This window comes from Salvelinus namaycush, chromosome 12, assembly GCF_016432855.1.
Source record: "Salvelinus namaycush isolate Seneca chromosome 12, SaNama_1.0, whole genome shotgun sequence".
NCBI classification, from domain to species: Eukaryota; Metazoa; Chordata; class Actinopteri; order Salmoniformes; family Salmonidae; genus Salvelinus; species Salvelinus namaycush.
In genome coordinates, this window is record NC_052318.1 from 51,269,055 (window position 1) to 51,413,233 (window position 144,179).

At 43.5% G+C, this 144,179-nt stretch overlaps 3 protein-coding genes across 10 annotated transcripts; 1 reads left to right on the forward strand and 2 right to left on the reverse strand.

Moving 5' to 3' along the window:
- Window positions 1-11,808: 11,808 nt before the first annotated feature.
- On the reverse strand, window positions 11,809-94,424 carry LOC120057401 (stromal interaction molecule 1-like). Of its 8 annotated transcripts, none has more exons than XM_039006011.1 (14): window positions 94,124-94,422; window positions 90,528-90,652; window positions 62,501-62,631; window positions 60,921-61,035; window positions 60,341-60,452; window positions 54,940-55,055; window positions 51,015-51,192; window positions 31,203-31,380; window positions 25,883-26,050; window positions 19,896-19,996; window positions 18,757-18,992; window positions 18,290-18,376; window positions 15,423-15,486; window positions 11,809-12,565 (listed from the first exon to the last, which is right to left on the reverse strand). In XM_039006011.1, exons 2-14 carry the CDS (start codon window positions 90,646-90,648, stop codon window positions 12,163-12,165), a joined length of 2,010 nt encoding a protein of 669 aa, XP_038861939.1. In that variant the 5' UTR covers window positions 90,649-90,652; window positions 94,124-94,422; the 3' UTR covers window positions 11,809-12,162. The 8 variants fall into 8 exon arrangements, with proteins under 8 accessions (XP_038861939.1, XP_038861942.1, XP_038861940.1 ...); XM_039006014.1 differs by lacking the exon at window positions 94,124-94,422 and adding an exon at window positions 93,016-93,037; XM_039006012.1 differs by lacking the exon at window positions 94,124-94,422 and adding an exon at window positions 92,899-93,009.
- A 576-nt stretch (window positions 94,425-95,000) lies between these two features.
- On the forward strand, window positions 95,001-114,882 carry LOC120057403 (rho-related GTP-binding protein RhoG-like). The gene is made up of 4 exons (XM_039006019.1): window positions 95,001-95,112; window positions 113,663-113,842; window positions 114,317-114,487; window positions 114,601-114,882. The coding sequence occupies exons 2-4, from the start codon at window positions 113,714-113,716 to the stop codon at window positions 114,874-114,876; spliced, it is 576 nt and encodes a 191-aa protein (XP_038861947.1). The 5' UTR covers window positions 95,001-95,112; window positions 113,663-113,713; the 3' UTR covers window positions 114,877-114,882.
- A 15,262-nt stretch (window positions 114,883-130,144) lies between these two features.
- Window positions 130,145-136,977, reverse strand: pgap2 (post-GPI attachment to proteins 2). Its single transcript, XM_039006020.1, has 6 exons — window positions 136,616-136,977; window positions 136,103-136,271; window positions 135,323-135,572; window positions 134,995-135,101; window positions 132,071-132,179; window positions 130,145-130,861 (listed from the first exon to the last, which is right to left on the reverse strand). Exons 2-6 carry the CDS (start codon window positions 136,268-136,270, stop codon window positions 130,731-130,733), a joined length of 765 nt encoding a protein of 254 aa, XP_038861948.1. The 5' UTR covers window position 136,271; window positions 136,616-136,977; the 3' UTR covers window positions 130,145-130,730.
- Window positions 136,978-144,179: the final 7,202 nt, after the last annotated feature.

The window sequence follows — 144,179 nt, forward strand, 5'->3', positions numbered from 1 at the left end:
TATAACATGTTATAAGACTGTCATCTGATGAAGTTGTTTCTTGGTTAGTTTGGTTGGTTCTTGGTTAGTTAGGTTGGCTTTGTGCATGCTACCTGTGCTGTGAAAAATGTCTGTCCTTTTTTGTATTTGGTGGTGAGCTAACATAAATATATGTGGTGTTTTCGCTGTAAAACATTTAAAAAATCGGACATGTTGGCTGGATTCACAAGATGTTTATCTTTCATATGCTGTATTGGACTTGTTAATGTGTGAAAGTTAAATATTTCAAAAAAATATATTTTGAATTTCGCGCCCTGCACTTGAAGTGGCTGTTGTCATATTGTGCCCGGCTTCGGGCTTGCAGCCCAAAGAAGTTAACAGTATTTCCAATGTAATTTATATACCATGTGAACAACAATGGCCCCACAATCGAACCCTGGGGTACCCCTTTAAGTACTTCAAGAAATGTGGATTTAACCCTGTCTATCATAATAGCTTGGGTTCTGTCACTAAGATCATTCTGAAACCACAAACAGGCATCAGTGCCAAGGCCTAACACAGACAACTTACTCAATAAGATAGAATAATCAACTGTATCAAAAGCTTTTGACAAATCTATAACAAGGGCAGCAAAATGCATATTAGCATCCAAAAGCATTGACAATATCATTTAGAACTGATGTGGTTGCAGTACTAGTACTGTGCCCTGGTCTAAACCCTGATTGATGTACATTCAAAATACAGTTCACAGATAAAAACAGAACGAAGTTGCACATTCACCAAGGTTTCAAGAATCTTAGTTAGACAAGAAAGCCTTGATATGGGACGATAGTTATCAAGATCACAACAATCACCTCCCTTATGTAGGGGCAGCACATACAATGATTTCCACACTTTTGGAATATTTCCTGATACATATTAAAATAAGGATGTGAGTTATTGAACCAACAATAAGGGACGCTGCAGACTTGAGCAGACCTGGATCCAAATGGTCGGCCCCTGGAGATTTCTTAATGTCTAATGCCAACATCACAGCAAGGACCCTGTCTGACATTTTCAAAATGATTCAGTAAAATTCCCCCATCAACATCCAGTACATTGTCACAGTGAGTAGGTTTTTGAATTCTATCAAAGAGAGAGCCTGCAGAAGTAAAATGTTGATTCAATTCATTAATTATATTACCTTGGTCAGTAATCGTGTCAGACGCTACATTCATTTGTAAGGGAAGAGTAAGGGAACATTTTAACGTTTTCACAGTTTCCCAGAATTTATATGGATTTCCAGTACAGTCAGCTAGAGTGTTAATATAATAATCAGACTTCGCTTTTCAAAGAAGTTTTACACATAGATTTCTCAATTTTCGGAAGGATTGCCAGTCCCGGCCAGAGTCAGTACTTCTAGCCATGGCCCAGGCAATATCTCTATTGCGTATGAACTCAGATAATTCAGGTGTGAACCAAGAATTCAATCTATTTTGACCTCTTCGTTTTTTTAAACAGGGTATGCTTATCTGCAATGTTGTTAAAAACAGTTTTAAAGTGACTTAGAGACAATTCAGAATCCGGTATTGTCACATGCTCTCTCTCTCCGGCGCTCTAGGTCACCATGCTCGGGAGACTCAGCCGGATTGACAGGTTCCCTGATCCCAGGAAATGCCCCTTTGGTCGACGTCCTGCGGCTGAAGCCACGCCTCTGGGAGAGGGTACTGCCATGTGTGCTCCCTCTCCGGCCTCTAGGTCATCAGGCTGCTCATTATCCCGCACACCTGTCACCATCATTACACGCACCAGCGTCTCATGACACTAACCTGGACTCAATCACCTTCCCTATATATGTCACTCACTTTGGTTCCTTCCCCAGGCGTTATTGTTTCTGTTTCATGTCTGTGCGTTGTTCCTGGTTTGTATTGTTTATTTATTAAATCACTCATTCCCTGAACTTCCTTCCAGACTCTCGTCGTTACAGGTATAGCTAAGACACCATTAAGATCACAATGGTAGACGTCATGTAGAAAAACCTTGTTCTCAAAATAGTTTAAAATGTATCCTGATAATAATACATGGTTTTCCCCTATGAGTCCTAACATCTCTAATACAAACAGTAGGACAGTGATCACTAACATCAAGGGAGAAAACACCTCTAGCCACAAATCTCTCTGGAGTATTTGACAAGGTCAATTATTGTTGATTTAGTAGAATCCCTCAGATTTGGACATTTGGGTTTAGTAATCAACTGAGTGAGGTTATTACAAAAACCCTTTAAAAGTCTTGAGTTCCCCAGGACAGGTTAAAGTCACCTATGACCAACATTTCAGAAGTAGAAAAGGAAGATATTTCGTCAGTGCGACTAGTTAACAAACATTTCTTAGCGGAGGGAGGGTGGTAGACTCCCAGAACAGTTACTTTACAATTAGAACCTAGTTGAATACGTAAAGCTATACATTCTAATTGCTTAGGACTGGACAAAGCCTTTAAAAGAAACAGAAAGGTAACTTTTTTGTGTAGATAGAATGGGCAAAGGTGGTGGTGTTGCTATCAGCCCTGAAAACCATCAATAGTAACCTCAGAATCCACAATGTTCTCAGATAACCATGTTTCTGATCAATTACAAATATCTGGATCCGCCTGGTCAGCCCAGATCTTGATGTAGTCCATTTTTGGACTAAAAAGGCTGGGAACATTTAGGCAAATGAATTTCAAACCTTTTCAGGCTTTGAAATCACATGGAGTGTCAACAAACGCCGGGTCATTACTTTCCAACCTATTATTGATAACCAAAGGCTGCATAGCAATGGAAATTAAATTGTCAAAATTGACCCCAATCCGCCCTACATACTGTTGGCATTGAGACGTAATAGTAGTACGCATTACCCGAGACAGCAGCGGCTTCAATTTACAATACAAATTAGTACAAATGCTAGGCAGTATCCTCCTTTCTAGCCATAGCAGGGCTAGCAAAAGAGCATAAGAGTCCATTTCTAAGAGCTGCCTTGTAGTGATTAGATGTGTTCTTCGCTGTCAAATAAGCGTTTAAAACACGTTTGTATCCAGGCTCGCCCTTTCGCCAAGCTACGGAAGCTTCCACAACGAGCCGTCTGTCAACAATGGCTTGTCACAAGACGGTCCGCGTATACAAGACTAGTAAAGGCCCAGTGCACAACTTTTAATTTTTTTATTAAATGTATTTGAGTGTTTACCAGTATTTATAACTTGTCTGATAATTATCTGTACAAAACAGTTAATCTGATAATACTTGTGGAATATAAAACACTTGCTTGGTACACGTTTTCCAGTTTCTTGAAGCACTTTGCAAATGCAACTTATTTCTACGTGAAAATTGAAATGGTCTATTCATTCCTTTTCACTAGATGCTCTTATCTAGAGTAACTGGATACATTTTCATACTGGTCCCCCGCAAGACTTGAACCCACAACCTTAGCATTGCAAGCACCGTGCTCTACCAACTGAGACACAACACACCATCACAAACCACTTGATGTCTCAATGTACTCAATTACTGTATTGTGCATTTTTTTCATCATGGTGATTGAAAGTCTACAGGTGCTAACCTAGATGACCATCCTATCTGCAATACAGTGATGTACATTTGGTTTGTAAGGATGGTCAATTAATACTGCAAAAAAAGTGGTTGTTTTCCATGGTATTTGATTAAGAAAAATATTTCATTTGATGTGGATGTTTTGTTTTTACCCATAACTCCTCTGTTCTCGTCCTCCTAGCCTTCTACACCGTGAACCATCAGATCATCCTCTCCACCCTCTCAGGACTGGTCGTCTCAGGTTGTGCACACTCTATATTGGCCCACCACCTCAAGCTCAACTTCGACAAGATGGAGCTGCTCTTCCTCCCGGGGAAGGCCTGCCCGCTCCAAGACATCTCCATCACGGTTGACAACTTCACAGTGTCTCTGTCCCAGAGTGCGAAGAACCTTGGCACCGTGTCATTCTCTGCACCCTGTTATTCTCTGCAAGCATCAAAGTAGTGACTTACCCTACAAAATGTGGGTGTAAGAAAGGGCATCCTTAATTCCCGCAACTATGCCCTATCCCCTAGAAAATACTACAAAAGTAGTGCACTTTATATGGATTAGGACTCATACCCAGTCATACAGCTGAGTTAAAGGAGAGAAGATACCTATCTGTGTTCATAATCATATTCTCCTTAACAAGTGAATCACACAATCAGAGATTTATATTTATTTGCTTTGCAAAACAAGAGGAAAACAAACTCTCTTCATAGTACTGATTATTCCCAGACAGGAAGTTAGATGAAAAGCCGCCTAGTCATGATACACTCAATAACATGCATACAATAACTATACTGAAACAGAGTGAACAGTGTGTGTGTGTGTGTGTGTGTGTATATGTGTTACAAAGCTTTAGATCACATCTTTATCTACAGGTGGAAACAACCTACAGGGCACAAACGTGTTGAATCAACTTTGTTTCAATGTAATTTGACAACGTATTGTGAAGTGGAATTTGACATCACAATATGTCCTCAACCACAGGATTATGTCATCATGGTAACCACATTTCAACATAAACAAACCATGTAAAAATCTGTTGAATTTGTACCTTTAAAACAACAGATCTTCAACAATCAGAAGAAAACAGTAGGCTTAGCAGCACCTCCTAGTGGAGAATTGATCTATCTACAGCTACTCTTTAGTCTCCAATCAAGGTTTTTAACCAAGCCCAGCCCTGCTTAGCTATGATATCAATCACTGACTATTCTCAATGTGCTATCATGACAATGACTGTAGAACACTCCACTTAAAAATTCAATAGATCCACTGTTGCTTCCAAAGGGTAAGTTTAACAGAGCAAATGAATGATGAAAGGCCTAGGGTTTCAAGCTCTGATTGATTTCAAATGTAATGATATTTAGTGATATTGAGTTGTGTTTGGTTGTCAACGCAGCCAATTATCAACATTTGAAGGAGATGTATCTTCTGCTTGGAAGATTTAAATTGCATTTAAAGTTTGACTTGATTTACTCCTATTCTTGAACTTACTTTTTGGTTGAGATAGAGGTGTGAATCCAATATAATACATGCCACTGGCATTGAGTAAGGCCAGTGTGTCTATGTATGCGGATGACTCAACACTATACACGTCAGTTACTAGAGTGACTGAAATGACTGCAACACTTAACAAAGAGCTGGCAGTTAGTTTCGGAATAGGTAGCAAGGAATAAGCTAGTCCTAAATATTTCCAAAAATAAAAGCATTGTATTTGGGACAAATCATTCACTAAACCCTAAACCTCAACTACATCTCGTAATGAATAATAATGTGGAAATTGATCAAGATGAGGTGACTAAACTGCTTGGAGTAACCCTGGAATGTAAACTGTCATGGTCAAAACATATTGATATAACAGTAGCTAAGATGGGGAGAAGTCTATCCATAATAAAGCGCAGTTCTGCCTTCTTAACAACACTATCAACAAGGCAGGTCTGTGGTTTTGTCGCACCAGTCGTGTGGTCAGGTGCCACAGAGGGACTTGGGAAAATTGCAGTTGGCTCAGAACAGGGGAGCACGGCTGGCCCTTAAAAGTACACAGAGAGCTAACATTAATGACATGCATGTCAATCTCTCATGGCTCAAAGTGGAAGAGAGATTGACTTCCTCATTACTTGTTTTTGTAAGAGGTTTTGATAAGCTGAAAGTACCGAGCTGTCTGTTTAAAATACTAGCACACAGCTCGGACACCCATGCATACCCCACAAGACATGCCACCAGAGGTCTCTTCACAGTCCCCAAGTCCAGAAGAGACTGGTAACTGATGCTAGCAGTAGAATCAGATTTAAAAAGCAGGTAAAAATACATCTACTGTGAAGGGGACTGTGAAGAAACACAAACATAGGCACAGACACATGCATACACACATGATAACATATGCACTATACACACACGTACACATGGCTTTTGCGCTGTAGATCTGTGGTAGTGGAGTATGGGCTTGAGGGCACACACTTAAGTGTGTTGTGAATTCTCTGATGAATGTATTATGTTTTTAAAATTGTATAACTGCCTTAATTTCACCAGACACCAGGAAGAGTAGCTAATGGGGATCCATAATAAATACAAATAACAATCATTAATTTGTAGACAAACTGAAATTAAAGCCAGACTAAGTCCGTGGCACAGATGGAACTATCCAAGCAGAAGATACATTTCCTTCAAGTTTTGATATTTAGTGGCATTGAAAACCGAAAAATTCAATATCACTTTTGAAATACAATAAATAGCCTACTAACCTCTACAGGTATGGTGGGCCCCCCCGGGACGGTTGAGCTAATGTAGGCTAATGCGATTAGCATGAGGTTGTAAGTAACAACATTTCCCAGGACATAGACATATCTGATATTGGTATAAAGTTTAAATTCTTGTTAATCTAACTGCACTGTCCAATTTACAGTAGCTATTACAGTGAAAGAATACCATGCTATTGTTTGAGGAGAGTGCACAGTTATGAACTTGAAAAGGTATTAATAAACCAATTAGGCACATTTGGGCAGTCTTGATTTTAAAAAATTAACAGAAACGAAATGGTTAATTGGATCAGTCTAAAACTTTGCACATACACTGCTGCCATCTAGTGGCCAAAATCTAAATTGTGCCTGGGATGGAATAATAATAATGCCTTTCTCTTGCACTTCAAAGATGATGGTAAAACAAATACAAAAACACACATGGATATTTATTTGTATTATCTTTTACCAGATCTAATGTGTTATATTCTCCTACATTCATTTCACATTTCCACAAACTTCAACGTGTTTCCTTTCAAATGGTATCAAGAATATGCATATCCTTGCTTCAGGTCCTGAGCTACAGGCAGTTAGATTTGGTTATGTCATTTTAGGTGAAATTTGAAAAAAAAGGGTGTGATCCTTGTGGACAAGTTAACAAATTATACACTACATGACCAAAAGTATGTGGACACCTTCTTTTCAAACATCTTATTCCAAAATCATAGGCATTAATATGGAGATGGTCCCCCCTTTGCTGCTATAACAGTCTTTATTCTTCTGGGAAGGCTTTCCACTAGATGTTGGAACATTGCTGCAGGGACATGCTCCATTCAGCCACAAGAGCATTAGTGAGGTTGGGCACTGATGTTGGGCGATTAGGCCTGGCTCGTAGTCGCCATTCCAATTCATCCCAAAGGTGTTCGATAGGGTTGAGGTCAGGGCTCTGTGCAGGCCAGTCAAGTTCTTCCACACCGATCTCCACAAACCATTTCTGTATGGACCTCGCTTTGTGCACAGGGGTATTGTCATGCAAAGGACCTTCCCCAAACTGTTGCCCCAATGTTGGAAGTACAGAATAGTCCAGAATGCCATTCTATGCTCTAGCGTTAAGATTTCCCTTCACTGGAACTAAAGGGCCTAGCCCGAACCATGAAAAACAGCCCCAGACTATTATTATTCTTCCACCAAACTTTACAGTTGGCACTATGCATTGGGGAGGTAGCATTCTCCTGGCATCAGCCAAAGCCTGATTCGTCTGTCGGACTGCCAGATGGGTGAAGCATGATTAATCACCCAGAGAACGCTTTTCCACTGCTCCAGAGTCCAATGGCGGCGAGACTTACACCACTCCAGCCGACGCTTGGCATTGTGCATGGTGATCTTAGGCTTGTGTGCAGCTGCTCGGCCATGGAAACCCATTTCATGAAGCTCCAGATGAACAGTTATTGTGCTGTCGTTGCATCCAGAGGCAGTTTGGAACTCGGTAGTGAGTGTTGTAACTGAGGACAGATGATTTTTAAGCGCTATGCACTTCAGCGGTCCCGTTCTGCGAGCTTGTGTGGCCTACCACTTCGCGGCTGAGCCGTTGTTGCTCCTAGACATTTCCACTTCACAATAACAGCACTTACAGTTGACCGGGGCAGCTCTAGCAGGGCAGAAATTGGACAAACTTGTTGGATAGGTGGCATCCTATGACGGTGCCACGTTGAAAGTCACTCAGATCTTCAGTAAGGCCATTCTACTGCCAATGTTTGCCAATAGAGATTACATGGCTGTGTACTCGATTTTATACACCCGTCAGCAACGGTGTGGTTGAAATAGCCGATTCCACTAATTTGAAGGGCTGTCCACATACTTTTGTATATAGAATGTTGGACTCACGTCTCCAACTCACCCAAAAATAAAAGATAAAGAATGAGGTTAAGTCAGTGGCTCAGATGAAACTATCCAAGCAGTGGATACATCTCCTTTTACATGTTGATGTTTGGTTGAATTATCAAATAGCCTAAAGTTAAGGCTATCTTACAAACTAATTTAACATTCAACTTTAAAATGAGTAACATCCATGGCCACATATTGAGGTTACCGTGACTATAAATGTCTTCTTTTTTTACCCCTTTTTCTCCCCAATTGGTATTGAAGTTTTGTCCCATTGCTGCAACTCCTGTACGGACTCGGGATAGGCGAAGGTCAAGAGCTGTGCACAACACAACCTTGCCAAGCAGCACTGTTTCTTGACAAAATGCTCGCTTAACTCAGAAGCCAGCTGCACCAATGTGTCAGAGGAAACACCGTACACCTGGCGACTGTATATTGCGCCCGGACCGCCACAGGAGTCGCTAGAGCGCGATGGGTCAAGAACAACCCAGCCAGACAAACCTTCCCCTAACCCGGACGACGCTGGGACAATTGTGCACTGCCTCATGCGTCTCCCGGGCGTAGCCGGCTGCGACACAGCCTGGGATCAAACCAGGATCTGTAGTGACGCAGCTAGCCCTGCGATGCAGCCTTAGACCGCTGCGCAACTCGGGAGGCCTCAAAAAATGTATTCTTATGTAATAATATCAAGTGTGCATGTCCAAGATAGCATGCATAGGTCGTTGCAGGTCTGTGGAGATGTTCACAATGGCTGTAACAATCTGTGCAGAATCTCGAACCGCATTTATCACTTGCACTATGTACTTTTAATGTAATATCATCTACAATCTAGGTCATTTGGTTCTGCTATAAGATAAAGCACAGTGATAAAACATTAATCTGTTGTATAAATAAACAGATATCTGGCATTGCATTCCCATTTCAACTTTGCTGTGCATTTTTAAATGGTTAAAAGCGCTGTGATAAACATTTCGCTGACAACTTCGTTGGAATTTGGTTGTGCTTTTAGATGGTTGAAAGCATAGCGACTCCAGGATGCTGGCCTTCTAGGCAGAGTTGCAAAGAAAAAGCCATATCTCAGACTGGCCAATAAAAATAAAAAATTAAGATGGGCAAAAGAATACAGACACTGGACAGATGAACTCTGCCTAGAAGGCCAGCATCCCGGACTCGCCGCTTCACTGTTGACGTTGAGACTGGTGTTTTGGGGGTACTATTGAATGAAGCTGCCAGTTGAGGACATGTGAGGCATCTGTTTCGCAAACTAGACCCTCTAATGTGCTTGTCCTCTTGCTCAGTTGTGCACCGGGGCCTCCCACTCTTTTTATTCTGGTTAGAGACAGTTTGCGCTTTTCTGTGAAGGGAGTAGTACACAGCGTTGTACGAGATCTTCAGTTTCTTGGCAATTTCTCACATGGAATATCCTTCATTTCTCAGAACAAGAATAGACTGACGAGTTTCAGAAGAAAGTTATTTGTTTCTGGCCATTTTGAGCCTGTAATCGAACCCACAAACGCTGATGCTCCAGATACTCAACTAGTCTAAAGAAGGCCCGTTTTATTGCTTCTTTAAATCAGCACAACAGTTTTCAGCTGTGCTAACATACATTGCAAAATTATTTTCTAATGATCAATTAGCCTTTTAAAATGATAAACTTGGATTAGCTAACACAACGTGCCATTGGAACACAGGAGTGATGGTTGCTGATAATGGGCCTCTGTACACCGATGTAGATATTCCATAAAAGAAATCTGCCATTTCCAGCTACAATAGTAATTTACAACATTAACAATGTCGACAATGTATTTCTGATCAATTTGATGTTATTTTAATGGACAAAAAATGTGCTTTTCTTTCAGAAACAAGGACATTTCGAAGTGGCCCCAAACTTTTGAACGGTAGCGTACATCTTTGGCAGGATACATTGGGCCGGTTTCCCAGACATGGATTGAGCCTAAACTTCAACAAAAAGCACCTTAAAAAATTTGGGACACATCTACTCATTCAAGGGTTTTTCTTTATTTTTGCTATTTTCTACATTGTAAAATAATAGTGAAGATATCAAAACTATGAAATAACACATATGGAATCATATAGTTACCAAAAAAGTGTTAAACTAATCAAAATATATGTTATATTTGCAAATCTTCTAAGATTTTGCCTTGACAGCTTTGCACACTCTTGGCATTCTCTCAACTAGCTTCACCTGGAATGCTTTTCCAACAGTCTTGAATAAGTTCCCACATATGCTGAGCACTTGTTGGCTGCTTTTCCTTCACTCTGCAGTAAAACTCATCCCAAACCATCACAATTGGGTTGAGATCGGGTGATTGTGGAGGCCAGGTCATCTGATGCAGCACTCCATCACTCTCCTTCTTGGTCAAATAGCCCTTACACTGCCGGGAGGTGTTTTGGGTCATTGTCCTGTAGAAAAACAAATGATAGTTCCACTAAGCATACACCAGATGGGATGGCGTATCGCTGCAGAATGCTGTGGTAGACATGCTCGTTAAGTGTGCCTTAAATTCTAAATTAATCACTGACAGTGTCACCAGCAAAGCACCATCACACCTCCTCCTCCATGTTTCACGGTGGGAACCACACATGCAGAGATCATCGGTTCACCTACTCTGTGTCTCACAAAGACATGGCGGTTGGAACCAAAAATCATCAGACCAAAGGACAGATTTACACCGGTCTAATGTCCATTGCTCATGTTTCTTGGCCCAAGCAAGTCTCTTCTTCTTATGTGTCCTTTAGTAGTGGTTTCTTTGCAGCAAATCGACCATGAAGGCCTGATTCACGCAGTCTTCTCTGAACAGTTGATGTTGAGATGTGTCTGTTACTTGAAATCTGTGAAGAATTTATTTGGGCTGCAATCTGAGGTGCATTTAACTAAAATAAACTTATGCTCTGCAGCAGAGGTAACTCTGGGTCTTCCTTTCCTGTGGTGGTCCTCATGAGAGCCAGTTTCATCATAGCGCTTGATGGTTTTTGCAACTGTACTTGAGGAAACTTTCAAAGTTCTTGACATTTTCCGAATTGACTGACCTTCATGTTTTAAAGTTATGATTGTCGTTTCTCTTTGCTTATTTGAGCTGTTCTTGCCATAATATGGACTTGGTCTTTTACCAGATAGAGCTATCTTCTGTATACCACCCCTACCTTGTCACAACAAAACTGATAGGCTCAAACAAATTAAGAAGGAAAGAAATTCCACAAATTAACTTTTAACAAGGCACACCTGTTAATTGAAAGGCATTCCTCATGAAGCTGGTTGAGAGAATGCCAAGAGTGTGCAAAGCTGTCATCAAGGCAAAGGGTGGCTTCTTAGAAGAATCTCAAATATAAAATATATTTAGAATTGTTTAACACTTTTTTGGCGTTACTTCATAGGTTTCTTCACTATTATTCTACAATGTAGAAAACAGTAAAAATAAAGAAAAACCCTTGAATGAGTAGGTGTGTCCAAACTTTTGACTGGTATCAACTCCATTCAAATATATAAATATTGAACATATGTGATCTATCTGTACCCACAGCCTCCGGAAAAGTAAAGTACCTAGTACCAAACCCCTTTCAAAACATAAACTAAAAAAAAAAAAACACTTAAGTACCCTTAAAATTAGAAATTACAAAAATAATATCAAATAAAACCTTGCTGGCCTGTATGGTCACAAACAACTTTATAAATAATATCTTTAATTATTGCTGCATTCGCATTTAAAGCTTAAAACATTTCTTCAACATTTCTTTTTCTTTAGTCTATGTAACTTCTTTTTTTGTTTTTAGTCCATGTAACTTATTTATTTTTCTTAAATTCATGTAATTTATTTATGTCTTTAGACCATGTCAATTATTTATTCTTAGTACACGGCCATGTTCTAATATCCATACTAGTTGTAGACCCCTTCGAATGCATGCCCAATACACTGGTTTATTCTAAGTGGTATGCTAGCCTATAGTGTGAACAACGGGAATGTAGCTCTTCCTCTCTGGTGCCTCCCTGTGATTTTACAACGCCTACTTCCTCTTCTTGAAGATCTTGAAGGTGTGTTTCTTGCGCCCGTTGCCCGAGTCGATCTCTTCGCCCGTGAAACAGCTGTCCTCTTCCAGGGGGCTCTTCTTGGCCTGCATGTGGGGGATACGGCTGTCCCCCTTCCCCGACCGCGCATCAGGGTCAAAGGAGGCGGGGCATAGGGAGTGTGTGGAGTAAGCAGGAGCGAGGGTGGGACTTCCTCCGCCGCGGAGCTCCCCGAGACTGGAGCTCTTCTCCAGGCCGTATGACATCATCAAGGGGCTGTCAATGGGAGCCCTGCCCTGCTGGGGGAGGGGCTTTGGTGGGAGGGGCTTAGATATGTAGGTGCGCTGTGATTCGCTCTGGGACAGGAAGAGGGAGGAGTCTGAGTCAGACCGGTTCAGATCCCTGAGGGATGGAGAGAAGAGAATGAGAGAGAGTGAGAGACAGAGCGAGAGTAGGTGAGAGAGGGATAGGGAGAAAGAGAGAGGTTAGGCTGATAAGATACATAAAAGATTGTCAGCAAAAACAAGCTTATAAAAAAGCAACTATCAAAAGCTTTCTACTGCAAATTGAAATCAGATCTTAACACTAGAATCTAGATCTACAGATAAATGCAGTTAGCCGGGGGGGCACGTACAGGATTAAGGGATGGAGAGGGGTGAGGGAGGGGGTAGGTAAAGAGAAAGGGGTGAGGGAAAGGGTAGGTAAAGAGAGAGGGGTGAGGGATAGGGTAGGTAAAGAGAAAGGGGTGAGGGATAGGGTAGGTAAAGAGAAAGGGGTTAGGGTTAGGGTAGGTAAAGAGAAGGGGGTGAGGGTTAGGGTAGGTAAAGAGAAAGGGGTTAGGGTTAGGGTAGGTAAAGAGAAAGGGGTGAGGGATAGGGTAGGTAAAGAGAAAGGGGTGAGGAATGGGGTAGGTAACGAGAAAGGGGTGAGGAATGGGGTAGGTAACGAGAAAGGGGTGAAGAATGGGGTAGGTAACGAGAAAGGGGTGAGGGAGGGGGTAGGTAAAGAGAAAGGGGTGAGGGTTAGGGTAGGTAAAGAGAAAGGGGTGAGGGTTAGGATAGGTAAAGAGAAAGGGGTGAGGGATAGGGTAGGTAAAGAGAAAGGGGTGAGGGTTAGGGTAGGTAAAGAGAAAGGGGTGAGGGTTAGGGTAGGTAAAGAGAAAGGGGTGAGGGTTAGGGTAGGTAAAGAGAAAGGGGTGAGGGTTAGGGTAGGTAAAGAGAAAGGGGTGAGGGATAGGGTAGGTAAAGAGAAAGGGGTGAGGGATAGGGTAGGTAAAGAGAAAGGGGTGAGGAATAGGGTAGGTAAAGAGAAAGGGTGAGGGATAGGGTGGGTAAAGAGAAAGGGGTGAGGGATAGGGTAGGTGGAGAGAAAGGGGTGAGGGTTAGGGTAGGTAAAGAGAAAGGGGTAAGGGATAGGGTAGGTAAAGAGAAAGCGGTGAGGGATAGGGTAGGTAAAGAGAAAGGGGTGAGGGATAGGGTAGGTAAAGAGAAAGGGGTGAGGGATAGGGTAGGTAAAGAGAAAGGGGTGAGGGATAGGGTAGGTAAAGAGAAAGGGGTGAGGGATAGGGTAGGTAAAGAGAAAGGGTGAGGGGAAAGGGGAAGTAAAGGGAGAGGGGTGAGGGATAGGGTAGGTAAAGGGAGAGTGGTGAGGGAAGGGGTAGGTAAAGGGAGAGTGGTGAGGGAAGGGGTAGGTAAAGGGAGAGTGGTGAGGGAAGGGGTAGGTAAAGGGAGAGTGGTGAGGGAAGGGGTAGGTAAAGGGAGAGGGGTGAGGGAAGGGGTAGGTAAAGGGAGAGGGGTGAGGGAAGGGGTAGGTAAAGGGAGAGGGGTGAGGGAAGGGGTAGGTAAAGGGAGAGGGGTGAGGGAAGGGGTAGGTAAAGGGAGAGGGGTGAGGGAAGGGGTAGGTAAAGGGAGAGGGGTGAGGGAAGGGGTAGGTAAAGGGAGAGGGGTGAGGGAAGGGGTAGGTAAAGGGAGAGGGGTGAGGGAAGGGGTAGGTAAAGGGAGAGGGGTGAGGGAAGGGGTAGGTAAAGGGAGAGGGGTGAGGGAAGGGGTAGGTAAAGGGAGAGGGGTGAGGGAAGGGGTAGGTAAAGGGAGAGGGGTGAGGGAAGGGGTAGGTAAAGGGAGAGGGGTGAGGGAAGGGGTAGGTAAAGGGAGAGTGGTGAGGGAAGGGGTAGGTAAAGGGAGAGTGGTGAGGGAAGGGGTAGGTAAAGGGAGAGGGGTGAGGGAAGGGGTAGGTAAAGGGTGAGGGAAGGGGTAGGTAAAGGGAGAGGGGTGAGGGAAGGGGTAGGTAAAGGGAGAGGGGTGAGGGAAGGGGTAGGTAAAGGGAGAGGGGTGAGGGAAGGGGTAGGTAAAGGGAGAGGGGTGAGGGATGGGGAGGTAAAGAGAGGGGGGCAAGGTAAGAAATGGAGAGGGGAGAATAAAGAGAAGGGAAGAGGATGGATGGAGGGCTAGAGGATGAACAAATGAAGTGTGAGACTATACTAGTCCCATGTGGCTCAGTTGGTAGGGCATGGGGGACCAGTATGGAAAATAAGTATGTATGCACTCACTACTGGATGTCGGTCTTGGATAAGAGCGTCTGCTAAATTACTAAAATGTAAAAATATAATGCATATGATCAACTACAGATTCAAAATCTCATAAGAGAGACATATATGAGAAACATGCATGGGTCAAGCCGGCCAGCTCATCCAAGTCCCAAGTCATGCTGAGTGTGTGTGTGTGTGTGTGTGTGTGTGTGTGTGTGTGTGTGTGTGTGTGTGTGTGTGTGTACCCAAAGCTGCAGGAGTCTAAGCGTTGGGACCTGGCTGTGTGTGTGTGTGTGTGTGTGTGTGTGTGTGTGTGTGTGTGTGTGTGTGTGTGTGTACCCAAAGCTGCAGGAGTCTAAGCGTTGGGTTCTGGCTGTGAATGTGTGTGTGTGGGTGTACACAAAGCTGCCAGAGCGTTGTGGACTGGCTGTAGCGCCCCCTGTGGGTGGGAGATCAGACAAAGCCTCCAGAGACTGGAAATGGGAGGAGTGGAAGAGCAGAGTGGAAAAACAAGTGCCTTCAGAGGACGGACGGATGGATGGATGGACGGAGAGGGGGGGACAGCGAGTGGGGAGGGATGGGAGGGGGAGGAAGAGAGAAGGCATAGGAAGGAACTCCAGCTGGCCAATGAAGTGGCTGCGAAACTAGTGAGCGTGTGGCTGGGGTGGGCAGGAAGATTATAGACCACATCCCTTGCCCTGAGTACCTCCGGGTGAGCCCAGCCCCTCTACCAACCTCTGAAAGCCCAGGGCCAGTGAGGGGTCTCCCGGGCGCTGTCGCAGGGGCATCAGGTTGGGAGCTAAAAGGAGGAAAGGAACACAAAAACGTTATACACTGTATACTGCAGACACATGCACACTCATCACAATGATACACAAATACAGTATAATCCTCCACAGAGAGGAATGTGATATAAGGGTATGATACTGTACTGATAAAGCCTGGGAGTGTTTAGACATAATGAAGCTGAGATTGGAGGTGGGAGTGTGCAGAACCAGACTCAACTGCACTGTTGGAAAAATACTAAAGTCCTTAGCACACAGAGTCCCATGTATGTTTGCAGTAAAGTTTGCAGTATTATTTAAAAATGTATATATTTTTTTTTTTAAATCATATTTTTTTCACTCCAAATACAGCCATATACATAAGGACAAAAACGTACAGACGCACACAAACGACTACATCTCATCAGTCCAGACACGCATGCTCACACCCCCATCCAGTGCCCCCATTATTGTTTGCCACTTGGCCTTAAATTGTACCAATTAGTTTTTCTCGGTCACCCATGCTATTTCAATATTTCGATAATAAATCATAACATTTTTCCAATGTGTTAATGATGGCGGATTGTTTGATTTCCATGCTTTAGTATACGTTTTTTCAAGATGAGCGATGAAAAGAGAATCGTCCAGACGATTGGGTATCTCACTACACCCCCATGTGCCATGTCTTGAAATATGCAGACAGACGGAATAAAACTACATTTTACATTGTAATAGTAATACTTCTGACAGCCAACTTCCTAGCTCCGCTCATCGTTTTTGGACTTGATAGCATTCCCAGAAAGCAGGGATTATTGAGTCAATATTAGTTTTACACTTAAGACATGACTGTCATTGTGCTGTAGAATTTATGAATTTTGTCTCTTGAATAATACATTTATTTATACTGGATTAAGCGTACCTTTTCGTTACTGGTAATTTCGTTAGTTATGCTCCAATTTTCCCTCCATCTTGTGCCAACAGTTCCTTTTAAGTATTTTTATTATTTTACATTTTTTTAGGGGGTATGTCAGCTTTAATATTGCAGATACGATTGTAGCTTACATCAATGTCATTGTCTGCCTCATTTCCAATTTCCCATATATTTTTTTGCAAATACAGTATATATATATATTTTTTTTTTCCCCTCCCAAATCTATTTTCCTTTATGATTTCCCCCTAACCCTACCACCCCTCTCCTGTTTGGAGTAAACTAATGGACAACAACACTTAGACTTCTACTTCCAGCTTATACATACTATATACATTTTACGGACACAATGTATTTTACAATAGTCATCTTCTGTTTGTTTTTAATCCCATCCTTCAGCTACCCTCAACCCCCCTCCCATCAATCTCAGAAGACCATCTAGGTGGATTTCTATTTGCCAGACATTTTTAACTGTGCTGTTTCATAAATGTTCTGAACCTATATACATTTTACGGACACGGTATATTTTACATGAGTTATCTTGTTGTTTTTAGTCCCACCATTCAGTTCCTTTTAAGTCTTGGTTCCAATAGTTTCTATTCTTTAAAAAAAAGTTCTTAATATAATGCAAAAATGAAAGTCATTTTGATAGAATTTTTTAAGTCTGTTTCGGCACAGATACTGTAGAGAGTTTCGGCACAGATACTGTATTTACACTGAGTGTACAAAACATTAAGAACACCTGCTCTTTCCATGACACTGACTGACCAGGTGAATCCAGGTGGAAGCTATGATCCCTTTATTGATGTCACTTGTTAAATCTACTTCAATCAGTGTAGATGAAGGGGAGGAGACAGGTTGAAATATGTTTTTTTAAAACCTTGAGACAATTGAGACGTGGATTGTTTGTGTGCCATTCAGAGGGTGAATGGGCAAGACAATATTTAAGTGCCTTTGAATGGGGCATGGTAGTAGGTGCCAGGCGCACCGGTTTGAGTATGTCAAAAACTGCAATGCTGCAGCATTTTTCAGGCTCAACCATTTCCTGTGTGCATCAGAATGGTCCACCCCCCCAAAGGGCATCCAGACAACTTGACACAACTGTGGGAAGCATTGGAGTCAACATGGACCAGCATCCCTGTGGAACGCTTTCGACGCCACGAATTGAGACTGTTCTGATGGCAAACGCAATATTAGTAAGGTGTTCCTAATGTTTTGTACACTCAGTGTATATAGGAAGTGACAGACATGCTAGAAATGATATTTTATCAGGCTTTTTGATGTTCTGAGAAAATAAAGTGTTCTGACTGAAACCCAATGTGCAAATATCCTGGTGTACCAGCCAGAAGATGTGGAGGGACAGAAAAACTGTAGACCTGCAAGTGGAGGTTAGTCAGCAACAGAGGGAGGACAGGAGAGGAGGATAAATAATAAGCACCCCTTTCTGAAGGAAGAGTGAAAAAGGAGTCAGAGTCTTCCAGTTGGACAGAATGTCTGATTTGTAGAGAGATAGGGGGAGAGAGAAGGAGCGAAAGAGAGAGGGCATGTGACGAGTGGATATAGGAGAGTGAAAAAGGAGTAAGAGTCTTCCAGTTGGACAGAATGTCTGATTTGTAGAGAGATAGGGGGAGAGAGGAGAGAAAGAGAGAGGGCATGTGGATATAAAGCGGCAAATTCTTGTCGCTTCCCCACAAGATAAGATCAACCCCCCCCCATCTCCCCGCCTCTCCCCGTCCGGCTCAACCCCACTGCTTCTGAGAGACAGTGGACCATCCACTGGTAGTGGAGCAGAAGGGGTAGTCTGTCTATGTGGGAGAATCCACAGAGGAAAGAGAAAAGGGGGGTTGGAAGGGTACATTAGTAGTGCTTGGTTAGGATTGGCAAGGAGAGTAAAGGAGGGTGGGCCCAACCAGAATACTTCCATGGGGATTGGCTGTCGGAGATGCCGCTCATTGGCCAGAGGTCACTCACTCGCCGGTCCATCTGCCAGGCCGCGTCTGAGGATAGCCAATCACGGGACAGATGATGAATGTGAGGAAACCAACCAATCAGGACAGAATTTGAGGAGATCATCCAATAAGGAGACAGAGTGGTGAGAAGATAGGATACCATAGACCTGGCACAGCAAATCACCAGTACAAATCACTTGTTCAGGAAGAGGTGTTTGATACAATCAACCCTGATACAGGACAGGACAGGAGAGTGGTTAAATAGCACTTTGACAGTTTTGCATTTTGCAGTTAAGGTTAGGATCGAGTGAAGGGAAACTGATCCTCAATCTGTACCACAGGGACACTTCATCCCGGAGCCACTAATACTCTATCTAACACAGAGTGATGTGTCGGTGTGCGGAGAAGCGCAAAGTGATGACACGTACACCGCAGCGTCCCTGGGGACAGCATATTCTCGTCCATGTCGTCTAAATCGTCTGATAGGATTAGGTGCTGCGGGGTGGACGGGTGCAGGCCCAGGAAGGCGGGGTCTAGGTTGAGGGCAGCGGCCAGGGCGGGCAGACCGGGGTTATTGACCAATGGTACGCCTGTAAGAGACTCCAACTGCTGCCAGCGGTGAAGCTTCTCCCTCAGAGCAGCCGTCACCTCACCGAGAGCCTGCCTAGAGAGGGAGGGGGGGTGTGACAGACAAGAGGAGAGAGAAAAATGGAAAGAGCCTCAAGGACTTCAGAGGTGTGTAACCCAACAAGGTAAAGTCACGTGGTCTGTTGGCTGAGCAATTTAAAGTCATTTGGCTGAACAATGTGAAGTCAATTGGCTGAAAAAGGTGAAGTCAGTTTGTAAAGTCATTTGGCTGAACAAGTCAAAGTCTGTTAGCTGAACAAGGTAAAGTCAGTTGGCTGAACAAGGCAAAGTCAGTTGGCTGAACAAGGTAAAGTCAGTTGGCTGAACAACGTATAGTCATCTTGCTGAAAAACGTAACGTCAGTTGGCAGAACAGTCAAGTCAGTTGGCTGAAAAAGGTGAAGTCAGTTTGAAAAGTCGGTTGGCTGAACAAGGTAAAGTCGGTTGGCTAAACGAGGTAAAGTCGGTTGGCTGAACGAGGTAAAGTCGGTTGGCTGAACGAGGTAAAGTCGGTTGGCTGAACGAGGTAAAGTCGGTTGGCTGAACGAGGTAAAGTCGGTTGGCTGAACGAGGTAAAGTCGGTTGGCTGAACGAGGTAAAGTCGGTTGGCTGAACGAGGTAAAGTCGGTTGGCTGAACGAGGTAAAGTCGGTTGGCTGAACGAGGTAAAGTCGGTTGGCTGAACGAGGTAAAGTCGGTTGGCTAAACGAGGTAAAGTCGGTTGGCTAAACGAGGTAAAGTCGGTTGGCTAAACGAGGTAAAGTCGGTTGGCTAAACGAGGTAAAGTCGGTTGGCTAAACGAGGTAAAGTCGGTTGGCTAAACGAGGTAAAGTCGGTTGGCTAAACGAGGTAAAGTCGGTTGGCTAAACGAGGTAAAGTCGGTTGGCTGAACAAGGTAAAGTCGGTTGGCAGAACAAGGTAAAGTCGGTTGACTGAACTTACTTGGCAGTCAGGATCTTGTGATCAACGTCGTCCAGGGAGGAGCTATGAGCCACATGGAACGTCCCAAATAGGGTGCTCCTCTTCTTCTTGATCTTGTCAGCCTATATCATCATCATCAGCACCATCATAATTCACAAAACCACCATCATCAACTTTCTCACCAGGTTCATGTGTGTGTGTGTGTGTGTGTGTGTGTGAGCATGTATGAGTGTGTGTTTCTGTGTATCTGTGTAACTAAATGACTATTGCCCCGTAACGCTCACTTCTGTCATCATGAAGTGCTTTGAGAGGCTAGTTAAGGATCATATCACCTCTACCTTACCTGACACGCTAGACCCACTTCAATTTGCTTATCTCCCAAATAGATCCACAGACGATGCAATCGCCATCGCACTGCACACTGCCCTAACCCATCTGGACAGGAGGAATACCTATGTAAGAATGCTGTTCATTGACTATAGCTCAGCATTCAACACCATAGTACCCTCCAAGCTCATCATTATGCTCGGAGCACTGGGTCTGAACCCGGCCCTGTGCTACTGTGTCCTGGACATCCTGACGGAGGGTCAACAAAACAAAGAAGCTGATGGAAAGGTGGAAAGCTTCAAGTTCCTCGGCGTACATATCACTGACGATCTGAAATGGTCCACCCACACAGACAGTGTGGTAAAGAGGCTGAAGAAATTTGGTTTGGCCCCTAAAACCCTCACAAAATTTTACAGGTGCACAATTGAGAGCATCCTATCTGGCTGTATCACCGCCTGGTACAGCAACTGCACCACCCGCAAATGCAGGGCTCTCCAGAGGGTGATGCAGTCTGCCCAATGCATCACCGTGGGCAAACTACCTGCCCAAACTACCTGCCCTCCAGGACACCTACAGCACCCAAAAAGATCATCAAGGACATCAACCACCTGAGCCACGGCCTGTTCCGCCCGCTATCATCCAGAAGGTGAGGTCAGTACAGGTGCATCAAAACTGGGACCGAGAGACTGAAAAACAGCTTCTACCTCAAGGCCATCAGACTGCTAAACAGCCATCACTAGCTGGCTTCCACACAGTTACGCAACCCTGCACCTTAGAGGCTGCTGCCATATATACATAGACTTGGAATCACTGGTAACTTTAATAATGTAACACTTAATCAAATCAAACTTTGTCACATGTGCCGAATATAACAAGTGTAGACTTTACCTTGAAATGCTTACTTACAAGCACTTAACCAATAGTGCAGTTCAAGAAGAAGAAAATATTTACCAAGTAGACTAAAATAAAAAGTAATAATAAAAGTAACACAATAAGAATAACAATAACGAGGGTATATACAGGGGGCACCGGTACTGAGTCAGTGTACTGGGGTACAGGCTAGTTGAGGTAATCTGTACATGTAGGTGGGGGCGAAGTGACCATGCATAGGTAACAAACAAACAACGAATATACAAAAGGGAGGGGGGGTTCATTTTATGAATTGTTCAGCAGTCTTATGGCTTGGGAGTAGAAGCTGTTGAGGAGCCTTTTGGTTCTAGACTTGGCGCTCCGCTTGCCGTGTGGTAGCAGAGAAAACAGTCTATAATTTGGGTACCTGGAGTCTCTGACAATTTTATGGGCTTTCCTCTGACACCGCCTATTATATAGGTCCTGGATGGCAGGAAGCTTGGCCCCACTGATGCACTGGGCCGTTCGCACTACCCTCTGTAGCGCCTTACGGTCAGATGCCGAGCAGTTGCCATACCTGGCGGTGATGCAACCGGTCAGGATGCTCTTGATTGTGCAGCTATAGAACCTTTTGAGGATCTGGGGACCCATGCCAAATATTTTCAGTCTCCTGAGCGGGAAAAAGTTCTGTCGTGCCCTCTTCACGACTGTCTTGGTGTGTTTGGACCATGATAGTTCGTTGGTGATGTGGACACCAAGGAACTTGAAACTCTCGACCCGCTCCACTACAGCCCTGTTGATGTTAATGGGAGCCTGTTCGGCCCGCCTTTTCCTGTTGGCCACGATCAGCTCCTTTGTCTTGCTCACATTGAGGGCAAGGTTGTTGTCCTGGCACCACATTGCCAGTTCTCTGACCTCCTCCCTATAGGCTGTCTCATCGTTGTCGGTGATCAGGCCTACCACTGTTGTGTCGTCAGCAAACTTAATGATGGTGGAGCCGTGTTTGGCCATGCAGTCGTGGGTGAACAGGGAATACAGGAGGGGACAAAGTACATACCCCTGAGGGGCCCCAGTGTTAAGGATCAGCGTGGCAGACGTGTTGTTGCCTACTCTTACCACCTGGGGGCGGCCCGTCAGGAAGTCCAGTTGCATAGGGAGGTGTTTAGTCCCAGGATCCTTAGCTTATTGATGAGTTTTGAGGGCACTATGGTATTGAACACTGAGCTATAGTCAATTAACAGCATTCTCACATAAGTGTTTATTTTGTCCAGGTGGGAAAGGGCAGTGTGGAGTGCAATAGAGATTGCGCCATCTGTGGATCTGTTGGGGTGGTATGTGAATTGGAGTGGGTCTACGGTGTCCGGGAGGATGCTGTTGATGTGTGCCATGACCAGCCTTTCAAAGCACTTCATGGCTACCAACGTGAGTGCCACGGGCGGTAATCATTTAGGCAGGTAACCTTCACTTCCTTGGGCACAGGGACTATGGTGATCTGCTTGAAACATGTAGGTATTACAGACTCGGTCAGGGAGAGGTTGAAAATGTCAGTGAAGACACTTGACAGTTGGTCCGCGCATGCTTTGAGTACACGTCCTGGTAATCCGTCTGGCCCAGCGGCTTTGTGAATGTTGACCTGTTTAAAGGTCTTGTTCACACCTGCTACCGAGAGCGTTATCACATAGTCATCCAGAACAGCTGGTGCTCTCGTGCATGCATCAGTGTTGCTTACCTCGAAGCGAGCAAAAAATGCATTTAGCTCGTCTGGTATGCTCGCGTCACTGGGCAGCTCGCGTCTGGGTTTCCCTTTGTAGTCCATAATAGGTTTCAAGCCCTGCCACATCCGACGGGCGTCAGAGCCGGTGTAGTAGGATTCAATCTTAATCCTATATTGACGCTTTGTTTGTTTGAAGGTTCGTCTGAGGGCATAGCGGGATTTCTTATAAGCGCCCGGATTAGTGTCCTGCTCCTTGAAAGCGACAGCTCTAGCCTTTAGCTCGATGCGGATGTTGCCTGTAATCCATGGCTTCTGGTTGGGATATGTACGTACAGTCACTGTGGGGACGACGTTATCGATGCACTTATTGATGAAGCCGATGGACTGAGGTGGTGTATTCCTCAATGCCATTGGATGAATCCCGGAACATATTCCAGTCTTTGCTAACAAAACAGTCCTGTAGTGTAGCATCCGCATCATCTGACCACTTCCATATTAAGCGAGTCACTGGTACTTCCTGCTTTAGTTTCTGCTTGTAAGCAGGAATCAGAAGGATATAATTATGGTCAGATTTGCCAAATGGAGGGCGGGGGAGAGCTTTGTATGCATCTCTTTGTGTGGAGTAAAGGTGGTCTAGGATTTTTTTCTTCCCTGGTTGCACATGTGACATGCTGGTAAAAATTTGGTAAAACTGATTCAAGTTTGCCTGCATTAAAGTCACCGGCCACTAGGAGCGCCACTTCTGGGTGAGCATTTTCTTCTTTGCTTATGGCCTTATAGAGTTGGTTGAGAGCGGTCTTAGTGCCAGCTTCATTTTGTGGTGGTAAATAGACGGCTACGAATAATACAGATGAGAACTCTCTTGGTAGATAGTGTGGTCTACAGCTTACTATAAGGTACTCTACCTCAGGCGAGCAATACCTCGAGACTTCTTTAATATTAGACATCGCACACCAGCTGTTATTGACAAAAATACACACACCCCCACCCCTCGTCTTACCAGAGGTAGCGTCTCTGTTCTGCCGGTGCATGGAAAATCCCGCTAGCTCTATATTGTCTGTATCTTTGTTCAGCCACGTCTCGGTGAAACATAAGATGTTAGTTTTTAATGTCCCGTTGGTAGGATAATCTTAATCTCAGGTCCTCCATTTTATTTTCCAATGATTGCACGTTAGCGAGAAGAATGGAAGGCAGTGGGAGTTTACTCGCCGCCTCCGGATTTTCAGAAGGATTCCCGATCTGTGGTCCCTTTTCCAGCGTCTTTTCTTCACACAAAAGGTGTGGATCTGGGCCTGTTCCAGTGAGAGCAGGATATCCTTCTCGTCAGATTCGTTAAAGGAAAAAGTTTCTTCCAGTCCGCGGTGAGTAATCGCTTTTCTGAGGTCCAGAAGTTATTTTTGGTGGTCAGAGACAGTAGCAGCAACATTCTGTACTAGTCACTTTAATAATGTTTACATACTACTTTACTCATCTCATATGTATATACTGTATTCTATTCTACTGTATTTTAGTCAATGCCACTCCGACTTTGCTCAATCAAATTTTTATATATTTCTTAAATCCATTCTTTTACTTTTAGATGTGTGTATTGTTGTGAATTGTTAGATACTACCGCACTGTTCGAGCTAGGAACACAAGCATTTCACTACATCCACAACAACATATGCAAAATACAGTGGCAAGAAAAAGTATGTCAACCCTTTGGAAATACCTGGATTTCTGCATAAATTGGTCATAAAATTTTATCTGATCTTCATCTAGGTCACAACAATAGACAAACACAGTCTGCTTAAACTAATAACACACAAACAATTATACATTTTCATGTCTTTATTGAACACACTGTGTAAACATTCACAGTGCAGGGTGGGGAAAGTGGATTTAATAACTGGTTGACCCTCCTTTGGCAGCAATAACCTGTAGTTATTCTGTAGTTGCGGATCAGACCTGCACAAGAGTCAGGAGGAAATTTGGACCATCCCTCTTTACAAAACTGTTTCACTTCAGCAATATTCTTGAGATGTCTGGTGTGAACTGCTCTCTTGAGGTCATGCCACAGCATCTCAAATCAGGTTGAGGTCAGGACTCTGACTGGGCCACTCCAGAAGGCGTACTTTCTTCTGTTGAAGCCATTCTGTTGTTGATTTACTTCTGTGTTTTGGGTTGTTGTCCTGCTGCATCACCCACCATCTGTTGAGCTTCAATTGGAGGACAGATAGCCTATATTCTCCTGCAAAATGTCTTGATAAACTTGGGAATTAATTTTTCTGTTGATGATAGCAAGCTGTCCAGGCCCTGAGGCAGCAAAGCAGCCCCAAACCATGATGCTCCCTCCACCATACGTTTACAACTGGGATGAGGTTTTGATGTTGGTGTGCTGAGCCTTTTTTTCTCCACACATAGTGTTGTGTGTTCCTTCCAAACAACTCGAATGTAGTTTCATCTGTCCACAGAATATTTTGCCAGTAGCGCCGTGGAACATCCAGGTGCACTTTTGCAAACTTCAGCAATGTTTTTTTGGACAGCAGTGGCTTCTTCCGTGGTGTCCTCCCATGAACACCATTCTTGTTTAGTGTTTCACGTATCGTAGAGTAGTCAACAGAGATGTTAGCATGTTCCAGAGATTTCTGTAAGTCTTTAGCTGACACTCTAGGATTCTTCTTAACCTCATTGAGCGTTCTGCGCTGTGCTCTTGCAGTCATCTTTGCAGGACGGCCACTCATAGGGAGAGTAGCAACAGTGCTGAACTTTCTCCATTTATAGACAATTTGTCTTACTGTGGACTGATGAACATGTTAGATGACTCCTGACTCCAATTAGCTTTTGGAGAAGTCATTAGCCTAGGGGATCACATACTTTTTCCAACCTACACTGTGAATGTTTAAATTGTATTCAATATTGACAAGAAAAATACAATAATGTGTGTGTTATTAGTTTAAGCAGACTATGTTTGTCTATTGTTGTGACTTAGATGAAGATCAGATACAATAGTATGACCAATTTATGTAGAAATCCAAGTAAGTCCAAAGGGTTCACATACTTTTTCTCGCCACTGTTTGTGTATGTGACCAAAATGTTTTGATATGATTTGATTTCTGTATGTATGCGTGTGTCTCACCCCCTCTTTGGCCTGAAGTAGTTGTTTCTCAGCGCTCTGTTTCTTGATGTTGTAGTACTGGACCTCTATCTCGTGGGTCAGCTGCAGCCAGGTCTTAAGGGCATCAGGGGGAGACCAACAGGCCCGAGACTCCAGCTCCCGCTCTGCCTTCTTCAGGGCCATACGCACCTGGATACACACACAAGTATATACACAGGTCTACGCACACACAGACATATGCACACGTGCATGCACACACAAACAAACAGATGGACACACACAGGTATACACCCACACACACCCATGCACGCTCACAGACACACATGTCTATGAGTGTATGTTATGTGTGGGTATGAGTGTGTGTGTGTGTGTGTGTGTGTGTGTGTGTGTGTGTGTGTGTGTGTGTGTGCAGGTGTGTGTAGAGGTGTGTATGCAGGTCAGTGGAGGCTGCTCAGAGGAGGAAGGGAAGGACCATCCTCAGTGAATTTTTTTAAAATAAAAATTGTAAAACATTAAAAAAGTAATTTAGATAAAACTATACTAAATATATTCACGGCACCAAATAATTGATTAAAACACATTGTTTTGCAATGAAGGTCTACAGTAATCCCAACAGCACTTTGTAGGGTAGCACCATGTTGTAGTCGGAGGACAGGTAGTTTCCGTCCTACTCTGGGTACATTGACTTCAATACAAAACCTAGGAGGCTCATGGTTTGGTTCTCACCTCCTTCCATAGACTTACACAGTAATTATGACAACTTCCAGAGGACGTCCTCCAACCTATCAGAGCTCTTGCAGCATGAACTGACATGTCGTCCACCCAATCAAAGGATCAGAGAATGAATCTAGTATTGAAAGCATAAGCTACAGCTAGCTAGCACTGCAGTGCATAACATGTGGTGAATAGTTGACTCAAAGAGAGAGAAATACAATAGTTAAAAAGTTTTGAACAAATTAATTTCTTCTAAAATGAAGGATAAGCAAGAGAGAGAGAGTATACATTTTTTTCTCACTTACTTAGCTAGCAAATGCAGCTAGCTAGTTTACCCTACTCAAACATGCTATGTTAGCTAGCTGGCTATCAAACGCAAAACTGGAACTTTTCCAAGTCAAGGTAAGCTTTTGGTTTTACTAATTTCTTGCCACCGGGGCCCGCCGGTGTAACTGCTAAACTGTTAACTGACTATACACTGTAAAGTTACTGCATGATTGTAGTGTGTTTACTAACGCGTTACTTCTATTAGCTATGTTGACTATGACGTTACTTTAGCTAATATGGTGACAACGATGTAGGCTGTGTGTAGGTGTTTTCGCCTGATGACTCTTCGCCTGTGCATTGAAGTCCACAAACGAAGGGAAAAGGTGAGAGGAGGAGAGCGCATAGATGTGAGAAGGAATACAACGTGGCTGCTATGAAAGTGAACTGTGCTTACGCATGATCAGGGGTTAGATTCAGTTGAAAAACGTTTCTGAAACGGAAGCAAACGTAACAAAACTGGGATAAACATACCTGCATTTGTCCAATAGAAACTCTTGTTTGCAACTGTTGTACTAACGATTACACCCTAGATCAGCTAGATGCAGGCAAGAGTGTGCAAGGCAGTATGGAATGTGTCAATATCTGTCCAAGTGTCACTGTCTTTAAAAAATATATATTTGCATACCAAATTAAAAAAAATTATAATAATAGTTTTTTAGCATGATTTTCAAAACTTTTACATTTAATTGAGAGAAATATAATCGCTATTGTTCTCTATAAAATGTTTAATGTTGATTGTATGAATCTCAAAATTGAGTGTATTACATTTACTTATGCAAACATTTTATTATGTTGTTAGATGTTTAAATGATCACTTATCCTTATTCTGCCAAAATAACAAGTGTTTCAGTGTCAATCGTAGAGATAAATAGGACTCTAGATGGAAATAACTCGTTTTGGTATAGACATTGTCATTGCGGGATTTCACTATTCTAAAAGTAGTCATCTGAGTGGGAATTCCTATGGGTTGGGAGTGATCAGTCAATGATCGGAGAGCATTGTCTTCTTCAAATTGGGTTGCCTATGGTTTGTAAACCAAAGACTAATGTAATATCCAGGAGCCTAGATCAAGATTTATACCAGGACATTGGTCTAAAGATCCAGGCCCATTGAGTTGAGACCATGACAAGTTATTAAAAAACAAATTTGAAGACCACTAGATCAAGAGTCCATGGGTTCTTTCTTCAATGTTGTTTTTGTCGCACTGCTTTGCTTTATCTTGGCCAGGTCGCATTTGTAAATATTTTAAATTGTAAGATTAAACTTCGGTACAGTACAGTAAAGCACAGTTGAGCCAGTATTTATGCTGCAGTAGTTTGTGTCGGGGGGCTAGGGTCAGTCTGTTATATCTGGAGTATTTCTCCTGTCTTATCCGGTGTCTTGTGTGAATTTAAGTATGCTCTCTCTCTCTCGCTCTCTCTCTCTCTCTCTGAGCCCTAGGGCCATGCCTCAGGACTACCTGGCCTGATGACTCCTTGCTGTCCCCAGTCCACCTGGCCGTGCTGCTGCTCCAGTTTCGACTGTTCTGGGAACCCTGACCTGTTCCAGACCTGCTGTTTTCAACTCTCTAGAGACAGCAGAGTACTGGCCACCCCTCATAGCCTGGTTCCTCTCTAGGTTTCTTCCTAGGTTCTGGCCTTTCTAGGGAGTTTTTCCTAGCCAACGTGCTTCTACACCTGCAATGCTTGCTGTTTGGGGTTTTAGGCTGGGTTTCTGTACAGCACTTTGAGATATCAGCTGATGTAAGAAGGGCTTTATAAATAAATGTGATTTGATTTGAGATTTGATTTAGAGTACAGTACAGTAGGGCAGGGGTTTTCAAACTTTTCTTGCCCAGGGACCCCCATCATATATGACTCGATTCAGGAAACTAGGCATATGTCGCGGGTCACTACTTCACAGGAGAGCCATTTGAACGAAAACTTATTTTTTATCAAAATATGTTTTTTTTGCAGGAAATGCCTACTGGAACATGTGAACTTTCGTGTGCCTTAATAACAGACTTGTATGCCATCTGTAAATACAAATAATACATATAATTACGAACCAAGTTGGTTTAGCCACAGAAAAAGCCAGCAACTTTCCCGCTAGCCATTATTGGCTGAGAAAATTAGTGGGCTGGACATGCCAAAAGATGAGTTTGGATTGGTCTGCCATATAGTACGCTTGTGTCTATTTGAGTTGGTCAGTTTGATAGCTAAGGAGATGGAGAAAACACCTGTCTCCGGATTACATCTTCAAACTAAGGGCAACCATGGCATCCGTGACAGGGAGAAGCGTCCATCCATGACATAACGTTATGGGTAAGATAGTCTAGCTAGCTACATTTTCAGATATTACCTGTTTTCAATTTTGACAGAAAGACATTTTCATTTCAAGTTAATGTGTACTGTTAGCTAGCTAGCTAACGATAGCTGGCTGGCTCACTAGCTAACGTTATGTGTATGATCTCATTATTCGTATCTGAGAGCCATTTGCTTTGCTAGTTATAGCTTAATGTTAGCTAGCTAACACTGAACCTGGTTGGTTATCTACCTGCAGATTCATGCAGGGTAGTAACATCATGAGTTGGGATTATAATGAATTGTTTACCTCTGGTGCGTTCGTAGATTCGCTCTGGCTATCTACTCCAATTTCAGAGCACTCTTGTCTGAGTGTGCCAGAGCGCAGAATAACTGATGAATTTACGAACGCTCAACACCAGTTGAATATGGCTGGAATCAGTAAATGGTGGCCAAAAAAAGTGTAATTAAACTGTTGCCAGCAGCACAGTTACAGTCACCAATGCTCTAGATAACATGAAAACAGCCTAACCAGCTCTGCTAGGGGGAGTAAAATGGTCAGAGTGGGGTGTTCTCTCATTATGTGTCTGGAAGTAGCTGGCAAGACAGTTAGCTTGGGTGCTTGACTGGCATTGTGAGGTCAGAACGCTCAGATCAACCCTACTCCTCGGCCAGAGCGTCCAGTGTGCGCTCTGAATGCTCCGAGAGCGAAAGGCTCTGAATTTATGAAAGGACAATCTGACAACGCTCTGAATTTACCAACGCCCTGAGCTCACTATGAGTGCACTCCAGATTGAATTCACAAACACACCCCATAGCTAGCTAGCTACATGCCTTAACAAAATACTCCATCATGCAAGTAACCATTTCAAGAGAATGTCACTGCGACAACTGTTGATAGACGTGGCTGGTACTTTGGCACTCTCGTCTGAGTGTGCCAGAGCGCAAAATAACTGATGAATTTACAAACGCTCAACACCCGTTGAATATGGCTGGTGTCAGTAAACGTTGGCAAAAAAGCATAAATTGTTGCCAGCAGCACAGTTGCAGTCACTAACACTCTGGATAACATAAAAACAGCCTAACCAGCACTGCTGGGGCGAGTGAAATGGTCAGTGAGCTGTTCTCTCATTTGTGTCTGGAAGTAGCTAGCAAGCTAGCCGACATTAGCCAGTTAGCTTGGGTGCTTGACTGTTGTTGTTAGTACAGAACGCTCAGATCAAACCTTAAAGAGATGGGTGGGGCTAAAGATTAAGAGGGTGTGAACGATGCTGAATGGGTGTAGACAAAGAAGAGCTCTCCGGTAGGTACCAAAACATTCAAAGGCCATTTTCTCAAAAGTGAGGTTACAAGTTTATCAACTTTCAAAGCAGAATTACTTTCCCATTGTTCCTCAAATGCAGTGTATGATATACCATTTTGTAGCTCTGTGTCTCTGCTTTTATCCAATGTAAAAAACACAATTTCACATTTTGCTACAAAAGATCGAATCAAGGCGGTCGGTCACATTTGTTAGAAAAAAACAAATAAAAATGTGTATAAAAACATGTCTTCTCATCAGGTGAATAATAAAGGCAAGTAGAAGTAATTAACATTTTAAAATTAATAGATTTGGTGGAACGCTTCAACAAAGTACTGAGAAAAGCGTCTGAATACTTATGTAAATGTGATATGAGTTTTTTTATTTTTAATAAACTTGCAAACATTTCTAAAAACCTGTTTTTGCTTTGTCATTATGGGGTATTGTGTGTATATTGTGTATAAAAAAACTCTTTAATACATTTTAGAAAAAGTCTAATGTAACAAAATGTGGAAAAAGTCACAGGGTCGGAATACTTTCCAAATGCACTGTATACAGGCATATTTATTTGTGTGTGTGTATGCATTGTGTATGCAGTTTGTGTGTGTGTGTGTGTGTTAATGTGTGTATGCTGTGTATGCACAGTACACAGGTGTATGTGTATAAACAGGTGTGTGTATGTCCAGGTGTACTGTATGTGTGTATGCAGTGTGTGTACCTGATCCAGCTCTTCCTCGGCGTATTTCTGCCTGCTCCACTCGTTCTCTGTTCCCTCCCGTAGCTTACCGAGTCTCTGGGCCTCTTGCTTGGCTTCGTTGATCTCGTCCCTCAGACGTTGCTCCAACGTTACCTTCTCAACCTCCACACTACGATGCTCCTCCTGGGCGATCTGCAACCTACAGAGAGAAGGAGAGATGGGGGAGAGCGAGAGGGCGAGAGAGAGACGGGAAAGAGAGGGCAAAAGAAGATAGTGGCAGGAGATGAAGGGAAGACAGAGAAAAAGGGAAAGAGTGAAATAGAGAGAGGATTAATACACTACTTTTCAAGATTATACATATAATTGGCTATATAGTTATGTTTATGCATTACCAGGGCAAAGATATCCTGTGGCGTGCCACATTGCTATTCTTAACCTATACTGAACACAAATATAAAACGCAACATGCAACGATTTCAAAGATTTTACTGAGTTACAGTTCATATAAGGAAATCAGTCAATTGAAATAAATAAATTAGGCCCTAATGTATGGATTTCACATGACTGGGCAGAGGTGCAGCCATTTTTCTATTTTACCTTTATTTAACTTGGCAAGACAGGGCCAGGAAGGGCATAGGCCCAGTCAATGAGGATGAGTTTTTCCCCACAAAAAGGCTTTATTACAGACAGAAATACTCCTGAGCACCCCTCCCCACCCCCCTCAGATGATCTGACAGCTGAAGAAGCTGAATGTGGAGGTCCTGGGCTGGCGTGGTTACACGTGATCTGCAGTTGTGAGGCCAGTTGGACTTACTGCCAAATTCTCTAAAACAACGTTGGAGGCAGCTTATGGTAGAGAAATGAACTTTCAATTCTCTGGCAACAGCTCTGGTGGACATTCCTGCAGTCAGCGTGCCAATTGCACGCTCCCTAAAAACTTCAGACATCTGTGGCATTGTGTTGTGTGACAAAACGGAACATTTTAAAGTGGCCTTTTATTGTCCCCAGCAGAAGTTGCACCTGTGTAATGATCATGCTGTTTAAATCAGCTTTTTGATATGCCACACCTGTAAGGTGGATGGGTTATCTTGGCAAATGAGAAATGCTCAGTAACAAGGATGTAAACAAATTTGTGTACAAAATGTGTTCAGTGTATATCAATGACCTTGCTGCTGGGTCTTCTACTGTACCTGCCATTCTCTTTGCTGATGATACCAATGTGATTTTATCACACAATCCTTTTGATTCACTAATTAACGATGCCATCTCAGGAATGGCAAAATGTTCTGAATGGCAACATTTTCTGAATGGTACCAGATAAACAAATTATATTTAAATGTTTAAAAAAATCTAACTTTATGTACAGTTTTGGCCAAAAGTTTTGAGAATGACACAAATATTAATTTACACTAAGTTTGCTGATTCAGTGTCTTTAGATATTTTTTGTAAGATGTTACTATGGAACACTAAAGTATAATTACAAGCATTTCATAAATGTCAAAGGCTTTTTTGACAATTACATGAAGTTGATGCAAAGAGTCAATATTTGCAGCATTGACCCTTCTTTTTCAAGACCTCTGCAATCCGCCCTGGCATGCTGTCAATTAACTTGTTATGGATAGGGGGCAGCATTTTCACGTTTGGATGAAAAGCATGCCCAGAGTAAACTGCCTGCTACTCAGTCCCAGTTGCTAACATATGCATATTATTAGTATATTTGGATAGAAAACACTATGAAGTTTCTAAAACTGTTTGAATGATGTCTGTGAGTATAACAGAACTCATATGGCAGGCAAAAACCTGACAAAAAATCCAACCAGGAAGTGGGAAATCTGAGGTTGGTCGTTTTTCAACTCATTCCCTATTGAAGATAGTGGGATATTGGTCATGTTGCACTTCCTAAGGCTTCCACTAGATGTCAACAGTCTTTAGAACCTTGTCTGATGCTTCTACTGTGAAGTGGGGGCGAATGAGAGGAGATTGAGTAAGGTCTCTCCCAGAGTGCCACGAGCTGACCATGCGTGTTCATGTGAGAGTTAGCTGCGTTGCATCACATTTCTGAAGACAAAGGAATTCTCCGGTTGGAACATTATTGAAGATTTATGTTAAAAACATCCTAAAGATTGATTCTATACATTGTTTGACATGTTTCTACGGACTGTAATATGACTTTTCGTCTGAACTTTTGCCTGGACCTGCCCGCGCGTCTTGAGTTTAGATTGTGTACTGAATGAGCGAACCAAAAGAAGTAATTTGGACATAAATTATGGACTTTATGGAACAAATCAAACATTTATTGTGAAACTAGGATTCCTGGGAGTGCATTCTGATGAAGATCATTAAAAGGTAAGTGAATATTTATAATGCTATTTCTGACTTATGTTGACTCCAACATGGCGGATTGGCTTGATTTGTCGTCTGAGCGCCGTACTCAGATTATTGCATGGTGTGCTTTTTCCGTAAAGTTTTTTGAAATCTGACACAGCGGTTGCATTAAGGAGAAGTGGATCTAAAATTCCATGCATAACAGTTGTATCTTTTATCAATTAAGTTCTGCTTTTCTGATGTATCAAATACTTATGTCATGCAATAAAATGCTAATTAATTACTTAAAAATCATACAATGTGATTTTCTGGATTTTTGTCTCACAGTTGAAGTGTACCTATGATAAAAAGTACAGACCTCTACATGCTTTGTAAGTAGGATAACCTGCAAAATCGGCAGTGTATCAAATACTTGTTCTCCCCACTGTAGGTGTTCCTTTTGTCCAGGTGGGAAAGGGCAGTGTGGAGTGCAATAGAGATTGCATCATCTGTGGATCTGTTTGGGTGATATGCAAATTGGAGTGGGTCTAGGGTTTCTGGGATAATGGTGTTGATGTGAGCCATTACCAGCCTTTCAAAGCACTTCATGGCTACGGACGTGAGTGCTACGGGTCTGTAGTCGTTTAGGCAGGTTGCCTTTGTGTTCTTGTACACAGGGACTATGGAGGTCTGCTTGAAACATGTTGGTATTACAGACTCAATCAGGGACATGTTAAAAATGTCAGTGAAGACACCTGCCAGTTGGTCAGCACATGCCCGGAGCACACGTCCTGGTAATCCGTCTGGCCCTGCGGCCTTGTGTATGTTGACCTGTTTAAAGGTCTTACTCACGTCGGCTACGTCGCTCACGTCGCTGATGCGCTCATGCATGCCTCAGTGTTGCTTGCCTCGAAGCGAGCATAGAAGTGATTTAGCTCGTCTGGTAGGCTCGTGTCACTGGGCAGTTCGCGGCTGTGCTTCCCTTTGTAGTCTGTAATAGTTTGCAAGCCCTGCCACATCCGACGAGTGTCGGAGCCGGTGTAGTATGATTCAAACTTAGCCCTGTATTGACGCTTTGCCGGTTTGATGGTTCGTCGCAGGGCATAGCGGGATTTCTTGTAAGCTTCCAGGTTAGAGTCCCGCACCTTGAAAGCGGCAGCTCTACCCTTTGGAGTATGTACGTACAGTCACTGTAGGGATGACGTCCTCAATGCACTTATTGATAAAGCCAGTGACTGATGTGGTGTATTCCTCAATGTCATCGGAAGAATCCCGGAACATGTTCCAGTCTGTGATAGCAAAACAGTCCTGTAGTTTAGCATCTGCTTCATCTGACCACTTTTTTATAGACCGAGTCACTGGTGCTTCCTGCTTTAATTTTTGCTTGTAAGCAGGAATCAGGAGGATAGAGTTGTGGTCGGATTTACCAAATGGAGGGCGAGGGAGAGCTTTGTATGCGTCTCTGTGTGTGGAGTACAGGTGATCCAGAATTAGAAGTAGAACTGATTTAAGTTTCCCTGCAATAAAGTATCCGGCCACTAGGAGCGCCGCCTCTGGGTGAGCGGTTTCCTGTTTGCTTATTTCCTTATACAGCTGACTGAGTGCGGTCTTAGTGCCCGTATCTGTCTGTGGTGGTAAATAAACAGCCACGAAAAGTATAGCTGAGAACTCTCTAGGGAAGTAGTGTGGCCTGCAATTTATTACAATATACTCTACTTCAGGCGAGCAAAATCTAGAGACTTCCTTAGATTTCGTGCACCAGCTGTTGTTTACAAATATGCACAGACCGCCCCCCCTCGTCTTACCTGAGTGTGCTGTTATATCCTGCCGGTGCAGCTTGTATCCCGCTAGCTGAATATCCATGTCGTCATTCAGCCACGATTCCGTGAAACATAGCATATTACAGTTTTTGATGTTCCGTTGGTAGGATATTCGTGATCGTACCTCGTCTAGTTTATTGTCCAATGATTGCACGTTGGCGAGTAATATTGACGGTAACGGCAGCTTTCCTACTCGCCTTCTGCAGGTCCGGACGAGGCATCCGGCTCTTCGTTCTCTGCGTCGCTTCCTTTTGCGAATAATTGGGGTGTCTGCCCTGTGGGGTGTTTGGAGAATATCGTCTGAGTCCTGCCTGTTGTTGAAGAAATCTTCTTCTAATCCGAGGTGAGTGATCGCTGTCCTGATATCCAGAAGCTCTTTTCTGCCGTAAGATACGGTTGCAGAAACATTATGTACAAAATAATTTACAAATATTGTGAAAAAACCCACATAATAGCACAATTGGTTAGGAGACCGTAGAACGGCAGCCATCTCCTCCGGCGCCATTTCTACAGAGGGTGCCCCTTATGATTTTCATATGACAATGTTTGTGGAACAGTTTCATTTAACTTATAATAATGTCTTCATATCTCAAAATCTGTGTCATGTGCTTAATCAAAATTAATTAAAATTATACAAACCTAAAAAGTAACTTCTATTGCCATTGCCAACAATGTAAAAATAGCCTATATAAAGCCAAAAAAAAAACATTGCAGCCTGCAGGTAGAAATCACCCTGATTAAAAATAAATATCCTATAAATCACATTGTTGCAGACAGACCATGTGTAGCCAAATTTTAAACATTGTATCAACTATAAATTTGAGTGCGCCCGAAGTTTGCAGCTAGAGAACTTGCAATATTGTATAAAACATTCTGGGCCCTCAGAGTTTCCTGTGCTAGTGAGCTCGGGACAGACACAGCTGTAGTCGATTTGCGCAAGGGATAAGAAGCAGTGCTTGACTTGGGAAGGAGCTCACCGGAGCCAAGTACCAGCACCTCAAATGTTACCCTGCTTGAGTTCCTGTTCCTCTTATAGAATATTAGCTCAAAAGTATTGTGGTTCTCCTGCACATAAATATAAACAGTACCAGCACCCAAAATGAGAACCAGAACCTATTTCAGTCCAAGTCAAACACTTTTAAGAAGCCTATTCCACTGGATCAGAGCATGACATTTTTCCCTTTCATGCTGAGTGATTATGGAAAGGGAGAGAGCTGGAAAGATTTTTCAAATACATTGAGAAACTATTGTCCTTATCAACGGATGTAAAAACAGTTTTTGTTCGCTTGCTGTTTGAGGTGAAAACCTTACTTTGAGAAGCTCCACAGCTCATTAGTGGTGGTGCGTTAAGCCAATCAGAAATACTATCAGATCCCCAAATGACCACATTTATATGCCTACATTTGCGCTCAGGCCAGGTAGCCTATAGGCCTACTTCTATGCGTGCGCGTTCTTACTCAGCGCTCCAAACAAGACGATGACTAAATTGACAGAAGTCGTAAATGGAATTAAATAAACCAAAACCTGTTTCTCACAAGTGTAGCATAGGTTGTGCACTCTGCCAACTTTGTGTCCACTCGGACAATGAGAACAGGAAGACTGTAATAATATTGAATGCATAAAAATAAATGACCATAACAAATTTGAAATTATAGGAATTGACGGTAAATGTACTACTGGTGATATATGTAATGGGGAATTGATAGAGACTAACAATCAAACACAAACAATTCACACAATGAAGTTATGAAACAATGAATGTGCACAAATTGGCGGGAGAGAGCGCATTCTGGGGAGAGAAGTGCATTGTGGAGAGGGAAGTACATTGTGCATCTGGGTGCAAGGTCAATCTGACGTCTGCATTGTCCATGCAGAATTTACGTTGATATGGCCTCAGCAGAAGTCAGGGCATTCAGGGCACTCTTGCGCTATGTGGAGCAGTGCAGAGCTGTTGTCAAGGAAGTGAGTTTGTGTTTATACAGGATGTACCGCCCCCACCTACAGGCAACCAATCATGTCAATGTGGCGCTTTACAGAGCCCTCCACATTGTTACAACATTTGGAAGGCGCATGGCCATGCGGTACAGAACTCGATATGACCTCTGCCTGCCTCTGGAGGCTACACAATTGCATCACACCCTCCATAAAGGAGCCTCCGAACACATTTTCGAATCAAGCATAAATTGGCTTTTAGTCTAGGTCTCCGCAAAGAATTAGTTCTCTATACGACTAAAACTATCTCGGTCGACCAACAGCTTAATGACCAAACTGACCAGTCGACTAATTGGGGTCAGCCCTAGTCGTCTATCACTTGTTTTCTTTGGTGAAAATAAAACAGACATATCAATATAACTGATAAGGAATGAGTAGTTTAGTTTAGTCTACTTCCTGGCGAAGTTTCAGTAGGAAACAAAACACCACTATCGCCCATATAAGTAGTGGGAGGATGTTCTACAACTCTTAACAGCAGGGGGAGCCAACAGGAGGACAGAGAGCAGCCTTGGGAGATCAAAAGTCACAAAGACAGACAGGCAGGCAAGGCAGACAGGCAGGCAGGCAGGCAGACAAGCAGACAGACATGCTCTCCACGGAGGCAGAAAGACGGGAGAGATGAAATTAAGGGGAGAAAGTGGGGAGGGAGAGCAGAGCAGGGGAGGGGAGGAGAAATGGGTGACAGTTGGGGGTATTGAGGGAATGGGGGTGAATGTTTTTGAGCCTGCACGTGACTGTGTGTATTTTGGAGATAGAGAGGGGGGGGGGGTATATTTCCAGAATGAAAGAGAGAGATATATTTTGAGAGGGGGGACACACCCTTTCATAGAGAACAAAGGGATTAGCTAGAGGAAATAGAGTGGATCTGTGGGTTGATCCCTGTTTGTGTCTGCGTGTGCATTTCTCTCTCTGTCTGTGTGTGTGTGTGTGTGTGTGTGTGTGTGTGTGTGTGTGTGTGTGTGTGTGTGTGTGTGTGTGTGTGTGTGTGTGTGTGTTACCTGCATGGTCTCCATGGAGAGAAGGGAGTGTGTCGATGTGCCCTTGATCAAGGCACTTAACCCTAATTTGCTCCAGGGGCACTGTACTACTATGGCTGACCCTGTAAAACAACACATTGCACTGCACGTATACGGTGTATGTGACAGTAAAACATCCATTTAAAAATAATAATGATTACCCTGTGTTTATCATCTGTAGTAGGCAAAATGACAGATTCTTCATCTATGCTGTTGCTCATGTGTTATAAGACCGGACTATACTGTCATTCATTGAACCTTTATTTAGCCAGGTATACTATTGAGAACATTTACATTTTACAGCAATAACCTGGTTGGTCCAGAGGTGAACTGAACGATGTCTCTGTCTGCAGAGAGCTAAACCATACAGACCATCATCTTTATTTGAGAGATCTGACATTACCAGGATTTGAGCCTGCATGCCCATGGTTACATAATGTAATAAAACAGTGTGTGTGTGTGTGTGTGTGTGTGTGTGTGTGTGTGTGTGTGTGTGTGTGTGTGTGTGTGTGTGTGTGTGTGTGTGTGTGTGTGTTGTATGTGCCTTTGTTATGGTCTGAGACAGTCTGGCTGTATTCTCAGAGAACTGGCTGGTCTTTTCCCATGTAAGGGCCTCAGACAGAACCCTACGTCACTAAGCACTGACAGCAGGCACCCAATGTCCGGTCTGGAGTGTGAAGTCACCAGCTTTGCTGGACGGCTACTGCGTAGCAACCAAGCGGTGTCAAAAGCCCTGGTCTGCTCTAGAAAGCCTATGTAAGTTACGATCGGAAGAACGGCCCCCCCAACATTTTTAGACGGACGTTTTGGCCACAAAAATGTGTTTATTATGATCAAGTTCGATCCCCAATGAATTATGAAAAAATTTGCTACAAATTGAGATATTTAATTAAATAAATAGTGACCCATTCTGACTCCTACATTAATCATCACACAGGACCACGTGCTGACACAGACTAATCACAGGCAGGCTAAAAGGAGGCTAGCGCCCTCATACACGCTCTTTGCACGTGCATCATTTAGTTGTGTTACATTCTGAATTTAAAATGGATTCAATTGAGATTTTTTTTTGTCACTGGCCTATACACAATACCACCTCATGTCAAAGTGGAATTATGTTTTTTGAAAGATATACAAATTAATACAAAATGTAAAGCTGAAATGACTTGAGTCAATAAGTATTCAAACCCTTTGATATGGCAAGCCCAAATAAGTTCAGAAGTAAAAATGTCCTTTAACAAGTCACATAATAAGTTGCATGGTCTCACTCCGTGTGCAATAATAGTCTTTAACATGACCTCAATTCTATATGTGGGGTACAGAGATATCTGTAAGGTCTCTCAGTCCAGCATATTCAACCACAAAGATGCGTCTCAAAGAAGGGCTCCTTTTGGTAGATGGGGGGACATTGAATATCCATTTGAGTATGGTGAAGTTATTAATTACACTTTGGATGGCGTCACTACAAAGATACAGGCGTCCTTCCTAACTCAGTTGTCGGAGAGGAAGGAAACTGCTCAGGGATTTCACCACGAGGACAATGGTGACTAAAACTGTTGCAGAAAAAAACTGAGGATGGGTCAAAAGCATTGTAGTTACTCCACAATACTAACCTAATTAACAGAGTGAAAAGGAAGCCTGTACAGAATTAAAATATTCCAAAACATGCATCCTGTTAGCAACAAGGCACTAAAGTAATACTGCAAAAAGTGTTATGTTTGGGGCAAATCAAATACTGTCACACCCTGATCGGTTTCACCTGTCTTGTGCTTGTCTCCACCCCCCACCAGGTGTCTCCAATTTGTCCCCATTATCTTCTGTGTATTTCTAGTTTCTGGTTGTCTGTGCCAGTTAGTGTTGTCTTGTCAGGTTGTTCCAGTGTGTTTTCCTGTTTCTTAAGTTTTGTTTTCTAGTCTTTCTGTTTCATTTATTTATATTTTTTACCCCTTTTTCATGGTATCCAATTGGTAGTTAGAGTCTTGTCCCATCGCTGTGGATGTTAAAAATATTTGTTGGTCTGATGTGATTAATGAGGAGCATCCAGATGCTGCACTTGATGAATTTATGAAATTTCTTCTTGCAACTATTGATAAACATGCACCTGTTAAGAAACTGACTGTTAGAACTGTTAAGGCTCCATGGATTGATGAGGAATTCAGAAACTGTATGGTTGAAAGAGATGGGGCAAAAGGAGTGGCTAATAAGTCTGGCTGTACATCTGACTGGCTTACTTACTGCAAATTGAGAAATGATGTCACTAAACTCAACAAAAATAAGAAACTTTATGAAGCCAAGATCAATGATATAAAGAATGATGGAAAAAAACTTGAGTACTTTAAATTAAATTATGGACATTAAGACAAATTCAACTCCATCTTTCATCGAATCAGATGGCTTATTCATCACAAAACCATTTGATGTTGCCAATTATTTGAATGATTATTTCATTGGCAAAGTGGGCAAACTTAGGCAGGAAATGCCCATGACAAACAGTGAGCAATTATATTCATGTATAAAAAATCTAATAATGAAAAAAAAGCAGTGCAAGTTTGAATTTTGTAAAAGTTAGTGTGGGAGAGGTGGAAAAATGACGTTATCGATCAATAATGACAAACCTCCTGGCATTGACAACTTAGATGGAAAGCTACTGAGGATGGTAGCTGACTCTATAGCCACTCCTATCTGTCATATTTTTAATCTGAGCCGAGAGGAAAGTCTTTGTCCTCACGCCTGGAGGGAAGCCAAAGTAATTCCGCTACCCATGAGCGGTAAAGCAGCCTTTACTGGTTCTAACAGCAGACCTATAAGCTACCTGCCAGCTTTTAGCAAACTGTTGGAAAAAATTGTGCTTGACCAAATACAATGCTATTTCTCTGTAAACAAAGTAACAAGACTTTCAGCATGCTTATAGAGAAGGGCACTCAACATCTACTGCACTGACACAAATGACTGATGATTGGTTGAAAGAAATTTATAATAAGAAGATTGTGGGAGCTGTACTGTTAGATTTCAGTGCAGCCTTTGATATACGCATCAGCAACCACAGCTAATGAAGTCACTGAAACCCTTAAAGAGTTGCAGTCTGTTTTGGAATGGGTGGCCAGTAATAAACTGGTCCTGAACATCTCTAAAACTAAGAGCATTGTATTTTGTACAAATCATTACTTAAGTGCTAGACCTCAGCTGAATCTGGTAATGAATGGTGTGGCTGTTGAATAAGTTGAGGAGACTAAATTACTTGGCGTTACTTTAGATTGTAAACTGTCATGGTCAAAACATATAGATTCAATGGTTGCAAAGGTGGCAGAGGTCTAGCCGTAATGAAGAGATGCTCTGCTTTTTTGACACTACACTCCAAAAAGCAAGTTCTGCAGGCTCTAGTTTTGTATAATCTTGATTATTGTCCAGTCGTGTGGTCCATTGCTGCAAGGAAAGACCTATTTAAGCTGCAGCTGGTCCAGAACAGAGCGGCACGTTTTGCTCTTAATTGTAATCAGAGGGCTAATATTAATACTATGCATGCCAGTCTCTCATGGCTAAAAGTTGAGGAGAGACTGACTGCATCACTTCTTTTTATAAGAAACATTAATGTGTTGAAAGTCAACCCAAATTGTTTGCTAGTCAACATACACACAGCTCTGACACACACACGTATCCCACCAGACATGCCACCAGGGGTCTTTTCATAGTCCCAAAATCCAGAACAAATTCAAGAAAACATACAGTATTATATAGAGCCCTTATTGCATGGAACTCCCATCTCATATTGCTCAAATAAACAGCAAACCTGTTTTCAAAAAACAGATAAAGCAACACCTAGCGGCACAACGTCTCTCCTCTATTTGACCTAGATAGTTTGTGTGTATGGATTGATATGTAGGCTACGTGTGCCTTTTTAAAAATGTATGTAGTCCCGTGTAGCTCAGTTGGTAGAGCATGGCGCTTGCAACGCCAGGGTTGTGGGTTCGATTCCCACGGGGGGCCAGTACAAAAAAGTATGAATGTATGTACTTGTAAGTCGCTCTGGATAAGAGCGTCTGCTAAATGACTTAAATGTAAATGTAATGTAGTTTTGTCCTTGAGCTGTTCTTATCTAATGACGTTATGTATTATGTTTCATGTTTTGTGTGACACCAGGAAGAGTAGCTGCTGCTTTTGCAACAGCTAATGGGGATTCTAATAAAACACCAATACGAAATACCGTACGGTCGAGAGCCGTGCGTCCTCCGAAACACAACCCAGCCAAGCTGCCCTGCTTCTTGACACATTGCCTGCATAACCCGGCAGCCAGCCGCACCAATGTGTCGGAGGAAACATCGTACACCTGGCGACCGTGTCAGCGTGCATTGCACCAGGCCCGCCACAGGAGTCGCTAGAGCGTGATGGGACAAGAACATCCCTGCCGGCCAAACCCTTCCCTAACCCAGACGACGGTGGCCCAATTGTGCGCTGGCCCATGGGTCTCCCGGTCACGGCCGGCTGCGACAGAGCCTGGACTCGAACCAGGATCTCTAGTGGCACAGCTAGCACTGCGATGCAGCGCCTTGCGCCACTCGAGAGGCAGTCTTCCCGTTTCTGACCATTCTGCCTGCCCTGACCCTGAGCCTGCCTGCCATTCTGTCCCTGTATTGACTCTGCCTTGGATTACTGACCTTTGCCTGCCCCCTCTTGTATAATAAATCTGAGATTCGAACGGTCTGCCTCCTGTGTCTGCATCTGGGTCTCACCCGGAGTCGTCATAAATACAACACTGAGTACCACTCTGCATATTTTCAAGCATAGCGGTGGCAGCATCATGTTATGGGTATGATTGTAATCGTTAAGGAAGTTTTTCCAGGATAAAAAAGAAACGGAATGGAGCTAAACACAGGCAAAATCCTACTGGAAAATCTGGTTCAGTCTGCTTTCCACCAGACACAGGGAGATGAATTCAACTTTCAGCAGGAGAATAACCTAAAGCACAAGGCCAAATCTACACTGGAGTTGCTTACCAAGAAGACCGTGAACGTTCCTGAGAAGACTTGAAAATGGTTGTCTAGCAATGATCAACAATCAATTTGACAGAGCTTCAATAATATTGTACAATCCAGGTGTTTAAAGCTCTTAGAGACTTACCCAGAAAGACTCAAAGCTGTAATTTCTGCCTTACATGATTTGACTCAGGGGTGTGAATACTTATGAAAATTGGATATTTCTGTATAAAATTTTCTCACGCTATAATGCTGATGACATAGCGGAGAATGGAGGATTGAACTCACACTATGTTTGAAATATCTATTTAGTATGCAATACATTTTGAATTCCAAATTACATCATATGTTAACAGTTTTGACTTGAGGTTAGTAGGGGTGGCAGGTATGTCGACCTAAAAGAGAAATGGTATGTTTTCTTTTGTTTTGTGAGTCGGTGTCATCTGTCGGTCATAGTCTAGACCAATACAAAGGACTTATGTAAAAGTAAATGTTGTAAAATACACTTTGCATAAACCCTTAACTTAAAATAACTTTAAAAAACTGTTCTTTTGCATTGATTGAAAATTCAACATAAATGATCTAACTAACACAACAGTCACAAAATAATAATACCTTAGGTTCACTTGTAAATGTCCCATACCTCGGGCATAAAAAAATGTGTCCGGGCCGGTAAACGATTAGAGTGAACCCCAAGTGACCTTAGTCGCAAGCAATTGTCCATTCATACATTCAGAATGCAATAACCACCTGTTCCACACAGGAATAGCAATGATAAGGATTCACTATCTTTTCACCAACAACTGAACACATAACCCAACGGAGTAAATCACAATAAAAACAAATGAAATACCGCTTGGGAAGAGTTGTAGTCGGTCAGTCAATCTAATCCGCCAACAGATCGAGAAAGGCCCCAGAGACCAGATGATACCGACGGAGATTTGTAGTTGTCCATCAATAGAAATGAGTGGATCTGATCCTTGTTAATCGTATAACACTGCTACAATGCACACTTAAATATAACAAAACGATCTAAAGGACCTATGGAACTGAGGGTTTAACCATCTCTGTGCAGCTAATGCTGGCAATTTAATGGGGAAATAAAGGGGAAGCGCAGCATCGGAAGGAGAAGTACTGAGACAGTCAGACATAATTTGGGGCCTTCGCACACCCCCTCCCCCCCTCTTGAAAAAAGCCAACCACTGCTGTGGAAGCCACATCTTGGTCTGGGTAACAGAGATAAGTCTCCCCCTCACTTTCCGCTCCAAAGACATTCAGGACTTGGCGGTGCTCATTCTCCTCAGCTGAGGTGTAACAGGCCTTCAAGCGTGAGACTTCTGGTTCCCGGAATCCGACAAAATACTTTTTTTCCTCTTCAAAGACATATCAGGACCTTGCTGTGCTCAATCTTCTCCAGTTCTTCAGCCGAGGGGTAACAGGCCTTAAGGAACCTGGAACAGTATTGTACTTTAATTTCTGTATTCTACAGCCAAGGTGAACTCTTGCAACCATAGAGCCCCTCTGAAGCGGCGGGGTGGTTTGTTTGTTGGTCTTGAACACCTACACGAGGAGGAATTGTCAGTGAAGTATCTTCATTCCAGGTTCCTCCACCTTTCCAAAGCCCAGACAACTGCAAGACACTCTTGCTTGGTTTTGGAATCGTTCCGTTTCGCTCCATTCAACATGCGAACACCAGCACTTCTTCAGAGCCAATTACAGTCCGTTGGACTAGGACAACAACTCCAACATCACTTGCATCAGTGTAAACAACAAAAGGACAATCAAAGTTGGATGACCCAAACTGGGAGGTGTGATAAGGTGTCGTATCAGGGTTTCAAAGGAGGTCTGGCAGTCTGCCGTCCATCGGAACTTTGGTCCTTTCCACGTTGAGTGGTTCTGCCACCAGGGAGAAGTTTGACACAAACTGATGGTACCATCCTGTCATCCCAAGGAACAGTTGAAGGGCCTTGAGGGTGTTTGGCACAGGGAAGTCTTGTACAGCCTTGGTCTTTTCAGGATCTACATGGATGCCATCAGAGGACAGAATATGACAAGGAACTTCAGGGAGGTTTGGCAGAAGTTGCTCTTTTTCATGTTCACAGTCAGACCAGCTTCTCTTAGCTTGTCCAACACTGCTTGAAGATTTTGAAAATGTTGTTCTCTGGTCTGGGATTAGATAATTATATCGTCCAGATAGACTAAACAGGGCTCACCTAACGCAATCTCCATGAGTCTTTGGAAGATGGCAGGTGCATTCTTTCATCCAAAAGGCATCACCTTAAGGGAAAACAGGCCCTCAGCACAGACACAAGCAGTCTTGACCTTGCTGTCCTGGCACATCACAACCTGTCAATAGCCACTATTGAGGTCAAGGGTAGCGAACACAACAGCGCCAGACAATGACTCCAGGATCATTTGGATGGAGGGAAGAGGATAGGCATCAGTCTGGGAGATGTTGATGGTCTTCCTATAGTCCACACAAAATCCAAGACCACCGGCCTTTTTGTGGATGAGGACAACAGGAGCAGCCCCGGGAGAGGAGAAACGTTCAATTATATCTTGTGTCGCCATATCATTAATCAGTCCCTTTGGATGATGAGCTTTGCTGTTGACAAACAATAAAGCTTCTGCTTGTTAGGTATTTCCTGTGTAAGGAATATATTGTGCTTAAGGAGCCCGTTGCATCCCAGCTTTGAGGTACATACATCTGAGTTATTCTGTAACTGTTCCCACAGCCTTAACTCCTATTGCTGTTCAAGCTGAGCTCTTCTAAACAGCCTGTGAAAGGAGATCATCAGCAGGATTGCCAGGGGTTAGCTGTACCGGAGCAAAAGCAGAGAAGACTACCACACTTGGACCCCAATCATGTACAGTACCAGTCAGAAGTTTGGACACACCAACTCATTCAAGGGGATTTCTTTATCTTAAAATAGTTCTACATTGTAGAATAATACTGAAGACATCAAAACTATGAAATAACACATATGGAATCATGTAAACTCAGCAAAAAAAGAAACGTCCTCTCACTGTCAACTGCGTTCATTTTCAGCAAACTTAACATGTGTAAATATTTGTATGAACATAAGGTTCAACAACTGAGACAAGCTGAACAAGTTCCACAGACATGTGACTAACAGAAATGGAATGTGTCCCTGAACAAAAGGGGGGGGGGGTCAAAATCAAAAGGTAACAGTCAGTATCTGGTGTGGCTACCAGCTGCATTAAGTACTGCAGTGCATCTCCTCCTCGTGGACTGCACCAGATTTGCCAGTTCTTGCTGTAGGATGTTACCCCACTCTTCCACTAAGGCACCTGCAAGTTCTCGGACATTTCTTGGGGGAATGTCCCTAGCCCTCACCCTCCGATCCAACAGGTCCCAGACGAGCTCAAAAGGATTGAGATCCAGGTTCTTCGCTGGCCATGGCAGAACACTGACATTCCTGTCTTGTAGGAAATCACGCACAGAACGAGCAGTATGGCATTGTCATGCTGGAGGGTCAAGTCAGGATGAGCCTGCAGGAAGGGTACCACATGAGGGAGGAGGATGTCTTCCCTGTAACGCACAGCGTTGAGATTGCCTGCAATGACGACAAGCTCAGTCCGATGATGCTGTGACAACACAGCTCCAGACCATGATGGACCCTCCACCTCCAAATCGATCCCGCTCCAGAGTACAGGCCTCAGTGCAACGCTCATTCCACTCTTCCTGAGCTCTGTTCATTAGCGGGTTAGAGTGCTCAGTGAATCTGAGATCCATTGTGCTCTATTGTTGCTCTTCACTCAGACGTTGGAATTTTATGGTGGATGAGCGCTTGGAGATGTGAGTCCGACGAATATCAAGTATGTTACCTTGAAACTGGAGGACTACGACCTCTGGAGATGAACCAGAAGAGGGAGGAAGGTTGGGTATCAGAGGAAGGGCTAGCTCAGAACTTCCACACACAGGTCCATGTCAATAAGAGAGTAACTGGTTAGACCTCCTGTGGCCTGTGGTCCAGCCCGAGCCTTCAGATTCCCAGAACTCTGGCCCAAATCACCTCCATTATCTCCATTCACATTATCCGTATTCTCATTATTTGCATTGTCCCCACTGTTATTTGCATTTAAGCTCCAATGTCAGAATGACGCCGTGCATTCCCATTGACAGGTATGATAATGAAGAGCACATTTTCTTGGGTTGAATCCAATGTTGTAATTCCACACACACAAACCAAATATTTGCATTGGTTATTTCTCAATGTTGTTCATGTCCCATCTGGGGTACCATTTTTTAAGTAACGACTTTGACATGACTTGAGGTTAGTAGGGGTCAGTGGTGACCCGAAATTCAGGGCAGGTGGGGCAAACCCCCTGTTTTGAGCAAAAAATCAAATACACACACTACCATTCAAAGGTTTGGGGTCACTTAGAAATGGCCTTGTTTTTGAAAGAAAGCTATTTTTTTGTCCATTAAAATAACATCAAATTTATCAGAAATACAGTGTAGACATGGTTTATGTTGTAAATGACTATTGTAGCTGGAAACGTCAGATTTTTTAAAATGTAATTTATCAGGGCACAAGGCAAGACCCAGATGCAGAACCACGAGGGGGCAGATGGTTGGAGTCTTACAATGTTTATTAATCCAAAGGGGTAGTCAAGAGAATGGTCGGGGACAGACAAAAAGGTCAAAACCAGATCAGAGTCCAGGAGTTACAGAGTGGCAGACAGGCTCGTGGTCAAGGCAGGCAGGCGGGTACAAAGTCCAGAAACAGGCAAGGATCAAAACCAGGGGGACTAGAAAAAGGAAAATGCAAAAAGGTAGGAGAACGGGAAAAACGCTGGTTGACTTGGAAACATACAAGACGAACTGGCATAGAGAGACAGGAAACTCAGGGATAAATACACTGGGGAAAACAAGAGACACCTGGAGGGGGTGGAGACAATCACAAGGACAGGTAAAACTGATCAGGGTGTGACAGAATATCTACATAGGCGTACAGAGACCCATTACCAGCAACCATCACTCCTGTGTTCCAATGGCACGTTGTGTTAGCTAATCCAAGTTGATCATTTAAAAGGCTAATTGATCATTAGAAAACTAATTATTGTAATTATATTAGCACAGCTGAAAACAGTTGTTCTGATTAAAGAAGCAATAAAACTGGCATTCTTTAGACTAGTTGAGTATCTGGAGCATCAGCATTTGTGGATTCGATTACAGGCTCAAAATCGCCAGAAACAAAAAACTTTCTTCTGAAACTCTATTCTTGTTTTGAGAAATGAAGGCCATTCCATGCGAGAAATTGAAGAAACTGAAGATCTTGTACAACGCTGTGTACTACTCCCTTCACAGAACAGTGCAAACTGGCTCTAACCAGAATAGAAAGAGTGGGAGGCCCCAGTGCACAACTGAGCAAGAGGACAAGTACATTAGAGTGTCTAGTTTGAGAAACAGATGCCTCAGAAGTCTTCAACTGGCAACTTCATTAAATAGTACCCGCAAAACACCAGTCTCAACGTCAACAGTGAAGAGGCGACTCTGGGATGCTGGCCTTCTATGCAGAGTTGCAAAAAAAAGCCATATCTCAGACTGGCCAATTTGAAAAGATTAAGATGGGCAAAAGAACAGTTTTATTTTTTGCTTATTGGGTTGAAATGAAATGATAACAGATTACTTTAGAAAAAATTGGCGTTGACTGATCAGATCAAATGATGACATGAAGAGCATTGTGTTAAACACTGTGCGATGTTTAACAGTCAGAATCACAGAATGGTGAACTTACTAAATGACTAGAGTTGACTGTGTGATATTAGGTTGCTTCTTGTGTAAATATTTTCTGTTTTTCAAACTAGACACTAATGTACTTGTCCTCTTGCTCAGTTGTGAGACTTCTCTTTCGATTATGGTTAGAGCCAGTTTGCGCTGTTCTGTGAAGGGAGTAGTACACAGCGTTGTACGAGATCTTCAGTTTCTTGGTAATTTCTTGGACGGTTCTGACTTAGAATATGTGGACAACTACAAAATACCTAGGGGTCTGGTTAGACTGTAAACTCTCCTCCAGACTCACATTAAGCATCACCAATCCAAAATGAAATCTAGAATCGGCTTCCTATTTCGCAACAAAGCATTCTTCACACATGCTGCTAAACATACCCTCGTAAAACGGACCATCCTACCGATCCTCGACTTCGGCGATGTCATTTACAAAATAGCCTCCAACACTCTACTCAGCAAATTGGATGCAGTATCACAGTGCCATCCGTTTTGTCACCAAAGTCCCATATACCACCAACCACTGCGACCTGTATGCTCTCGTTGGCTGGCCATCGCTTCATATTCGTCGCCAAACCCACTGGCTCCAGGTCATCTATAAGTCTTTGCTAGATAAAGCCCCGCCTTATCTCAGCTCACTGGTCACCATACAGCATCCACCCGTAGCACACGCTCCAGCAGGTATATTTCACTGGTCACCCCCAAAGCCAATTCTTCCTTCGGCCGCCTTTCCTTCCAGTTCTCTGCTGCCAATGACTGGAACGAACTGCAAAAATCACTGAAGCTGGAGACTTATATCTCCCTCACTAGCTTTAAGCAACAGCTGTCAGAGCAGCTCACAGATCACTGCACCTGTAAATAGCCCATCCAACTACCTCATCCCCATACTGTTATTTATTTTGCTCCTTTTTACCCCAGTATCTCTACTTGCACATTCATCTTCTGCACATCTATCACTCCAGTGTTTAATTGCTATATTGTAATTATTTCGCCACAAAAAAAAAATATATATATATATTATTATTTCGCCACTATGGCCTATTTATTGCCTTACCTCCCTTATCCTTCCTCATTTGCACACACTGTATATAGACTTTTTCTACTGTAATATTGACTGTATGTTTGTTTATTCCATGTGTAACTGTGTTGTTTGTGTCGTGCTGCTTTGCTTTATCTTGGCCAGGTCGCAGTTACCTGGTTAAAGGTGAAAAAAAACGAATACAAATAAACATTTCTTACCAGGATTATCTCACCTGCCATTATTTGAAGGACCATTTCATGCCCAAAAAATTATTTAATGTAGCCAAGAAACAGGCAAGTAATGTGGACTCAACTTTTGTTACAGTGAAAAGGATTTGAATTGTGGGTTCCAATCTGGTGCGCCGAGCTGAATCAAGGGTTATCCAAACGTTGGGGAGTAAACTCAGGCTTAATGCCACAGTGTCCTCGTTTGGACAACATACAAGCTACAGTATCTATTTTGCACACACACCTTCCCACACATGAAACTTAAATAAGCAAACATTGGCAATACAATAATGTAACCCCCACACACTGTCTTGTACAACTATCCTTGTGGGGACACACAATTCAGTCCAATTTAAAATCCTATTTTCACTGTACCCTAACCTGAAAACCTTAACCCTAAACCTAACCGTAGCTCCTAACCCTAATTCTAACACTAATTCTAACCTTAACCCTAAACTTAGAAGTCTCATTTGACCTTGTGGGGACTAACAAAAAATGTCCCCAGATGGTCAACTTTTTGTTTACTATTCTTGTAGGGACTTTTGGTCCCCACAAGTATAGTTAAACACATCCACCCACACACACTTTTTGCTGACCCTGTACAATACCCATACACTCAAGTCAAATACATGTGTTTATGTCTCTGTGTGAGAATGTGTGTCTGTGTGTATGTGAGAATCTGCTTTGAGAGTCCCTCCAGGTGTGTGTGTGTGTGTAATGTGACTGACTTCTCTTGCAGGTCGTGCAGGCTCTGCTCTGCTCTCTGTAGGCCCTCCAGGTCCCTCATCATCTTGCCCAGGTGGTCTTTGGAGCTACGGTTCTGGATGTAAGCAAACCAGCAGCCACCCAGCGCCATCACTATGGAGACCACTAACATCAGGTCCTTCAGGTAGCTGTGTCTGCTCACTGGCAGAGGGAGAGAGAGAGAAGGGGTGGGGGTGAGTGGGAGAGAGACAGAAACAGACATGGTTTCGTTCATTTGAAGTTGATTTCACGTGTGTTGAGAACCCAAATTGTATTCTGATCTGAAGAGGACTAGCCAGAAGAGGCCTGGCCACCCCCCTGAGCCTGGTTCCTCTCTAGGGTTCTGCCTCCTAGGGAGTTTTTTGCTTCTGCCTATGCATTTCTTGCTCTTCTGGGTTTTAGGTAGGCCGGGTATCTGTAAAGCACTTTGAAAATTGCTGATGTAAAAAGCGCTTTATAAAATAAATGTGATTGATTGATCTGATGCCTTTGCTTGTGAAGGAAGTTTCCTTTCTTTTGACGTTGAGGGGAATGTTGATACAATGACTGTCTGGAGAGTGATAAAGATGTGATGAGACAAGTTATAGTTACACTGTAGGCTACACTGAGTAACTTCTGTGGAACAAAATGTGTGCATACACAGGTGTGTCTGACTGAACAAATGAGTTACCTGGAAATGTTGCCTATTGTTTGTTAAAGGTTGGCAGAGAAATGCATGAAAGCAGCTGACTAAAGGTCTTCACATCCATAAATATGAATACAATTGTTAAATGATGAGCCTAGATGGTTAGCTAGCAAACATTAGCTTGACAGAGTGAAAAGAAGGAAGCACAGAACAAAGATATTCCAAAACATGCATACTGTTTGCACTAATGTAATACTAAACCCTCAGAGGTAGTAATCACAGGTGCGATTACTACTTCTGAGGGTTTAGAGCTTGAGGTAGTCACCTCATACAAGTACTTGGGAGTATGGCTAGACAGTACACTGTCCTTCTCTCAGCACATATCAAAGCTGCAGGCTAAAGTTAAATCTAGACTTGGTTTCCTCTATCGTAATCACTCGTCTTTCAACCCAGCTGCCAAACTAACCCTGATTCAGATGACCATCCTGCCTATGCTAGATTACGGAGACATAGTTTATAGATCGGCAGGTAAGGGTGCTCTCGAGCGGCTAGATGTTATTTACCTTTCGGCCATCAGATTTGTCACCAATGCTCCTGATAGGACACATCACTGCACTCTATACTCCTCTGTAAACTGGTCATCTCTGTATACCCGTCGCAAAACCCACTAGTTGATGCTTGTTTATAAAACCCTCTTAGGCCTCACTCCCCCCTATCTGATATATCTACTGCAGCCCTCATCTTCCACATAAAACAACCATTCAGCCAGTCACATTCTGTTAAAGGTCCCCAAAGCACTTTGACAGAGTATTTTGTGTAGATTGTTGACAAAAAAGTACAATTAAATACTTTAATCCCACTTTGTAACACAAAAAAATGTGGAAACACTCAAGGGGTGTGAATACTTTCTGAAGGCACTGCATATCTCTTTATCAGGGATGGGCAACCCCCCTTTTGAAGGCCCTCGTATCAACAACAAAAAAAGGAAATTAGAGTTGAAGTCGGAAGTTTACATAAACGAGTTTTAATGACTCCAACCTAAGTGTTTCAACCACTCCACAAATTTCTTGTTAACAAACTATAGTTTTGGAAAGTCTGTTAGGACATCTACTTTGTGCATGACAACTATTTTTTCCAACAATTGTTTAAAGACAGATTATTTCACTAATAGTTCACTGTATCACAATTCTAGTGGGTCAAAAGTTCACATACACTAAGTTGACTGTGTCTTTAAACAGCTTGGAAATTTCCAGAAAATGATGTCATGGCTTTAGAAGCTTCTGATAGGCTAATTGACATAATTTGAGTCAATTGGAGGTGTACCTGTGAATGTGAATATCGACATAACCTGAAAGGCCGCTCAGCAAGGAAGAAGCCACTGCTCCAAAACCGCCATAAAAAAGCCAGACTACGGTTTGCAACTGCACATGGGGACAAAGATCGTACATTTGGAAAAATGTCCTCTGGTCTGATAAAAAAAATAAAAACAGTTTGGCCATAATGACCATCATTATGTTTGGAGGAAAAAAGGGGATGCTTGCAAGCCGAAGAACACCATCCCAACCTTGAAGCACGGGGGTGGCAGCATCATGTTGTGGGGGTGCTTTGCTGCAGGAAGGACTGGTGCACTTCACAAAATAGATGGCATCATGAGGTTGGAAAATTATGTGGATATATTGAAGCAACATCTCAAGACATCAGTCATGAAGTTAAAGCTTGGTCGCAAATGGGTTTCCAAATGGACATTGACACCAAGCATACTTCCAAAGTTGTGGCAAAATGGTTTAAGGACAACAAAGTCAAGGCATTGGTGTGGCCATCACAAAGCCCTGACCTCAATCCTAAAGAAAATTTGTAGGCAGAACTGAAAAAGCATGTGCGAGCAAGGAAGCCGACAAACCTGACTCAGTTACATCAGCTCTGTCAGGAGGAATGGGCCAAAATTCACCCAACTTATTGTGGGAAGCTTGTGGAAGGCTACCCGACACGTTTGACCCAAGTTAAACAATTTAAAAGGCAAATCTACCAAATACTAATTGAGTATGTAAACTTCTGACCCCCTGGGAATGTGATGAAATAAAAGCTTAAATAAATCTCTATTATTCTGACATTTCACATTCTTAAAATAAAGTGGTGATCCTAACTGACCTAAAATGGGGAATTTTTACTTCCAGGAATTGTCAAAAACAGAGTTTAAATGTATTTTGCTAAGGTATATGTAAACTTCTGACTTAATCTGTATATAAGAACACCTGCTCTTTCCATGACATGGACTGAACAGCTGAATCCAGGTGACAGCTATTATCACTTATCACTTGTTAAATTCACTTAAAATCAGTTCAGATGAAGGGGAGGAGACAGGTTAAAGAAGGGTTTAAAGCCTTAAGACATGCATGTGTGCCATTCAGAGGGTGGGTTTGCAACTCAATATTAGGAAGGTGTTCCGAATGTTTGTTAAACTTTGTGTAAATAATCTCTGCCCCAATTGTAAAATGTGTAGAATTGCAGCAAATTTGCTTTTAAACTGCTTCATTTTTTCTACGCCCCATGACAAATTGTGTAGAATTGCAGGAAATGAACTCTAAAACTTAAAAATGTCTCTCTGCTGACAAGAGGGGGTAGAGTTGCAAATAAAAATATTAAGATGGGCAAAAGAACAGACACTGGACAGAGGAACTCGGCCTAGAAGGCCAGCATCCCGGAGTCGCCTCTTCACTGTTGACGTTGAGACTGGTGTTTTGCGCGTACTATTTAATGAAGCTGCCAGTTGAGGCCTTGTGAGGCGTCTGTTTCTCAAACTAGACACCAATGTACTTGTCCTCTTGCTCAGTTGTGCATCGGGGCCTCCCACTTCTCTCTATTCTGGTTAGAGCCAGTTTGCACTGTTCTGTGAAGGGAGTAGTACACAGCATTGTACGAGATCTTCAGTTTCTTATAATGATCATGCTGTTTAAGCAACTTCTTGATATGCCACACCTGTCAGTTGGATGGGTTATCTTGGCAAATGAGAAATGCTCACTAACAGGGATGTAAACAAATGCGTGCAGCAAATGAGAGAAATAAGCTTTTTGTGCACATGGAAAATGTATGGGATCTTATATTTCAGCTCATGAAACCAACACTTTACATTTTATTCAGTATATGTATATATATTTCAATGTCTATTTCAGGGATTTCAGGCTATTCCAAACACAGTAAATAGACAGCATACAGCAGAGAGCATACAATGTCAGACAGGAATTCACATATCAACCCCACATGCACACACACACTTAGACACTCACTGAGTGGTGGTCCGAACAGCACGGTGTCCATTGCTTTCAGCTGTAGTTTCTGGGCGTGACTCCGGTCAATAATCTTCAGAATGGACAGAGTGAGAGTGGTGTTCTTTACTGCCAACCTGAGGGAGGAGAGGAGAGAGGGAGTGAGAAGAGAAGAGAGAAGTGTGTGTGTCTGGTATAATGCATGTGCGTGGGTGGGTTCTTGAATTGTGGTGGCATTTAGGATTTTTTTATTCAAATGTAATTGGCTACAGCTTCCCATTCTAAATCAACTAATATAATGACTTTAAATATTTGGTTTTACCTTTATAACTTTGTGCCACCAGTAGGGGCTAACACCAATGAGAAGTTGTAGGTTATTTCAGATTTTTTTTAAATGCCTTGTAACTATGTGCGCTGAGAGTCGGGAAGAAAGTTCAGGGAGTGAGTGATTTAATAAAACAAGAACCTCGAACAACGCCCAGACATGAAACAGAAACAATGACGCCTTGGGAAGGATCACAAGGGAGTGACATATATATAGGGCAGGCAATCAAGGAATTGATGGAGTCCAGGTGTCTGATGCGCGGGTGCGTGTCATTTCTCCAAAAAGTACTATCTTTGTCCCCAAAACGTAGTCTGGCTTTTTTATGGCGGTTTTGGAGCAGTGGCTTCTTCCTTGCTGAGTGGCCTTTCAGGTTATGTCGATATAGGACTTGTTTTACTGTGGATATAGATACTTTTGTACCCATCCAGCATCTTCTCAACGTTCTTTGCTGTTCTTCTGGGATTGATTTGCACTTTCGCACCAAGGTACGTTCATCTCTAGGAGACAGAATGCGTCTCCTTCCTGAGCGGTATGACGGCTGCGTGGTCCCATGGTGCTTATACTTGCGTACTATTGTTTGTACAGATGAACGTGGTACCTTCAGGCGTTTGGAAATTGCTCCCAAGGATGAACCAGACTTGTGGAGGTCCACAATTTTTTTTCTGAGGTCTTGGCTGATTTCTTTTGATTTTCCCATGATGTCAAGCAAAGAGGCACTGAGTTTGAAGGTAGGCCTTGAAATACATCCACAGGTACACCTCCAATTGACTCAATTGATGTCAATTAGCCTATCAGAAGCTTCTAAAGCCATGACATAATTTTCTAAGCTGTTTAAAGGCACAGTCAACTTAGTGTATGTAAACTTCTGACCCACTGGAATTGTGATACAGTGTATAATAAGTGAAATAATCTGTCTGTAAACAATTGTTGGAACAATTACTTGTGTCATGCACACAGTAGATGTCCTAACCGACTTGCCAAAACTATATATATATATTTTTTTTAATCGTTTATTTTTTGAATATTCGAAAAATACAATATACTTGCAGTGAAGCCGCTCAACAACTACATCATACCAGTCATCCAACAGATTCCCATTCAGAGCGACACACAGAAGCATCCAGGGTCAATGCCCTGCTCAAGGGCATGTTAACCGATCTACCACCAGGCCAAAAAATGTGAACCCGAACCCTCCAAGATCCCCCCACAGTTCCACAATAGCTGTCCCTCAACCATTTGAGACCCCTCCCACAGTCCCCCTCCCACAGTCCCCCCCCGGAAGAAAAAATAATACAATAAATACAATTAATTCCATTCCCCGCCCCCAAGAACCCCCCAATGTACCAACAACCAAGAGAGTGAACTAAAGAAAAAAAAAGGAAAAGACAGAAGAAAACAGCAAACAACAATGCAAAAAAATTATTTTTATAATAATACATTTAAAACAAAAGACATCAAGGACAACTAAAATCATAACAGCAATGCCTACTGTTTATGTTTGTGTGCATGTCTGGCACTATTACATGTATGTGTGTGTTCTTGTATGTGTTTATTTGAATGAGAGTGTGTGTATATGCATGTGTACAAACATCTGCACGGCATCAGCCTCAGGCAAACCGGCATTCGTTGTAAAAACACTGCCACTTAGTGTCATTCAAATGTACTTTTTATTATGTTTATTTTGACTTTTTATTTATTTAATTTTAATTTTATCTTTGACCATCATTCTATCTCCCACACAGCAACTCCACTCCCACTTGTCTCCAATTCCACATTCCAAACCTCATCTTCCCTCAGCCCATCCCATCTAGCTCTGCTGGCCACCCACTTCAGGTTTCTACGCAACAAATATCTTTCAACTATGCTGTGATGTTTAACGTAAAATGTAACTCTATCTAATCGAATAGAATCCACAGATTGCAAGTTGAAGATACATAATTACTAATACTCTTAGTAAAAGTATTAGTAATTGACTGACCCGGTCTCTCCAGATCTCCTAACAGTACTATTTCTATGGTCAATTTTAGATCAATGATATGCATTTTCAGCCATTCCTGAACCTGAGACCAGAAACAGGCTACCTGAGGGCAATACCAAAATAAATGGTCTACTGATTCTGTATCCTCACAACAAAATCTACAGAGCTTCGATGATTTTATGCCCCAAATATTCAACATTTTGCTGGTGGCAGGAATTCTATATAATAATTTTAGCTGAAAAGCACATCTTGAATCTTGCATTATTTTATATATATCAACTCATACATCCTGTATCATGGAATCGGTACATCAAAAATCTCTTCCCAACTATTTTGCAATCTATATTGCACAGTTGTCAACATACTGGTCCTCAAATTAAACTGGTATATTTTCCTATTTATGTTATTTTTATTCCTCCACCAGTTTTGATCCTGTCACACCCTGACCATAGTTTGCTTTGTATGTTTTATGTTTTGGTTGGTCAGGGTGTGATCTGTGTGGGCATTCTATGTTGTATGTCTGGTTTGTCTATTTCTGTGTTTGGCCTGATATGGTTCTCAATCAGAGGCAGGTGTTTTGCGTTGTCTCTGATTGGGGATCATATTTAGGCACCCTTTTCCCACCTGTTGTTTATGGGATCTTGTTTTTGTGTAGTGCGCACTCCATTACTTCACGTTTAGTTTGTTTCTGTATTTGTTTTGGTGAGTTTCATTTATTAAAACATGTGGAACTCTACGCACGCTGCGCCGTGGTCCATTTATTCCAACGATCGTGACAGTAGGTTGATGTGTATGATATTGGATGTGACATAGTGAGAGTGTGTACGATGTCTGTATGAGAGTAAGACTATAAAGTGTGATGTCCAAATAAATAATAACTCTGCCAATTTGCATGGTTGAGTGTCTATGTAGTGCATATAGCCTTAATATTCATGATGATACTTGTAAGCCATATCGTATCACCACGATAGTTGCATCATAATTACCTTTAAAATAATTGAAAAACACATCCTAGCATTTCCATAGCTATTGACGTTTCACATGATCATGAAAGAGACCTTGCATTACTCTAGAGACGGCTTCACTACAGTACAAATGTATTCCGTACAATATGTTATTATTCCCCAATGCCCCTACTTCCCCTTGCTTGTTGTAAACATATATAAACTTCTAGACAAATACATAAAAAAGATAGACAAACAATAAACACATTAAATTATAAAACAGTTCTCGACAATAGACAGGGAGAGAAGAGAGAAGAGAGAGTGAGAGAAGAGAGCGAGATAAGGTGTGTGTGTATGTATAAGTCTGTATGTGTAAGCAAGCATGTAATTGAGTGTGTGTGTTCATATCCACTTCATAATGTTCAGATATTTGTACAATTCCCATACCTTCTTTTATTTTCGTAACCTGAAGTCTCTGTAGAATTTAGTACAGCCACGGTGTTATGGAGCCGTCTTGGAAAAGCTGTCCAAAACTATAGTTTGTTAACAAGAAATTTGTGGAGTGGTTGAAAAACGAGTTTTAATGCCTCCAACCTAAGTGTATGTAAACTTCAGACTTCAACTGTAGCTCACCAACTACATTTTGAGAGTTAATTGGCAGTCCACCTGGCCGTGCTGCTGCTCCAGTTTCAACTGTTCTGCCTTCGGCTATGGAACCCTGACCTGTTCACCGGACGTTCTACCTGTCGCAGATCTGAGTTTACAACTCTCTAGAGACAGCAGGAGCGGTAGAGATACTCTGAATGATCGGCTATGAAAAGCCAAAAGCCACCCTCGACAACCACTGTGGTTATTATTATTTGACCCTGCTGCTCATCTATGAACATTTGAATATCTTGGCCACGTTCTATTATAATCTCCACCACAGCCAGAAGAGGACTGGCCACACCTCATAGCCTGCTTCCTCTCTAGGTTTCTTCCTAGGTTCTGGCCTTTCTAGGGAGTTTTTGCTAGCCACCGTGCTTCTACACCTGCATTGCTTGCTGTTTGGGGTTTTAGGCTGGGTTTCTGTACATCACTTTCAGATATCAGCTGATGTACGAAGGGCTTTATAAATCAAATTTGATTTGAATCACCGACAACGATGAGACAGCCTATAGGGAGGAGGTCAGAGACCTGGAAGTGTGGTGTCAGGACAACAACCTCTCCCTCAATGTGAGCAAGACAAAGGAGGTGATTGTGGACTAGAGGAAAATGAGGGCCGAGCACGCCCCCATTCTCATTGACGGGGCTGCAGTGAAGCAAGTTGAGAGCTTCAAGTTCCTTGGTGTCCACATCACCACATCACCAACAAACTATCATGGTCCAAGCACACCAAGACAGTTGTGAAGAGGGCACGACAACGCCTATTCCCCCTCAGGAGACTGAAAAGATCCTCAAAAAGTTCTACAACTGCACCAATGAGAGCATCCTGGCTGGTTGCATCACTGCCTGGTATGGCAACTGGTCGGCCTCCAACCGCAAGGCACTACAGAGGGTAGCGTGTAAGGCCCAGGACATCACTGGGGCAAAGCTTCCTGCCATCCAGGACCTCTATACCAGCCGTAGTCATAAACTGATCATTCTGCTACCGCACGGCAAACGGTACCGGAGCACCAAGTCTAGCTCCAAGAAGCTTCTACACAGCTTCTACCCCCAAGCCATAAGTCTACTGAACATCTAATCAAATGGCTACCCAGAATAGTTGCATTGCCTACTTGCATTTCTCTTTAATTATTTGTTACTTCTATTTAAAAAAAATGTGTAGGTATTTTTCTTAAAACGGCATTGTTGGTTAAGGGCTTTTAAGTAAGCGTTTCACTGTAAGGTCAACACCTGTTGTATTCGGCACATTTGACAAATACAATTTGATTTGATATGGCTGTACATGGTTCTGATTTCTGGGTGTGTGCGTGCGCGTTCTTGCAAGTAGAAAAACGTGTTGACTCACCCTATGTTTTTTTTATTGGTAAACTTTTGGTGGGAGCCTGGCTTCCCTTGGCATCCATGAATACAAGTCAGTGTGTGTAACAACTATTCGTCATTGAAAAGTGTTTTTCATGGTTGCAAAGGGACGCAAATGCCCCCGCAATTCAAGGACGACCCGTGTGTCTATATGAGGCGTGTGTGTGTTACCTGGGTAAGGCCCTTCCGTCCAGATTGTGCTTCTTGAAGATGTCCACATACGGAGGGAGCTCCACATATTGTATGAGCCAGTCCTCCACCTTCTCCACTGTCCAGTTGTACACTACACACACACACACACACACACACACACACACACACACACACACACACACACACACAGAAAGATTAATTGAGTAAGAGCACTGGCTGATCTCTGGCTTTCTCCCAAATGGCACCCCGTTCCCTATATAGTGCCTTACTTTTGAACAGAGCCCCATGGGCCCTGGTCAAAAGTAGTGCATTAAATAGAGAATAGAGTGCCATTTGGGACGCAGCCCTGGCTATCTGGGGCTACTCTGTCTCTCTGTATCTACCATGCTAATCTGCTCCAACACAAACAGCTGTCCCAACGCACTGCACACTCACTGACTAACACAAAACAGCCTACTGGAGGACTGGCTGTCCCAATGGACAAACCAGAAACACCTGGATTTATGATCTCAGGCTTATCCTCCCTCCTCCACAATCCCATCTTAGTCCCCCTCGCTCCCTCCCAGATACCCCCCTCCCGCCCTCATTCCCTCCGTACCGTCTGAGGCCCTCCATACGTTCCACATGTCCTCTACACTGATGAGCAGGTCTGCTCCATGGAAACTGTTGTGTTTCCCTTTGGGGTCATGGTACTTCAGATCCTCCCTCAGGAACTAACAAGAGAGTGAGAATGTTTGAATTACATACCATAAATACATGTTGCTACTATATGAGGCACAGCGGTACAATGCATGGGTATACTACTATACTACACTATAGTAGTATACTGTAACAGTAATACATATTATGAGGCTGGTGTTGCGGGTGCTATGTGTTTTGCCTCGCATTGTGAACAACTGTTCATATCCTCAGCCACACAAGCAGACACACGAGAAACACACAGACACATGAGAAACACAAACACACACACACAGAAACACACGAGAAACGCACAGAAACAGACACACGAGAAACACACAGACACACGAGAAACACACAGAAACAAACACACACACACACACAAACACACACACACACACAAACACACGAGAAACACACAGGATTAGGACAGCTGTTCTGAGCGCTGCCAGAGGGTTGGGGGGACACACAAGGACAGGGAGGTCAGGGGGCAGGAGGAGAAGGGAGGGGGGCAGGGGTGAGGTGGTCGCTACAGTTGCCAATCATAATATTATTTTGGCCAATATTATATCGATACTTTGATACCAACTATCAATTTAATAAAAATTAAAAATGTAATCCTATAGCTTCTTCTCCATCTTCTTTTTAAATAGTGAGCCAACCTGTTTTGAGCACTTTTATTTTCGTGACTGATCAAAACTCACTTCTCATGCTTTCTGCAGCAGAAACTGAGTGTACAAAACATTAAGAACACCTTCCTAATATTGCACTCAGAACAGCCACAATTTGTCGTGACATGGACCGCAAGGTGTCGAAAGCATTCCACAGGGATGCTGGCCCCATGAGCTCCCCATTGTTGTCTCAAGTTGGCTGGATGTCCTTTGGGTGGTGGACCATTCTTGATATACACAGGAAACTGTTGAATGTGAAAAACCCAGCAGTGTTGCAGTTCTTGACACAAACCGGTGCGCCTGGCACCTACTACCATACCCTGCTCAAAGGCACTTAAATCCTTTGTCTTGCCCATGTACCCTCTGAATGGCACACATACAGAATCCATGTCTCAAGGCTTAAAATCCTTCTTTAACCTGTCTCCTCCCCTTCATCTACACTAATTAAAGTGGATTTAACAAGTGACATGGGATCATAGCTTTCACCTGGATTCACCTGGTCAGTCTAAGTCATGGAAAGAGCAGGTGTTGTTAATGTTTTGTACACACAGCGTATAGTGAGCAATATGTTTGGAACATCAAATTGCAATAATATCGCAGTATCGAATCACAATACATATAGAATCATGTATCGGCACCTACGTATTGTGGTAATATCGTATCGTGAGGTCCCTGGCAATTCCCTTCCCTAGTGCTGGTTTACATCTCATATGGTGTCCAGGAAACTGACACGTCTAGATAAAACAGACATGAGCTTCAATGTGGCCCTAACCTTCAGAGAGAGTACAGTGTGTGTGTGTGTGTGTGTGTGTGTGTGCATGTATCTCACCCCGTCTGTCTCGCTCATGTCCACGGTTCCATCCGCATCATCATCCATCAGTTTGTGGATGCTACGGATCGCCTCGAAACTCAGCAACGCATTCTCATCCTGGCACAGAATCACGTCTATCATACACAGTTCTATGGAGGGAGAGGGGGGCAGAGAGAGAGAGAGGAAGAGAGAGGAAGAGAGGGGGGGAGAGAGAGGGGAGGGGGGAGAAAGAATGCGAGAGAGAGAAAGAGTGAGAAAGTTAGAGAGGCAAACAGTATCTGTTTACACTAGGCAAATTTCAACCCATCCATCAACACAGCCAACAAAGTGGCCTTCAGGGGAACTGACAGAGGGAGGAAATTACTACGCATTTAGAAGTATGTGTGTGTGCGTGCGTGCGTGTGTGAATGTGTGCACACAATGCATGCGTGCGTGTAGTATTGGCCAAGTGAATGTGCAGGGCTACGGGGTCAGACCTCATGATCCAACTATAAAATTAACTGGTCTTAATAGACTAGGAACCACACACAGTCCCCATTGGGAAAATGAATACAGTGATGTGATACTTACAGTATGCCGTGCATTCAGAACGTTTTTCAGACCCCTTGACTTTTTCCCAAAGATTTTACGTTACAGCCTTATTCTAAAATTGATTCAATCGTTTTTCCCCCTAATCAAACTACACACAATACCACATAATGACAAAGCAAAAACAGCGAAGCACCTTTGGCAGCGATTACAACCTTGAGTCTTCTTTGGTATGACTCTACAAGCTTGGCACACCTGTATTTGGGAGTTTCTCGCATTCTTCTCTGCAGATCCTCTCAAGCTCTGTCAGGTTGGATGGGGAGTGTCACTGCACAGCTATTTTCAGGTCTCTCCAAAGATGTTAGATCGGGTTCAAGTCTGGGCTCTGGCTGGGCCACTCAAGGACATTTAGAGATTTGTCCCAAAGCCACTCCTGCGCATCTTGGCTGTGTGCTTTGGGTCATTGTTCTGTTGGAAGGTGAACTTATGCCCCAGTCTGAGGTCCTGAGCACCCTGGAGCAGGTTTTCATCAAGGATCTCTTTGTACTTTGCTCCATTCATCTTTCCCTCGATCCTGACTAGTCTCCCAGTCCCTGCCGCTGAAAAACACCCCCACAGCATGATGCTGCCACCACCACGCTTCACCGTAGGGATGGTGCCAAGTTTCCTCCAGACGTGATGGTTAGAATTCAGGCCAAAGAGTTCAATCTTGGTTTCATCAGACCAGATAATCTTATTTCTCATGGTCTGGGAGTCTTTAGGGGCCTGTTGGCAAACTCCAAGCGGGCTGTCATGTGCCTTTTACTGAGGAGTGGCTTCTGTCTGGCCACTCTACCATAAAGCCCTGATTGGTGGAGTGCCGCAGAGATGCTTGTCCTACTGGAAGGTTCTCCCATTTCCACGGAGGAACTCTAGAGCTCTGTCAGAGTGACCATCGGGTTATTGGTCACCTCCCTGACCAAGGCCCTTCTACCCCGATTGCTAAGTGTGGCGGGGCAGCCATCTCTAGGAAGAGTCATTAAGAATGATGGAGGCCACTGTGTTCTTGGGGACCTTCCCCAGATCTGTGCCTCGACACAATCCTGTCTCGGAGCTCTACGGACAATTCCTTCGACCTCATGCCTTGGCTTTTGCTCTGACATGCACTGTCAACTGTGGAACCTTAGATAGACAGGTGTGTGCCAAATCATGTCCAATCAATCAATTTAGCACAGGTGGACTCCAATCAAAACATCTCAAGGATCATGGAAACAGGATACACCTGAGCTCAATTTTGAGTCTAATAGCAAAGGGTCTGAATACTTATTTTTTATACATTTTCTAAAATATCTAAAAACGTGTTTTTGTTTGGTCATTACGGAGTACTGTGTGTAGATTGCTGAGGATGTAAAAAAATAAATACATTTTACAATAAGGCTGTGATGTAACAAAACGTGGAAAAAGTCAAGAGGTCTGAATACTCTCCGAATGCACTGTATGTTATGTGATTCAATGTGATGCTATGCGACACTATTCTATGCTAATTGATGCTACAGAATGTTGTCTAACCCTCTGTTGGTGAACATATGACAACCACTTTCAAGTGTCTGCCTTGGTGACCAAAACACTGTGGGTTCAATGGCACTTACAGACAGGCCTGCTTTCATTGTACACGGCACGCAAGTCTTTGTACGCAGCTGTGAGTCTGACAACAATTATAATCATATTATTTTATTTATTTTATTTTACTGAAATGTACACTGATTGCAGAAAACATTGAGGACACCTGCTCTTTCCATGACAGATTGACCATGTGAATCCAGCTGAAAGCTATGATCACTTATTGATGTCAGTTATTAAATCCACTTCAATCAGTGTAGATGAAGGGGAAGAGTCAGGTTAAAGAAGTATTTTTAAGCCTTGAGACAATTGAGACATGGATTCTGTATGTGTGCCATTCAGAGGGTACATGGGCAAGACAAAATATTTAAGTAACTTTGAACGGGGTATGGTAGTAGGTGCCAGGCGCACGGGTTTGTGTCAAGAATTGGCACGCTGGTGAGTTTTTCACGCTCAATAGTTTCCCGTGTGTATCAAGAATGGTCCACCACCCAAAGGATATCCAGCCAACTTGAGACAACTGTGGGAAGCATTGGAGTCAACATGGGCCAGCATTACTGTGGAACGCTTGACACCTTGCAGAGTCCATGCCCCAAAGAATTTAGGCTGTTCTGAAGGCAAAAGAGGGGGGGGGGGGTGTGTGAGTGCAACTCAATAGTAGGAAGGTGTCCTTAATGTTTTATACACTCAGTGTATGTTGTGGGACGGCAGGTAGCCTAGTGCGTAAGAGCGTTGGGCCAGTAACCGAAAGGTTGCTGGATCGAATCCCCGAGCTGAGAAGGTAAAAATCTGTAGTTCTGCCCCTGAACAAGGCAGTTAACCACTGTTCCCCGGGCGCCGAAGATGTGGATGTCGATTAAGGCAGCCCCCCGCACCTCTCTGATTCAGAGGGGTTGGGTTAAATGCAGAAGACACATTTCAGTTGAAGACATTCAGTTGTACAACTGACTAGGTGTCCCCCTTTCCCTGTGTGTGAGCGTGAGAGATGTTGCTAACTGTGGGATTCTTTAACCTGCTTGGCTCATTGGACAGGTCAGAGTCCATGTTTGAAGTTGTTGAGTGGTATGGGCAGTACACTGTAGATGTAGGCCTATTTGTTCCAGAGTAGAGACACCCACAGTAGCTACTGTAACTGAACACTGGCTGTGCCAGTTGGGAAGGGGCAAGTTACCGGAATGTCTTGTTTTGTAATGTATTGGCTTTTTAAGAGAATTGACATGAGTGTATTCTTGTATTTTTTTATTTTTATTAAAAAGTACATTCTTAGTAGATTTAATCTGTCAATGATCATCTAAAAGTGCACCAGATTGATGCACTTAGCTGTAGAAATGCCATTTTCTTTCTTCTGGGGGAGACACTTGGACCCGCTTATTAGGGTTCCACATTGGGCTTTGGGCTAAGTCACAAATGTCCTCAAATCCTAGAAACATCTCTGCACACTCACACAGCCAAAACCATTCTAGCTATATAGCCCAGGTTATTTCCATGTAAGAGGACCCATGAGCACCAACATGTGAAGTTCATTGGAGCATGTCAAATTGGGTGTCAAATGAAAAATAAGTGTCTATATAGAGAGAGAAGGACGGATAGAAACAGAGGAATGGAGAAAGGGTCATTTCCATCTAAAAGGATCCATGAGCGTCAACGTGTGAAGTTCATAGGAGCATGTCAAATTGGGTGTCAAATGACATTTTTGAGAAATGAAGGCATGTGTAATTTTTTCAATCATTTTCCATCCCGAAAAATGTTGAATAAGTACAGGCTTTGATACCTTGTCAAACAAATGGAAAAGGGGTCTTATGAAACATCTACCAGAAAAAGTCTTAACAGGAATTAGACATGCTTTAAAACACAATACTGCTGAAGTTAAGACCCTGCCAACTAATACCAACACTTTTACTTCGTTTTGGAGAAATGACTCTGCCTTCTGTAAGTTTAAGAAACCTTGCTTTATGCCTTGATATTATGTTACCAAAAACCCACATATCTTGAAGATAATGAAAGTTCACAGAAGTAACAAGTAAATGAAGACCTATTAATTACTTACAGATTATTTTTATGAATTATTAAGTGATAATAAAATTGAACAGAATTCCTGAAAAAATCTGTAACGGAATTTCTGCAATTGAATTGGCTACAATGGGAAATCACAAACCAGTTGGGTCACCTGCTACGACTTTCTGTCATCTGGTGGTCAAAAGCACGAGTTTGAAATGTCTGGACATCCCCTCCCTCTCCCCTTTCTCTCTGCAATTAATGCCACCGGTCCCTACTCTTACTAACACCTACCCATGAGTCCCCTCTCTTTCCATTTACTGTAAGCAGCATACCCACTGAGCACTGGCCGACACCGGACGTCCACTGATGTATAACAGTAGTTTAAATTTGGTCAGTCCGCCCTGGCCTCGATTTCAACGTCATATACCTCGGACCAGCCTTGATTTCAATGTTCACAGACGTCTGGACCAACTTTTATTTGGCCTAAACATAGACTTCCATTATTGTTTCAGATTTGGTCCGGTCCAAATCTGAACCAATCATAGACATCTAAGTTTCACAAGTGTGTACAGCACAGTAGAGTACAGTACACTACAGTAGAGCACAGAGTACAGCACAGTAAAGCAAAGTAGAGTATAGTTCAGTACATTACAGTACAGTAGAGCACAGTATAGTAAAAACACGTAGAGTAGAATTCAGTAGTAGTAGAATATAGTCTTGTGAACTTAAGTACAGTACACTGTAGAGCACACTAGGGTTGACTATACTGAACTCTACTCTACTGTTTTGTACTGAACTATACTCCACTATATTCTACTGTTCTGTAATGTGCTCTACTCTACTGAGCTCTACTGTGCTGTACTGAACTATACTCCACTATATTCTACTGTTCTGTAATGTGCTCTACTCTACTGAGCTCTACTGTGCTGTACTGAACTATACTCCACTATATTCTATCGTTCTGTAATGTACTGTACTCTACTCTACTGAGCTCTACTGTGATGTACTGAACTATACGCCACTATATTCTACTGTTCTGTAATGTACTCTACTGTTCTGAACTATACTCCACTATATTCTACCGTTCTGTTCTGTACTCTACTCTACTCTACTGAGCTCTACTGTGCTGAACTATACTCCACTATTTTCTACTGTTCTGTAATGTACTGTACTCTACTGAGCTCTACTGTTCTGTACTGAACTATACTCCACTATATTCTACTGTTCTGTAATGTACTGTACTGTACTCTACTGAGCTCTACTGTGCTGAACTATACTCTACTATATTATAATATTCTGTAATGTACTGTACTCTGAGCTCTACTGTGCTGTACTGTACTGAACTATACTCCACTATATTCTACTGTTCTGTAATGTACTGTACTCTACTCTACTCAGCTCTACTGTTCTGTACTACACTATATTCTACTGTTCTGTAATGTACTGTGCTGTACTCTACTGTTCTGTACTGAACTATACTCCACTATATTCTACTGTTCTGTAATGTAATGTACTCTACTGAGCTCTACTGAACTATACTCCACTATATTCTACTGTTCTGTAATGTACTGTACTCTACTCTACTGAGCTCTACTGTTCTGTACTGAACTATACTCCACGATATTCTACTGTTCTGTAATGTACTCTACTGAACTCTACTGTTCTGTACTGAACTATACTCCACTATATTCTACTGTTCTGTAATGTACTCTACTGAACTCTACTGTTCTGTACTGAACTATACTCCACTATATTATACTGTTCTGTAATGTACTGTACTCTACTGAGCTCTACTGTGCTGTACGTTGATGTGCAAACTTGTGAAACATAGATGTCTATGATTGGTTCAGATTTGGTCTGGTCCGGACCAACCAAATTTGACCTTGTAATAGCCAGTGTGTAGAATAATACCCAAATATGCAATATGCATTTTCCCCCTACTGCAATCTACGAAACACACAAGTGGCACCGTACACTAGATACAGTAAGGGAGCAGAGAGAGAGGTGGAAGAAAGAGGAGTAGCATTCCTTTTGGAATGAAGAGAGAAAACAAGTGGATGTTATAGCGAGAGGCCGCGGTGCATTCCTTTCCAAATGAAGAGCGAGAGAGAGAGAGCATGAGAGGAAAGGGAGAAGGACAGGTATGAGTCAAATGATTTTCCTAAAGGAATTGTGCCTTCCCTGAATTACACACATACTGTTCTCCTGTTGTGTGTGTGTGTGTAAAGAGATCTGAGGAGTCTGACAGAGAACTGGAGCCATGAGGATTTATACAGTGTTCTGTATAGACAGGTCATATCTCTCTCTCTCTCTCTCTCCCTCCAATTCAATGGGCTTTATTGGCATGGGAAACACATGTTAAGATTGCCAAAGAAAGTGAAGTAGATAATATACAAAAGTGAAATAAACAATAAAAATTAACAGTAAACAATACACTCACAGAAGTTCCAAAATAATAAAGACATTACAAATGTCATATTATGTACAGTTGAAGTCGGAAGTTTACCTACACCTTAGCCAAATACATTTAACCTCAGTTTTTCACAATTCCTGACATTTAATCCTAGTAAAAATCTAGGTCAGTCCCTGTCTTAGGTCAATTAGGATCACCACTTCATTTTAAGAATGTGAAATGTCAGAATAATAGCAGAGAGAATGATTTATTTCAGCTTTTATTTCTTTAATCACATTCCCAGTGGGTCAGAAGTTTACATACACTCAATTAGTATTTGGTGGCATTGCCTTTAAATTGTTTGACTTGGGTCAAACCTTTCGGGTAGCCTTCCACAAGCTTCCCACAATAAGTTGGGTGAATTTTGGCCCATTCCTCCTGACAGAGCTGGTGTAACTGAGACAGGTTTGTCGGCTTCCTTGCTCGAACACGCTTTTTCATTTCTGCCCACATATTTTCAATAGGATTGAGGTCAGGGCTTTGTGATGGCCACTCCAATACTTTCTTTCTTGTCCTTATGCCATTGCCACAACTTTGGAAGTATGCTTGGGGTCATTGTCCATTTGGAAGACCCATTTGCGACCAAGCTTTAACTTCCTGACTGATGTCTTGAGATGTTGCTTCAATATATCCACATAATTTTCTTACCTCATGATGCCATCTATTTTGTGAAGTGCAACAGTCCCTCCTGCAGCAAAGAACCCCCACAACATGATGCTGCCACCCCCATGCTTCACAGTTGGGATGGTGTTCTTCTGCTTTCAAGCGTCCCCCTTTTTCCTCCAAACATAATGATGGTCATTATGGCCAAACAGTTATATTTTTGTTTCATCAGACCAGAAGACATTTCTCCAAAATGTACGATCTCTGTCCTCATGTGCAGTTGCAAACCGTAGTCTGGATTTTTTATGGCGGTTTTGGAGCAGTGGCTTCTTCCTTGCTGAGCGGCCTTTCAGGTTATGTCGATATAGGACTCGTTTTACTGTGGATATAGATACTTTGTACCTGTTTTCTCCAGCATCTTCACAAGGTCCTTTGCTGTTGATCTGGGGTCGATTTGCACGTTTTGCACCAAAGTACGTTCATCTCTAGGAGACAGAACGCGTCTCCTTCCTGAGCGGTATGACGGCTGCGTGGTCCCATGGTGTTTATACTTGCCTACTATGGTTTGTACAGATGAACATGGTACCTTCAGGCGTTTGGAAATTGCTCCCAAGTATGAACCAGACTTGTGGAGGTCTACAATTTATTTTCTGAGGTCTTGGCTGATTTTCTTTTGATTTTCCCATGATGTCAAGCAAAGAGTCACTGAGTTTGAAGGTAGAGCTTGAAAAACATTCACAGGTACACCTCCAATTGACTCAAATTATGTCAATTAGCCTATCAGAAGCTTCTAAAGCCATGACATCATGGAAATTTCCAAGCTGTTTAAAGGCATAGTCAACTTCGTGTATGTAAACTTCTGACCCACTGGAATTGTGATACAATGAATTATAAGTGAAATAATCTGTCTGTAAACAAGTGTTGGAAAAATGACTTGTCATGCACAAAGTAGATGTCCTAACTGACTTGCCAAAACTATAGTTTGTTAACCAGACATTTGTGGAGTGGTTGAAAAACGAGTTTTAATGATTCCAACCTAAGTGTATGTAAACTTCCGACTTCAACTGTATATATACAGTGTTGCAACGATGTGCAAATGGTTAAAGTACAAAAGGGAAAATAAGTGTTTGTTCTTCACTGGTTGCTCTTTTCTTGTTGCAACAGGTCACAAATATTGCTGCTGTGATGGCACACTGTGGTATTTCACCCAGTAGATATGGGAGTTTATCAAAATCGGGGTGTGTTTTCGAATTCTTTGTGGGTCTGTGTAATCTGAGGGAAATATGTGTCCCTAATATGGTCATACATTTGGCAGGAGGTTAGGAAGTGCAGCTCAGTTTCCACCTCATTTTGTGGGCAGTGTGCACATAGCCTGTCTTCTCTTGAGAGCCAGGTCTGCCTACTGCGGCCTTTCTCAGTAGCAAGGCTATGCTCACTGAGTCTGTACATAGTCAAAGCTTTCCTTAAGTTTGGGTCAGACACAGTGGTCAGGTATTCTGCCACTGTGTACTCTCTGTTTAGGGCCAAATAGCATTCTAGTTTGCTCAGTTTTTTTGTTGATTCTTTCCAATGTGTCAAGTAATTATCTTTTTGTTGTCTTGTGATTTGGTTGGGTCTAATTGTGTTGCTGTCCTGGGGCTCTGTTTGTGAACAGAGCCCCAGGACCAGCTTGCTTAGGGGACTTTTTCTCCAGGTTCATCTCTCTGTAGGTAATGGCTTTGATATGTAAGGTTTGGGAATCGCTTCCTTTTAGGTTGTTGTATAATTTAACGGCTCTTTACTGGATTTTGATAATTAGCGGGTATCGGCCTAATTCTGCTCTGCATGCATTATTTGGTGTTTTATGCTGATACACAGAGGATATTTTTGCAGGATTCTGCATGCAGTCTCAATTTGGTGTTTGTACCATTTTGTGAATTCTTGGTTGGTGAGCGGACCCCAGACCAACAATGAAGGGCAATGGGTTCTATAACTGATTTAAGTATTTTTAGCCAGATCCTAATTGGTATGTCGAATTTTATGTTCCTTTTGATGGCATAGAAGGCCCTTCTTGCCTTGTCACTCAGATCGTTCGCAGCTTTGTGGAAGTTACCTGTGACGGTGATGTTTAGGCCAAGGTATACATTGTTTTTTGTGTGCTCTAGGGCAACGGTATCTAGATGATATTTGTATTTGTGATTCTGGCGACTGGACCTTTTTTGGAAGACCATTATTTTGGTCTTACTGAGATTTACTGTCAGGGCCCAGGTCTGGCAGAATCTTTCCAGAAGATCTAGGTTCTGCTGTAGGCCCTCCTTGGTTGGTGACAAAAGCACCGGATCATCAGCAAACAGTAGACATTTGACTTCAGATTCTCTCTCTCACACAGTGCATGCTGGGAGTTTTTTGGAGTTTGAGTGTTTGGTTTGGAGGGCTCTGTCCTAACTTATTTTCTTGATTCTCTCCTTGGTCTTTCTTTCAATTTTTATTTTCTATGGTGGAGGGTTAATGCACTGTATGTTTTACCGGTACCCACATTTTTTTTCAAAAGGTAGGGTGGAAGAGGACAGAGTTTTAGTTTCCTGGGGTTTGGAAAGTGTGGTGTGCGCGATGGCTTCTCAGCCTAGCGTGGAGGAGACGCTGTCGTTACGGCATGGATTCAGGTGGGTTCCTGAGAATTGAGTTAAGGTGGAGGAGGTTCTGCTCGCGGTCGATGAACAGGAAGGAGCTGCATTTATACATTCCGCTTCCAGAATGAACAAAGCTGTGGTTGTGTTCATGAAAAGAGCAAATTTGGTGGGTAGGTTCATTGCTAGTGGAATATTTGTAAGCGGTGTATTAGTGCCAATTTCTCCTCTTTCTACCCCTTTGACCAGGGTGGTAGTTGCAAATTTGCCTCCATTTATTACGGATGATCAATCAGGAAAGAGCTGAGTCGGCAGGTTTTCGGGCAGATGCCGCTAAGAACAAGTTTTCCGTGATTGAGCGTCCCGGTACACAATATGTCTGGTCCTTGTGTACTGTATAGTCCAGATGGGACTTCAGTCTGTTAGAGAGGACCTTGGCAAATATCTTGTAGTCCGCACAGAGCAATGCCACAGGCCTCCAGTTCTTAAGTTCACACAAGTCACCAATTTTTGGCAGGAGAGTCAGAGCCACCCGACGGCAGCTCATCGGCAACTCTCCTACCCCGACGCATTCACGCAACACGCAAAAGAAATCCAGTCCAAATATTCCCCAGAATAAAAAAAAAAAACTCCACTGGGAGTCCATCGACCCCCGGTGCACGGTCGGGGGCATCTGGGTTACAGCCTCTGCCAGTTCATGGGAGAACAGAGGAATGTCCATTTCATCCCTCTGTGCCAGAGAGAGCTTAGGGAGTTCTGCAAACAAAACCTGAGCACACATAGGATCACACAGTCCTGCCCTGTACAACTCCACATTCCCCTCCCGCATCTCCCCCGCCACAGAGGTCACCCTCCCATCAGACAGCCGTAGACAATGCATACCCTTGGCTTCACCACTGTGTCTTTCCAAACCAAAGAATAAGGAGCTGGGAACGTCCATCTCCTTGAGTATGGAGAACCTAGCTCTTACAAGTGCTCCCTTTGCTTTAACCTGGAAAAAACTGCCCAGGTCCCTATGTAATTCAGCTAAATTAGCCTGGAGGCCTACATTGCCTTGCTCCACCATCTCTACCTCCATCTCACTAATACTGCGCTCGAGTTCCCCCAATACTCTCCTAGCCTCTGAGGATGAGAGCTGTGTACTGTTGACAGAAAAGCCACATTTTGACTTTCCCCACATCCCACATCATACTCCTCTCTTTGTTGCCCCCACCTTTCCCAAAAAATCTGGAAACCTGAGCAAAAAGTAGCATCTTGTAAGAGCTTTACATTAAACTTCCAATAGGATGCCTGCCGAGGCCCTGGTGAAATAGACAGCCGAGCCATGGTTATGTGATGATCCGAACAACCCACCGGGAGAATGGTAGCGCCCAACAGCCTATTGCTCTGATTCCTGGATATGTAAAAATGATCAAGTCGGGCTGCACTCACTCCAGCCCCAAATACCTTAACCCATGTATACTGTCTTGTCAGGATGTCTAGTTCTCCAAACATCCACTAGGTCAAACTGATTAATGATGTCCCTTAACACTCCCACTGACCCTGAATGAGGCTCTTCCCCATTTCTGTCTTTCGTAAAATCCATTGTACAGTTCCAGTCCCCGCCAACCACCAGCGTCTCCTCAGGAGCTACCTGTGAAAGTTCCTGTCTAAGACACCCAAATAGAACCCCTCTTTCTCTCCCTGTGTTAGGCGCATACACGTTTATTATGACAAAACCCATGTTGTTAATTTCTGCTTTAATCAAGGACATGCTGGACTTGTCGAGAGGTTCTAATGTGAACTTTGGACTGGTCTCTTTAGATCAAGAGAAGGCTTTTGATAAAGTGGACCATGAGCATCTGTTTAATGTGATGTTTGGGGAAGGGGAAGGGTTTTTGACCTATGTGAAGATGTTGCATGCTAGGGCGTCATGTATGGTCAAGGTGGGAGGGGGGCTCAGTAGGCCAGTCTGGGTGAAACTGGGCATTAGACAAGGATGCCCTCTATCGGGGCAGTTATATACACTAGTCATTGAGCCTTTTTTGGGCCTTCTACGCAGGAGACTGCAGGGAGTGTGCTGGACAGACATGGGTGTGTTGACAGGCATAGCAGTGTCAGCATATGCAGATTGCGTATGCAGGCACTTTAGACTAGTTTGAAGGTGTACGAGGGAGCATCGTCAGCTAAGGTAAACTGGGGCAAGAGCAAAGCTCTTATGTGTGGCATGGGATAGGGCCCCTCTGCTTCCAGGGGGTTTGAAGTGGGGTTGTGAAGGGCTTAACATTTTGGGGGTGTACCTGGGCTCGGAGAGGTGGGTCAGGAAGAATTGGGAGGGGCTGTCACAGGCAGTGGTGTCAAGACTGGCCAGGTGGAGGTGGCTCCTGTCCCAAGTGTCATATAGAGGGAGGGTGCTGATAATCAACAACCTGGTGGCATAAACTGACTGTCCTCAACCCCAACCCCCCCCCACCCCCCCCCCCCCCCCCCCCCCCCCCCTCCCCCGCAAGCTAGTGGACTTTTTCTGGTCGGGCCATCACTGGCTGAGGGTGGCCGTGTTGTACATGTCCGTCCACGAAGGAGGACAGGGCCTGGTGGAACTGGAGAACAGGGTGGCTGCTTTCCGACTAAAGGTGGTGCAGAGACTGCTGTACCATACTGATGTCGGCTGGAGGGAACCAGCATGTGCGCTGCTGAGGAGAGCTGGCGGATTAGGGTTGGACCGGCAGCTGTTCCTCGTGAAGCTGGAGAGGCTGAGTACAGCAGATCTCTCAGACTTCTCCTCTGCGGTTCTGAGGGCCTGGCTGCTAAGGTCCACACGAGAAGGTGGTGTGGGGCCAGGGCTGTGAGTGTGGGAGGAGCCTATCTTCCACAACCCAGACATCCCTCTGAGATTTGTTCAATCGGCCACCTGCAGAGGCGACTGATGGCAGCAGGCTTACTGCGACTGCTGGGAGAGGAGGGGTGGAAAACCATGCAAGTCCTGGCACAACAAGCAGGAATAACGTCTCTAAGGCTGCTGGAGAGATTTCTGTAGGAGGTCCAGGAGGCATTGTCTGAGCCGGTAAGGGGGGGGGTGTTTGAGCGGCCAAAGGGGGAGGGGCCACCAATGTTTCCGCCACTGCAGGTGACTGCAGAGACTGGGGACTGGCAAGGGGGTCTGGAGGACTTGTTAGATTTTAACACTCAGAGCCTGGGGGAGTTTGAGGGGGTGGGTTGTAAAGCCCTATACAACCTCTGCATTAAGGTAAGGAACATTAGGAGCCTAACAGGAGTGAAGGCACATCAGTGGCAGGGGGTATGTGGGGCGGAGAGTATGGTGGGTTTTAGATGAAGGGGGCTCTACAAACCTCCAGTACCAAAGAGATCAGGGGACCTCCAGTGGAGGGTTCTACATGGAGCCCTGGCCACTAACAGCTGGTTGGCACAGGTTGCACCGGGAGTCGGACATGGGTGTCCTTTCCATGCTATGAGTGAAACTGTGATTCATGTGTTTTCTGTGTGCGCCAGGTTAATGCCATTAATGTCTCTGTTGGAATATCTGCGTGAGAGGTTGGGGGTGGAGTTTACTGTTGGGATGTTTATAATGGGATACAGGTATTCAAATAAGGAGAAGGCCAAATGTGTGTTGTTGAATTTTCTCTTTTCTCAGGTAAAGTTGGATATTTGGCTAACAAGGAGGAACAGCGTCAAAGGTGGGGGGATAACAGACCCTTTACTATTATGAAAATGATCACAACTATTTCATCGTAATGTTACATCTTTGAAAACAGATCTGCAGCCTGCCGTGCCCTTAGCTAGCTACGTGCTTTAGAAGGACGAGAAGTTGTACAGTGCCTTCAGAAAGTACTCACACCCCTTGACTTTTTCCACATTTTGTTGTGTAACAGACTGATTTTAAAATGGATTAAATTGAGATTTGTTGTCACGGGCCTACACACAATAACCCACAATGTCAGTTCAATTATGTTTTTCAAAATGTTTACAAATTATTTAAAAATGAAAAGCTGAAATGTCTTCAGTCAATAAGTATTCAACCCCATTGTTATGGCAAGTCTAAATAAGTTCAGGAGTAAACATTCGCCGAATAAGTCACATAACAAGTTGCAATAATAGTTTTGACATGATTTTTTTTGAATAACTACCTCATCTCTGTACCCCACACATACTGTCCCTCAATCGAACAGTGCATTTCAGACACAGATTCAACCACAAAGACCAGGGAGGTTTTCCAATGCCTTGCAAAGAAAGGAACATATTGATAGGTAAAAATTAAAAAGCAGACATTGAATATCCCTTTGAGCATGGTGAAGTTATGAATTACACTTTGCATGGTGTATCAATACACACAGTCACTACTAAGATACAGGTGACCTTCCTAACTCAGTTGCCAGAGAGGAAGAAAACTGAGGATGGATGAACAACATTGTAGTTACTCCACAATATTAACTTTATTGACAGAGTGCAAAGAAGGAAACCTGTGCATAATACAAATATTCCAAAACATGCGTCCTGTTTGCAACATGGCACTAAAGAAATACTGCAAAAAAGTTGGCAAAGCTAATTAACTTTTATCCTGAATACAACGTTTTATGTTTGGGGCAAAACCAATTTATACACATTACTGAGTATGCTTGTAATCGTTTAGGACTGGGGAGTGTTTCAGGATAAAATAAGAAACGTAATGGAGCTAAGCACTGGCAAAATCCTAGAGGAAAACCTGGTTCAGTCTGCTTTCCACCAAACACTGGGAGATGAATTGACTGTTCAGCAGGATAATAACCTAAAACAGAAGTCCAAATCTACACTGGAGTTGCTTACTACTGAGTGTTCCTGAGTGGCCTTGTTACAGGTTTGACTTAAATCTACGGCAAGACCTGATAATGGATGCCTAGCAATGATCAACAACCAATTTGACAGAGCTTGAAGAATTTTGAAAAGAATAATGGGTAAATGTTGTACAATCCAGGTGCGCAAAGCTCGTAGACTTACCCAGACAGTTGTAATCGCTGCCAAAGGTGCTTCTAAAAAGTATTGACTCAGTGGTGTGAACACTTATGTAAATGAGATATTTCTGTATTTCAATTTTCAAAAAATGTGCAAACATTTCTAAAAACATGTTTTCACTTTGTCATTATGGGGTATTGTGTGTAGATGGTTGAGGAAAAAGTGTGTATAGTAACCGTAGCTACAGGGAACTCGCTTGCTATTGAGTGAAAACGTCATATTTAACATTAGCCTAGTTAGCTAGCCAGTTACTTGTTGTAAATACCAGGGCTGGTCTTCAAACTGTTACAGGGTCTAATGACAATACCAAGCACGTAATTCAGTGGTGAACACGGCCAAAGAAAAAAAAATATTTTGAGTTGGTCATGTGGCCATAGTTAACTATCTTGCCACTGCACTATGCACTGCCACTAGCTATAGCTAACATTAGTAACACGGTAGCCTAGCTACATTCCTATTTTCCACAGCGGTGCTGGTCCCAACACTTTTCTTCTAGTTCTCCTGATTTGTCACTCCGGTTTATTTGCGTTAAACTGATTGCAATGTTCAGTTTCTACCTGAACGGTTACAGCCTGAATGAGTCTAGCTAGTTCCATTGCACATAACGTGTTATGGTGAAAGTAATGGAATGCTGTACTCCTTACTGTTTCACCTAGGCACTCTAATTTGATAAAATGCGTGGCAATCTACAGAAATCTCATACAACTCTACTTTGCTCATGTTTTGGTTAATGCACTTCCTATGAATTATTTTCAGGATCTATGTGAAGGAGTGTGAGCTGGAGAGACATCTGTCACCTGCATGGGGTGAAAAAGAGGTGGGAGAACCATAAGCGAAAAATACACGTTATCTTGACATGTATTGCTGTGCTGTACTTGGCTAATAAAAGTGAACCTTTTCTCTGAGAGCAAAAAAACACGTTCCCATCTATTTCGTATGCTTCACCAGCACATTCATGTCAGTGTGAATATATACATGTTAGAAAGGTGCAAGTAAATGAGAAATGTAATTGGCATAATACCTTTTACAGGCCTTTACATGTAGTATGTTTGATTCTGAAAGCTATTATTTTTAATTTTTTCAGGAGTTCAAAGCTTCTGCCATTGGAGTCAGGGGTTGTCACTCCATCAGCCCACCAGTCATCTCCTCCTCTCCCTCTCAGAAGGGTCCAGATGTGGAGGCGGGAGAAGTAGGTGACTGCCAGGGAGGCACGCCTTAGTGTACTATTTTAGAGTCCATGATTCAAGAAGTCGTTTTTTGTATTTTGTTTCAAGGGGAAACAGTAACGAGTGCAGCTTAGCATTACTTTCACCATAACAGGTTATGTGCAATGAAACTAGCTGGCTAGACAACTAGGCTCACTTTAAATAGGAAGTTGACGCTCAACAGCAAGTATAGCTCTACTACTAGTCCTAGTCCTACTAAAGCACATAGCTAGCTAAAGGCAGTCGTAATCCTTTTAAGGAGAACACAAACGACTTACATTTGAACACTACCGCAGAAGCCTCGCTCTTCGCTATCTACCAAGCTGTTTTGTCCATGTGTGTGTGTGTGTGTGTGTGTGTGTGAGAATCAGAAAGAGTGTGTGCCTTGCACACGCGTGTTACTGTACTACTCATCTATCTGTGACATAACCAGCGTCAAATACAGTTCCCCCACACTGGCACTCCCCATCCTGTAGTTAAACTCCTAGCTAAGTGGCTAGAAACCTTCATACCGGATTATGTAGTGTTTACATAGCTAATAAGTAGCTCTTATGAAGGGTCTAAGGCGAACTGTGAGTGATATTGTTTAGCTATGGCTGTGAGGGTTGGATAGGACTCTGCTTCTACTCAGGGAGATGGACGGGCAGTAGAATTCCTGCAGTGATGGGCTGCATCCCAAATGGCACTATATTACCTACATAGTACACTACTTCTTACGAGAGCCCTATGGCCATATAGGAAATAGAGTGCCATTTGAGGAGCAACCATGGACTGTAGCAGAGCATTTAGACAGCATGGGTAAATATTAGGATTAGTTTCCACCAGAGCAGAGCAGGGCTTTGTACCAAATAGCACACTATTCCCTTTTTAGTGCAATGTAGTAAATAAAGGTTCAATCAGTAAGACTGGTCTGAATGCTCATTTAAATTCATCAAGTAATAGTGCTGAGCGATTAACCAACATTTCATATTTTTGTTTTGTTATTAAACAACTAATTGACTGACGTCGGATCAATTACTTGAATTCCATATAGTTCGTTTTTTTGTGAGCCCATTCACAAAATAAATCAATAACTATGTGGGACACTGGGATGAAGGGAGTTGTAGTTTTCACTAAGCAAATATTCAACCTAGCTCAGCGCAGAAACGTGGTAATTAACTACAATGACCATATTCCATTGCGGCAATTTTTTTCCGGCTCATATGGATCAGAGGAAGAGGTGAAGCCAGAGGTTTCACTTTCGCCAAAACCTGTCCAAAATAAGCCCAATGTTTCTATGGGAAGTAGTGCACTGTAAAGGGAATAGGGTACTGGGCTCTGGTTAAAAGTAGTGCACTGTAAAGGGAATAGGGTACTGGGCTCAGGTTAAAAGTAGTGCACTGTAAAGGGAATAGTGTACTGGGCTCTGGTTAAAAGTAGTGCACTGTAAAGGGAATAGGGTACTGGGCTCAGGTTAAAAGTAGTGCACTGTAAAGGGAATAGTGTACTGGGCTCTGGTTAAAAGTAGTGCACTGTAAAGGGAATAGGGTACTGGGCTCAGGTTAAAAGTAGTGCACTGTAAATGGAATAGGGTACTGGGCTCAGGTTAAAAGTAGTGCACTGTAAAGGGAATAGGGTACTGGGCTCAGGTTAAAAGTAGTGCACTGTAAAGGGAATAGTGTACTGGGTTCAGGTTAATTAAAAGTAGTGCACTGTAAAGGGAATAGGGTACTGGGCTCAAATTAAAAGTAGTGCACTGTAAAGGGAATAGGGTACTGGGCTCAGGTTAAAAGTAGTGCACTGTAAAGGGAATAGTGTACTGGGCTCAGGTTAATTAAAAGTAGTCCACTGTAAAGGGAATAGGGTACTGGGCTCAGGTTAAAAGTAGTGCACTGTAAAGGGAATAGTGTACTGGGCTCAGGTTAATTAAAAGTAGTCCACTGTAAAGGGAATAGGGTACTGGGCTCTGGTTAAAAGTAGTGCACTGTAAATGGAATAGTGTACTGGGCTCAGGTTAATTAAAAGTAGTGCACTGTAAAGGGAATAGTGTACTGGGCTCAGGTTAATTAAAAGTAGTCCACTGTAAAGGGAATAGGGTACTGGGCTCAGGTTAAAAGTAGTGCACTGTAAAGGGAATAGGGTACTGGGCTCAGGTTAAAAGTAGTGCACTGTAAAAGGGAATAGTGTACTGGGCTCAGGTTAATTAAAAGTAGTCCACTGTAAAGGGAATAGGGTACTGGGCTCTGGTTAAAAGTAGTGCACTGTAAATGGAATAGTGTACTGGGCTCAGGTTAATTAAAAGTAGTGCACTGTAAAGGGAATAGTGTACTGGGCTCAGGTTAATTAAAAGTAGTCCACTGTAAAGGGAATAGGGTACTGGGCTCAGGTTAATTAAAAGTAGTCCACTGTAAAGGGAATATGGTACTGGGCTCTGGTTAAAAGTAGTGCACTGTAAAGGGAATATGGTACTGGGCTCAGGTTAAAAGTAGTGTGCACTGTAAAGGGAATATGGTACTGGGCTCAGGTTAAAAGTAGTGTGCACTGTAAAGGGAATATGGTACTGGGCTCAGGTTAAAAGTAGTGCACTGTAAAGGGAATATGGTACTGGGCTCAGGTTAAAAGTAGTGCACTGTAAAGGGAATAGGGTACTGGGCTCAGGTTAAAAGTAGTGCACTGTAAAGGGAATAGGGTACTGGGTTCAGGTTAATTAAAAGTAGTGCACTGTAAAGGGAATAGTGTACTGGGCTCAGGTTAATTAAAAGTAGTCCACTGTAAAGGGAATAGGGTACTGGGCTCAGGTTAAAAGTAGTGTGCACTGTAAAGGGAATATGGTACTGGGCTCAGGTTAAAAGTAGTGTGCACTGTAAAGGGAATATGGTACTGGGCTCAGGTTAAAAGTAGTGCACTGTAAAGGGAATATGGTACTGGGCTCAGGTTAAAAGTAGTGCACTGTAAAGGGAATATGGTACTGGGCTCAGGTTAAAAGTAGTGCACTGTAAATGGAATAGGGTACTGGGCTCAGGTTAAAAGTAGTGCACTGTAAAGGGAATAGTGTACTGGGCTCAGGTTAAAAGTAGTGCACTGTAAAGGGAATAGTGTACTGGGCTCTGGTTAAAAGTAGTGCACTGTAAAGGGAATAGTGTACTGGGCTCTGGTTAAAAGTAGTGCACTGTAAAGGGAATAGGGTACTGGGCTCAGGTTAAAAATAGTGCACTGTAAAGGGAATATAGTACTGGGCTCTGGTTAAAAGTAGTGCACTGTAAAGGGAATATGGTACTGGGCTCAGGTTAAAAGTAGTGTGCACTGTAAAGGGAATAGGGTACTGGGCTCAGGTTAAAAGTAGTGCACTGTAAAGGGAATATGGTACTGGGCTCAGGTTAAATGTAGTGCACTGCAAAGGGAATAGGGTACTGGGCTCAGGTTAAAAGTAGTGTGCACTGTAAAGGGAATAGGGTACTGGGCTCAGGTTAAAAGTAGTGCACTATAAAGGGAATAGAGTGCCATTTGGGACACCCCATAACACTTCAGACAGTTGTCTTCATCACATATTTCCTTTCCCATCACACACTCCTCCATCATGGTAGAGTGGAGTCTATTTCAGTCCCACATAACTTCCTGTAGCAGCGTCACCACATGTCAGAAACCCGGAAACGGTGGGGGTGAGAAACACAGAGCCTCCCACACTATCTCTCCAGCTTCGCTAGATACACGCAGACACGCCAGACCCACGCACACACACAGCGCAGACAAATGTATGCATGTACACACACGAAGACACACAAAAAAACTTGACGAGCCACAGACTGAAAGATACTAATGATGAGGAAGAGTCGTTGGTCTTCTTTACTGAAGTAAAGAATGAGAGTACAATAGAGACCAGTGCCGTTTCAGATGAGGGAGGACAATAGTTTTGTTTTTATGAGCATGGCCTTATTTCTATTACAGCATATTGGATGACTGTCATTCCTATTCCATTCACCCAGTTCAATGTAACAGTGATAGGTTTAGGTTACTGTCATTCATATTCACCCAGTTCAATGTAACAGTGAAAGGTTTAGGTTACTGTCATTCATATTCACCCAGTTCAATGTAACAGTGATAGGTTTAGGTTACTGTCATTCATATTCCATTCACCCAGTTCAATGTAACAGTGATAGGTTTAGGTTACTGTCATTCATATTCACCCAGTTCAATGTAACAGTGAAAGGTTTAGGTTACTGTCATTCATATTCACCCAGTTCAATGTAACAGTGAAAGGTTTAGGTTACTGTCATTCATATTCACCCAGTTCAATGTACCAGTGATAGGTTTAGGTTACTGTCATTCATATTCACCCATTTCAATGTAACAGTGATAGGTTTAGGTTACTATCATTCATATTCCATTCACCCAGTTCAATGTAACATTGATAGGTTTAGGTTACTGTCATTCATATTCCATTCACCCAGTTCAATGTACCAGTGATAGGTTTAGGTTACTGTCATTCATATTCCATTCACCCAGTTCAATGTAACAGTGATAGGTTTAGGTTACTGTCATTCATATTCCATTCACCCAGTTCAATGTAACAGTGATAGGTTTAGGTTACTGTCATTCATATTCCATTCACCCAGTTCAATGTAACAGTGATAGGTTTAGGTTACTATCATTCATATTCCATTCACCCAGTTCAATGTACCAGTGATAGGTTTAGGTTACTGTCATTCATATTCCATTCACCCAGTTCAATGTAACAGTGATAGGTATAGGCTACTACATCATACTCTCATTTTCCCTATACCCAGTGGCGGATTTAAGTATAGGCGACATGGGCAGCCGCTCAGGGTGGCATCTTGCCGGGGGCGGTACAGGGCGCCCCCGGCACCATTACGAAATGGTGACGAGTGCGCAATCAGTTTTCTACGTCACGTCAATGATATCATGTCACCGTGTGGGACTGTGGGTCAATTAACCTTGTCGGAGTGGGCGCCCTGATTCTAGTTTGTGAGCTAGGCAGGCTACTGCCTGGGAAGGTCTCCTACTCAGAAGTACGAGATGGGGAGGTGGGCGGGGGTAGGTTGACATCAGGTCTCCCCACTGGAAGCCCGAGGTAGGGGGAGCGGGGGAATTTATCAAATAGCGCACCTCTGACTTTGTACAGTACTAATGTGATTAGTCAAAATCAGTCACACTACGAAATGCTACCAAATAAACTACAATTCATTCGCATCCTGTGAATATATAGTTTCACGGACATATTTTTGCATTTTCTTATGGTTTGTGTGAAATGGTTAAGAATAATATAAAACCAGTCTGCACACCACCAAGGTGAATTGGTTTAGTCTTGACTCTTAGTTGACAGTGTTGGGGGATGGGTAATGTATTGATGCTCAAGTGCCAAATCAACACAAATTTGTGTCTATTTGTCTTTGTTACTTCTTTTTGACATTTATGAGTCTTATTTTTGTATATATTTTTATATTTATATAGTTTTAAATGTTATGATTATTTATTTGTGTTGTTCCAAATGTCTGAATAAAATGTACAGTTAGTGCAGAATGATGCCTTTTTTTGGGCGGGGGGTAGTTTTAAACAGTTTTAAACAAATTAAGCTAGAGCCACCACTGCCTATACCCATCATGAGGTTGCTACAACATAGGTGCACAGGTTGAGAGAAAAAAGTGACAAATTGACAGACAGTGACACATTCAATGCACACTCTTGCCTGCATCTAGCTGAATTAGGGTGTAACCATTAGTCCAACAGTTGCAAACAAGAGTTTCTATTGGACAAATGTAGGTATGTTAATCCCCGTTTCGTTCGCTTCCATTTTTTCAACAGAATTGGCGGAATGAATACACCCCTGATCACTCGTAAACACAGTTCACTTTCATAACAGCCAAGTTGTATTCCTTCTCGCATCTATGCGCTCTCCTCCCCTCACCTTGTCCCTTCGCTTGTGGACTTCAATGCACAACACATCAGCTGTATGTGACCAGGCAAAAAAACCTTTCCAAGCCAAACCATATCATAACCACTACACAGCCTACATTGTTGTCACCATATTAGCTAAAGTAACGTCATAGTCAGCTAGCTAATAGAACTAACACATTAGTAAACCCGCTACAATCATGCAGTAATGTTACAGTGTACAGTCAGTAAGCAGTTTAGCAGTTACACCAGGGGGCCCCAGTGGCAATACATTTGTAAAACCAAAAGCTTCCCTTGACTTGGAAAAGTTCCAGTGTTGTGTTGGAAAGTCATAGCCAGCTAGCTAACATAGCATCCCTCTGTTTGAGCAGGTTGTTTGAGTAGGCTAAATTAGCTAGCTGCATTTGCTAGCTAAGTAAGTGAAACTGAAAAAATATGAAATCTCTCTTTCTCTTTCTTGTCCTTCATTTTGGAAGAAATTAATTTGTTTTAAAACTGTTCTACTATTGTCTTTCTCTCTCTTTGAGTCAACTACTACTACTCCACATTTTATGTACTGCAGTGCTAGCTAGCTGCAGCTTATGCTTTCAGTACTAGATTCATTCTCGGATCCTTTGATTGGGTGGACAACATATCAGTTCATGCTGCAAGAGCTTTGAATGTAATTACTTCCGGAGGACGTCCTCCAACCTATGTACGTCTATGGAAGGGTTGAGAGCCATGAGACTCCTAGGTTTTGTATTAAAGTCAATGTACCCAGAGGAGGACGGAAGCTAGCTGTCCTCCGGCTATACCATTGTGCTACCCTACAAAGTGCTGTTGAGGCTACTGTAGACCTTCATTACAAAATAATGTGTTTTAATAAATTAAAGTATAGTTTTATCTAAAAAGGATAACTTTTTAAATGTTTTACTTTTTGTATTTGTTTTATTCACTGAGGAGCCTCCACTGATAGAGTCTGCTACTCTCTGTTCTTAATGCTCTTGAATCCAGCAACCAATTTTCTTTCAGAGAGGGCCATTGTATGTGTGTGTGTGTATGTGTGTGTGTGTGTGTGTGTGTGTGTTTGTTTATATGTTTATTTTGGCTATGGATACATACCACTGCAGCACTGACTGTATCGCCGACTATTATTGACTTATGCATGGTTCATTAACTGCAATCTTATCAACATACACACGCACACACAGAGAATGTGTGAGAATTTTCTTCAGTTACTGTCACTGCCGTGCATATTCTCCCCCAAACCGACATCATGACGGCTCAAGAAACTACATTGGACTTAGTGCAAACTGGAGACAGGCTTTGCGGTAATACAGATTGTCATACATTCATACCGACCTTGTGCCATACCGGGATGTCCGCTGTTTTCATATCCCACTGATAGCATTGCTAACCTTTTGGATTACAGGGTAACAAGTACATGTAAAATCCAATAGAGAATGCTAACTAAATGCTAACGAGCGCATTGTGAACATTTTGTACGGTTTCTGACCTAAACTATACAAGTATAAAAGTAACTCAAAAATCCTACTCACAGTTTGCTGAACACACAAAACAAATATTAGCTAGGAGGGGATTCTCTGCTGTTACCAAGCAAATTCTTTATTTTGGAAAAAACTAACCACTTATCTAGATAGCTAACGAGCTCCTAAATTAGAAAACTAAATGCACAAATGCATTTAGCACATTTTAGACAGTTAACTTTATAGTTATAAGATATCTAGCTGGTAAACATATAGTTGTGTATTCCATACTGTAATTAAATCACCTGGCTCATGCTGCACAACAATGAGTGACTCACAAGGCTCTCGTCTCTCCTCCCCACCTATAGGCAGAAACTCAAACAGGAAGCACCCGTGGTAAGGACTGTTCAATGTTGGTCTGAACCATCAGAGTCTATGCTTCAAGACTGTTTTTGATCATGCGGAGAATAGTATCGAAGTTCAGTGCATTCGGAAAATATTCAGACCCCTTCAGTTTTTACACATTTTGTAACTTTACAGCCTTATTCTAAAATGGATTAAATAAAACATTTCCCCCATCAATCTACATACAATACCCCATCATGACAGAGCAAAAACAGGTTTTTAGAATTTTTTGCAAATGTATTAATTTTAAAAACAGAAATTACCTTATTTACATAAGTATTCAAACCCTTTGCTATGAGACTTAAAATTGAACTCAGTTGCATCCGATTTCCATTGATCATCCTTGAGATGTTTCTACAACTTGATGGGAGTCCACCTGTGGTAAATTCAATTGATTGGACCTGATTTTGAAAAGGAACACACCTGTCTATATAAGGTCCCACAGTTGACAGTGCATGTCAGAGCAAAAACCAAGCCATGAGGCATATTTGGAATGCTAAGCCAGACAAAATTAAACGTGCCTATTTATATAATGAATATGAGTTTGAGGTGGCTAAAATTATTCAATATTAAAGCTTTAAACCTTCACTCATACATAAGTTACACTTAAATGGTTGTCCAGTAGATTATTAAGAAAGGCTCATCCTTTGTTCAAAAATTGTCTTTTTGCTTTTTGCCTTTATACAGATTACAACTTCTCATTTCTGACTAATTGAAAATGAAATTTTGTTTAGAGTGTAGCCCTTTCTTAAACAAGCCATACAAAGTTGGTTACAATTTCAGTTTTATCCTCCATCCTCCATTTTCAGTAAACTTAACATGTGTAAATATTTGTATGAACACAACAAGATTCAACAACTGAGACATAAACTGAACAAGTTCCACAGACATGTGACTAACAGAAATTGAATAATGTTTCCCTGAACAAAGGCAGGGTCAAAATCAAAAGTAGCAGTCAGTATCTGGTGTGGCCACCAGCTGCATTAAGTACCGCAGTGCATCTCCTCCTCATGGACTGCACCAGATTTGCCAGTTCTTGCTGTGAGATGTTACCCCACTCTTCCACCAACGCACCTGCAAGTTCCCGGACATTTCTGGGGGTCCAACAGGTCCCAGATGTGCTCAAAGGGATTGAGATCCGGGCTCTTCGCTGGCCATGGCAGAACACTGACATTCCTGTCTTGCAGGAAAATCACACACAGAACGAGCAGTATGGCTGGTGGCATTGTCATGCTGGAGGGTCATGTCAGGATGAGCCTGCAGGAAGGGTACCACATGGGGAGGAGGATGTCTTCCCTGTAACGCACAGCGTTGAGATTGCCTGCAACGACAAGAAGCTCAGTCCGATGATGCTGTGACACACGCCCCAGACCATGACGGACTCTCCACCTCCAAATCGATCCCGCTCCAGATTACAGGCCTCAGTGTAACGCTCATTCCTTCGACAATACACGCGAATCCGACCATCACCCCTGGTGAGACAAAACCGAGACTCGTCAGTCAAGAGCAGCGACGGTGGGTTTGTGCCCATAGGCAACGTTGTTGCCGGTGATGTCTGGTGAGTACAGGCCTACAAGCCCTCAGTCCAGCCTCTCTCAGCCTATTGCGGACAGTCTGAGCACTGATGGAGGGATTGTGCGTTCCTGGTGTAACTCGGGCAGTTGTTGTTGCCATCCTGTACCTATCCCGCAGGTGTGATGTTCGGTTGTACCGATCCTGTGCAGGTGTTGTTACACATGGTCTGCCACTGCGAGGACGATCAGCTGTCCGTCCTGTCTCCCTGTAGCACCGTCTTAAGCGTCTCACAGTACGGACAATGCAATTTATTGCCCTGGCCACATCTGCAGTCCTCATGCCTCCTTGCAGCATTCCGAAAGCCCGTTCACGCAGATGAGCAGGGACCCTGGGCATCTTTCTGTTGGTGTTTGTCAGAGTCAGTAGAAAGCCCTCTTTAGTGTCCTAAGTTTTCATAACTGTGACCTTAATCTGTAAGCTGTTAGTGTCTTAACAACCGTTCCACAGGTGCATGTTCATTAATTGTTGGGAAACAGTGTTTAAACCCTTTACAATGAAGATCTTTGAAGTCATTTGGATTGTTATGAATTATCTTTCAAAGACAGGGTCCTGAAAAAGGGACATTTCTTTTTTTGCTGAGTTTATATTTGCCTTTGAAGTTGGATCACAGCGACTGGCATTTCCATCAATTAATAAAAAGCATTATTAGCAATGGATTTCTTTTTCTTCCGGACAATTTGGCCAGCGACAATTTTATTTATCAGCTTTTTATAAAATATACCGGCCAAAAGCCTGCATTTATCAGCTAACGGAAACCCTGGTGGGAACGTACGTTTTTGGTTTCCCATTGCTTCTGGGAACGAAGCCTGACCGGTAAAACTGAACGCTTTTCCAGCGTTCTGAGAACGGAAGTGACATTCTTGCCTGTTCGAGAACATACATTTTTAGGTTGCAGGGAGATTCAGAGAACATTTTACTATGGTTCCCTAAAATAATTTCTGGTAGGTTTTGTTATCGTTCTGAGAATGGAAATGATAGGTTATTTGAAGGTAATTAAATAACGTTCTGAGAACATTTTTCAAGAAGACTTTTAATAACTGTTTTGAACCCCAAGCACAGATAGGACACATGGAAATGCATTTGCTTAGGCATTAATCATGTAAACACATTTATTTTTTATTGTGGCATGGCATCAGTGAGATCTGAAACTACAATCTTCTGTTCTCTATCCATGGAATTAGTCCACTGAACCACCAGGATGGAGCTAGTCCACTGAACCACCGGAAAGGAGCTAGTCCACTGAACCACCGGAAAGGAGCTAGTCCACTGAACCACCGGGATGGAGCTAGTCCACTGAACCACCGGGATGGAGCTAGTCCACTGAACCACCGGGATGGAGCTAGTCCACTGAACCACCGGGATGGAGCTAGTCCACTGAACCACCGGGATGGAGCTAGTCCACTGAACCACCGGGATGGAGCTAGTCCACTGAACCACCGGGATGGAGCTAGTCCACTGAACCACCAGGATGGAGCTAGTCCACTGAACCACCGGGATGGAGCTAGTCCACTGAACCACCGGGATGGAGCTAGTCCACTGAACCACCGGGATGGAGCTAGTCCACTGAACCACCGGGATGGAGCTAGTCCACTGAACCACCGGGATGGAGCTAGTCCACTGAACCACCGGGATGGAGCTAGTCCACTGAACCACCGGGATGGAGCTAGTCCAAAGAACCACCAGGATGGAGCTAGTCCAAAGAACCACCAGGATGGAGCTAGCATCGCATGTTTTTTGAACTCATATAAAAAGCTGTTCGTTGTAGTCTATTCAAAACAGACCCCATTTCAAAGTAACTCATTAAAATAATTTGTGGCCAATTAGTGGGCACGGCCAACACACCTGAACACACTTAACAAGATAGAGGATAAGAGAGAGTTTTGTTGATTCTGAGAACAGAATGTATATGTTTTTAAATATTGAAATATTTTTCTAAGAATGTTTTCTGAATGTTACCCTACAGTTTCTTGTGGTTTTGATGGAAAGTTCTTAACGTCCTTTGAACTATTTGAGAACATGACAGTAAATAGAGTCATGAGTAAACCTGTAGGAAACGTTATGCTGAAATTCCCACAGAAGAACGTTGTTTCTTAATGTTCTCTGAACTATGAGATTATTCCAATGTCAAACTAGTTGGAGAACGTTCCTATGAAATTACCAACATTGAAATTAAATGTAACCATGTTTGCACTTTGAGGAAACGTTCTGTTAAGTGCTAGCTGGGTTTTCAACTGTACATGTCATACATCAACTATGGCTATCCCATCCACAACAGTCCAGAAACAGTTTGGTCATCCTGAATGCACCCAACCAGGTCAGTCTTTCACAGATCTGAGGGGCCTATAGGCAGGAAGTAAGCAGGAAATAGGCAGGGCTATGTTCAAAGGATTTGGGAACATGAGGAGTCAACCTCATGTTCCCAGCAGTCTGCACTACAAAACAACCACAGAACCACTTCCTATCTGTGTCCCAAATGGCACCCAATCTCCCCTATAAAGTGAACCACTATTGACCAGGGCCCATAGACCCCATAGGGCTCTGGTCAAAAGTAGTGTACTATGTAGGGAATGCGGTGCTCAGTCTGGTCTGTGTGATGATGATGTCACTTGCTAGGCCACAATGGATGCAATAGGCTGCTCTATGTTAGATTGCAGAATGCTTTAAAGACCTGAATGCTGCCAAACGCTGCCATCCTAAATGGTATTTACGGAGAGTTTGGCCAGTCAGTCTTACCCGAGGCTCCATTGCCAACCTGCAGATGGATGGGAGAGGCCTGATTGGTCCTGTCTGACTTGCTCTGACCCCAAAGGCACACACACACCACATACACCGTCACCAGCCACACACACCCCATCCTCCTGAAAAAGAGAGAGAGAGAGAGAGAGATAAAGACAGTCACAGGACAGCAACACAATTAGACCCAACCAAATCATGAGAAAACAAAAAGATAATTACTTGACACATTGGAAAGAATCAACAAAAAAAACTGAGCAAACTAGAATGCTATTTGGCCCTAAACAGAGAGTACACAGTGGCAGAATACCTGACCACTGTGACTGACCCAAACTTAAGGAAAGCTTTGACTATGTACAGACTCAGTGAGCATAGCCTTGCTATTGAGAAAGGCCACCGTAGGCAGACCTGGCTCTCAAGACAAGATAGGCTATGTGCACACTGCCCACAAAATGAAGTGGAAACTGAGCTGCACTTCCTAACCTCCTGCCAAGTGTATGACCATATTAGAGACACATATTTCCCTCAGATTACACAGACCCACAAAGAATTTGAAAACAAACCCAATTTTGATAAACTCCCATATCTACTGGGTGATATAACGCAGTGTGCCGTGCCATCACAGCAGCAAGATTTGCAACATGTTGCCAGAAGAAAAGGGCAACCAGTGAAGAACAAACACCATTGTAAATAAAACCCATATTTATGTTTATTTCTTTTCCCTTTTGTCCTTTAACTATTTGCACATAATATGGCATTGAATTTTTTTATTGTTTATTTCACTTTTGTTTATTATCTATTTCACTTGCTTTGGCAATGTAAATATATGTTTCCCATGCCAATAAAGCGCCTTGAATTTGATTGAATTGAGAGAGAGAGAGAGATAATATTATCTATCTCTACATCCAGGGCTTTAAGTTAATATTTTTAATTAGTAGCACTAGTGCACCACATGAAATTTATCGATTGTGATACAGCCTACTGTACATTGGGCCTATATGAATTATATCTACTTTTGAAGCACATGTGCCCTAGAAACTAATCAAATAAAATGTTATTTGTCAAATGCTTCACAAACAACAGGTGTAGACTAAGAGTGAAACATATACTTATAGGCCCTTCCCAACAATGAAAAATAGAGAACTAATTGAAAAATAATTACAAGGAATAAATACACAATGAGTAACAATAACTTGGCTATATGCACGGGGTAAGTACCGAGTCGATGTACAGGGGTACGAGCTAATTGAGGCAGATACACTACCGGTCAAAAGTTTTAGAACACCTACTCATTCAATGGTTTTTCTGGTGTCTGGTGGTTATGGGGAAGCAAGCGAGTCGCTTGCACGATGTGTAGCCTATGATCGAAGGCGAAGCCGGAATGGAGCTTGCCTGCCCACACTCAATACAAAATATACACATACAAACGACAGCATACAAATACACACAAACATTAACATCACACCTGCCCAAAAGGACCTCTATACCAGGCGGCGTCAGAGAAAGGCCCTAAAAATTGTCAAAGACTCCAGCCACCCAAGTCATAGACTGTTCTCTCAGCTACCACATGACAAGCGGTACCGATTCACCAAGTCTGGAACCAACAGGATACTGAACAGCTTCTACCCCCAAGCCATAAGACTGCTAAATAGTTTACTACTTGAGAAAAAGTTTACAAGTATTTGGTTTTAAACATACTTAAGTATCAAAAGTAAATGTAATTGCTAAAATATACTTAAGTATTAAAAGTAAAAGTGCAAATAATTTCACATTCTTTATATTAAGCAAACCAGACGGCACGATTTTCTTGTTTTTTATGTTTACGGATAGCCAGGGGCGCAGTCCAACACTCAGACATAATTTACAAATGAAGCATGTGTTTAGTGAGTCCGCCAGATCAGAGGCAGTAGGGATGACCAGGGATGTTCTCTTGATAAGTGGACCATTTTCCTGTCCTGCTAAGCATTTGAAATGTAACTACTTTTGGGAGTCAGGGAAAATGTATGAGTACATTATTTTCTTTGGGAATGTAGTGGAGTAAAAATTGTCAAAAATATAAATAGTAAAGTACAGATACCAAAAAAAACGACTTACTTTTAAGTATTTTTACTTAAGTACTTTACACCACTGTTAAATTATTAGTGGATTTTATGGTCGAAAGCTTATACGTAGCCTAGATAATTTAGTAATTTATCAATCCTGAAATTATTAGATAATTCCCGACTGTTTGAAATGCAATGTACTGACCTTTAATTCGTTTTCTGTTCCTAAACAAACCACACAGACACGAAACACATCCATCCAGAAACAATGACAACAAACGTAGCCTATCAATGTTGTTATGCTGAAGAAAACAAAAAGAACTGCTTACTTTAAAAGTTAATGTAGGCCTTTAACTATGGATATTCGATAAGATAATAAATGCCCGCTTTCGCATTCTCAATATTAAATATTACAGAACTTGTGGTCAAGTCCTTCAGTTACTCACTTTTAGTTCCGCTTTATTTTACAACCAACCCAGCTAGCACATAATGTTCTGAGAACCATATGTTTTTTAATTGGGATTTCTTCAGTATGTTTCCTACATGTTTCCTCATGGTTTTATGTAAGTCATGTTCTCAGAATGTTCAGAGAACATTAAGAAACAGCATTCTTCTGTGGGCATTTCACTACTTCAACATGGTTTTTTTTGCAGGTTTCCTCATGTTTCTATTTAAAGTCATGTTCTCAGAACATTCAGAAAACATTCCATGAAAACCTTAGTAACATTCCAAAAATAATTGTACTAATGTTATTCAAAAACATGTGCACTAAACTCTATATATTGTTACGTGTGTTCAGGTGTGTTGGCTGCACACATTAATTGGCCACACCTGCTCTTAATGAGTGCTTGTTTCCATTGAAATGGGTTCCGTTTGAATAGACTAAAATGTACAGCTTTGTAGGAGTAAAAATAAAATTACACACTAGCTCCTTCCTTTTGGCGTAGTGGACAAATTCCATGGTTATAGAACAGAAGATTATAGGTTCGAATCTCACTGAAGTACCACCTATAAAAAAAGAAATGTGTTTGAGTGACTAATACCTATTAATTTCCATGTGTCCTATCGGTGCTCGGAGTGCAAAGCAAATAAACTAGGCTAGCAGTGATATTGGAAGTATTATTGAAACATTCAATTAAACTTTTATGAAGTTATTAAAAAAACACTAATTTCCATTATATAGTAAACCATAGTAAAACGTTCTCAGAACCTCAATGCAACCTAAAAATGAATGATCCCAGACAGGCGAAACTTTCACTTCCATTCACAGAACATTTAAAAGCTAAGTTTTACCGGTCAGGAAACGTATGGCTTAGTTCCCAGAACTAATGGGGAAACCAAAACATACGTTCCAACAACTTCCAACGAACCAAATCTGCTAGCTGGGAAGTGACACAAACGTGGCCAGACAATAAGCATATCACAGTAATAAATAAGCGATGCCAATGTAAACAAAGTAACAACCTTCGACGTATACCTAATAATAACTCGGAATTCAATATCAAAGCGCAACTTTCCATCTCCATTTTACTACGTCGTCGTTGGGAAACTCACCTTTACAACTTGGGATATCCTATGAGATATGCAGCTGTCTTACGATCCCCAACACAGTAAAGTCCTCTGGAGTTTCTGTGTACTGTGACTAGATATTGTCCGGTCCTTTTGTGTAGTTCATTTGAAATCAGTTTTAAAATAAGTCCACTCGGAGCGCGATGTCTGATGTCGCCCCTGTCTTCGCGCGGAGAGTAGGCACTGTATGGGTAGACTAAACTATACCTAATCGAGATCAGTTTACTTCGAACAGCTCCTTCCCCTCTCACCAGAACATTTTTATAGCATCTCTAACTTGTCCTCTAGATATGATCTGTGGATAATATACTGTCGTACACTGAGTGCGCTCCACACGGAGCGCGGAAGCCACCTACAGGATTTACCAGAAAAGCGCACTTCATTCCGGAGTTCTTTTTTCTATCCGAACTGTCACTAAACTCAGACGTCAAAACCCCTTCCTGCACTTAACCCCTCTAGTAGGCCTATAAACATAACTTTTATCTGTTAAATGTAGGGGCCTATGTCTATCCTATTTAACTATAATGAACACACACTTTATTTATGTTGTTTTCGTTGTTGCTAGCAATGTGCATTAACTGCTATGAATGCATAAAGATGGTATTTAACGAATTCGTTCATATGTGTATATATATATATAGTGTGAGCAATTACCTACAAAATATAATCTTTATGATAACTTTTATTAGGATGTACAAAACAATTTTAGGCCTAGGCTACTGTAGCTATGGTTCTCAGTCAGAGTCGCATCCTCAGCTCAGCGGCTATTCGCCAAAAAATAAACTTCCTCAAACTTCACCAAAGCCGTTTCATACACTTCCTCTCCTCTCCGCAAAATGAACCGACTTCCTTCATAACGCAACCACGCCCGCCCGCCCGCCCAATTGACAACACAAGACAACGAAGATCCATCCGCTCCTCGGGCGTCCGACCAATTCTGCCACAGAGAAGGAGAGGAGGAAGGACTATGTTAGGTGAGTTTTTGACCCAAGACTCCTTACTTATTATACCTCATCGGAAATGAATAGGCTGGGACTACTAGACCTTTTAAACTGTGTAGCGTAGCCTAATGCTGCGAGTTATTCTACAACAAATGTTGTCTGGCTTCCCATAAACTCTACTGGGTTTGACTCCGAGATGTCCAGCTTTCTGTCTGGAGCTTCTCCGTTATCATTTAGACGTTTGCTATAGGCTAGCGTCAGTTATTATTTGTCTATGCCATGGGATAATAGGTTATTGTGTTTTACTCATAAGTACTTGGTCGACGGACCAACTACTCCCTAAGAATGTTGACATGTCTTCTACACTCACTTGTTTAGGGGTGTTCTGTATGTGTGTGTGTGTGTGTGTGTGTGTGTGTGTGTGTGTGTGTGTGTGTGTGTGTGTGTGTGTGTGAGAGTGCATGTGTGTGTGGTATCATCTCCTATCACCAGAAACAGATGTGAAATCATTCATAGAATAGTCACTCAGGCAATCACACAGTTTGATGGTTTCATGTTATGTAGAAATAGAATTGAGAGTGAAATGACTGACTTTCCACCAAAATATCATAAGGTGGATATCATAAGGTGAATGCACCAATTTGTAAGTCGCTCTGGATAAGAGCGTCTGCTAAATGACTTAAATGTAAATGTTAAATGTAAAATGTCCATAAATAATTTTCCTTGCATCACCCACCCTCCAATATATATTCTCTCTGTATACTCCAATAATACAGGGAGATATACAGGAGGACATACCTGCTATTTCAGTATGGTAGTGGTGGTATTTTCATACTTTACTAGTGTTTTCTCTACTCGGACAGTTAGGTGTGGTTCGATACCTGAAACCTTTTGTGGGGAAGGAAGGAGTGAGGGAATGAGGGGGGTAAGGAGGGAGGAAAAGAGGAAAGGAGGAAAGGAAGAAGGGAATATTGAGTTCTGTGTTTGGACAGCTGGTTGACTGACAGCTCAGTCCTCAATGATTTTAACAGCCACCAAGAGGTGGTCATAACACACATTATAACACACTTATAACATATACACACCAACTAGTTGATGTCTGCCTGGGGCACATACAAGATAAAGTACATACTTAAATGATATATAAACATTGTATATACAGTTGAAGTCGGAAGTTTACATACACTTAGGTTGGAGTCATTAAAACTCGTTTTTCAACCACTCCACACATTTCTTGTTAACAAACTATAGTTTTGGCAAGTCGGTTAGGACATCTACTTTGTGCATGACACAAGTCATTTTTCCAACAATTGTTTAAAGACAGATTATTTCACTTATAATTCACTGTATCACAATTCCAGTGGGTCAGAAGTTTACATACACTAAGTTGACTGCCTTTAAACAGCTTAGAAAATTCCAGAAAATGATGTCATGGCTTTAGAAGCTTCTGATAGGCTAATTGACATAATTTGAGTCAATTGGAGGTGTACCTGTGGATGTATTTCAAGGCCTACCTTCAAACTCAGTGCCTCTTCGCTTGACATCATGGGAAAATCAAAAGAAATCAGCCAAAGACCTCAGAATTTTTTTTTACACCTCCACAAGTCTGGTTCATCCTTGGGAGCAATTTCGAAACGCCTGAAGGTACCACTTTCATCTGTACAAACAATAGTAGGCAACTATAAACACCATGGGACCACACAGCCGTCATACCGCTCAGGAAGGAGACGCGTTCTGTCTCCTAGAGATGAACGTACTTTGGTGCGAAAAGTGCAAATCGATCCCAGAACAACAGCAAAGGACCTTGTGAAGATGCTGGAGGAAACAGGTACAAAATATCTATATCCACAGTAAAACGAGTCCTATATCGACATACCCTGAAAGGCCGCTCAGCAAGGAAGAAGCCACTGCTCCAAAACCGCCATAAAAAAGCCAGACTACAGTTTGCAACTGCACATGGTGACAAAGATCATACTTTTTGGATACATTTTCTCTGATGAAACAAAAATAGAACTGTTTGGCCATAATGACCATCGTTATGTTTGGAGGAAAAAGGGGGACGCTTGAAAGCAGAAGAACACCATCCCATGCACCATGCACTTCACAAAATAGATGGCATCATGAGGTAAGAAAATGATGTGGATATATTGAAGCAACATCTCAAGACATCAGTCAGGAAGTTAAAGCTTGGTCGCAAATGGGTCTTCCAAATGGACAATGACCCCAAGCATACTTCCAAAGTTGTGGCAAAATGGCATAAGGACAAGAAAGAAAGTATTGGAGTGGCCATCACAAAGCCCTGACCTCAATCCTATAGAAAATTTGTGGGAAGAACTGAAAAAGCGTGTTCGAGCAAGGAGGCCTACAAACCTGACTCAGTTACACCAGCTCTGTCAGGAGGAATGGGCCAAAATTCACCCAACTTATTGTGGGAAGCTTGTGGAAGGCTACCCGAAATGTTTGACCCAAGTTAAACAATTTAAAGGCAATGCTACCAAATACTAATTGAGTGTATGTAAACTTCTGACCCACTGGGAATGTGATGAAAGAAAGAAAAGCTGAAATAAATCATTCTCTCTACTATTATTCTGACATTTCACATTCTTAAAATAAAGTGGTGATCCTAACTGACCTAAAACAGGGGATTTATACTCGGATTAAATGTCAGGAATTGTGACTGAGTTTAAATGTATTTGGCTAAGGTGTATGTAAACTTCCAACTTCAATTGTAGCCATGGTTGTTTTTTGAATACCGGATTGCCCCTTTAACCGCTAGTCACTTTGGATGAGTAAATGGTTGCTGAATGACCATATTGTTGTCGTGATAACCCACAGCTCATGGAGTAGACTCTGACAACCGACCCAACTAGGCCTGTCCCTTAGGACATCTAGCCCTTCCTGTTTCACTTTCTCACACCACTAGTTCACTCTCCTGGGGCCTTGCTTGTAAATGCTGTGAACTACACACACACACGCACGCACGCACGTGCTCGCTCGCTCACACAAACACACACACAATTATACACCAAACTGAGTACACACCAAAGTGGTAGTGCCTGGACTTGTGTTCTTTAAAAGTGAGCATTAACAGGCATACCAACATCACTCTCTCTACCTTATTCCCTTTATATAGCACTATTTTTGACCAGGACCCATAGGCCTATTAGGCACTATATTAGGGTGCCATTTGGGATGCGTCCTATGTTGCTGCTGTGAATACAAGCCTTTCAGTTCAGCCCTTAAAGGAACAATCTGTAACTCTCATATCCAGTCTAAAGTGCTGCGTCTCTCTCTCTCTCTCTCTCTCCGAATGTTTATTCTCCTCTGTGTCTCTCTTCTTTCCACTCTGCATCCTCTCTATCTCTCTCTTTCCTTCCCTCTCTCACTCTGACTGTAGCTTAGTGCTGCTGGGGACTGTTCGAGTGTGTAACATGCTGACTAGATCAGGTACGCGCGTGGGGTCCTTGTGCGCCATTGCGTGCATGTTGATTTTGCCCGTCCGCACCAGACGTGATCAAGACACGCAGGTTGAAATATCAAAATGAACTCTGAACCAACTACACTATAAATACAAAAGTGTGTGAACACCCCTTCAAATGAGTGGATTCGGCTATTTCAGCCCCACCCGTTACTGACAGGTGTATAAAGTCGAGCACAGAAATCGTGTGTTCTCTACTCCGACAATTAATCCACAGACAAAAGGGGAAACCGAATTACTTTCTAGTAATCTCTCCTCCTTCAGTCTTGTTCTTCTTCTTGTTCTTCTTCTGTGGGCTTCACATGGCGGTTGGCAACCAACTTTAAGAGGCATTACCAGCACCAACTGGTTTGGAGTGTGGACCTCAGATTTGCTTTCAATCACCCACGTGGGTATATGCTCCTACAAACCAGTGAGGAGATGGAAGAGCCAGGACTTGCAGTTTGGATGAAATGACAGAATAATATCAGGAATCAAGGTAAGACCCAAGTGCAGACTGTGTGAAGTAATGAAGTTTATTGTAAAAACAGGGGCAGGCAAACGACAGGTCAAGGCAGGCAGGGGTCGATAATCCAGAGGTGGAGCAAAGGTACAGGACGGCAGGCAGGCTCAGGGTCAGGCAAGAGTCAAAAACCAGGCGGACGAGAAAAAGAGAGACTAGGGAAAACGCTGAGACAAAATGCTGGTAGGCTTGAACAAACAAGACGAACTGGACAACAGACAGAAAAACACAGGTATAAATACCCAAGGGATAATGGAGAAGATGGGCGACACCTGGAGGGGGGTGGAGACAAGCACAAGGACAGGTAAAACAGATCAGGGCATGACAGAATAACATGTATGTGTACATTTATTTAGCATCGCTCGCGCACCCACCACAGGCAGTGTGGTCAGCATGCTGACTAGACCAGGTAGGAACGTGCATCCACGTGCGTCATCGTGTGCATGTTGATTTTGTCCATCCACACCAGACGCAATCAGGACACGCAGGTTGAAATATCAAAACAAACTCTGACCAACCTAAACTCAGCATGAAAATAAACGTCCTCTCACTGTTAACTGCGTTCATTTTCAGCAAACTTAACATGTGTAAATATTTGTATGAACATAACAAGATTCAACAACTGAGACATAAACTGAACAAGTTCCACAGACATGTGACTAACAGAAATTGAACAATGTGTCCCTGAACAAAGGGGGGTGGTCAAAATCAAAGTAACAGTCAGTATCTGGTGTGGCCACCAGCTGGATTAAGTACTGCAATGCATCTCCTCCTCATGGACTGCACCAGATTTGCCCGTTCTTGCTGTGAGATGTTACCCCACTCTTCCACCAACGCACCTGCAAGTTCCCGGACATTTCTGGGGGGAATGGCCCTGGCCCTCACCCTCCGATCCAACAGGTCCCAGACGAGCTCAAAGGGATTGAGATCCAGGTTCTTCGCTGGCCATGGCAGAACACTGACATTCCCGTCTTGCAGGAAATCACACACAGAACGAGCAGTATGGCTGGTGGCATTATCATGTTGGAGGGTCATGTCAGGATGAGCCTGCAGGAAGGGTACCACATGAGGGAGGAGGATGTCTTCCCTGTAAAGCACAGCGTTGAGATTGCCTGCAATGACAACAAGCTCAGTCCGATGATGCTGTGACACACCGCCCCAGACCATGATGGACCCTCCACCTCCAAATCGATCCCGCTCCAGAGTACAGGCCTCGGTGTAATGCTCATTCCTTCGACGATAAACGCGAACCCGACCATCACCCCTCGCGAGACAAAACCGCAACTCATCAGTGAAGTGCACTTTTTGCCAGTCCTGTCTGGTCCAACGACGGTGGGTTTGTGCCCATAGGTGACGTAGTTGCCGGTGATGTCTGGTGAGGACCTGCCTTACAACAGGCCTACAAGCCCTTAGTCCAGCCTCTCTCAGCCTATTGTGGACAGTCTGAGCACTGATGGAGGGATTGTGTGTTCCTGGTGTAACTCGGGCAGTTGTTGTTGCCATGCTGTACCTGTCCCGCAGGTGTGATGTTCGGATGTACCGATCCTGTGCAGGTGTTGTTACACGTAGTCTGCCACTGCAAGGACGTTCAGCTCACCGTCCTGTCTCCCTGTAACACTGTTTTAGGCGTCTCACAGTACGGACATTGCAATTTATTGCCCTGGCCACATCTGCAGTCCTCATGCCTCCTTGCAACATGCCTAAGGCACGTTTACGCAGATGAGCAGGGACCCTGGGCATCTTTCTTTTGGTGTTTTTCAGAGTCAGTAGAAAGGCCTCTTTAGTGTCCTAAGTTTTCATAACTGTGACCTTAATTGCTTACCGTCTGTAGGCTATTAGTGTCTTAACAACCGTTCCACAGGTGCATGTTCATTAATTGTTTATGATTCATTGAAAAGGCATGGGAAACAGTGTTTAAACCCTTTACAATGAAGAACTGTGAAGTTATTTATATTTTTACGAATTATCTTTGAAAGACAGGGTTCTGAAAAGGGGACATTTATTTTTTTGCTGGTTTATATTAATTTGGGGACAGGTCAAAACGCATGAAACATTCATGGCCATTTAGCTAGCTTGCTGTTGCTAGCTAATTTGTCCTGGGATATAAACATTGGGTTGTTATTTTACCTTGTGAAATGCACAAGGTCTTCTACTCCGGCAATTAATCCACAGATTCTAGCCTCCTCATTCAGTCTTCTTTTTCCTTCTTCTTCTTCTTTGGACTTTATATGGCGGTTGGCAACCAACTTTAAGGTGCATTACCACCACCAACTGGACTGGAGTCTGGACCTCAGTTCAGCTTTCAATCACCCATGTGGTTATATGCTCCTAAAAACTAATGAGGAGATTGGAGAGGCGGGACTTGCAGCGCCTCAAGCGTCTGAATTAGAACCAAGTTCTATTTTAGCGCCTGGCTGCGCAGACGCACATTGACACGCACAAACAGTTTGGATGAAATTATTGAATAACATGTATGTGTAATTTATTTTGCAACGCTCGCGCACCCAACGCGGGCGGTGTGGTCAGCATGTAAGTGGAGAAGTGGAGTGGTAAAGTAACGTCCTGTCTTACTTCTCCTTTCATCTCTCTCTTTCGATGAAGTTGTAATCTGCGGTGAGGAGGATGTGTGAGCTTCTGAGTGAGCTTCTTTAACATGAAATCCCTATTCCATATGTGGGTCATTCTACAGAAGTGGTGCACATTGGAGGTTGATTTTTTTTCTAATTTATATCCTATTTCCCCCAAACTTTCAGAGCACATGAAAATAAAATCAAAATCAAAATCAAAAGTTGTAATAAAGGGAGAACCTGTCACGCCCTGACCTTAGATATCTCTGTCTTTCTATATATGTTGGTTAGGTCAGGGTGTGACTAGGGTGGGTACGTTAGTTTTGTATGTCTAGGGTTTTTGTATGTCTAGGGTTTTGTATGTCTAGGGGTGTTGTATGTCTAGGGGTTTTGTATGTCTATGTTGGCCTGATATGGTTCCCAGTCAGAGACAGCTGTTTATCGTTGTCTCTGATTGGGGATCATATTTAGGTAGCCATTTCCTCGTTTGTGTTGTGGGATCTTGTCTACGTTTAGTTGCCTGTCAGCACTAGTTTGTATAGCTTCACGTTTCGTCATTGAAAAAGAGAATGTACGCATACCACGCTGTGCCTTTGTCCGATCCTTTCAACGAACGTGACAGAACCGCACAGTAGTGATCATTTTGATTAACCTTATATTACAGATTCATTGTACAAATTGTATTTGAATTCTAAATTAACAAAATAGTAAAAACAATTTTTTACCTGATTTTCAAAACCTTTACATTTCATTTTGAGAATTATAATCGCTATTGTTCTCTGTAAAATGTTCAATGTTGATTGTAAGAATCTGAAACTTGTTGATTGATTGACTTACTTATGCATCTAATTCATTATATTGTTAGACGTAATGGTTGGAACCGGTTCAAGAAAACAGAACCAAAAACAGACAAGGAACAGACACAGAACAGGGAGCGAAAATTATTATTTTAAAAGCTTGTAAACTGGATAATATCATAATTTTACATTCCAGAAATGTTTTTCTAGTCCCACAAAAAAACACGATTGGACTCAGAGCAGTGGAAACATGTTCTCTGTAGTGATGAATCACGCTTCACCACCTGGCAGTCCGACGGACTAATCTTGTTTTGGCAGATGCCAGGACAACGCTACCTGTCCGAATGCAGAGTGCCAACTGTAAAGTTTGGCGGAGGAGGAATAATGGTCTGGGGCTGTTTTTCATGGTTCGGCTAGACCCCTTATTTCCAGTGAAGGGAAATATTAACGCTACAGCATACAATGACATTCTAGATGATTCTGTGCTTCCATCTTTGTGGCAAAAGTTTGGGGAAGGCCCTTTCCTGTTTCAGCATGATAATGCCTTGTGCACAAAGTGAGGTCCATACAGAAATGGTTTGTCAAGATCGGTGTGGAAGAACTTGACTGGCCTGCACAGAGCCCTGACCTCAACCTTATCGAACACCTTTGGGATGAATTGGAACGCCGACTGCAAGCCATGCCTAAAAGCCCAACGTCAGTGCCCGAGCTCACTAATGCTCTTTTGGCTGAATGGAAGCAAGTACCCGCAGCAATGTTCCAACATTTAGTGGAAAGCCTTCCCAGAGGAGTGGAGGCTGTTATGGCAGCAAAGGGGGGACCAACTCCATACTAATGCTCATGATTTTGAAATTAGATGTTGGACGAGCAGGTGTCCACATACTTTTGGTCATGTAGTGTATATTTTTGTCACAAAACAGTACTTTAGATGAGTGGTTCTCAATCTGTGGGGTCGGGAGGGACTTTAAACTTACTCTTGAACGTTGTAATAGTAGAGCACAAGGTGTAATTTGACATTAGTGCAACATCAGAGCCTTTTGTCATGTTAGCCGTTGCATACCTTAGACAGCTATTTATAACTTGTCAGAAATGTCCAGACCACCTAGCCTATGTCAGTTAATCAAACGTGTATTTGTACAACAGGTGAAATGCTTACTTACAAGCCCTTAACCAATAAAGCAATTTTAAGAAAGTAATTGTTAAAAGTAACAAATATAATAATAGCGAGGCTATATACAGAGGGTACCGGTACAGAGTCAATGTGCGGGGGCACCGGTTAGTAGAGGTAATATGTACATGTAGGTAGAGTTAGTGACTATGCATAGATAATAAACAGAGAGTAGCAGCAGCGTAGAATATGGGGGGGGGGGGGAATGCAAATAGTCTGGGTAGCCATTTGATTAGCTGTTCAGGAGTCTTATGGCTTGGGGGTAGAAGCTGTTTAGAAGTCTTCTGGACCTAGACTTGGAGCTTCGGTACCGCTTTCCGTGCGGCAGCAGAGAGAACAGTCTATGACTAGGGTGGCTGGAGTCTTGGACAATTTTTAGGGCCTTCCTCTGACACCGCCTGGTATAGAGGTCCTGGATGGCAGGAAGCTTGGCCCCAGTGATGTACTGGGCCGTTCGCACTACCCTCTGTAGTGCCTTGCGGTCGGAGGCCGAGCAGTTGCCATACCAGGCAGTGATGTACCAGTCAGGATGCTCTGGATGGTGCAGTTGTAGAACTTTTTGAGGATCTGAGGACCCATGCCAAATCTTTTCAGTCTCCTGAGGGGTTTAGGCTTTGCTGTGTTAGTGTGTTTGGACCATGATAGTTTGTTGTTGATGTGGACACCACATGATAGTTTGTTGTTGATGTGGACACACTTGAAGCTCACAACCTGCTCCACTACAGCCCCGTCGATGAGAATGGGGGCGTGTTCTGTCCTCTTTTTCCTGTAGTCAACAATCATCTCCTTGGTCTTGTTCACGTTGAGAGAGAGGTTATTGTCCTGGATCCACATGGCCAGGTCTCTGACCTCCTCCCTGTAGGCTGTCTCATTGTTGTCGGTGATCAGGCCTACCACTGTTCTGCAAACTTAATGATGGTTTTGGAGTCGGGCCTGGCCGTGCACCCCTGAGGGGCCCTCGTGTTGTGACGGATGTGCTGTTACCTACCCTTACCAACTTGGGGCGATCCGTCAGGAAGACCAGGATCCAGTTGCAGAGGGAGGTGTTTAGTCCCAGGGTCCTATGGTGTTGAACGCTGAGCTCTAGATAATGAATAGCATTCTCACATAGGTGTTCCTTTTGTCCAGGTGGGAAAGGGCAGTGTGGAGTCTGTGGATCTGTTGGGGCGATATGCAAATTGAAGTGGGTCTAGGGTTTCTGGGATAATGGTGTTGATGCGAGTGATGACCGGCAGGATGTTCTACAATGCTGGAAGGCTAATTGATTCTACAGGCTTTAAATATGTGTGTTTCGGTGGGACAGCATTTTTTTGAGAAAGATGTTTGAAAATAAACAAATCTACTAATTAGATCATTATCTTTCAATATAATAATAGAACTCAACATGTTCTATGGAAATAAGTGTTAAAGAAAACATTTTTAACATCAATCAATCAATCAATCAAATGTATTTATAAAGCCCTTCTTACAGCAGCTGATGTCACAAAGTGCTGTACAGAAACCCAGCCTACAACCCCAAACAGCAAGCAATGCAGGTGTAGAAGCACGGTGGCGAGGAAAAACTCCCTAGAAAGGCCAGAACCTAGGAAGAAACCTAGAGAGGAACCAGGCTATGAGGGGTGGCCAGTCCTCTTCTGGCTGTGCCGGGTGGAGATTATAACAGAACATGGCCAAGATGTTCAAATGTTCATAGATGATCAGCAGGGTCAAATAATAATAATCACAGTGGTTGTCGAGGGTGCAACAGGTCAGCACCTCAGGAGTAAATGTCAGACGGCTTTTCGCAGCCGATCATTCAGAGTATCTCTACCGCTCCTGCTGTCTCTAGAGAGTTGAAAACAGCAGATCTGGGACAGGTAGCACGTCCGGTGAACAGGTCAGGGTTCCATAGCCGCAGACAGAACAGCTGAAACTGGAGCAGCAACACGGCCAGGTGGACTGGGGACAGCAAGGAGTCATCAGGCCAGGTAGTCCTGAGGCATGGTCCTAGGGCTCAGGTCCTCCGAGAGAGAGAAAGAAAGAGAGATAATTAGAGAGAGCATACTTAAATTCACACAGGACATTGGATAAGACAGTAGAAATATTCCAGATATAACAGACTGACCCTAGCTCCCCGACACAAACCGCAGCATAAATACTGGAGGCTGAGACAGGTGGGGTCGGGAGACACTGTGGCCCCATCCGACGATACCCCCGGACAGGGCCAAACAGGCAGGATATAACCCCACCCACTTTGCCAAAGCACAGCCCCCACAACACTAGAGGGAAAACTTCAACCACCAACTTACCATCCTGAGACAAGGCCGAGTATAGCGCACAAAGATCTCCGGCCACGGCACAACCCAAGGGGGGGCGCCAACCTTAACAGGATGATCACGTCATTGACTCAACCCACTCAAGTGACGCACCCCTCCTAGTTACGGCATGGAAGAGCACCAGTAAGCCAGTGACTCAGCCCGTGTAATAGGGTTAGAGGCAGAGAATCCCAGTGGAGAGAGGGGAACCGGCCAGGCAGAGACAGCAAGGGCGGTTCGTTGCCCCAGTGCCTTTCCGTTCACCTTAACACTAATGGGCCCGACTACACTCAATCGTAGGACCTACTGAAGAGATGAGTCTTCAATAAAGACTTAAAGGTTGAGACCAAGTCTGCATCTCTCACATGAGTAGGCAGACCATTCCATAAAAATGGAGCTCTATAGGAGAAAGCCCTGCCTCCAGCTGTTTGCTTAGAAATTCTAGGGACAGTAAGGAGGCCTGTGTCTTGTGACCGTAGCGTACGTGTAGGTATGTACGGCAGGCCCAAATCAGAAAGATAGCAGTAAAACTTTGAAATCAGCACTTGCCTTTAAAAGAAGCCAGTGTAGAGAGGCTAGCACTGGAGTAATATGATTTTTAAAAATTGTTCTAGTCAAGATTCTAGCAGTCGTGTTTAGCACTAACTGAAGTTTATTTAGTGCCTTATCCGGGTAGCCGGAAAGTAGAGCATTGCAGTAGTCTAACCTAGAAGTGACAAAAGCATGGATTCATTTTTCTGCATCATTTTTGGACAGAAAGTTTCAGATTTTTGTTACGTAGATGGAAAAAATGTCCTTGAAACAGTCTTGATATGTTCGTCAAAAGAGAGATCAGGGTCCAGAGTAAAGCCAGGGTCCTTCACTGTTTTATTTGAGACGACTGTACAACCATCAAGATTAATTGTCAGATTCAACAGAAGATCTCTTTGTTTCTTGGGACCTAGAACAAGCATCTCTGTTTTGTCCGAGTTTGAAAGTTGAAAATTTGCAGCCATCCACTTCCTTATGTCTGAAACACAGGCTTCCAGCGAGGGCAATTTTGGGGCTTCATGTTTCATCGAAATGTGCAGCTGTGTGTCATCCGCATAGCAGTGAAAGTTAACATTATGTTTCCGAATGACATCACCAAGAGGTAAAATATATAGTGAAAGCAATAGTGGTCCTAAAACAGAACCTTGATGAACATAGAAATGTACAGTTGATGTGTCCGAGGACAAACCATCCACAGACACAAACTGATATCTTTCCGACAGATAAGATCTAAACCAGGCCAGAACTTGTCCGTGTAGACCAATTTGTGGTGATCGATGGTATCAAAAGCAGCACTAAGGTCTAGGAGCACGAGGACAGATGCAGAGCCTCGGTCTGACGCCATTAAAAGGTAATTTACTACCTTCACAAGTGCAGTCTCAGTGCTATGATGGGGTCTAAAACCAGACTGAAGTGTTTTGTATACATTGTTTGTCTTCAGGAAGGCAGTGAGATGCTGCACAACAGCTTTTTCAAAAAGTTTTGAGAGGAATGGGAGATTCGATATAGGCCGATAGTTTTTCATATTTTCTGTGTCAAGGTTTGGCTTTTTCAAGAGAGGCTTTATATCTGCCAACATGAAGTTTAGGAGTCTGGGTTTTTATTTGGTTGGGGTGGGGGGGGGCTCTTTCAATGTAATAATAGAAGAACTCAACATGTTCTATTGAAATAATAGTGTTACAAAAACATTTTTAACATGAAGTTTAGGAGTCTGGGTTTGGAACAGCCACCTCTCAATAGAAATAGGTGTTTTAACAATGACTTTGACCTATATTAATTTAACAATATGTTTGTTATTTCCTTTTATTGAATTAGAAGATATCATGATGTAAATAGATTTTCTAAATTTGGGGTGGGACTGCAATTTGCGCCACTTCTGTAGAGTCACCCATATACAGTGGCGTGCGAAAGTATTCACCCCCCTTGGCATTTTTCCTATTTTGTTGCCTTACAACCTAGAATTAAAATAGATTTTTTGGAGGGTTTGTATCATTAGATTTACACAACATGCCTACCACTTTGAAGATGCAATTTTTTTAAATTTGTAATACAAACAAGAAATAAGACAAAAAAACAGAAAACTTGAGCGTGCATAACTATTCATCCCCCCAAATGCAATACTCTGTAGAGCCACCTTTTGCAGCAATTACAGCTGCAAGTCTATTGGGGTATGTCTCTATAAGCTTGGCACATCTAGCCACTGGGATTTTTGCCCATTCTTCAAGGAAAAACTGCTCCAGCTCCTTCAAGTTGTACAGCAATTTTTAAGTCATACCACAGATTCTCAATTGGATTGTGGTCTGGCCTTTGACTAGGCCATTCCAGGACATTTAAATGTTTCCCCTTAAACCACTCGATTGTTGCTTAAGCAATATGCTTAGGGTCAATGTCCTGCTGGAAGGTGAACCTCCGTCCCAGTCTCAAATCTCTAGAAGACTGAAACAGGTTTCCCTCAAGAAACCCTGTATTTAGCGCCATCCATCATTCCTTAAATTCTGACCAGTTTCCCAGTCCCTGCCAATGAAAAACACCCCCACAGCATGATGCTGCCACCACCATGCTACACTGTGGGGATGGTGTTCTCGGGTTGATGAGACGTGTTGGGTTTGTACCAGACATAGGGTTTTTCTTGATGGCCAAAAAACTCAAAAATTTTAGTCTCATCTGACCAGAGTACCTTCTTCCATATGTTTGTGGAGTTAATGCCCTCCTTGCCTGGTCCATGAGTTTTGATGGGCGGCCCTCTCTTGGCAGGTTTGTTGTGGTGCCATATTCTTTCCATTTTTGAATAATGGATTTAATGGTGCTCCGTGGGATATTTTTTTAGAACCCAATCCTGATCTGTACTACTCCACAACTTTGTCCCTGACCTGTTCGGAGAGCTCCTGTAACGGCTGTCAATGTCGTTCTCCTCCTCGGACGAGGAGGAGCATGGATCGGACCAAGATGCGGAGGGATAAGTGTTCATTATTTAATGACAAAACAACAAAGCACTTCAACATACAAAACAACAAACGTGACAAACCCGAAACAGTCCTGTGTGGCCCAAACGCTGACACAGGAACAAACACCCACAAAACACAAGTGAAACCCAGGCTGCCTTAGTATGATTCTCAATCAGGGACAACGATAGACACCTGTCTCTGATTGAGAATCATACCAGGCCGAACACAAAATCCCAACATAGAAATAGAAAACATAGACTGCCCACCCAAAACTCACGCCCTGACCAATAAACAACTACAAAACAAGAGAAAACAGGTCAGGAACGTGACATAACCCCCCCCTTAAAGTGCGAACTCCGGGCGCACCAGCACAAAGTCTAGGGGAGGGTCTGGGTGGGCATCTGACCACGGTGGTGGCTCAGGCTCTGGGCGAGGTCCCCACCCCACCATAGTCACTCCCCGCTTCCGTATCCCCCTCCCAATGACCACCCTCCAACTAAACCCACCTAAATGAAGGGGCAGCATCGGGATAAGGGGCAGCACCGGGATAAGGGGCAGCAGCTCCGGGATAAGGGGCGGCAGCTCCGGGATAAGGGACGGCAGCTCCGGGCTGAGGGACTCTGGCAGCTCCGGGCTGAGGGACTCTGGCAGCTCCGGGCTGAGGGACTCTGGCAGCTCCGGGCTGAGGGACTCTGGCAGCTCCGGGCTGAGGGACTCTGGCAGCTCCGGGCTGAGGGACTCTGGCAGCTCCGGGCTGAGGGACTCTGGCAGCTCCGGGCTGAGGGACTCTGGCAGCTCCGGGCTGAGGGACTCTGGCAGCTCCGGGCTGAGGGACTCTGGCAGCTCCGGGCTGAGGGACTCTGGCAGCTCCGGGCTGAGGGACTCTGGCAGCTCCTGGCTGAGGGACTCTGGCAGGTCCTGGCTGAGGGACTCTGGCAGGTCCTGGCTGAGGGACTCTGGCAGGTCCTGGCTGGCTGAAGGCTCTGGCGGATCCTGGCTGGCTGGCAGCTCCTGGCTGGCCGGCTCTGGCTGGTCCTGGCTGGACGGCTCTGGCTGGTCCTGGCTGGACGGCTCTGGCTGGTCCTGGCTGGACGGCTCTGGCTGGTCCTGGCTGGACGGCTCTGGCTGGTCCTGGCTGGACGGCTCTGGCTGGTCCTGGCTGGACGGCTCTGGCTGGTCCTGGCTGGACGGCTCTGGCTGGTCCTGGCTGGACGGCTCTGAAGGCTCGGGACAGACGGGCAGCGCTGGGCAGGCAGACAGTTCAGACCACGCTGGGCAGGCAGACAGTTCAGGCAGCGCTGAGCAGGCAAGCAGCGCAGGCGGCGTTGGGCAGACGGCCGACTCTGACCTGCTGAGGCGCACAGTAGGCCTGGTGCGTGGTGCCGGAACTGGAGGCACTGGGCTGGAGACACGCACCACAGGGAGAGTGCGTGGAGGAGGAACAGGGCTCTGGAAACGCACTGGAAGCCTGGTGCGTGGTGTTGGCACTGATGGTACTGGGCTGGGGTGGGAAGGTGGCGCCGGATCTACCGGACCGTGAAGGAGGACACGCGCTCTTGAGCACCGAGCCTCCCCAACCTTACCAGGTTGAATGGTCCCCGTAGCCCTGCCAGTGCGGCGAGGTGGAATAGCCCGCACTGGGCTATGCAGGCGAACCGGGGACACCACCTGTAAGGCTGGTGCCATGTACGCCGGCCCGAGGAGACGTACTGGAGGCCAGATACGTTGGGCCGGCTTCATGACATCCGGCTCGATGCCCAACCTAGCCCTCCCAGTGCGGCAAGGTGGAATAGCCCGCACTGGGCTAAGCACGCGTACTGGGGACACCGTGCGCTTTACCGCATAACACGGTGTCTGACCAGTCTCACTCCACGGTAAGCCCGGGGAGTTGGCTCAGGTAACCAACCCGGCTTCGCCACACTCCCCTTTAGCCCCCCCCCCCCAAGAAATTTTTGGGTGAGCCTCTCGGGCTTCCAGCCGCTCTGCCTTGCTTTAGCCTCATACAACCTCCTCTCCGCTTTCGCTGCCTCCAGCTCCGCTTTGGGGCGGCGACACTCCACTGGCTCTGCCCAGGGTCCTTTACCGTCTAGGATCTCCTCCCAAGTCCATTCCTCTTTTCCCCATTGCTGTTGTTCCTGCCTTCCTTCTCCACTCCGCTTGATCCTGGTTTGGTGGGTGTTTCTGTAACGGCTGTCAATGTCGTTCTCCTCCTCGGACGAGGAGGAGCATGGATCGGACCAAGATGCGGAGGGATAAGTGTTCATTATTTAATGACAAAACAACAAAGCACTTCAACATACAAAACAACAAACGTGACAAACCCGAAACAGTCCTGTGTGGCCCAAATGCTGACACAGGAACAAACACCCACAAAACACAAGTGAAACCCAGGCTGCCTTAGTATGATTCTCAATCAGGGACAACGATAGACACCTGTCTCTGATTGAGAATCATACCAGGCCGAACACAAAATCCCAACATAGAAATAGAAAACATAGACTGCCCACCCAAAACTCACGCCCTGACCAATAAACAACTACAAAACAAGAGAAAACAGGTCAGGAACGTGACAGCTCCTTTGTCTTCATAGTGCCGCTTGCTTGGTGGTGCCCCTTGCTTAGTGGTGTTGCAGACTCTGGGGCCTTTCAGAACAGGTGTATATATACTGAGATCATGTGACAGATCATGTGACACTTAGATTACACACAGGTGGACTATATTTAACTAATTATGTGACTTCTGAAGGTAGTTGGTTGCACCAGATCTTATTTAGGGGCTTCATAGCAAAGGGGGTGAATACATATGCACGCACCACTTTTTCAGTTTTGTATTTTTTGAATTTTTTTAAACAAGTTATTTTTTAATTTCACCTCACCAATTTGGACTATGTTGTGTATGTCCATTACATGAAATCCAAATAAAAATCTATTTAAATTACAGGTTGTAATGCAACAAAATATGAAAAACGCCAAGGGGGATGAATACTTTTGCAAGGCACTATAGTGCACTACTTTTGATGAGTTAGGGCCGCGTCGTAAAAAAGCTCACAGGGCTCTGGTCAAAAGTAGTGCACTGTATAGGGAATAGGTGACATTTGGGATGCAAACAATTAGTGGGAAAATTGCAGAACTGACCTTAGATCAGCATTATGGGGAAACGTAATCCTTCTCCACATGATTGGCAGAAGACCAGTGGGCCAGGGTCCCGCCTAGTGGATAGTGATTGACAGGCATGAATAGTGATTGACATGAAACCCCAGCCATAAAAGCTGTTCTGATTGGTCTGCCGTCTACAGTGACCTAAGTGGGTCACACCCCAAGTGGAGGTGGGGCTGACTGCCTGTTTCCCTGGAGTCTGGGTGGAGTCACTGTATCTAAACATCTGGACAGAGAGAGAGAGAGAGAGAGAGAGAGAGAGAGAGATGAGGGGGTGAGAGAAAAATACAGAGACAGAGAAGGAGAGCGAAAGGGAGATGAAGAGAGAGAGGTAGATAGAGACAGAAACATACAGACATAGCAAGAGGGAGATAGACATGAGTCTGTATCTCATGTAAAGTAAATCATTCTATTTTATACGTTTGCGCTCTATGGGAGGATGTTGCTCAGTATGTGTGTTTGTGTGTTCCATAGAGCTGAAGCCTATTGGCTGAACCCAGGATAACATCTCTGCTTTGTTTGGATCCCGTTTCCTTGTGTACTCTTCATTTCCATAAACACTCTCTGTCTCTCCGTCTCACTGTGTCTGTCTCTCGGTCTGTGTCTGTCTCTCTTTGTGTCTGTTCTCTTTCTCTCTGTCACTCTGTCTGTCTTGGCCTCTGTCTATTTCTCTCTCCGTCTCACTGTGTCTGTCTCTCTCTATCTCTCTGTCTCACTGTGTCTGTCTCTCGGTCTGTGTCTGTCTCTCTTTGTGTCTGTTCTCTTTCTCTATCACTCTGTCTGTCGGTCTGTCTTGGTCTCTGTCTGTTTCTCTGTCTCACTGCGTCTGTCTCTCTTTGTGTCTTCTCTTTCTCTATATCTCTGTCTGTCTGTCTCACTGTGTCAGTCTCTCTCTATCTCTCTGTCTCTCTGTCTGTGTCTGTCTCTCTTTGTGTCTGTTCTCTTTCTATCTCTCTGTCTGTCTGTCTTGGTCTCTGTCCGTCTGTATCTCTAATCTCTTTCATATTTAAATTCAAATTCAATATTCTTTAGTGGCATGACTGACAATGTCAATGTCTCCAAAGTGAAGTGATCCACATGACAATAATGAAAACAACAGCGACAACAATAGGAATAGTAGCTATAATACTAAATGACATGACGGATTCTCTGTCTGTTTCTCTCTTGTCTCCTTGGGTGTCTGCTTCCGCTCTGTCCTGAACTAAAAACATGCCCAATGAAGAATCTCTATTGAAAGTGCTTTTTAGTCCCGGACAAGGCTTAATCTGTGTCTGGCAAAACCGGCCCTTCATGTCTGGTTTCTCTACAGTCCTCTAACCCTCAGCTGTTTACTGATACGTAGGTATTTAAGCATGATCTGTAACCCCCCCACGATACAGTACTTTCACCCATCCAATCTTCCTATGCAAATCTCTCTACGCAAATAAAATCAGCTAGTAGGGGCTAGAGTAGTGTTTCCCAATCCTGGTACTGGGAACGCTAAGAGGTGTACAATGTCGTTGATTTGTTACTTCTAGGGAAACATCTAGAACGTGCATCTGTTTGGGTTCCCAGGACCAGGATTGGGAAACACTGGGCTAGGGGAAAGGTGAAGGAACCGAAATAGAATGGGACCTAAGTGTGTGGTATGTCTGTGTGTTCCATCAGGTTGCTGAGGGGTGAGAGGTGAGAGTTGAAAGGGTCGGCAGCGCAACAGGCATGCAGAGCATTAAGTGTGTGGTGGTGGGCGATGGTGCTGTAGGGAAGACCTGTCTGCTCATCTCCTACACAACCGGAGCCTTCCCCAAGGAATATATACCCACCGTGTTTGACAATTATAGCAGCCAGGTACTGTGTATGTGTTTGTTTGTGTATGTATGTGTTTTTACACGTGTGGGTGTGTGTGTTTTATACCTGCCTGCATGTGTGTGTTCCATGTGTGTGGGTCTATTTACTTCCCTGTGTGTTTACTTCCCTGTGTGTGCGTTTACGTCCCTGTGTGTGTATCATACACCTGTGTGTTCTTACCTGTGTGTGTGTGTATGTTCTTACCCCTGTGTTTCTGTGTGTTTACTTACCCCTGTGTGTGTTTACTTACCCCTGTGTTTCTGTGCGTTTACTTACCCATGAGTGTCTGTGTGTGTTTACTTACCCCTGTGTTTCTGTGTGTGTTCTTACCCCTGTGTGTTTGTGTCTTACCCCTGTGTTTCTGCGTGTGTTCTTACCCTGTGTCTGTGTGTTTACTTACCCCTGTGTTTCTGTGTGTGTGTTCTTACCCCTGTGTGTTTGTGTCTTACCCCTGTGTGTGTGTGTGTGTTTTAGGTGACAGTAGACGGGCGCTCCATCAGTCTGAACCTGTGGGACACGGCGGGTCAGGAGGAGTACGACCGCCTGAGGACCCTGTCCTACCCTCAGACCAACATCTTCATCATCTGCTTCTCCATCTCCAGCCCCGCTTCCTATGAGAACGTCAAACACAAGTGGCACCCAGAGGTCAGTGTGTGTGTGTGTGTTTGTCTGTGGGTTTATTACATGTTGTTGTGTGTGTGTGCATGCTTGTGTGCAAATGTCTGTGTGTTTACACATGTATGTGTGTGTACCCACAGGTGTCCCACCACTGCCCCGGTGTGCCTGTCCTCCTGGTAGGCACTAAGAGTGACCTGCGTAACGACGAGGAGACCCAGCGCAAGCTGAAGGAGCAGAGCCAATCTCCTGTCACTCATCACCAGGGGGCGGGACTGGCCCGTCAGATCCAAGCCGCCCGCTACCTGGAATGTTCCGCCCTCAACCAGGATGGGATCAAAGAGGTGTTCGCTGAGGCCGTCCGAGCCTTCCTCAGCCCACAGCACACCACCAGCAAGAGGTCCTGTAGGCTACTGTAGAGAGAGAGGGGGGGGGGGGGGGGGGGGGGGTGACAGTGGGACAGAGGGAGAGAGAGGAGGGGTAAAAAGAGAGAGGAAAGAAGGGGGCTAGCTAGATGAAGAGACAGAAGGGGGTGGGCAGTTGAAACTGAAAAACTTACTGCAACAATGGAAATAATAGAAATGTACATGACTATGGTAGAATAATTCAGTTACATGTAAATATGACAGGAGAACAGTATTCTCTTTTCCCCCAGTGACCGACGAGCCTTACTATTGGGAAGAGGGAGGGGCAACTGCACTCTGCAAATGACGAATTACAGTGGTCTGTTATCATGGACACTTGGGCAGTTCTGATAGGCCAGAGCAGTGTCACTCAACGGCTTTACCAGAGACTGATTGGTCTGTGATGGTGGCGCCTACTTTCTCTTCCCACCCCCTGACCCTCGTCTCTTCTCCTCTTATTCCAGCTTTAGAGCTCAGTAGAAACCCAACTGAAGCATATGTAAAGCATATTGAGAAATATCATGATGAGCCATGCGTCTTTCACTTCCCAGAAAGGAGCCTTTAATATTTGTTTGTTTGTAAATCAAAAATGTGCCCTGCGTGTTGACGCTGGCTGCCTCTATCCAGGCCAGAGGTTAGAGGTCGCAGATGAAGCTGGGGAGCTGCGAGGTTGTGTCCCTAAAGTTGTGAAACCTTTTTTCCTTTCTTCCACGACCTCTGATCTTCCTTCATATCTTCCCTTATGTCATATCCCCTCCTGAGTTGTGTACTACGAAGCAAGCTAGATCTACTCAGGCTTTTTATAAACGCTAGCCAGCTTCAGTTAGCTTCACATTCCAGATCAGGCTTTTATGAAGCTAGCCTACTTCAGTTAGCTTCACATTCCAGATCAGGCTCGTACTACTACGGTGGATGTTGCTCGTCCGCCTGCCACTAACTCTAGCAGGCTGGTTACTGCGCGTACATGTCTCACATGGCTTGTCGAATGCCAAACTCTTCATTGAGACAACGCTGAAACATCAACCTATGGGCGAGTCAGTGCCACATTTGAATTTGTGCCGAAATCGAAATGAAAAAGTTATCTTGCAAATTCAGCAGGCTATGGTGTGAAATAGGCTTTTAGAAGTGCCATCTTTCTTTTATTACTTATCGTTAATGCTACTTTTGTTGTGCTTTTGTGTGCTCATCAATGCACGAGCACCTTCTGCTATCTGTAGAACAGCTTGTTGCATTGTGGCCATAGACATATAATCCATAGCAGGGTTTTGGAACCTCTACACCTGGCAATTTGACTGTTACACTGATGGTAACCTAACATAGCAGGCATAAAAGAAACACCTGAAACTAGATCCCCTACATACTGGTCTCGATAAGAAGAAAATAAACTGTCGGGGGAGGTCCTTTTCTGCACTGTTCAACCAATCCAGTAAATGTGGAGGAGGAGTTAAGATGGGTTGCTGTGCTGTTAATAATGTCTGAAAGCGGAAGTCGCGCCACAGGCTCTCTTTCCATTTCCCCTGAAAACCAGATCATCCAGCTGTTGGGGACTCGACAGAGGCTACATACACTAGCAACGGCTGCCAGTCTTCACTTGAATGGGAACTGCCATCTATGGATTATGTGTATGGTTGGTTGCCTTTCGCAAATTTCAAAATACAATTGCACAAAAAAAACATACCGTTTGGAAAGCAAGTACTGTCATTACTAAATGTGTCATGTGATAGGTGTTAAAAAATATATATATTTACACACAAAAAACATTTTATTAATATAATATTTAACCAATCGTCTTCCTCAAATGAAGGGGATAATGACACAATCTTTGCGAGAGGGAGGGTATCTGATTTCATTGGTCCTCATGGCTCAGACACTTCATTCAGGATAAATGGAGTTAGCCCTGAGTTAGCCTTCAGGTTAGACACAGCTTGAGTCCAGTCTCTTTGCTACAGGAAGTAATCCTTCTACTGAGGTTCACAATGAGACAGGGAGCCATTTCCACTTCCCCCCTCACTTCCTGTCTGCCTGTATACCTTCCAGACCATTCCATCAGTGGAATCTTTACAGACTACCCTTGCCCCCCCTTTCATCTGCTCTTCTACCCTCCTCTTTCCTCCCCCCTCCTTTCCCCTGTTCTCCTACCCTCTGCCTCCACTCCCTGTTCCTTTCATCCTCTCTCCTATTTCCTCCCCCCTCCTTCCCCTGTTCTCCTACCCTCTGCTTCCACTCCCTGTTCCTATCCTCCTCTTTCCCTACCTCTCCTTTCCCCTGTTCTCCAACCCCATGCCTCCCCTCACCGTTACTTCCTTCTCCTCCCCTCCCCATTATATTCCACAAGGGCTGTGCTTGAAAGTAATTTTTTGTATGTATAATATTTATCAAACCTGTAATGTAATGTGTTTAACATGATTGAATATTTTTTTTAAATATATTTCAGTGACCATGCAATGTTAAAAAAAGTTGGCAAATGCCAGGCCTTGTGTAAACTGAGAAAATGTAACATTCAGACTGTCTTAATTTGATATAAACTGAGAATAAAATCATGTTACAATCCTGACCGCCATCCTGTCTTTTACAATATTGGAGTCAGAAAGATATGTTCGAATTCAACTTCTCTGGTTGGATTTTGAAAGTAATTATTAGTGAGTATGTGTGTTTTACTTTTTACTCCACACCGAACACCCTTCAGTTTTCAAGGCCCAACCTGTCCAGTCTTACTTTACCTACTCTAACAACCCTAATCTCTCATGGACAGATGCACATAACATAAACGGCAATAGCATCTGGCGACAGAGTGGGATGCAAAGACTATACCGATTTTTTGACACTGATCATTTGGACAAATCACAATTTCGCATCTTGGGACATTTGGCCCACAGACTTGCGTGAAACTCGCTGTCAGTTTCCGTTTAGAGTGGGGGAGGACATTGAACATTATCCAACACGTTTCCTTCCAGAATTTAAACAAGCATCTGATGCAATTACACAAGATTTTAGTTCTGGGTGGCCGAGATTAAACAAGCTCCAAAAGCATCTGTACGCCAGAGCTAAATGATACAATGACTATGAGGTTAAAGTGCAGCGTTAGAGGCAGGCGGACGAGCAATATCCACCATCCACCGTCATAGTACGAGCCTGATATGGAATTTGAAGCTAACGTGCTTGGAATATGGGACAAAATATTACACTTTTGACTACTTTAATACACATGTGATGTTGTCCCAATACTTTTGGTCCCCTAAAATGGGGAGGGGGGGGACTATGTACAAAAAATTACTGTAATTTCTAAACGGTTCACCTGATATGGATGAAAATACCCTCAAATTAAAGCTGGCAGTCTGCACTTTAACCTCAGTCATTGTATCAAAGTGCTGGAGTACCGAGATCCAAAACAACAAATACATTGTCACTGTTCCAATACTTTTGGAGGTCACTATACGTCAACCACAGACCAGGGGTCGTATGTATCAAGATTTTCAGAGTAGGAGTGCTGATTTAGGATCAGTTTTGCTTGTAAAATCACAATCAAAAAGACTACTTTGACAGGGGGATCTGTAGTTTGACTGTGTAACCAACCCAGGCCAATCCTGCTATCTGCATCCTCTCTCCCTGCTGTGCCTCCTCTTCCTATAGCCAGTCTGATTTGAAAGTCAAATCAACCCTCAGTATTTCCCTCCACCTCTTACAGGTTCAATCATAATGCTTCTTTGTCCCAGGCAACCGTATGCTGAGTCACCCTCGTTTCTGTAACACACTCACGCACACTGTTACTGCGCTGGTGACATTCACAAGTGTACACATACTCACGCAAACAAACCGTGGCTAAAGGGGCATTGACTGTGGGCGACAGCAGGCAACTGTTTGAGTAAATCAAATCAAATTTTATTTGTCACATACACATGGTTAGCAGATGTTAATGCGAGTGTAGTGTGCTTGTGCTTCTAGTTCCGACCATGCAGTAATATCTAAACAAGTAATCTAACCTAACAATTTCACAACGACTACCTTATACACACACAAGTGTAGAGGAATGAATAAGAATATGTACATATAAATATATGGATGAGCGATGGCCGAACGGCATAGGCAAGATGCAGTAGATGGTATAGAGCACAGTATATACACATATGAGATGAGTAATGTAGGGTATGTAAACATTATATAAAGTGGCATAGAATAATCCATGAGATGGCGTATCCCGCTCTCTAACCCCCGACCCACACACAGTAATAACACACTCATACTACACCATTCAAACAGTACATATAAATCATAGCATACAGTACACAAAATGGTCCCATAATATGACTGAGATACTGGGCCTTCAGAAAGTATTCATACCATATTTTGTTGTGTTACAGCCTGAATTCAGAATGGATTCATTTTTTTCTCTCATCCATCTACAAACAATAACCCACAATGGCAAAGTGAACACATGTTCATAGAAGTTTCTGCTAATTTGACAATTTCATTCAGAAATATCTAATATACATAAGTATTCACACCCGAGTCAACACGTTAGGAATCACAGATTCTCACAGCGATTACAGCTGTGAGTCTTTCTGGGTAAGTCTAAGAGTTTTGCACACCTGGATTGTGCAATATTTCAACATTATTATTTAAAAAGTTCTTCATGCTCTGTCAAGTTTGTTGTTGATCATTGCTAGACAGCCTTTTTCAAGTCTTGACATTGATTTTCAAGCCGATTTAAGTCAACACTGTAGCTAGGCCACTCAGGAACATACAATGTCAACTTGGTAAGCAACTCGAGTGTATATTTGGCCTTGTGTTTTAGGTTATTGTCCTGCTGAAAGGTGAATGTGTCTCCCATTGTCTGTTGGAAAGCAGCCTGAACCAGGTTTTCCTCTAGGATTTTACCTGTGCTCAGATTTATTCCGTTTCTTTTGATCCTGAAAAACTCCCTTGCCGATGACAAGCATATCCTTAACATGATGCAGCCACCACCATGCTTGAAAATATGAAGCGTCTTACTCAGCGATGTGTTGTTGGATTTGCCCCAAACAAAACGCTTTGTATTCAAGACAAAGTTCATTTCTTTAACACATTTTTTGCAGTTTTACTTTAGTGCCTTTTTGCAAACAGTATGCATGTTTTGGAATATTTGTATTATGTACAGGCTTCCTTCTTTTCACTCTGTCAATGAGGTTAGTATTGTGGAGTAACTACAATGTTGTTATTCCATCCTCAGTTCTCTCTTATCACAGCCATTAAACTCTCTGTTTAAAAGTCACCATTGGCCTCATGGTGAAATCCCTGAGCGGTTCCTTCCTCTCCGGCAACTGAGTTAGGAAGGACGCCCGTATCTTTGTAGTGACTGGGTGTAATGATACACCATCCAAAGTGTAATTAATATCTTCAAGGGATATTCAGTCTCCTTTTTCTATTTTTACCCATCTACCAATATGTGCCCTTCTTTGCGAGGCATTGAAAAACCTCCCTGGTCTTTATGGTTGAATCTGTGTTTGAAATTCACTGCTCGACTGAGGGACCGATAATTGTATGCATGGGGTACAGAGATGAGGTAGCCATTCAAAAACATACATATTGCACACAGTGCGAGTCCATGCAACTTTTACTCCTGAACTTATTTAGGCTTGCCATAACAAAAGGGTTGAATATTAATTGACTCGACATTGCAGCTTTTAATATTTTATTTTTTTGTAAACATAATTCCACTTTAACATTATGGGGTATTGTGTAGGCCAGTGACACAAAATATACATTTTATCCATTTAAAATGAAGGCTGTAACACAACAAAATGAGGAAAAGGGAAAGGGGTGTGAATACTTTCTGAAAGCACTGTATGTGGTGGTCCCAACTAGCTATCTTTATATAAATGCATTAAGTCGCTCTGGCTAAGAGCGTCTGCTAAATTACAAAAAAATTAAATGTACAGAGGTTGTGCTTTGAGTTCTCTAGATCTCGAAATCAGTGTTTCCTCAACATCTTTCTGATTGGGGACTCACACCTGTCGAGATAATCAGTGACATAGCTACCAGCGACCAGTCATCTTCATTGAAAGGAGAAAGCGACTTAACAGCCAGCAACCAGAGATCGGCCCGACCGCACGACAGCCAATCGGGAGACGGCAGCACTTGCTAGCATGCTTTGACGTCGCCGTATAAAACTGCCATCGTGCGTTTGAAGGATACGCCCACCAGGATAGATCTCAACATCTTCATCACTGATTACCTCGGCAAGTGTGAGTCTAGAGTCAGAACTTCATCCAGGGCTGCTGACACTGACAGCCTTTTCATATGAAACCATCTGAGGCAGAGGCATTGTTTTGGTAGAGATGAACTGCTAATCCAATGTATACGCGGGACGGGCCCACAATGGCACCTTATTCCATACATAGCATTCCACACGCAGTAGCAAACATAGTTAACAGCACGACATGTTACTAGTGCGAGATGGACAAAATGGGAGTTAACTTTAAAATGGGGAAAACCTACAACTCCATAAAATTGGTGCGTCGTTAATGCCGTTGCCTAGCCTCTGTGTCAGCCCAGGGGGCGAAGTTATATGCATTAGCTGAGGACTGTAGGTTGTCGGAAGGGGAGAATGTAACAATGTACACCGATTCTCAATATGCATTTGGGCTAGTGCATGATTTCGGTACATTGTGGTCCCAACGGGGCATGTTAACAGAGAAAGGAACACCAATAAAAAAAAATGGACAGGAGGTAGAGGCATTATTAGAAGCGTGTCAACTACCCAGTAAATTAGCAGTGGTAAAATGTGAAGCTCATACTAGTACAGAAAATAGCCGTTTCTCTGCTCGGCGATTCCCTAAGGCTAAGGCGGCAGCCTTAGTAAGAGAAGGTGTTAAGGAACCACATGTAAATATTGTGAATATAAGGGCTGGGATTCTAAGTCCAAAAGAGTTACAGCAGCAAACTAACAATAAATAATTGTGGGAGTGGTTAGAACAGGGGTGCCAAGTAGACACTGAAGGTTGTGGTATAACCCTACCACTGACCTGTAGTACCAAGCTGGATACATAGTAGACACTGAAGGGTTGTGGTATAACCCTATCACTGGAAGACCTGTAGCACCAAGTGGGATACATGTTACTCTCTCTGAAATGTATCACGGACCAATACATCAATTGACTGTGAACATGTATTCTCAGTTCAGGACGAAGTGGTGGGCAAAGAGGGTGTTGGGAACATTTCGGGACTGGGTTAAAAGATGTGTGATATGTGCCCAACACAATACTGCACCTACAATGCCTACTCCTGCCCGATGGACCATTTACATCATTACAGATAGACTTTATAGGGCCACCCCCTCGAAGCAGGGGAAAGACTCATGCATTGGTGGTGGTGGACAGATTCTCCAGATGGAGATTATTTGCAACTTCCTCAGCTTCAGCGAACTTTGTAGCACAAACTTTGTTAAGGGAAGTGATGCCGAGATGGGGATTATTCCGGACATTAGATTCTGATCAAGGGACGCATTTCAACTCCCAAGTGCTACCGGCTTTGGGAATTTCCCATGCTTTCATTGTTCATATAGGCTGCAAGCAGCAGGGATTACAGAGCGTCAGAATACTTGATTAAGGAGAAATTGGCCAAGACGTTAAGCGCCGAAGGAAAAGACTGGGTTAAGAATTTACCCGTGGTACTGATGTCAATGAGGGCGTCAACTAATGCCACCACAGGACTCACACCACATGAAGTGGTAACTGGGAGACCGATGAGAGTCACAGGTGCTGTTATTCACGTCACAAATTAGTGATTTGGGAGAAATGGGAGAATCTGTCCCATTGCCAGAAAATGACCAATGCGTTGCAGTGTGTATATTCCCAGGTGAATGCAGCTCATGAGGAGCAGGCACCAGGAGATAACCGAGGGCACGGGCTGAATCCTGGAGACCCAGTGTACATCAAAATCACCAGGCAGGGGTGTTGGGACGGCGTTGGTCTGGACAACACACAGTACTCCTTACAGCACCTGCAGCAGTAAAGACCACAGCCTCTCCTCGGTGGGTTCACACTTCTCATGTGAAACGAGATCCAGCTGCATAATGGGTGAGCTGGAAGCCGCCATGATAGCGGAAGTAGAGCTAAAGCGAGAGAGGAAGAGTAGATTCCACTGTAGACAAGCCGTTGGGTTGGGTCTGGGAGCTACTTTAACAGCCATAGTGTCGGTTGCTTTAATGTTTACTGAACCATGAAGAAGGATAGATTGACTATTAGCAGAGAATGGGTTGCCAAATATGAAGACAAGAGAATGCATTCGGGTAGAGTCAGTACTAATGCTACAGATACCAGACAGGTCACTAATCACAATGGTATGGTGATCTGGGTGGAGCTACTTGATAACAAGACTAGTACATTGGACGTAGGTTGTTCTGAACAAGGTGTGGTTTTATTACAGACAGGAGTGCGGAAGGAACGTAATAATACTGAGAGTCCAAAGAACCAAACTAGATTCTCTCTGTTGCCACAGATAGAAGTAAATGTGCCAGGGTTCTAGATCAGCTGAAGCTCAGTAGATAACTTTCAGATGAATGCTACCAGAACATTTCAGGAGGCTGATCGCGTGGACACAACCATTGCTGACGATAGAGCAGTAGTGTGGGGGAAATGCCATCTCGTAAAAGGAGGTTTTATTCACCAGTAATGCCCTTTACTACAGCAACTAAGGGAGTGAAGTGGTCAGGGAAAGTTTCAGACACCAGTTGACCACGAACCTGGGGAAAGATAGCTTGTTGGGGTAATTATACTCTGGACAACATCCTAATATGGGAACCAAACTACTCTTACTGTTAAGCGTCAGGGGGAAGAAGATGCAGATGAGCAGATGAAGGCATACTTACAGACTCATTTAGGGCCTGAACTAGTGACAAAGACAGACATCCATCAGTATAGATGGTATGATGGGGACCCAGTGCATTCTATGGAGTCCCAAAAACCAAGGCATTAACGTTACAGGGAATTGGGAAAGCAGAATTTAATATGACTGGGGCGGAGATTTGTGTGGCTAAGTGGGTGATGTATTGTTCCCCAGAAAATCCCACTCCTCTATGTATAGTGTTACAGGAGATAGCTCGTAGGAGAGGAAGGACAGCTAACTGTGCACAATATAGAGACTACTATGGAGGTTAAATTGAATGTCACACATACCCAGATCATAGTGAAAGTAGCAGAGATAGTGTCTGAAATGACAACAGTCAACTTTCAGCGAGGGTTTTGTTAAAGAAGGTGCAATGCTTGAAAGAATAGCCACAGATCCCTGTATACAGGAGGCCACATCCCAGGAAGGGAAGTTCGCTGATGTATCACATCTTCTGCAGAGTTTGATTAAGAAACATGTGGCTCTCCCCCATTCCTAACAGCCAGCTAACACTTGACACATCTCTCAGAAGATTGGGACCGAGTGATGGTAAACAGAAAGTGTCTGAAGGTGGCTGCTTATCAACCGTCAGACCCAAAGGTTACACTGGAACGAGGCTGTTCACAAAGGAGTGGGGTGTAGATCGGCCTTGGGATGAGAGATGTGTATACATTATGGTTTACTGTGCTGCACTGTTCTTTAATTATTTTATTTTTTATTTAACCAGGTAGGCCAGTTGAGAACAAGTTCTCATTTACAACTGACCTGGTGTAACGGATGTGAAATAGCTAGCTAGTTAGCGGGTACGCGCTAATAGCGTTTCAATCAGTTACGTCACTTGCTCTGAAACCTAGAAGTAGTGTTTCCCCTTGCTCTGCAAGGGCCACGGCTTTTGTGGAGCGATGGGTAACGACGCTTCGTGGGTTACTGTTGTTGATGTGTGCAGAGGGTCCCTGGTTCGCGCCCGTGTCGGGGCGAGGGGACGGTCTAAAGTTATACTGTTACACTGGCCAAGATAAAGCAAAGCAGCGTGACAAAAAAACAACAGGAGTTACACAGACAAACGTACAGTCAATGACACAATAGAAAATCTATGTACAGTGTTTGCAAATGTAGAAGACTAGGGACGTAAGGCAATAAATAGGCCATGGAGTCGAAATAATTACAATTTAGCATTAACACTGGAGTGATAGATGTGCAGATGATGATTTGCAAGTAGAGATACTGGGGTGCAAAAGAGCAAGAAGATAAATAACAATATGGGGATGAGGTAGTTGGGTGTGCTATTTACAGATGGGCTGTGTGCAGGTACAGTGATTGGTAAGCAGCTCTGACAGCTCATGCTTAAAGTTAGAGAGGGAGATATAAGATTCCAGCTTCAGTGATTTTTTCAGTTCGTTCCAGTCATTGGCAGCAGAGAACTGGAAAAGGAAGTGTTGGCTTTGAGGATGACCAGTGAAATATACCTGTTGGAGCGTGTGCTACGGGTGGGTGTTGCTATGGTGACCAGTGAGCTGAGATAAGGCGGAGGTTTACCGAGCAAATACTTATAGATAACCTGGAGCCGGTGGGGTTGGCGACGAATATGTAGCGAGGACCAGCCAACGAGAGCATACAGGTCGCAGTGGTGGGTAGGATACGGGGCTTTGGTGACAAAACGGATGGCACTGTGATAAACTACATCCCAATTTGCTGAGTAGAGTGTTGGAGGCTATTTTGTAAATGACATCGCCGAAGTCAAGGATCGGTAGGATAGTAATTTTTTACGAGGGAATGTTTGGCAGCGTGAGTGAAGGAGGCTATGTTGCGAAATAGGAAGCCGATTCTAGATTTCATTTTGGATTGGAGATGTTTAATGTGAGTCTGGAAGGAGAGTTTACAGTCTAACCAGACACCTAGGTATTTGTAGTTGTCCACATATTCTAAGTCAGAACCGTCCAGAGTAGTGATGCTAGCCGTGCGGGCGGGTGCGGGCAGCAAATCGGTTGAAGAGCATGCACTTAGTTTTACTAGCATTTAAAAGCAGTTGGAGGCCACGGAAGGAGGGTTGTATGGCATTGAAGCTCGTTTGGAGGTTTGTTAACAGTCTCAAAAGAAGGGTCAGATGTATACAGAATGGTGTTGTCTGCGTAGAGGTGGATCTGAAAATCACCAGCAGCAAGAGCAACAGCATTGATATATACAGAGAAAAGAGTCTGAGGCCTGAGAATTGAACCCTGTGGCACCCCCATAGAGACTGCCAGAGGTCCGGACAACAGGCCCTCCGGTTTGACACACTGAACTCTGAGAAGTAGTTGGTGAACCAGGCGAGGCAGTCATTTGTGAAACCAAGGCTCGAGTCTGCCGATAAGAATGTGGTGATTCTTTCGACAGAGTCAAAAGCCTTGGCCAGGTCGATGAATACGGCTGCGCAGTAATGTCTTTTATCGATGGCGGTTATGATATCATTTAGGACCTTGAGTGTGGCTGAGATGCACCCATGACCAGCTCGGAAACCAGATTGCATAGTGGAGAAGGTACGGTGGGATTCACAATGGTTTGTGATCTGTTTGTTAACTTGGCATTCAAAGATTTTAGAAAGGCAGGGTAGGATGGATATAGGTCTGTAACAGTTTGGTTCTAGAGTGTCACCCCTTTTGAAGAGGGGGATGACCGCAGCAGCTTTCCAATCTTTGGGGATCTCAGACGATACGAAAGAGGTTGAACAGGCTAGTAAAAGGGGTTGCAACAATTGTGGCGGATAATTTTAGAAAGAGAGGGTCCAGATTGTCTAGCCCAGCTGATTTGTAGAGATCCAGATTTGCAGCTCTTTCAGAACATCAGCTGTCTGGATTTGGGTGAAGGAGAAGCAGGGGGGCTTAGGCATGTTGCTGCAGGGGGTGCAGAGCTGTTGGCCAGGGTAGGGGTAGCCAGGTGGAAAACATGGCCAGCCGTGGAAATGATCGATTATTGCAGATTTATTGGTGGTGACAGTGTTTCCTAGCCTCAGTGCAGTGGGCAGCTGGGAGGGGCTCTTACTCTCCATGGACTTTACAGTGTCCCAGAACTTTTTGGAATTATTGTTACAGGACATACATTTCTGTTTGAAAAAGCTAGCCTTAGCTTTCCTAACTGACTGAGTATATTGGTTCCTGACTTCCCTGAAAAGATGCATATCGCGGGGGCTATTCGATGCTAATGCAGAATGCCACAGGATGTTTTTGTGCTGGTCAAGGGCAGTCAAGTCTGGAGTGAACCAAGGGCTATATATTTTCTTAGTTCTACATTTTTTGAATGGGGCGTGCTTATTTAGGATAGTGAGGAAGGCACTTTAAAAGAGCAACCAGGCTGCCTCTACTGACGGGATGAGGTCAATATCCTTCCAGGATTTCCGGGCCAGGTCGATTAGAAAGGCCTGCTCGCTGAAGTGTTTTAGGGAGCGTTTGACAGTGATGAGGGGTGGTCGTTTGACCATTACGGACGCAGGCAATGAGGCAGTGATTGCTGAGATCCTGGTTGAAGACAGCAGAGGTGTATTTAGAGGGCAAGTTGATCAGGATGATATCTATGAGGGTGCCCATGTTGTACCTGGTAGGTTCCTTGATAATTTGTGTGAGATTGAGGGCATCTAGCTTAGATTGTAGGACGGCCGGGGTGTTAAGCATATCCCAGTTTAGGTATCCTAAACATTACGAACTCTGAAGATAGATGGGGGGGGGGGGCAATCAATTCACATATGGTGTCCAGGGCACAGCTGGGGGCTGAAAGGGGTCTATAACAAGCGGCAACGGTGAGAGACTTGTTTCTGGAAAGGTGGATTTTTAAAAGTAGAAGCTCGAATTGTTTGGTCACAGACCTGGATAGTATGACAGAACTCTGCAGGCTCTCTCTGCAGTAGATTGCAACCCCGCCCCCTTTGGCAGTTCTATCTTGTCGGAAAATGTTGTAGTTGTGGATGAAAATGTAAGGATTTTTAGTGGCCTTCCTAAGCCAGGATTCAGACACGGCTAGGACATCAGGGTTGGCAGAGTGTGCTAAAGCAGTGAATAAAACAAAGTTAGGGAGGAGGCTTCTGATGTTAACATGCATGAAACCAAGGCTTTACGGTTACAGAAGTCAACAAATGAGAACGCCTGGGAAATGGGATTGGTGCTGGAGGCTGCAGGGCCTGGGTTAACCTCTACATCACCAGAGGAACAGAGGAGGAGTAGGATAAGGGTACGGCTAAAGGCTATAAGAAGTGCGTTCGGAACAGAGCGTAAAAAGAGCAGATTTCTGGGCGTGGAAGATTCAAGGCATAACGTACAGACAATGGAATGGTAGGATGTGAGTACAGTGGAGGTAAACCTAGGCATTGAGTGACGATGAGAGGTTTTGTCTCTAGAGGCACCAGATAAGCCAGGTGAGGTCACCGCATGTGTGGGGGGTGAGACAAAAGGGCTATCTAAGGCATATTGGGCAGGGCTACAGTCAAATAAGACAATAATCACTAACCAAAACAGCAATAGACAAGGCATATTGACATTAGGGAGAGGCATGTGTAGCCGAGTGATCATAGGGTCTAATGAGTAGCAATAGGGTCTACCAACACCATTGTGTACCTAACTTGAGCACAGGGAAGTATTATCCACAGGTACTGACTGTAGCAGAACACAGGAGGTCATTGGGGATGTTGGTGGATAGGGAACCGGATATGAGTTGGGATAGGTAGGGAGCATCTATAAGGTTCAGTTGTAGACCTATCAGTAAACTGTGAAGATAATAGGAGACAGATTCCATAGCTATTCTCACAGAAGTCGCTGTAGCACTGTTGGGATATCATCTTCCGAGGGCAGTGTTAGTAGTAGCAGGGGTTACCTTGGTAACACTGTTGGGATATCATCTTCTGAGGGCAGTGTTAGTAGTAGCAGGGGTTACCTTGGTAGCACTGTTGGGATATCATCTTCTGAGGGCAGTGTTAGTAGTAGCAGGGGTTACCTTGGTAACACTGTTGGGATATCATCTTCTGAGGGCAGTGTTAGTAGTAGCAGGGGTTACCTTGGTAGCACTGTTGGGATATCATCTTCTGAGGGCAGTGTTAGTAGTAGCAGGGGTTACCTTGGTAGCACTGTTGGGATATCATCTTCTGAGGGCAGTGTTAGTAGTAGCAGGGGTTACCTAGGTAGCACTGTTGGGATATCATCTTCTGAGGGCAGTGTTAGTAGTAGCAGGGGTTACCTTGGTAGCACTGTTGGGATATCATCTTCTGAGAGCAGTGTTAGTAGTAGCAGGGGTTACCTTGGTAACACTGTTGGGATATCTTCTGAGGGCAGTGTTAGTAGTAGCAGGGGTTACCTTGGTAACATTGTTGGGATATCATCTTCTGAGGGCAGTGTTAGTAGTAGCAGGGGTTACCTAGGTAACACTGTTGGGATATCATCTTCTGAGGGCAGTGTTAGTAGTAGCAGGGGTTACCTTGGTAACACTGTTGGGATATCATCTTCTGAGGGCAGTGTTAGTAGTAGCAGGGGTTACCTTGGTAACACTGTTGGGATATCATCTTCTGAGGGCAGTGTTAGTAGTAGCAGGGGTTACCTTGGTAGCACTGTTGGGATATCATCTTCTGAGGGCAGTGTTAGTAGTAGCAGGGGTTACCTTGGTAGCACTGTTGGGATATCATCTTCTGAGGGCAGTGTTAGTAGTAGCAGGGGTTACCTAGGTAGCACTGTTGGGATATCATCTTCTGAGGGCAGTGTTAGTAGTAGCAGGGGCTACCTTGGTAGCACTGTTGGGATATCATCTTCTGAGAGCAGTGTTAGTAGTAGCAGGGGTTACCTTGGTAGCACTGTTGGGATATCATCTTCTGAGGGCAGTGTTAGTAGTAGCAGGGGTTACCTTGGTAGCACTGTTGGGATATCATCTTCTGAGAGCAGTGTTAGTAGTAGCAGGGGTTACCTTGGTAGCACTGTTGGTATATCATCTTCTGAGGGCATTGATGTGAAACATATATACAGTGTTGAGTTACCTCAAGATGAGGTAAAGTTGGTTAAAGCCACCGCATGTGTATATTGAGTGGCTATGGAGGAAGAAGGAGATGGGGAACAAAGTGAAAAGGACATGGCTTGGGAACACTTCTTGGAGCCTTTGGTCGGGGAAGACTGGGTGAAAGCATGAGTTTTTTTTAGGGCCTTCATTTTTGTGGAACCCAGGCGAAAAGTATCCTGAAAGCATAGTCAGGCAAAGAGAGAGTGGGAATTGTCATGTTATCAAACTTTGGTTTTGTCTTTGCATATATAATTATGCACAGCTTAACACATTAATACTGTTATGTCTTGTGTTTCTTTTTGCTTTTCAAGTCTTGTTCTATCACTCTCTTAGGAACCAGAAGCTGAAATGGGGAAAGTCAAAAGTGTGATTATACAGAGGCCATAAGTCTTGGATTTGTAAACATAATAATCAACTGTGAATGGTAATCATGTTTTATTTTTTGGTCATGTTTCATTATCATTGTTTGTTTATTTATAAGTCATTTCCAAGTTTATATAATGTTGAACAGTATGGAATTAATGTTCAAAGGGGGAACTGATGGGTTATAAACTTAATAAAATATGAAATATCCTTATTCATGTTACTGAGGGAGAGAGGGGAATGCAGAACGTTTACATTCCGTCAGAACATGTTATTGTTAAACATCAGGTATCCTATGGAAAGGAGAAGGGTCACAGTCTGGTACAAGGACAGCCGTGAGTTGGGAAGGAGTGAGGAATTTGGGCAAGAGGTCAGGTCAGATGAAGTGAGGAAGAACAGATATCACTAATCTTCTGTATCGCAAAAGAGGTGTGTTGGCTGTTCAGATGTGTAAGTAGAGGGCTCAGCATAAGAGAAAGGGTTATTTACCAGTACTTGTGTGAATATGTTTTTGTCTGTTCAGCTGTCTGACCCTTTGGGTGAATAAACTTGCTGTGTGCTTTTATAGTTGTCCGTCAGGTTCTAAAGAACAAGGTAAAAACTAACAAGAGTAGCGGTGTGTCCTCCGTCGCGCTCAGTCTTCAATAGCGTTTGTCCTCTGCTGGAGTGGTGACCATCACTTCCTTGTTTCCAAAGTCCCAGAATGCCGTCATGTGGAAGGCCATGTTGGAGAGCACCACCAGGTACTCACATAGCGCGAACAGAGTGTAGACTGGAGAGGGAGGGAGGGAGAAAGAGAGGGAGGGAGTAAATGAGATGAGACATCAGTCAGTTATCAGTCACTTGTCTCAGTGAAGGAGAGAGATACACTATATATACAAAAGTATGTGGACACCCCTACATAGTGGATTTGGCTATTTCAGCCACACCCGTTGCTGACAGGTGTACAAAAATTGAGCATACAGTCATGCAATCCCCAAAGACAAACATTGGCAGTAGAATGGCCTTACTGAAGAGCTCAGTGACTTTCAATGTGGCACCGTCATAGGATGCCACCTTTCCAACAAGTCAGTTCATCAAATTTCTGCCCTGCTAGAGCTGCCCCAGTCAACTGAAAGTGCTGATAGTGTGAAGTGGAAACGTCTAGGAGCAACAACGGCTCAGCCGCGAAGTGGTAGGACACACAAGCTCACAGAATGGGACCGCCGATTGCTGAAGCGCGGAAATATATTCCGTCTTCGGTTGCAACACTCACTACCGAGTTCCAAACTGCCTCTGGAAGCAACGTCAGCACAAGAACTGTTCTTGGTTTCCATGGCTGAGCAGCCGCACACAAGGCTAAGATCACCATGCGCAACGCCAAGCGTTGGCTGGAGCCAGGCCTAATCGCCCAACATCACGGCCAGTCCTCACTAATGCTCTCGTGGCTGAATGGAAGCAAGTCCCCACAACAATGTTACAACATCTAGTGGAAAGCCTTCCCAGAATAGTGGAGGCTGTTATAGCAGCAAAGGGGACCAACTCTATATTAATGCCCATGATTTTGGAATGAGATGTTAGACGAGCGGGTGTCCACATCCTTTTAATAATGTAGTGTACATTCATACATGTGATATACATAGCATGTTACAAAAGAGTAGAGAGAATGTGTACACTAGAAGAGACAGGAGCGAGAAACCAGCTGGGGTGGAGGTGAAAGGAGCAGAGGTCTCAAACTGTAGTATTGGTGTTATCATTACTGGTAAAGACGGGGTTGACAAAGATATGAGGGAAATGGAGAAACAAAGCCCTAAACACAGACAACTTCTACTCAAACTTCCTCTACTACAGGGTGATGTATATTACAAAACATGACATTTTCAGGACCTGATTGACTGAGCAGAGGAAAGAAGGGCATAATAAAAAAGAATGGGTGGGGATCTGTTCAAAAGTAGTACACTATATAGGGAATAGGGTTCCAATAAGGATGCCAAAAACTCACTTATGGGTTCGCAGTACTTGTTGTGGCGTCTGAAAAAGTAGGCGGCGACCAAACAAAAGCTGACATTGAAGAGAAAGAGACGCACCTTCCAACGAAACGACGTGATCTCCTGGGAGAGACAGAAAGAGAGCCACCGACAAACAGAAAGAGAGATTGAGACAGAGAGAGGAAGAAAGAGATGGAGACAAACAGAGCGGTTAAAATGTAACTAGAACAGGTGGTGTTGCAACAGTGAGTTGAGTGCCTCAGACTGGTGAGGGTAGTTGGGTTGGTCCCAGTGTGTGTAACCCACTTCCCCTGCTTTGAACAGACCAAGCCACACACTAACAATACATAAGCTGTGGACTCAAACACATACAGTTGAAGTCGGAAGTTTACATACACTTAGGTTGGAGTCATTAGAACTCGTTTTTCAACCACTCCACAAATGTCTGGTTAACAAACTATAGTTTTGGCAAGTCGGTTAGGACATCTACTTTGTGCATGACACAAGTCATTTTTCCAACAATTGTTTACAGACAGATTATGTCACTTATAATTCATTGTATCACAATTCCAGTGGGTCAGAAGTTTACATGCACTAAGTTCACTGCCTTTAAACAACTTGGAAAATTCCAGAAAATGACATCATGGCTTTAGAAGCTTCTGATAACATGTCAATTAGCCTGAGTCAATTGGAGGTGTACCTGTAAATGTATTTCAAGGCCTACCTTCAAACTCAGTGCCTCTTTGCTTGACATCATGGTAAAATCAAAAGAAATCAGCCAAGACCTCAGAAAAAAAATGTAGACCTCCACAAGTCTGGTTCGTCCTTGGGAGCAATTTCCAAACGCCTGGAGGTACCACATTCATCTGTACAAACAATAGTACGCAAGTTTAAACACCATGGGACCACGCAGTCATCATACCGCACAGGAAGGAGACACCTTCTGTCTCCTAGAGATGAACGTACTTGGGTGCGAAAAGTGCAAATCAATCCCAGAACAGAAAATAACCTTGTGAAGATGCTGGAGGAAACAGGTACAAAAGTATCTATATCCACAGTAAAACGAGACCTATATCGACACAACTGAAAGGCCACTCAGCAAGGAAGAAGCCACTGCTCCAAAACCTCCATAAAAAGCCAGACTACAGTTTGCAACTGCACATGGGGATAAAGATCGTACTTTTTGGAGAAATTTTCTCTGCTCTGATGAAACAAAAATAGAACCGTTTGGCCATAATGACCATCATTATGTTTGGAGGAAAAAGGGGGAGGCTTGCAAGCCGAAGATCACCATCCCAACCTTGAAGCACGGGGGTGGCAGCATCATGTTGTGGGGGTGCTTTTCTGCAGGAGGGACTGGTGCACTTCACAAAATAGATGGCATCATGAGGTAAGAAAATGTGGATATATTGAAGCAACATCTCAAGACATCTGTCAGGAAGTTAAAGCTTGGTCGCAACTGGGTCTTCCAAATGGGCAATGACCCCAAGCATACTTCCAAAGTTGTGGCAAAAGGGCTTAAGGACAAGAAAGTCAAGGTATTGGAGTGGCCATCACAAAGCCCTGACCTCAATCCTATAGAAAATGTGTGGGCAGAACTGAAAAAGCATGTGTGAGCAAGGCCTACAAACCTGACTCAGTTACACCAGCTCTGTCAGGAGGAATGGGCCAAAATTCACCCAACTTATTGTGGGAAGCTTGTGGATGGCTGCCCGAAACATTTGACCCAAGTGAAACAATTTAAAGGCAATGCTACCAAATACAAATTGAGTGTATGTAAACTTCAGACCCACTGGGAATGTGATGAAAGAAAAGCTGAAATAAATCTCTACTATTATTCTGACATTTCACATTCTTAAAATAAAGTGGTGATCTGAACTGACCTAAGACAGGGAATTTTTACTAGGATTAAATGTCAGGAATTGTGAAAGACTGAGTTTAAATGTATTTGGCTGTGTATGTAAACTTCCGACTTCAACTGTACACCTCGGGTGACACCATCATAGTTCTGTGTGTGGATATAAATTAATTTCCACACCTGTTTGCTGGTGTTGAAACTGTGGCTCAATGTGTGTTGAAAGGCTATCAGAGATTAGTGTGTGTCCATAATGAGCCAGGGCCATAATGAGCTCTCTGGTATTCAAAAAGCATCTCAAAGCAGCAATGCTAATCTAGGATCAGGTCTCTCTGTCCAATTATATTATGATCAAAAGGCATAACTGATCCTAGACTCTTTATTAATAGGGTCCCTGGTAACAGTAGCTCAACACTGTCATGGGGTGGTGAGAAAGGGTCCTGTTCTCTGGCATGGCTGCTGTAGCAGTAATGACCCAGCCTCTGGCACACGTCTACAGTAATGGCATAGGTTTGAGTCCAGCCTACTCCCCTTTCATACAACCTCTCTCATATATATATATATATACCCCACTGTCATCCTCTTTCACTATCTGTTCAATAAAATCTGAAAATCCCATATAACATTTTTATTTACTACATTTACTATTTTGAAACAGACAAACAATGAAATTGTTTTTCCAAATGTTTACAAAGGAATTAAAAATAGACTACCGGTACATTTCTTTTCACTTTGACATGGTCTTTTTTTGTAGATCAATGACCGAAAATTACAATGGAATATATATCTTACCCCACTGTCATCCTCTTTCACTATCTGTTCAATAAAATCTGAAAATCCCATATAACATTTTTAAAAAGGGGTCCTGTTCCAAGTACAGGATGAACAGAATGAACAGTAGCTTTTTTAGTAGGATATTGAGACATTTATGACGAGTCTTAAAAAGTGGGATAACACAACGAGGATTACACTAGTACTCAAGGACTGAAGAGGCATGGCAATACGAAGGCACACAGCACAAATAAGAAACATGCACGCAGGCACACGCACGGTAAGGTGAGGGAATGAGGGCGTGTACTCTACCTCAGGGTTGAGACTGAACTTCTTAATCACCTGCCACAGTCTGCAGGTAATGAGCATGTGCAGAAGAGAGCAGGCGGCGAACGTGATAAAACCGTTCTTGTGAACACCTGCCGAACACAAACCCAGCAGTGAATGTAACTCTAAAACACCAGCACATAACACACATCTGTCACTTACGCTAAAATGAAGTGGACATTAATGCAGGGTGTATGAATGCATGTGTACGATGCATTAGCCCATGTCCGAACTTGGAATGCGAAGCAGTGTGTGTGTGTGCATATGTGTGTGTATGTTTGATGCATGCTTGTGCACATCTACCGGTACTCACTGTAGGTCTCAGTAGAGGACACATAGGTGAGTAACAGCAGGCCTACGTTCTCAGCCAGAGCAGCTATGAGAGCCAGGACGCTAAGGGCCATGTCAGGGAAGCTCTTAGCAAACCGTCCGCGGTAGAAGCTGAAGTAGGCCGCAGCCACCAGGAAACGAGGGGCCGAGTGCAGGCCGATACAGAACCTCCATATATAGCGCTCAGGGACCAGACTGATAGACGCACTGATGGAGGGTAGGTAGTTGGGCACCTGGTGGAGAGGAGGTGCAGCATGAGGAGAGGTCAGTCAATGGAGTGTTATTTGTATATGTAGTGTAGCACGTTCTACAATGCTGTATTTATTTAGGCGATACACACATTGTCAGTATTACCAGTAGTGTAGCATGTGTAGTGTAGAACATTCTGCATATAGCTGAGCTAATACTGCATTTATCAAAGTGCAACATAGGCCCTTATTTAAAAGAAAATTCCACCCAAAAAGTATATTTTGGTATTTGTTTCATTAGTCCATTGTAATACATTTTGGGACAATAACAACATGTCAGCATCCAAGATATTTAACTTTCAAAATACAGCCAGCCAGCTATATTTATGTATTTTTAAAGTTAAATATCTTGAATGCTGACATTTAATACATTTTGGGACAATAACAACAATGGACTAACAAAAACAAATAGGAAAACCTCCCTAGTCAAAAACCTTGAGAGGAAGTGTCAATGGACAGAGAGAGAGACAAGACAGACAGAAAGACACAGACCGAGAGTGAGGTGAACTACTCACCTGACAGTGGGTATAGGTAGACTCATCGAAATGGAACATCAGAGAAATGACGATGCAGGCTATTAGACCGGTTAGAGCCAGCAAGACAGTCCCAACGGCAAAGTCCGTGAAAGGAAGCCGGATCAGCGGCTTGTCCCGATCCAGACTTCCGTACAGTCCCTGCAGCATCCTGTCAACAAAACATCACCCAAACAAATGGAACAGCTAACGTTAGCCGAGCTCCTTCATTGATAACCATTTGGCTACTTTATTTTTAACATGGATGCTTGGACAGTTGGCTAGTAGAGTAATAAAAGCTACATAACGTTATTTGCTGTATTTCAATAACCAACTAGCTACTATGGCCGACCATCGGCGCATGCGCGGATAATTATGGCCAAACCAGTCAGCTACCTGACGTTAGGTTAACATGACAGAATATTCGCTAGTTAGCTGCTCTGGCATGTATTTTGAAATGAACCACAATAATAAATCAACCAAATATAACTAGTATGGAAACACACGGTAGCCTACCTGGCTTCCCTCCAAAGCTATCCCGACTGGGAGCTGGATTTCATAGCCTTCCACCCGGTCTCATCCACCAGACGACCATTATGGCTAACGTTAACAAGCGTTAGCTAGCTGGCTAAAGTCAAGAGGTAACAAGCTACCGGTTCTCAAAGAGGTCGTTCAAATTGAGATCTGTAGCTAGTTAGTGTAAAGTAATCGTTATCAGTGGTGTGAGTATACTGTGCTGATAGTTTAGTAATCCGTTAGCTTGTTGAATCTAATGGTAAAACAGCTGTAGGCGAAAAATACTATGAGCTGCACCCGGAAGAAGGTCCGCCATGCACAGCCATACTGGTATAATTTAAACCAGAGGGGAAAGGAAAGGCACAACTCGGAAAATCTGTCTCCCTCCAGCAGGCGGCGTTATTTCGTTGTTTCGCCCAACAAGCAATGAGTTTATTTATGTAAATCAGTTCCCAAACTTTTATAGTCCCGTACCCCTTCAAACATTCAACCTCCAGCTGCGTACCCCCTCTAGCACCAGGGTCAGCGTACTCTCAAATTTAGTTTTTTGCCATCATTGAAGCCTGCCACACAAACACTATACGATACATTTATTAAACATAAGAATGAAAGTGAGTTTGTCAAAACCCGGCCCCTGGGAAGTGAAAAAGAGCTCCAGGGCACAAATAATAATCAATAATTTTGCTCTTGATTTAGCCATCTTACATATAAAACCTTATTTGTTCATCAAATTGTGAATAACTCACCACAGGTTAATGAGAAGGGTATGCTTGAAAGGATGCACATAACTCTGCAATGTTGGGTTGTATTGGAGAGAGTTTCAATCTTAAATCATTTTCCACACACAGTCTGTGCCTGTATTTAGTTTTCAAGCTAGTGAGGGCCGAGAATCCACTCTCACGTAGGTACGTGGTTGCAAAGGGCATCAGTGTCTTAACAGCGCGATTTGTCAAAGCAAGAAACTCTGGAGCTGTGCCAGGCCCGCCACGTCTGTTGATTCATCCAGCTGTAACACAGAATTCCCTGGCTTGTATGCGAAGCAGTAATTGTTTCAAAACATCTCCTGCCATGTCACTGATGCATCGTGAAATAGTGTTGTTTGATGAAGGCATTGTTTGGCCTTTTCCCCCAGCATTGTCCCAGCCATATCCGCGGCAGCAGGAATAATTAAGTCCTCCACAATAGTATGGGGCTTGCCTGTCCTAGCCACTCGGTAGCTCACCATATAGGACGCTTTTAGCCCCTTCTTATTAATGGTATCTGTTGCTTTTATACATCTCTTACTACTCGAAAGTCATCTCTTTTCTCGCTCAAAAAACTCCTGTGGCTAATTTTTCAAATTGTCATGTTTAGTTTCTAAATGTCTGCACAAGAGTTTATTTGATTTATTTCACCTTTATTTATTTAACCAGGTAGGCCAGTTGAGAACAAGTTCTCATTTACAACTACGACCTGGCCAAGATAAAGCAAAGCAGTGCGACACAGAGTTACACATGGAATAAACAAGCGTACAGTCAATAACACAATAGAAAACAAAAATATGTCTATATACACTGTGTGCAAATGGGGTGAGGTAGTAGCAAAGTAATTACAATTCAGCAAATGAACACTGGAGTGATAGATGTGCAGATGATGATGTGCAAGTAGAAATACTGGTGTGGAAAAGAGAAGAAAAGTACAAATAAAAACAATATGGGGATGAGGTAGGTAGATTGGATGGGCTATTTACAGATGGGCTATGTACAGCTGCAGGGATCGGTTAGCTGCTCAGATAGCTGATGTTTAAAGTTAGTGAGGGAAATAAGTCTCCAACTTCAGCGATTTTTACAATTCATTCCAGTCATTGGCAGCAGAGAACTGGAAAGAAAGGCAGCCAGAGGAGGTGTTGGCTTTGGGGATGACCAGTGAGATATACCTGCTGGAGCGCGTGTTACGGGTGGGTGTTGTTATCGTGACCAGTGAGCTGAGAAGACGAAGCTTTACATAGCAAAGACTTATAGACGACCTGGAGCCAGTGGGTCTGGCGACGAATATGTAGCGAGGGCCAGCCGACGAGAGCATACAGGTCGCAGTGGTGGGTGGTATATGGGGCTTTGGTGACAAAACGGATGGCACTGTGATAGACTGCTTCCAGACTGCTTCCAGTTTGCTTAGTAGAGTGTTTGAGGCTATTTTACAAATGACATCACCGAAGTCGAGGATCGGTAGGATAGTCAGTTTTATGAGGGTATGTTTTGCGGCGTGAGTGAAGGAGGCTTTGTTGTGAAATAGGAAGCCGATTCTAAATGGAATTTTGGATTGGAGATGTTTAATGTGAGTCTGGAAGGAGAGTTTACAGTCTAACCAGACACCTAGGTATTTGTAGTTGTCCACATATTCTAAGTCAGAACCGTCCAGAGTTGTGATGCGAGTCAGGCGGGAGGGTGCGGGCAGCAATCGGTTGAAGAGCATGCACTTAGTTTTACTAGCATTTAAAAGCAGTTGAAGGCCACAGAAGGAGTGTTGTATGGCATTGAAGCTCGTTTGGAGGTTTGTTTAACACAGTCTCCAAAGGGCCAGATGTATACAGAATGGTGTCGTCTGCGTAGAGGTGGATCTGGGAGGAGCGACATCGTTGATATATACAGAGAAGAGTCGGCCCGAGAATTGAACCCTGTGGTACCCCCATAGAGACTGCCAGAGGTCCGGACAACAGGCCCTCCGATTTGACACACTGAACTCTGAGAAGTAGTTGGTTAACCAGGCGAGGCATTTGAGTCATTTGAAAAACCAAGGCTGTTGAGTCTGCCGATAAGAATACTGTGATTGACAGAGTCGAAAGCCTTGGCCAGGTCGATGAAGACTGCTACACAGTACTGTCTTATCAATGGCAGTTATGATATCGTTTAGGACCTTGAGCGTGGCTGAGGTGCACCCGTGACCAGCTCGGACACTGGATTGCACAGCGGAGAAGGTACGGTGGGTTTCGAAAATAGTCAGTGATCTGTTTATTAACTTGGCTTTCGAAGACTTTAGAAAGGCAGTGCAGGATGGATATAGGTCTGTAACTGTTTGGGTCTAGTGTCACCCCCTTTGAAGAGGGGGATGACCGCATCAGCTTTCCAATCTTTAGTGATCTCGGACTATACGAAAGAGATGTTGAACAGACTAGTAATAGGGGTTGCAACAATGGCGGCGGATCATTTTAGAAAGAGAGGGTCCAGATTGTCTAGCCCAGCTGAATTGTACGGGTCCAGGTTTGGCATCACTTTCAGAACATCTGCTATCTGGATATGGGTGAAGGAGATGCTGGGGAGGCTTGGGCAAGTAGATGCGGGGGGTGTAGAGCTGTTGGCCAGGGTAGCCAGGAGGAAAGCATGGCCAGCCATAGAGAAATGCTTATTGAAATTCTCGATTATCGTGGATTTATCTGTGGTGCCAGTGTTACCTAGCCTCAGTGCAGTGGGCAGCTGGGAGGAGGTGCTCTTATTCTCCATGGACTTTACAGTGTCCCAAAACTTTTTGGAGTTGGAGCTACAGGATGCAAATTTCCGTTTGAAGAAGCCAGCCTTAGCTTTCCTGACTGACTGTGTATTGGTTCCTGACTTCTCTGAAAAGTTGCATATCGCGGGGACTATTTGATGCTAGTGCAGTCCGCCACAGGATGTTTTTGTGCTGCTCGAGGGCAGTCAGGTCTGGAGTGAACCAAGAGCTATATCTGTTCTTAGTTCTACATTTTTTGAATGGGGCATGCTTATTTACTTTTAAAGAATGACCAGGCATCCTCTACTGATGGGATGAGGTCAATATCCTTCCAGGAAACCCAGGCCAGTTCGATTTGAAAGGCCTGCTCGCAGAAGTTTTTTAGGGAGCGTTTGACAGTGAAGAGGGGTGGTCGTTTGACCTCGGACCCATAGCGGATGCAGGCAATGAGGCAGTGATCGCTGAGATCTTGATTGAAAACAGCAGAGGTGTATTTGGAGGGCAAGTTGGTCAGGATAATATCTATGAGCGTGCCCATGTTTATGGATTTAGGATTGTACCTGGTGGGTTCCTTGTTCATTTGTGTGAGATTGAGGGCATCTAGCTTAGATTGTAGGACTGCCGGGGTGTTAAGCATATCCCAGTTTAGGTCACCTAACAGAACGAACTCTGAAGATAGATGGGGGACGATCAATTCACATATGGTGTCCAGGGCACAGCTGGGAGCTGAGCGGGGTCTATAACAGGCGGCAACAGTGAGAGACTTATTTCTGGAGATATTTTTTTTTTTTTATTAGAATCTCGAACTGTTTGGGCATAGACATGGAAAGTATGACAGAACTTTGCAGGCTATCGCTGCAGTAGATTGCAACTCCTTCCCCTTTGGCAGTTCTATCTTGATGGAAAATGTTATAGTTGGGGATGGAAATCTCAGATTTTTGGTGGCCTTCCTAAGCCAGGATTCAGACACGACAAGGACTTCAGGGTTGGCGGAGTGTGCTAAAGCAGTGAGTAAAACAAATTTAGGGAGGAGGCTTCTGATGTTAACATGCATGAAACCAAGGCTTTTATCGTTACAGAAGTCAATAAATGAGAGCGCCTGGGGACACACAGGGCCTGTGTTAACCTCCACATCACCCGAGGAAGAGAGGAGGAGTGGGATGAGGGTACGGCTGAAGGCTATCAAAACTGGTCGTCTAGTGCGTTGGGGACAGAATAAAAGGAGCAGATTTCTGGGCGTGGTAGGATAGATTCAGGGCATAATGTACAGACAAGGGTATGGTAGAGTAAAGGTTTCCCGCGAGAGTGTAACAGTTAATGTGATTGGATGATAATTATTTGACTAGGCTACCTGTATTTGACATTTTGTTGTTATTTCGCTGAAGACTAGATGATTTTATTTTTTGCAGTGGAACGAGGCTGCTTAGGCGAGAAAAAAACCTCACCCAAAGGTATAGCCCGTTGGAAAATATAAATGTACTTTTTTTTTTTTACATGTGAAGAATAAAATAAATGTTATATATATATACACACTGCTCAAAAAAAATATAGGGAACACTAAAATAACACATCCTAGATCTGAATGAATGAAATATTCTTATTAAATACTTTTTTCTTTACGGAGTTGAATGTGCTGACAACAAAATCACAAAAATTATCAATGGAAATCAAATTTATGGATTTGGATTTGGAGTCACACTCAAAATTAAAGTGGAAAACCACACTACAGGCTGATCCAACTTTGATGTAATGTCCTTAAAACAAGTCAAAATGAGGCCCAGTAGTGTGTGTGGCCTCCACGTGCCTGTATGACCTCCCTACAACGCCTGGGCATGCTCCTGATGAGGTGGCGGATGGTCTCCTGAGGGATCTCCTCCCAGACCTGGACTAAAGCATCCGCCAACTCCTGGACAGTCTGTGGTGCAACGTGCCGTTGGTGGATGGAGCGAGACATGATGTCCCAGATGTGCTCAATTGGATTCAGGTCTGGGGAACGGGCGGGCCAGTCCATAGCATCAATGCCTTCCTCTTGCAGGAACTGCTGACACACTCCAGCCACATGAGGTCCAGCATTGTCTTACATTAGGAGGAACCCAGGGCCAACCGCACCAGCACATGGTCTCACAAGGGGTCTGAGGATCTCATCTCGGTACCTAATGGCAGTCAGGCTACCTCTGGCGAGCACATGGAGGGCTGTGCGGCCCCCCAAAGAAATGCTACCCCACACCATGACTGACCCACCGCCAAACCGGTCATGCTGGAGGATGTTGCAGGCAGCAGAACGTTCTCCACGGCGTCTCCAGACTCTGTCACGTCTGTCACATGTGCGTGTGAACCTGCTTTCATCTGTGAAGAGCACAGGGCGCCAGTGGCGAATTTGCCAATCTTGGTGTTCTCTGGCAAATGCCAAACATCCTGCACGGTGTTGGGCTGTAAGCACAACCCCCACCTGTGGACGTCGGGCCCTCATACCACCCTCATGGAGTCTGTTTCTGACCGTTTGAGCAGACACATGCACATTTGTGGCCTGCTGGAGGTCATTTTGCAGGGCTCTGGCAGTACTCCTCCTGCTCCTCCTTGCACAAAGGCGGAGGTAGCGGTCCTGCTGCTGGGTTGTTGCCCTCCTACGGCCTCCTCCACGTCTCCTGATGTACTGGCCTGTCTCCTGGTAGCGCCTCCATGCTCTGGACACTACGCTGACAGACACAGCAAACCTTCTTGCCACAGCTCGCATTGATGTGCCATCCTGGATGAGCTGCACTACCTGAGCCACTTATGTGAGTTGTAGACTCCGTCTCATGCTACCACTAGAGTGAAAGCACCGCCAGCATTCAAAAGTGACCACAACATCAGCCAGGAAGCATAAGAACTGAGAAGTGGTCTGTGGTCACCACCTGCAGAACCACTCCTTTATTGGGGGTGTCTTGCTAATTGCCTATAATTTACACCTTTTGTCTATTCCATTTGCACAACAGCATGTGAAATGTATTGTCAATCAGTGTGGCTTCCTAAGTGGACAGTTTGATTTCACAGAAGTGTGATTGACTTGGAGTTACATTGTGTTGTTTAAGTGTTCCCTTTATTTTTTTGAGCAGTGAATATATATATATATATATATATATATATATATATATATATATATCACAACTGGGAGTCCCATAGGGCTGCGCACAATTGGCCCAGCGTTGTCCGGGTTTGACCGGTATAGGCCGTCATTGTAAATAAGAATGTGTTCTTAAATTACTTGCCTAGTTAAATTAAGGTTAAAAAAAAAGTAGGACACATGACATCCTGGCAACTTTAAGAAAAACACTTTATGTGTCACGACTTCCGCCGAAGTTGGTGCCTCTCCTTGTTCGGGCGGCATTCGATGTCACCGGCTTTCTAGTCTCCACCGATCTACATTTATTTTTCCATTTGTTTTGTCTGTATTGTTCACACCTGGTTCCCATTACGTTTGAATTATTTCGCTATTTAACCCTCTGGAGCCATCATGGTTTTTGCATGTTTATTGTTGTCAGTTGTCTCGTTTATGTGATTCTGGATTTGTTCTCCTTGTTGGAAGATTATTTTTGAGTAAAGTTACTATTATTCGCATCTCTGTGTCCTGCGCCTGACTCCGCCTTACCCACATCACCTAGACTCTGACATTATGTCTCGAGATGGCTATGCATATTCATAGCAGAGGCTAGTAGCATGCAGTGGAGGGGGAGGACCATCCTCCTCAGTGAATTTCATAAACATTTTAATTGTAAAATGTTATCCTTCTTAGATAAAACTATACTAAATATAATCATGTCACCAAATAATTGATTAAAATACACTATTTTGCAAAGGTCTACAGTGGCGCAGCAGTCTAAGGCAATGCATCTCAGTGTTAGAGGCGTCACTACAGACCCTGTTGTGCGCCGCCCTACGAGACTTCCAATCACAACCGGCCATGATTGGAAGTCTCGTAGGGCGGCGCACAATTGGCCCAGCGTCGACTGGGTTAGGATATGGCTGGGGTAGGCTGTCATTGTAAATAAGAATATGTTCTTATTTGACTTACCTATTTAAACAAAGGTAAAACAATTAAATAAACAGCACTCTGTAGGGTAGC

What these genes read in the sequence shown, in the direction of transcription:
- LOC120057401 (XM_039006011.1), bottom strand. Translation starts at nt 90,648, where the DNA reads ATGGGGTGTGTGTGGCTGGTGACGGTGTATGTGGTGTGTGTGTGCCTT. An exon ending in GGTTGGCAATGGAGCCTCGG is followed by an intron (nt 62,632 to 90,527) that starts GTAAGACTGACT and finishes CTCCCTCCATAG; the next exon opens with AACTGTGTATGATAGACGTG. An exon ending in GTCCCCAGGGACGCTGCGGT is followed by an intron (nt 18,377 to 18,756) that starts GTACGTGTCATC and finishes GGCTATCCTCAG; the next exon opens with ACGCGGCCTGGCAGATGGAC.
- LOC120057403 (XM_039006019.1), top strand. Translation starts at nt 113,714, where the DNA reads ATGCAGAGCATTAAGTGTGTGGTGGTGGGCGATGGTGCTGTAGGGAAG. An exon ending in TTGACAATTATAGCAGCCAG is followed by an intron (nt 113,843 to 114,316) that starts GTACTGTGTATG and finishes TGTGTGTTTTAG; the next exon opens with GTGACAGTAGACGGGCGCTC. An exon ending in AACACAAGTGGCACCCAGAG is followed by an intron (nt 114,488 to 114,600) that starts GTCAGTGTGTGT and finishes GTGTACCCACAG; the next exon opens with GTGTCCCACCACTGCCCCGG.
- pgap2 (XM_039006020.1), bottom strand. Translation starts at nt 136,270, where the DNA reads ATGCTGCAGGGACTGTACGGAAGTCTGGATCGGGACAAGCCGCTGATC. An exon ending in CTACCTATACCCACTGTCAG is followed by an intron (nt 135,573 to 136,102) that starts GTGAGTAGTTCA and finishes CCTCTCCACCAG; the next exon opens with GTGCCCAACTACCTACCCTC. An exon ending in AGTTCAGTCTCAACCCTGAG is followed by an intron (nt 132,180 to 134,994) that starts GTAGAGTACACG and finishes TGTCTCTCCCAG; the next exon opens with GAGATCACGTCGTTTCGTTG.